We start from the raw sequence: 123662 nt of genomic DNA on the forward strand, positions 1-123662 counted from the left end.
AACCTCATCTCCTGTCTCCATCCTCTTCATGGTAATAATACTAGTAAATAACCTCATCTCCTGTCTCCATCCTCTTCATGGTAATAATACTAGTAAATAACCTCATCTCCTGTCTCCATCCTCTTCATGGTAATAATACTAGTAAATAACCTCATCTCCTGTCTCCATCCTCTTCATGGTAATTATAGTGGTAAATAACCTCATCTCCTGTCTCCATCCTCTTCATGGTAATAATACTAGTAAATAACCTCATCTCCTGTCTCCATCCTCTTCATGGTAATAATAGTGGTAAATAACCTCATCTCCTGTCTCCATCCTCTTCATGGTAATAATACTAGTAAATAACCTCATCTCCTGTCTCCATCCTCTTCATGGTAATAATACTAGTAAATCCTCATCTCCTGTCTCCATCCTCTTCATGGTAATAATACTAGTAAATAACCTCATCTCCTGTCTCCATCCTCTTCATGGTAATAATACTAGTAAATAACCTCATCTCCTGTCTCCATCCTCTTCATGGTAATAATAGTGGTAAATAACCTCATCTCCTGTCTCCATCCTCTTCATGGTAATAATACTAGTAAATAACCTCATCTCCTGTCTCCATCCTCTTCATGGTAATAATACTAGTAAATAACCTCATCTCCTGTCTCCATCCTCTTCATGGTAATAATACTAGTAAATAACCTCATCTCCTGTCTCCATCCTCTTCATGGTAATAATACTAGTAAATAACCTCATCTCCTGTCTCCATCCTCTTCATGGTAATAATAGTGGTAAATAACCTCATCTCCTGTCTCCATCCTCTTCATGGTAATAATACTAGTAAATAACCTCATCTCCTGTCTCCATCCTCTTCATGGTAATAATACTAGTAAATAACCTCATCTCATCCTCTTCTGGTCTAGTAAATAACCTCATCTCCTGTCTCCATCTCTTCATGGTAATAATACTAGTAAATAACCTCATCTCCTGTCTCCATCCTCTTCATGGTAATAATACTAGTAAATAACCTCATCTCCTGTCTCCATCCTCTTCATGGGTAAATAACCTCATCTCCTGTCTCCATCCTCTTCATGGTAATAATACTGGTAAATAACCTCATCTCCTGTCTCCATCCTCTTCATGGTAATAATACTAGTAAATAACCTCATCTCCTGTCTCCATCCTCTTCATGGGTAATCCTCTTCATGGTAATAATAGTGGTAAATAACCTCATCTCCTGTCTCCATCCTCTTCATGGTAATAATACTAGTAAATAACCTCATCTCCTGTCTCCATCCTCTTCATGGTAATAATACTAGTAAATAACCTCATCTCCTGTCTCCATCCTCTTCATGGTAATAATAGTGGTAAATAACCTCATCTCCTGTCTCCATCCTCTTCATGGTAATAATACTAGTAAATAACCTCATCTCCTGTCTCCATCCTCTTCATGGTAATAATACTAGTAAATAACCTCATCTCCTGTCTCCACTCCTCTTCATGGTAATAATAGTGGTAAATAACCTCATCTCCTGTCTCCATCCTCTTCATGGTAATAATACTAGTAAATAACCTCATCTCCTGTCTCCATCCTCTTCATGGTAATAATACTAGTAAATAACCTCATCTCCTGTCTCCATCCTCTTCATGGTAATAATACTAGTAAATAACCTCATCTCCTGTCTCCATCCTCTTCATGGTAATAATACTAGTAAATAACCTCATCTCCTGTCTCCATCCTCTTCATGGTAATAATACTAGTAAATAACCTCATCTCCTGTCTCCATCCTCTTCATGGTAATAATACTAGTAAATAACCTCATCTCCTGTCTCCATCCTCTTCATGGTAATAATACTAGTAAATAACCTCATCTCCTGTCTCCATCCTCTTCATGGTAATAATAGTGGTAAATAACCTCATCTCCTGTCTCCATCCTCTTCATGGTAATAATAGTGGTAAATAACCTCATCTCCTGTCTCCATCCTCTTCATGGTAATAATACTAGTAAATAACCTCATCTCCTGTCTCCATCCTCTTCATGGTAATAATACTAGTAAATAACCTCATCTCCTGTCTCCATCCTCTTCATGGTAATAATAGTGGTAAATAACCTCATCTCCTGTCTCCATCCTCTTCATGGTAATAATACTAGTAAATAACCTCATCTCCTGTCTCCATCCTCTTCATGGTAATAATACTAGTAAATAACCTCATCTCCTGTCTCCATCCTCTTCTGGTAATCATAGTAAATAACCTCATCTCCTGTCTCCACTCATGGTAATAAAAGTAAATAACCTCATCTCCTGTCTCCATCCTCTTCATGGTAATAATACTGGTAAATAACCTCATCTCCTGTCTCCATCCTCTTCATGGTAATAAACTGGTAAATAACCTCATCTCCTGTCTCCATCCTCTTCATGGTAATAATACTAGTAAATAACCTCATCTCCTGTCTCCATCCTCTTCATGGTAATAATACTAGTAAATAACCTCATCTCCTGTCTCCATCCTCTTCATGGTAATAATACTAGTAAATAACCTCATCTCCTGTCTCCATCCTCTTCATGGTAATAATACTAGTAAATAACCTCATCTCCTGTCTCCATCCTCTTCATGGTAATAATAGTAAATAACCTCATCTCCTGTCTCCATCCTCTTCATGGTAATAATACTAGTAAATAACCTCATCTCCTGTCTCCATCCTCTTCATGGTAATAAATAACCTCATCTCCTGTCTCCATCCTCTTCATGGTAATAATACTAGTAAATAACCTCATCTCCTGTCTCCATCCTCTTCATGGTAATAATACTAGTAAATAACCTCATCTCCTGTCTCCATCCTCTTCATGGTAATAATACTAGTAAATAACCTCATCTCCTGTCTCCATCCTCTTCATGGTAATAATACTAGTAAATAACCTCATCTCCTGTCTCCATCCTCTTCATGGTAATAATAGTGGTAAATAACCTCATCTCCTGTCTCCATCCTCTTCATGGTAATAATACTAGTAAATAACCTCATCTCCTGTCTCCATCCTCTTCATGGTAATAATACTAGTAAATAACCTCATCTCCTGTCTCCATCCTCTTCATGGTAATAATACTAGTAAATAACCTCATCTCCTGTCTCCATCCTCTTCATGGTAATAATACTAGTAAATAACCTCATCTCCTGTCTCCATCCTCTTCATGGTAATAATACTAGTAAATAACCTCATCTCCTGTCTCCATCCTCTTCATGGTAATAATAGTGGTAAATAACCTCATCTCCTGTCTCCATCCTCTTCATGGTAATAATACTAGTAAATAACCTCATCTCCTGTCTCCATCCTCTTCATGGTAATAATACTAGTAAATAACCTCATCTCCTGTCTCCATCCTCTTCATGGTAATAATAGTGGTAAATAACCTCATCTCCTGTCTCCATCCTCTTCATGGTAATAATACTAGTAAATAACCTCATCTCCTGTCTCCATCCTCTTCATGGTAATAATACTAGTAAATAACCTCATCTCCTGTCTCCATCCTCTTCATGGTAATAATAGTGGTAAATAACCTCATCTCCTGTCTCCATCCTCTTCATGGTAATAATACTAGTAAATAACCTCATCTCCTGTCTCCATCCTCTTCATGGTAATAATACTAGTAAATAACCTCATCTCCTGTCTCCATCCTCTTCATGGTAATAATAGTGGTAAATAACCTCATCTCCTGTCTCCATCCTCTTCATGGTAATAATACTAGTAAATAACCTCATCTCCTGTCTCCATCCTCTTCATGGTAATAATACTAGTAAATAACCTCATCTCCTGTCTCCATCCTCTTCATGGTAAATAACCTCATCTCCTGTCTCCATCCTCTTATGGTAATAATACTAGTAAATAACCTCATCTCCTGTCTCCATCCTCTTCATGGTAATAATACTAGTAAATAACCTCATCTCCTGTCTCCATCCTCTTCATGGTAATAATACTAGTAAATAACCTCATCTCCTGTCTCCATCCTCTTCATGGTAATAATCTCCTGTCTCCATCCTCTTCATGGTAATAAATAACCTCATCTCCTGTCTCCATCCTCTTCATGGTAATAATACTAGTAAATAACCTCATCTCCTGTCTCCATCCTCTTCATGGTAATAATAGTGGTAAATAACCTCATCTCCTGTCTCCATCCTCTTCATGGTAATAATACTAGTAAATAACCTCATCTCCTGTCTCCATCCTCTTCATGGTAATAATACTAGTAAATAACCTCATCTCCTGTCTCCATCCTCTTCATGGTAATAATAGTGGTAAATAAACCTCATCTCTTCTGGTAAATAACCTCATCTCCTGTCTCCATCCTCTTCATGGTAATAATACTAGTAAATAACCTCATCTCCTGTCTCCATCCTCTTCATGGTAATAATACTAGTAAATAACCTCATCTCCTGTCTCCATCCTCTTCATGGTAATAATACTAGTAAATAACCTCATCTCCTGTCTCCATCCTCTTCATGGTAATAATAGTGGTAAATAAAACCTAACCTCCATCTCCTGTCTCCATCCTCTTCATGGTAATAATACTAGTAAATAACCTCATCTCCTGTCTCCATCCTCTTCATGGTAATAATACTAGTAAATAACCTCATCTCCTGTCTCCATCCTCTTCATGGTAATAATACTAGTAAATAACCTCATCTCCTGTCTCCATCCTCTTCATGGTAATAATAGTAGTAAATAACCTCATCTCCTGTCTCCATCCTCTTCATGGTAATAATACTAGTAAATAACCTCATCTCCTGTCTCCATCCTCTTCATGGTAATAATACTAGTAAATAACCTCATCTCCTGTCTCCATCCTCTTCATGGTAATAATAGTGTAAATAACCTCATCTCCTGTCCAAATAACCTCATCTCCTGTCTCCATCCTCTTCATGGTAATAATACTAGTAAATAACCTCATCTCCTGTCTCCATCCTCTTCATGGTAATAATACTAGTAAATAACCTCATCTCCTGTCTCCATCCTCTTCATGGTAATAATAAGTAAATAACCTCATCTCCTGTCTCCATCCTCTTCATGGTAATAATACTAGTAAATAACCTCATCTCCTGTCTCCATCCTCTTCATGGTAATAATACTAGTAAATAACCTCATCTCCTGTCTCCATCCTCTTCATGGTAATAATACTAGTAAATAACCTCATCTCCTGTCTCCATCCTCTTCATGGTAATAATACTAGTAAATAACCTCATCTCCTGTCTCCATCCTCTTCATGGTAAACCATGGTAATAATTAAGCAATAAGGTCTGAGGTGTGGCATATGGCTGAAATACCACTGCTAATGGCTGTTTTTATGCACAATGCAGTGCAGAGTGACTGGACACAGCCGTTAGCCTTGGTATATTGGTCGCAGATAAACTAGTTACCAACATAAATCATAAACATATACATGTTTTATCATACCCGTTGTATACGGTATGATATACCACGGCTGTCAGCCAATAAGAATTCAGGACTCAAACCACCCAGTTTATAATGGTAAATAACCTGTGCATGTGGGTTTTAGAGAAGTGTTTCAAAGCAGTGTTGTTGTTTTTTTACACAAACCAATGGAGCTCGAAACCCTGTCAACAATCCATGAGAAAGACCCTAGGAGATATGTGGTAAAGCCTTTCAACACGTTCGAAACCAGAGCCTTCTAATTGGACTCCTGACCTAATTGGCCAATGATAATAGTCATATGTCATCCCAGAGCCCCAGGGAGATAATGTCTTTATCTAAACATAGTGGTCAGCCCATAGAGGTAGGAAGAGGCCTCATCTCCTACTTTAAAATGATGGAAACCATCAATGGCAATGTCCGTGCTAAGATGGGTTGTATTCGTCCAGAGCTCTCGTTCGACCTCTATGGGTCAGTCTCAGGAAGAGAGGGAGCTGAGATCCTTGTATCCTCTCCAATACAAGACTGTAGCCAAAACTACAATCCAGCCTTTAGCTGGGGTCAAACACTGACCGCCTCCCTCCCTTGAGGAGCCACTGCAATAATAGAACAGTATAGATGACCACATCAATGCTTTGGGAGTTTGGAGAGTTAACATTGTCTAATGCTGCATTCATTACACTAATGTTATTGGCAGGTTGTCCATATGTCCAGCTTCAACATTAAACGCCCCCACCTGTCATCAACATTCCTTGTCAAATGCCCCCCGGCCTTGAATTGGCCTGTTGTGTAGTCTATAGCTGGAATGTGAATTGTGGAGAGTGTACAACGTGTTGTGTGGCTTGAATCCTCTCCTTGTCCTGCTGAATAACCTCTGGTTGGCGCTAGCTAACTCGATAGCTGTTAGCATGATCTAAGCCCCCAGTCATCTAACAAACAAATTAGTTGCAACGCAGCTCAGACTGACTGTGTGTGGAGGAGGAATCCCTCTGGAATAAAAACACTGGGGTCAGCTGGAATGGATCGCTGCAGGACACACACACACACACACACACACACACACACACACACACACACACACACACACACACACACACACACACACACACACACACACACACACACACACACACACACACACACACACACACACACACACACACACACACACACACACACACACACACACACACACACACAAAGCTTATTTGTCTGGAATTACTGTAGACATGTTTCTCCGACAGACTAGTAATGATGCAGCTAATAGTCTAAATGGGGTGGAGAGGAAGACAGACAGGGAGAGAAAAGGAAGAGACATTCTCTCCATTTATTACATTAGACTAAATATCAGGAATTACATTGTTTTTCCTTTCCAAACACTTAATGAGAAACGAGGGAGCGATGCACAGACGAACAAAAATGTTCCTGACAGAAACAGTGGCGCAGCTCCCGGACCTCAGCATGACGCAAGGCTGTGTGTGAGCGTCTCTCATCTCATGTTCTGTGTCTCCTCAGGGCGTATCCTGGACCTGAAGACAGGAACAGTGAAGAAAGAGGGGCAACAGTCGTCTATGAGGATGTGCATGGGCTCCAGACGATCCTTCATCTGCAGAATGAGGTGTGTCTCTGTCTGTGTGTCATTCCTCCATGAGCACATGGATGGTCTTTGCCTGTTTTAGGTGTGTGTGAGCGCAAGTGTGCACAATATATCAACTGGATCCATCTCTCCATCTGCGGGGGATTTACACCTGTGTTGTAGACTCACTCCCAATAGGACTCATCCATCCTTTAACTCTTGGAACTACCCATCCAGGATCCGGGAGAATTGTCATCAACTATACTAATTAGCATAGCGCAACGGCCAAATAATCTTACTAGAAAATATTCATGAAATCACAGGTGAAATATAGCGAAACACAGCTTAGCCTTTTGTTAATCACCTGGCCACTTACGCAATGTGGTCCTTTACGCTCATTCTTCAACATAAAGGCGTGAAACTACGTCTAAATGCTGTAGACACCTTAGGGAATACATAGAAAAAGGAATCTGGTTGATATCCCTTTCAATGGCCAATAGGGATGCATAGGAACACAACGGTTTCAAAACATGAGTCACTTCCTGATTGGATTTTTCTTAGGCTTTCGCCTGCAATATCAGTTCTGTTATACTCACAGACAACATTTTTACAGTTCTGGAAACTTTCGAGTGTTTTCTATCCTAATCTGTCAATTATATGCATATTCTAGCATCTGGTCCTGAGAAATAGGCCGTTTACTTTGGGAACATTATTTTTCCAAAAATAAAAAGAGTGTCCCTTAGCTTCAAGAGGTTCAAACTTAGTCACCTCTGATATGTAGATACCTTCGTCTCCCTACATCAGCAATCATCCAGTCTTTGGTTCACACCTGCCTGGGAGATGTGTACTGTATCCCAAATGGCATCCTATTCCCTATATAGTGCAGTACTTCTGATTAGGACCCATAGAGTGCACTACATAGGGAATAGGGTGTCATTTGGGACGTAGACTGTGATGTGCGTGTAGCCATAATCGATTTCATGCTTTCCCCCCGTGGCCATCGAGCCATATGCTTTCCCCCCGCGGCCATCGAGCCGTATGCCTTCCCCCCGCGGCCATCGAGCCATATTCTTTCCCCCCGCGGCCATCGAGCCGTATGCTTTCCCCCCCGCGGCCATCGAGCCATATGCTTTCCCCTGCGGCCATCGAGCCATATGCTTTCCCCCGCGGCCATCGAGCCGTATGCTTTCCCCGCGGCCATCGAGCCATATGCTTTTCCCCGCGGCCATCGAGCCGTATGCCTACCCCCGCGGCCATCGAGCCATATTCTTTCCCCCGCGGCCATTTCTTTCCCCCGCGGCCATCGAGCCATATGCTTTCCCCGCGGCCATCGAGCCGTATGCCTTCCCCGCGGCCATCGAGCCGTATGCTTTCCCCCGCGGCCATCGAGCCGTATGCTTTCCCCGCGGCCATCGAGCCGTATTTCCCCGCGGCCATCGAGCCGTATGCTTTCCCCCGGTCATCGAGCCCGTATGCCTACCCCCCGCGGCCATCGAGCCATATTCTTTCCCCGCGGCCATCGAGCCGTATGCTTTTCCCCCCCCATATTCTTTCCCCCGCGGCCATCGAGCCATATGCTTTCCCCGCGGCCATCGAGCCGTATGCTTTCCCCCGGCCATCGGCCATCGAGCCATATGCTTTCCCCGCGCGCCATGCCCTTCCCCGCGGCCATCGAGCCGTATGCTTTCCCCGCGGCCATCGAGCCATATGCTTTCCCCCGCGGCCATCGAGCCGTATGCCTACCCCCGCGGCCATCGAGCCATATGCATTCCCCCCGCGGCCATCGAGCCTTATGCTTTCTCCCCCGCGGCCATCGAGCCATATTCTTTCCCCGCGGCCATCGAGCCGTATGCTTTCCCCCGCGGCCATCGAGCCGTATGCTTTCCCCGCGGCCATCGAGCCATATGCTTTCCCCGCGGCCATCGAGCCATTCTTTCCCCCGCGGCCATCGAGCCGTATGCTTTTCCCCCGCCATCGAGCCATCCCCGCGGCCATCGAGCCGTATGCTTTCCCCGCGGCCATCGAGCCGTATGCTTTCCCCGCGGCCATCGAGCCGTATGCTTTCCCCGCGGCCATCGAGCCGTATGCTTTCCCCGCGGCCATCGAGCCGCCATGCCGTATGCTTTCCCCCGCGGCCATCGAGCCGTATGCTTTTCCCCGCGGCCATCGAGCCGTATGCTTTCTCCCCGCGGCCATCGAGCCGTATGCTTTCCCCGCGGCCATCGAGCCGTATGCTTTCCCCGCGGCCATCGAGCCATATGCTTTCCCCCGCGGCCATCGAGCCGTATGCTTTCCCCGCGGCCATCGAGCCATATGCTTTTCCCCGCGGCCATCGAGCCGTATGCTTTCTCCCCGCGGCCATCGAGCCGTATTCTTTCCCCCGCGGCCATCGAGCCGTATGCTTTCCCCCCCATCGAGCCGTATGCTTTTCCCCGCGGCCATCGAGCCGTATGCTTTCTCCCCGCGGCCATCGAGCCGTATGCTTTCCCCCCGCGGCCATCGAGCCGTATGCTTTCTCCCCGCGGCCATCGAGCCGTATGCTTTCCCCCCGCGGCCATCGAGCCGTATGCTTTCTATCCCCAAGATGATGTGAAGACGCACCATTGGTTAAAGTGATGGATGCTTCCATAGCTCACACGTCATTATGTATGACCTATCCTGCTGCAGATATTTCAATAATCAGGAATCCATAATGTCGGGAATTGGGTGGGTGTGTTTGTGGCATGCACCACCGCCCCCTCCCACTGGCTTCAACCCTGAGCACTACTTTTGTTTATTTCATTCTCAGGATGTTTAGAAATCGAGAAACCGGTTCCCCTAATGCCCACAGATTGACCGCCAAAATGTTTTTGAACTTAAACGTTTGACTCGAGCGGGTTTTAAAAAACCCAGACCACTGACACGTGCCTCCCCGATATTTCCGATGCGGCCTGGCGTGCCTAAAGCCTCGTTAGCACAGGAATGGAGATGTTTGTGTTTGTTGTCTGCTTCACTCACATTACACAGATGCTAATCACGCTTTGTTAGGACGACTGGAATGTGTGTGTGTCTTTTGTTCCTTTTGCTATTTAGGCCGCTTGGCAAATTGAAAACAGCATGCAGGGATGACTGTCTGCACTCTGCGGTGACCACAGCTGAGAATACACAACACACACACACACACAGAGCCCCGAACAGCATGCCATGCAACCAAGAGGAAAGGAATTGTTCATTTTTCAACATCATTTCAGGGAAGCTAATATTAGCCAACTCCAGAAGAGCAGAAGATGCTGTCCTCTTGAACCTTTAGTTGATCAGTGGAAAAACCCAGGTTGTCCCTCCTCTCTGCACTCAATAATACCTGACTCACCCGCTGAAAGAAACTCATGTCAAATGGCTTCCATCTTGGTTTCCATACTGTGAGACTGTGTAGACTTGGTTACAGCAGTTAAAGCTGACATCACCATAAATCCCTTCTGCTTCTTTTAAACTTCCTTAATCCAGGTTCTCAAGTCTCTGTGAGATACAGTCTGTTCTATAAGAGAGACCTGGTCCCTCTACATTTCTATGCAGTCATCTAATCAGTACACGTGTCATTTAGCAGACACAAAAACACAAACACACACAAAAGCAGGTTCAGATTTCAAATGTATTGTTCTCATTGATGAGAATCCTATCCACAGCAACATGGCAACACACCAAACAAGATTTTTCCAATAACACTCACCATGCCTGTGTTCCAAATGGCACCTTATTCCCTATATAGTTCATAGGGCTCTGGTCTAAAGTAGTGCGCTATATAGGGAATAGGGTGCAATTTGTCCTGCATTCGTAGTCTCACGCAGCGAACATAACAGTACATTATATAATGTCAGGCACTGGTTATTTGCTGTGTGTGTGTGTGTGTGTGTGTGTGTGTGTGTGTGTGTGTGTGTGTGTGTGTGTGTGTGTGTGTGTGTGTGTGTGTGTGTGTGTGTGTGTGTGTGTGTGTGTGTGTGTGTGTGTGTGTGTGTGTGTGTGTGTGTGTGTGTGTGTGTGTGTGTTCTGGTTTATGGTCCATACACCTCATCAGTGCTGTGGGTTGACATGTCCCCAGTTCAGCAGCTCTTGTGTTCTATCTCTGGTCTGAACATCTCTCTGTTTTCAGTGGCGCTGATTAACATTTTATTTGCCCCTCCCAAGTATTTTATTTGCCCCTCCCAAGTATTTTAATTGCCCCTCCCAAGTATTTTAATTGCCCCTCCCAAGTATTCGTAGCAAAAAAAAATGACCTGACTGTTAAACAGCAGCAAATCAGCTCCAAGTGATGTACATTTTGGAAATCTGTTCCAAAGTATTCCCACACATACCAGAGAGATGTGATCCTATACACCAAAGTATTCCCACGCATACCAGAGAGATGTGATCCTATACACCAAAGTATTCCCACACATACCAGAGAGAGATGTGATCCTATACACCAAAGTATTCCCACGCATACCAGAGAGATGTGATCCTATACACCAAAGTATTCCCACGCATACCAGAGAGAGATGTGATCCTACACACCAAAGTATTCCCACGCATACCAGAGAGAGATGTGATCCTACACACCAAAGTATTCCCACGCATACCAGAGAGAGATGTGATCCTATACACCAAAGTATTCCCACGCATACCAGAGAGATGTGATCCTATACACCAAAGTATTCCCACGCATACCAGAGAGATGTGATCCTATACACCAAAGTATTCCCACGCATACCAGAGAGATGTGATCCTATACACCAAAGTATTCCCACACATACCAGAGAGAGATGTGATCCTATACACCAAAGTATTCCCACGCATACCAGAGAGATGTGATCCTATACACCAAAGTATTCCCACGCATACCAGAGAGAGATGTGATCCTACACACCAAAGTATTCCCACGCATACCAGAGAGAGATGTGATCCTATACACCAAAGTATTCCCACGCATACCAGAGAGAGATGTGATCCTACACCAAAGTACATACCAGAGAGATGTGATCCTATACACCAAAGTATTCCCACACATACCAGAGAGATGTGATCCTATACACCAAAGTATTCCCCATACCAGAGAGATGTGATCCTATACACCAAAGTATTCCCACGCATACCAGAGAGATGTGATCCTATACACCAAAGTATTCCCACGCATACCAGAGAGATGTGATCCTATACACCAAAGTATTCCCACACATACCAGAGAGAGATGTGATCCTATACACCAAAGTATTCCCCCACCAGAGAGAGATGTGATCCATACCAGAGAGAGATGTGATCCTATACACCAAAGTATTCCCACGCATACCAGAGAGATGTGATCCTATACACCAAAGTATTCCCACGCATACCAGAGAGATGTGATCCTATACACCAAAGTATTCCCACGCATACCAGAGAGAGATGTGATCCTACACCAAAGTACATACCAAGATGTGATCCTATACACCAAAGTATTCCCACGCATACCAGAGAGAGATGTGATCCTATACACCAAAGTATTCCCACGCATACCAGAGAGAGATGTGATCCTATACACCAAAGTATTCCCACGCATACCAGAGAGATGTGATCCTATACACCAAAGTATTCCCACGCATACCAGAGAGATGTGATCCTATACACCAAAGTATTCCCATGTGATCCATACCAGAGAGATGTGATCCTATACACCAAAGTATTCCCACGCATACCAGAGAGAGATGTGATCCTACACACCAAAGTATTCCCACGCATACCAGAGAGAGATGTGATCCTATACACCAAAGTATTCCCACGCATACCAGAGAGATGTGATCCTACACACCAAAGTATTCCCACGCATACCAGAGAGAGATGTGATCCTATACACCAAAGTATTCCCACGCATACCAGAGAGAGATGTGATCCTATACACCAAAGTATTCCCACGCATACCAGAGAGATGTGATCCTATACACCAAAGAATCTAGTTGATGATCTCTGATGTATATTACACTGTGTGTTTCTCACAGATGGTCCCGTGTCTGAATCTAGTTGATGATCTCTGATGTACATTACACTGTGTGTTTCTCACAGATGGTCCCGTGTCTGAATCTAGTTGATGATCTCTGATGTATATTACACTGTGTGTTTCTCACAGATGGTCCCGTGTCTGAATCTAGTTGATGATCTCTGATGTACATTACACTGTGTGTTTCTCACAGATGGTCCCGTGTCTGAATCTAGTTGATGATCTCTGATGTACATTACACTGTGTGTTTCTCACAGATGGTCCCGTGTCTGAATCTAGTTGATGATCTCTGATGTACATTACACTGTGTGTTTCTCACAGATGGTCCCGTGTCTGAATCTAGTTGATGATCTCTGATGTACATTACACTGTGTGTTTCTCACAGATGGTCCCGTGTCTGAATCTAGTTGATGATCTCTGATGTACATTACACTGTGTGTTTCTCACAGATGGTCCCGTGTCTGAATCTAGTTGATGATCTCTGATGTACATTACACTGTGTGTTTCTCACAGATGGTCCCGTGTCTGAATCTAGTTGATGATCTCTGATGTACATTACACTGTGTGTTTCTCACAGATGGTCCCGTGTCTGAATCTAGTTGATGATCTCTGATGTACATTACACTGTGTGTTTCTCACAGATGGTCCCGTGTCTGAATCTAGTTGATGATCTCTGATGTATATTACACTGTGTGTTTCTCACAGATGTGGCAGCACCCCACTGGACCACATCTCTCTCAACCGACTGTCCAACATGAGGAAGAGATACAGGTGAGACACTTTAATATTCCTACCTTTCTTCTTTACTAGATGTTCTTCTCCCCTGTCTCAATATGGCCTTAGAAATAAACAAGTTACCAGTGATTTAACTCTTCAGAGATGACATTATTAGAATGTTTTTATTTAGAAGGCCATAATGCAACAGCTCCCATTTTACTTTTGGAACTACATTGTCCAGCAGCCAATGAAAACTATGGCCTGCGCTCACATGACTGTGTTTTGTTGATTGTGCCTAAGGTCTGTACAGAGCTAGGGAAAAAGCTTTCCAGTTCTCTGCACCTTTCTCTTGGAACAAGCTTCAGGGCCTGAAATGACAGGAGCGTGTCCCTTTTTAAATGAGTTTAAAGCTAGGTTGAACACTATGATGGAAAATGAAGTTGCACCACACTTTCCCAAACCATCTTGCTTTAGTGTTTTATGTTGTAAATGTGTCTGCAACTTTGTGTGCTGCTATTTTGGCCAGGTCTTGAACCAATCTACATGAGACTAACCTCGTCAAATTAACATCAAACATTTTTCTAAAGCCCTTTTTATTTGAGCAGTTGTCACAGTGCTTTACAGATACCCAGCCTGAAACCCCACAGAGCAAGCAGTGTAGATGTAGATGTACAGTGGCTAGGAACATCTCCCTAGAAAGGCAGGAACCTAGGAAGAAACCTAGTGAGGAACCAGGCTAGGAGATAAATCTTCTCCCTCTTCTTCTCCTCCTCTCTCTCTACCTCTTCTCTCCTCCTCCCATCTCCCTTCATCTTGTTTGTTTGTGTGTACGTTTTTGTTTGTATGTACAACTTTATGTGTGTAGGGTTTTTTCTGCCATTGAAGTCCTTGGGTGGCCACATAAGAATTGTTATGGTCCAAACATTGTATTTAAAAAAAGTTTACAAAACATTAGAAACACCTTCCTAATATCGAGTTATACCCCCTTTTGCCCCCAGAACAGCCTCAATTCGTCGGGGCATGGTGTCAAGTGTTCCTCAGGGAAGCTGGCCCAGGTTTACTCCAATGCTTCCCACAGTTGTCAAGTTGGCTGGACGTTCTTTGGGTGGTGGACCATTCTTGATACACAGGAAACTGTTGAGTGTGAAAAACCCAGCAGCATTGCAGTTCTTGACACACTCAAACCGGTGCGCCTGGCACCTACTACAATATCCCATTCCAAGGCACTTAAATATTTTGTCTTGCCCATTCACCCTCTGAATGGCACACATACACTATCCATGTCTCAAGGTTTAAAAATCCTTATTTGTCCGGTCTCCTCCCCTTCATCTACACTGACTGAAGTGTAGTGACATCAATAAGAGATCATATCTAAAACCTGTCTCCTCCCCTTCATCTACACTGACTGAAGTGTAGTGACATCAATAAGGATCATATCTTTTACCTGTCTCCTCTCCTTCATCTACACTGACTGAAGTGTAGTGACATCAATAAGGGATCATATCTTTATCCGGTCTCCTCCCCTTCATCTACACTGACTGAAGTGTAGTGACATCAATAAGGGATCATATCTTTATCCTGTCTCCTCCCCTTCATCTACACTGACTGAAGTGTAGTGACATCAATAAGGGATCATATCTTTGTCCGGTCTGCTCCCCTTCATCTACACTGACTGAAGTGTAGTGACATCAATAAGGATCATATCTTTATCCTGTCTCCTCCCCTTCATCTACACTGACTGAAGTGTAGTGACATCAATAAGGGATCATATCTTTGTCCGGTCTGCTCCCCTTCATCTACACTGACTGAAGTGTAGTGACATCAATAAGGGATCATATCTTTATCCTGTCTCCTCTCCTTCATCTACACTGACTGAAGTGTAGTGACATCAATAAGGATCATATCTTTATCCTGTCTCCTCCCCTTCATCTACACTGACTGAAGTGTAGTGACATCAATAAGGGATCATATCTTTATCCGGTCTGCTCTCCTTCATCTACACTGACTGAAGTGTAGTGACATCAATAAGGATCATATCTTTATCCTGTCTCCTCCCCTTCATCTACACTGATTGAAGTGTAGTGACATCAATAAGGATCATATCTTTATCCGGTCTCCTCCCCTTCATCTACACTGATTGAAGTGTAGTGACATCAATAAGGATCATATCTTTATCCGGTCTCCTCCCCTTCATCTACACTGATTGAAGTGTAGTGACATCAATAAGGATCATATCTTTATCCTGTCTCCTCCCCTTCATCTACACTGATTGAAGTGTAGTGACATCAATAAGGATCATATCTTTATCCTGTCTCCTCCCCTTCATTTGTAAGTCGCTCTGGATAAGAGCGTCTGCTAAATGACTTAATTGTAAATGTAAATGTAATCTACACTGACTGAAGTGTAGTGATATCAATAAGGGATCATATCTTTGTCCGGTCTCCTCCCCTTCATCTACACTGATTGAAGTGTAGTGATATCAATAAGGGATCATATCTTTGTCCGGTCTCCTCCCCTTCATCTACACTGACTGAAGTGTAGTGACATCAATAAGGGATCATATCTTTGTCCGGTCTGCTCCCCTTCATCTACACTGACTGAAGTGTAGTGACATCAATAAGGGATCATATCTTTATCCGGTCTCCTCCCCTTCATCTACACTGACTGAAGTGTAGTGACATCAATAAGGGATCATATCTTTGTCTGGTCTCCTCCCCTTCATCTACACTGACTGAAGTGTAGTGACATCAATAAGGGATCATATCGTTGTCCGGTCTCCTCCCCTTCATCTACACTGACTGAAGTGTAGTGACATCAATAAGGGATCATATCTTTGTCTGGTCTCCTCCCCTTCATCTACACTGACTGAAGTGTAGTGACATCAATAAGGGATCATATCGTTGTCCGGTCTCCTCCCCTTCATCTACACTGACTGAAGTGTAGTGACATCAATAAGGGATCATATCTTTATCCGGTCTCCTCCCCTTCATCTACACTGACTGAAGTGTAGTGACATCAATAAGGGATCATATCTTTATCCTGTCTCCTCCCCTTCATCTACACTGACTGAAGTGTAGTGACATCAATAAGGGATCATATCTTTGTCCGGTCTCCTCCCCTTCATCTACACTGACTGAAGTGTAGTGACATCAATAAGGATCATATCTTTCACCTGGATTAACCTGGTCAGTCTGTCATGGAAAGAGCTGGTGTATATTTTTTAATAACATCATCTTTGACAACTAATAATCACCAAAATAAAAGCTAGACAGTCAGGGAGAGTTGAACATTCCTCAATTAATTTAGCAGTGTTGATTTTGTTATTATGTTTGAGCGAAAGAACACAGCATTATCCATGACAAAATGCATAGAAATTAGCTTTAAAACTGCAACATTTCTCTATCGGCTTCATGACAGAATAATATACGCCATTTAGCAGACGCTTTTATCCAAAGCGACTTACAGTCATGTGTGCATACATTCTACGTATGGGTGGTCCCGGGGATCGAACCCACTACTCTGGCGTTACAAGCGCCATGCTCTACCAACTGAGCTACAGAAGGATCACGAATATGTAGAATCAGAGGAAATTCGCTTTAAAACTGCAACATTTCTCTCTCAACTTCATGGAAAAATGTATAGAATTATAGAATTGCAGGAAATTGGCTTTTAAAAAACATTTTTCATGCACACCTGCCACGCCCACAACCAAAAACCCATTATTGATCCATGAAAAACCCTGGTGTGTGTTGTTAAATGTGTGTGGTTAAATGTGCGTGTAATCTGATTGTTTCTAGGAACGGTCTGGGACCCTCGAAGGAGGGAGAGGATCAGTACTCTGTGGTGCACTGTACCGGCTACATCAAAGCATGGCCCCCAGCAGGTATCTACTGACCATACACAACCTTTTATCCCCCTAACTAGATCAGCTAATAGATGTGTTGATGCTAGCAGTGTGTGGGTCTTCCCTTCAAAACATTGACAACAGTGGTGGTAGTAGAACACACAAATTCACACACACACAAACAACATACACATTCACACAAACAGCATACACACATACACATTCACACACACACAAACACCATACACACATACACTTTCACACACACACAAACACCATACACACATACACATTCACCATACATACATACACATTCACATTCACACACACACAAACACCATACACACATATACATTCACACACACACAAACAACATACACATTCACACAAACAGCATACACACATACACATTCACACAAACAGCATACACACATACACATTCACACAAACAGCATACACACATACACATTCACACACACACAAACACCATACACACATACACTTTCACACACACACAAACACCATACACACATACGCATTCACCATACATACATACACATTCACATTCACACACACACAAACACCATACACACATATACATTCACACACACACAAACAACATACACATTCACACAAACAGCATACACACATACACATTCACACAAACAGCATACACACATACACATTCACACAAACAGCATACACACATACACATTCACACACACACAAACACCATACACACATACACTTTCACACACACACAAACACCATACACACATACACATTCACATACATACATACACATTCACATTCACACACACACAAACACCATACACACATATACATTCACACACACACAAACAACATACACATTCACACAAACAGCATACACACATACACATTCACACACACAAACAACATACACATTCACACAAACAGCATACACACATACACATTCACACACACAAACAGCATACACACATACACATTCACACACACAAACAGCATACACACATACACATTCACACACACAAACAGCATACACACATACACATTCACACACACAAACAGCATACACACATACACATTCACACACACAAACAACATACACATTCACACAAACAGCATACACACATACACATTCACACACACAAACAGCATACACACATACACATTCACACACACAAACAGCATACACACATACACATTCACACACACACAAACACCATACACACATACACATTCACACACACACAAACAGCATACACACATACACATTCACCATACATACATACAATACATACACATTCACATTCACACACACACAAACACCATACACACATATACATTCACACACACACAAACAACATACACATTCACACAAACAGCATACACACATACACATTCACACACACAAACAACATACACATTCACACAAACAGCATACACACATACACATTCACACACACAAACAGCATACACACATACACATTCACACACACAAACAGCATACACACATACACATTCACACAAACAGCATACACACATACACATTCACACACACAAACAACATACACATTCACACAAACAGCATACACACATACACATTCACACACACAAACAGCATACACACATACACATTCACACACACAAACAGCATACACACATACACATTCACACACACACAAACACCATACACACATACACATTCACACACACACAAACAGCATACACACATACACATTCACCATACATACATACAATACATACACATTCACATTCACACACACACAAACACCATACACACATATACATTCACACACACACAAACAACATACACATTCACACAAACAGCATACACACATACACATCCACACACACAAACAACATACACATTCACACAAACAGCATACACACACACAAACAGCATACACACATACACATTCACACACACAAACAGCATACACACATACACATTCACACAAACAGCATACACACATACACATTCACACACACAAACAACATACACATTCACACAAACAGCATACACACATACACATTCACACACACAAACAGCATACACACACACAAACAGCATACACACATACACATTCACACACACAAACAGCATACACACATACACATTCACACAAACAGCATACACACATACACATTCACACACACAAACAACATACACATTCACACAAACAGCATACACACATACACATTCACACACACAAACAGCATACACACATACACATTCACACACACAAACAGCATACACACATACACATTCACACACACACAAACACCATACACACATACACATTCACACACACACAAACAGCATACACACATACACATTCACCATACATACATACAATACATACACATTCACATTCACACACACACAAACACCATACACACATATACATTCACACACACACAAACAACATACACATTCACACAAACAGCATACACTTTCACACACACACAAACACCATACACACATACACATTCACCATACATACATACACATTCACATTCACACACACACAAACACCATACACACATATACATTCACACACACGCACAAACACCATACACACATACACATTCACACACACACAAACACCATACACACATACACATTCACACACACACACACACAAACACCATACATGTTTTAAACATTATATTCCATAAATCCCTCAGGTTCAATGAAATGGTGTGATCGTGAGGTCTGGGATGTTTCTTTAGTCACACACACACACACACACACACACACACACACACACACACACACACACACACACACACACACACACACACACACACACACACACACACACACACACACACACACACACACACACACACACACACACACACACACACACACACACACACACACACACACACACACACACACACACACTTACAGAGGTGACGTGGCATCCAGGATAGATGGGGGACAGAGATCACACATGACCTCGGATGCACTCGTTGACACACACACTCCAAATCTTTCAAGTGTTTACAGAGTCACGCAACCCCCCGGCCTGGAATTCTGTCTGCAATTCCCATGAGTGTTTTGGGATTCAGAACCAGGTGTCTAGATGGGGGGGGGGTTGAGCAACTTTCAGCATCACAGTATGAAATGTATGCTTTGAGGCTGTACCGAATGATTCCCAGAATCCCCGATCACACGGACATGCCACATGTGTGGAAATCGTTGACACATGTTTAACTTCCTGGGACATAAATAGACCAGTGGAATGTTCTGGACTGTTAGTCTATCGCTCGTCCACTATCAGTCTTAAGGTACTAAATCGGGCGCATCACCCGCGTGTGGACACACACTTAGACCCTCCATCCTTCTGGGTTCTGAAAACAGCTCAGGAACTGGTAGAATGTAGCTCATGTCGGTACTTCTGGGTCCATGTTCAGAAAGCGTCTCAGATTAGGAGTGCTGATCTAGGATCAGGTCCCCCCTGTCCATGTAAAAGGCAATCCTAGATGAGCTCTCCTTCTCTGAGTGTCTTTCTGAACAAAGGCCCTGGGGAGACTAAAGTGGACGGAGGTCAGGGAGTAGGATGGATGGTATGGCTGGGATGGAACATCAAAATGATAGTTGTGTATATTATTGAATCTAGACGGATGTGTCCCAATTGGCACCTTATTCACATATGGCTCTGATCAAAAGTAGTGCACTATACAGGGAATATAGTGCCATTTGGGCCGCAGACTACTTCTTGCATTGACGGCATTGACGTGGCTGGCTAGTTGGTTGACTATGCAAGTAAAAGTCCTCAACACACATTTTTTTGTGTGTTTTTTTCCAGTTTTTATTTATTTATTTGTCATTTGAAAGATTATACAGACAATAAGACAAACAGATAGAAAAACACACCGATCCCCTACTGGAGGGGAGAGGAGAGGAGAGGAGAGAGGAGAGGAGAGGAGAGGAGAGGAGAGGAGAGGAGAGGAGAGGAGAGGAGAGGAGAGGAGAGGAGAGGAGAGGAGAGGAGAGGAGAGACCTGTGAACAGTCTTCATTATGACTAATGTGTTTTTGTGTTGTCAAGGAAACAACAAAGGAATTCATTACGGTGGGAAACTGATATCAACATTTTAAATCAAGGAAAACTTAAACTCTCTCTTGCTCATTCTCTTTCCCTCCTTCTCTCCCTACACAGACTACACAGTGTCATGCTGGAAATATACACCACACTGGTACGGTACTAGACTACACAGTGTCATGCTGGAATTATACACCACACTGGTACGGTTCTAGACTACACAGTATCATGCTGGAATTATACACCACACTGGTACGGTACTAGACTACACAGTTTCATGCTGGAAATATACACCACACTGGTACGGTACTGGACTACACAGTGTCACGCTGGAAATATACCTCACACTGGTACGGTACTGGACTACACAGTGTCACACTGGAAATATACACCACACTGGTACGGTACTGGACTACACAGTGTCACACTGGAAATATACACCACACTGGTACGGTACTAGACTACACAGTGTCACGCTGGAAATATACACCACACTTGTACGGTTCTAGACTACACCGTGTCATGCTGGAAATGTACACCACACCGGTACGGTACTAGACTACACAGTGTCACACTGGAAATATACACCACACTGGTACGGTACTAGCCTACACCGTGTCATGCTGGAAATATACACCACACTGGTACGGTACTAGACTACACAGTGTCACGCTGGAAATATACACCACACTGGTACGGTACTGGACTACACAGTGTCACACTGGAAATATACACCACACTGGTACGGTACTAGACTACACAGTGTCACGCTGGAAATATACACCACACTTGTACGGTTCTAGACTACACCGTGTCATGCTGAAAATGTACACCACACTGGTACGGTACTAGACTACACAGTGTCACACTGGAAATATACACCACACTTGTACGGTACTAGACTACACCGTGTCTTGCTGGAAATATACACCACACTGGTACGGTACTAGACTACACAGTGTCACGCTGGAAATATACACCACACTGGTACGGTACTAGACTACATAGTGTCACGCTGGTAATATACACCATACTGGTACGGTACTAGACTACACAGTGTCATGCTGGTAATATACACCACACTGGTACGGTACTAGACTACACAGTGTCATGCTGGAAATATACACCACACTAGTACGGTACTAGACTACACAGTGTCATGCTGGAAATATACACCACACTGGTACGGTACTAGACTACAGTGTCACGCTGGAAATATACACCACACTGGTACGGTACTGGACTACACAGTGTCATGCTGGAAATATACACCACACTGGTACGGTACTAGACTACACAGTGTCACGCTGGAAATATACACCACACTGGTACGGTACTGGACTACACAGTGTCATGCTGGAAATATACACCACACTGGTACGGTACTAGACTACACAGTGTCATGCTGGTAATATACACCACACTGGTACGGTACTAGACTACACAGTGTCACGCTGGAAATATACACCACACTTGTATGGTACTAGACTACACCGTGTCTTGCTGGAAATATACACCACACTGGTACGGTACTAGACTACACAGTGTCACGCTGGAAATATACACCACACTGGTACGGTACTAGACTACACAGTGTCATGCTGGTAATATACACCACACTGGTACGGTACTAGACTACACAGTGTCACGCTGGAAATATACACCACACTTGTACGGTACTAGACTACACCGTGTCACACTGGAAATATACACCACACTGGTACGGTACTAGACTACACAGTGTCATGCTGGAAATATACACCACACTGGTACGGTACTAGACTACACAGTGTCATGCTGGTAATCACCTCAACAACACAAAGTTTACATCTGAAATCGCACATTTGCACTTTATTAGATAGCTGCCATCTTGATATCTCTCTCTCTTGTATTTAATATCCTACTCTCTTGTCTCTCCTTTTTTCTCTCTATGTCAGGTATGACCATACCAGAAGAAGACACAGAGGCAGGACAGACCAGTAAATACTGCCTTGTAGCCATCGGAAGACTGCAGGTACCTTGTGTGTGTGTGTGTGTGTGTGTGTGTGTGTGTGTGTGTGTGTGTGTGTGTGTGTGTGTGTGTGTGTGTGTGTGTGTGTGTGTGTGTGTGTGTGTGTGTGTGTGTGTGTGTGTGTGTGTGTGTGTGTGTGTGTGTGTGTGTGTGTGTGTGTGTGCGTGCGTGTGCGTGCGTGCTCGCTCGCTCTGGTTGGGTCGGTGCATGAGAAGGTGTGACCTGAGAGCACGGGGTTGTCAGGGAGCATCAGTATAGGAGGATTACAGTAATGGAGCAGACAGGTGGAACGAGCACTGAAGACCTCTTCCCATCCTCCCATAACTCCCCCCCTCAATGCCTCAACCAGTTCAACCCTTATTCCTGTGTCCAACATCTCCTACCTTAACCTTCTTAGCTCCCAGACTTCTCTGACGTTTTAGAGGGGTTGAACTGCTACTGTCCCCTCGTAGTATCCCATATACCCCCCAAACTCAACTGGCGGACAGCGGTCTGTGTCCCGGTTTACTCCGTCGGGCTTCGATCCCTGGTATCATGACAACACACATAAGACATGAAAACAATTGTCAAATTGCAGGACATTAGCTTTGCAACTGCCTAGCAATTCTCTACCCCTTTTAAAATGTGTAGAATGAGCGTTTTAAAGGGTGCTTACATGTGCTTAAGACACACCAGACATGTACAGTATCTGGCTAATTGGTCGAAACAGTTCATATTTTCTGTTAAGTTTTGATAAAACCTTTTCTACTGTATCTCAAACGCTGCCGATTTAACCACTTAGGACAGTTTTCAGGACCAATTAAACACTTGGGACAGTTTTCAGGACATTGTAATCCAGATTTCATCTCTCCTTGCTTTTGGACAAAACTTTTGAGACACATCAAATGCTACAACAAATATCATGTTTATATAATCTGATGACATTAGGAAGAAACAGGCCTTTGGTGCCTTTGATGTCGTGAACGTTAGCTAGTGGGGGAACACAACACAGGATCATTTTAAGATGCATTAAACACGTTCCTGGAAAAGTGCCCCGCTTCTCAGAGTAGTAGGAGTGCTATCTAGAAGTGCTATCTAGGATCAGTTTAGTCTTTTAGATCTTGATGAATTAGATTAAATGGACGGGTTGGACCTGATCCTAGATCAGCACTCCCACTATGAGACGCTTGAATATGAGTCCTCAAATATAACCTTCCTGGTGCTCCCATCCTCCTGCTTTTTACCTTCTTCTTCACAGTGCCACCTTTAATCTCTCTCACATACAGTGGGGCAAAAAAGTATTTAGTCAGCCATCAATTGTGCAAGTTCTCCCAATTGAAAAGATGAGAGAAGCCTGTAATTTTCATCATAGGTACACTTCAACTATGACAGACAAAATGAGAAGAAAAATCCAGAAAATCACATTGTAGGATTTTTAATGAATTTATTTGCAAATTATGGTGGAAAATAAGTATTTGGTCAATAACAAAAGTTTATCTCAATACTTTGTTATATACCCTTTGTTGGCAATGACAGAGGTCAAACGTTTTCTGTAAATCTTCACAAGGTTTTCACACACTGTTGCTGGTATTTTGGCCCATTCCTCTATGCAGATCTCCTCTAGAGCAGTGATGTTTTGGGGCTGTTGCTGGGCAACACAGACTTTCAACTCCCTCCAAAGATTTTCTATGGAGTTGAGATCTGGAGACTGGCTAGGCCACTCCAGGACCTTGAAATGCTTCTTACGAAGCCACTCCTTCGTTGCCCAGGCGGTGTGTTTGGGATCATTGTCATGCTGAAAGACCCAGCCACGTTTCATCTTCAATGCCCTTGCTGATGGAAGGAGGTTTTCACTCAAAATCTCACGATACATGTCCCCATTCATTCTTTCCTTTACACGGATCAGTCGTCCTGGTCCCTTTGCAGAAAAACAGCCCCAAAGCATGATGTTTCCACCCCCATGCTTCACACTAGGTATGGTGTTCTTTGGATGCAACTCAGCATTCTTTGTCCTCCAAACATGACGAGTTGAGATTTTACCAAAAGGTTATATTTTGGTTTCATCTGACCATATGACATTCTCCCAATCTTCTTCTGGATCATCCAAATGCTCTCTAGCAAATTTCAGACAGGCCTGGACATGTACTGGCTTAAGCAGAGGGACACGTCTGGCACTGCAGGATTTGAGTCCCTGGCGGCGTAGTGTGTTACTGATGGTAGGCTTTGTTACTTTGGTCCCAGCTCTCTGCAGGTCATTCACTAGGTCCCCCGTTTGTTTCTGGGATTTTTGCTTGTGATCATTTTGACCCCACGGGGTGAGATCTTGCATGGAGCCCCAGATCTAGGGAGATTATCAGTGGTCTTGTATGTCTTCCATTTCCTAATAATTGCTCCCACAGTTGATTTCTTCAAACCAAGCTGCTTACCTATTGCAGATTCAGGTCTACAATTGTGTTTCTGGTGTCCTTTGACAGCTCTTTGGTCTTGGCCATAGTGGAGTTTGGAGTGTGACTGTTTGAGGTTGTGGACAGGTGTCTTTTATACTGATAGCAAGTTCAAACAGGTGCCATTAATACAGGTAACGAGTGGACGACAGAAGAGCCTCTTAAAGAAGAAGTTACAGGTCTGTGAGAGCAAGAAATCTTGCTTGTTTGTAGGTGACCAAATACTTATTTTCCACCATAATTTGCAAATAAATTCATTAAACATCCTACAATGTGATTTTCTGGATTTTTGTTTCTCATTTTGTCTGTCACAATTGAAGTGTACCTATGATGAAAATTACAGGCCTCTCTCCTATTTTTAAGTGGGAGAACTTGCACAATTGGTGGCTGACTAAATACTTTTTGCCCCACTGTATATCTAACTCTCTGGTCCCTTCATCCTTTAATCTCTCTCACATATATCTAACTCTCTGGTCCCTTCATCCTTTAATCTCTCACATATATCTAACTCTGGTCCCTTCATCCTTTAATCTCTCTCACATATATCTAACTCTGGTCCCTTCATCCTTTAATCTCTCTCACATATATCTAACTAACCCCTCTCATCTCCTAGGTGACCAGCTCTCCCGTTTCCATGGATATGAACGGCCTGACGGTTCCCACGGAGTTCCTGTCGCGCCACAACTCCGACGGCATCATCACTTTCGTGGACCCGCGGTGCATCAACGTGATTGGATACCAGCCTCAGGTTGGTTCCTCCCCCTACTTATCACAATCAGGGTCGCATTTTGTAGGGCACGATGATGCAAAACATTTTTTTAAATTGGAACAATTGGAACAGCCTGTGATGCCACTCGTCAGAGTTCACAATAGAACCCCTGTGGTGAACTGGAGCCACTGATTCCATGCCCACTCATCACAATAGAACCCCTGTGGTGAACTGGAGCCACTGATTCCATGCCCACTCATCACAATAGAACCCCTGTGGTGAACTGGAGCCACTAAGTCCATGCCCACTCATCACAATAGAACCCCTGTGGTGAACTGGAGCCACTGATTCCATGCCCACTCATCACAATAGAACCCCTGTGGTGAACTGGAGCCACTGATTCCATGCCCTCTCATCACAATAGAACCCCTGTGGTGAACTGGAGCCACTGATTCCATGCCCACTCATCACAATAGAACCCCTGTGGTGAACTGGAGCCACTGATTCCATGCCCTCTCATCACAATAGAACCCCTGTGGTGAACTGGAGCCACTGATTCCATGCCCACTCATCACAATAGAACCCCTGTGGTGAACTGGAGCCACTGATTCCATGCCCACTCATCACAATAGAACCCCTGTGGTGAACTGGAGCCACTGATTCCATGCCCTCTCATCACAATAGAACCCCTGTGGTGAACTGGAGCCACTGATTCCATGCCCACTCATCACAATAGAACCCCTGTGGTGAACTGGAGCCACTGATTCCATGCCCTCTCATCACAATAGAACCCCTGTGGTGAACTGGAGCCACTGATTCCATGCCCACTCATCACAATAGAACCCCTGTGGTGAACTGGAGCCACTGATTCCATGCCCACTCATCACAATAGAACCCCTGTGGTGAACTGGAGCCACTGATTCCATGCCCACTCATCACAATAGAACCCCTGTGGTGAACTGGAGCCACTGATTCCATGCCCACTCATCACAATAGAACCCCTGTGGTGAACTGGAGCCACTGATTCCATGCCCACTCATCACAATAGAACCCCTGTGGTGAACTGGAGCCACTGATTCCATGCCCACTCATCACAATAGAACCCCTGTGGTGAACTGGAGCCACTGATTCCATGCCCACTCATCACAATAGAACCCCTGTGGTGAACTGGAGCCACTGATTCCATGCCCACTCATCACAATAGAACCCCTGTGGTGAACTGGAGCCACTGATTCCATGCCCACTCATCACAATAGAACCCCTGTGGTGAACTGGAGCCACTGATTCCATGCCCACTCATCACAAATGTTGAGATAATGTTGCAAAACAACCTGTTTACCTGAAACGGTCTGCGAGGTCACATCAAAGCATTCTGTTATTTTATCAAGAGGAACACATCTGTGGTCAGTAGAGATGTAACCTGTTAATAGGTTTCCTACCCTCCTTGATGAAATGGAGCAGCTCGTTTGATGCCATGTCACAGACTGTTAAATGTAAAGATGACAAAAGGTGTTTTGGGGCAGTGTTTCCCCTGCCATTGTAGAATTATTTTCAGCAGATTTCATTTGAAATTGAAGAGGCCCGAAATGTTGATTTCATGGTCTTTATGCACTGCCTGGAATATAATCTCTGGGAAACACCAAGTGTGTCTGCATACTGAATGGTCCTATGTACTAAATATGTTTTTGGGGTATGCAACAATAGTATGTTTTATAGTATGTATAATTGAAAAAAATAAATGAGTAGACTTTAAATGCCAGGATGTCATACTCTTTTCCTAGTATGAATTCACTGCTTTCTATTGAGGAAGAGAATCTTCTGGCCCAGCTGATGATCAGATCAAGGAGACAGGCTGTACTAGTACTCCTTGTTTTCAGCTGTCCCACCATGTTAGATCAGCAGTGAAAGGAAGGGACGTATGCATTTTCACAGCAGCCATAGAAACCCTGGTTCCTAATATTTCCGTTTGAAGAGAGATGAGCCCTGTTTGATGGCTTGTAATGTAAGACCCCTGTCTGAAAGTGTGTTCGTACGTACATGTGAAGTGTGTTAGTACGTACATGTGAAGTGTGTTAGTAGGTACATGTGAAGTGTGTTAGTACGTACATGTGAAGTGTGTTAGTAGGTACATGTGAAGTGTGTCAGTACGTACATGTGAAGTGTGTTAGTACGTACATGTGAAGTGTGTTAGTATGTACATGTGAAGTGTGTCAGTACGTACATGTGAAGTGTGTCAGTACGTACATGTGATGTGTTTTAGTACGTACATGTGAAGTGTGTTAGTATGTACATGTGAAGTGTGTCAGTACGTACATGTGAAGTGTTTTAGTACATACATGTGAAGTGTGTCAGTACGTACATGTGAAGTGTGTTAGTACGTACATGTGAAGTGTGTTAGTGCGTACATGTGAAGTGTGTTAGTACGTACATGTGAAGTGTGTTAGTACGTACATGTGAAGTGTGTTAGTACGTACATGTGAAGTGTGTTAGTACGTACATGTGAAGTGTGTTAGTAGGTACATGTGAAGTGTGTTAGTACGTACATGTGAAGTGTGTTAGTAGGTACATGTGAAGTGTGTCAGTACGTACATGTGAAGTGTGTTAGTACGTACATGTGAAGTGTGTTAGTATGTACATGTGAAGTGTGTCAGTACGTACATGTGAAGTGTGTCAGTACGTACATGTGATGTGTTTTAGTACGTACATGTGAAGTGTGTTAGTATGTACATGTGAAGTGTGTCAGTACGTACATGTGAAGTGTTTTAGTACATACATGTGAAGTGTGTCAGTACGTACATGTGAAGTGTGTTAGTACGTACATGTGAAGTGTGTTAGTGCGTACATGTGAAGTGTGTTAGTACGTACATGTGAAGTGTGTTAGTACGTACATGTGAAGTGTGTTAGTACGTACATGTGAAGTGTGTTAGTAGGTACATGTGAAGTGTGTTAGTAGGTACATGTGAAGTGTGTCAGTACGTACATGTGAAGTGTGTTAGTATGTACATGTGAAGTGTGTTAGTATGTACATGTGAAGTGTGTCAGTATGTACATGTGAAGTGTTTTAGTACGTACATGTGAAGTGTGTTAGTATGTACATGTGAAGTGTGTCAGTACGTACATGTGAAGTGTGTTAGTACGTACACGTGAAGTGTGTTAGTAGGTACATGTGAAGTGTGTTAGTATGTACATGGGAAGTGTGTTAGTGCGTACATGTGGAGTGTGTTAGTACGTACATGTGAAGTGTTTTAGTGCGTACATGTGAAGTGTGTCAGTACGTACATGTGAAGTGGTTTAGTGCGTACATGTGAAGTGTGTCAGTACGTACATGTGAAGTGTGTCAGTAGGTACATGTGAAGTGTGTTAGTACGTACATGTGAAGTGTGTCAGTAGGTACATGTGAAGTGTGTTAGTATGTACATGTGAAGTGTGTTAGTACGTACATGTGAAGTGTGTCAGTACGTACTTGTGAAGTGTGTCAGTACGTACATGTGAAGTGTGTCAGTAGGTACATGTGAAGTGTGTTAGTACGTACATGTGAAGTGTGTCAGTACGTACTTGTGAAGTGTGTCAGTACGTACATGTGAAGTGTGTCAGTAGGTACATGTGAAGTGTGTTAGTACGTACATGTGAAGTGTGTCAGTAGGTACATGTGAAGTGTGTTAGTATGTACATGTGAAGTGTGTTAGTATGTACATGTGAAGTGTGTTAGTACGTACATGTGAAGTGTGTTAGTACGTACATGTGAAGTGTGTTAGTACGTACATGTGAAGTGTGTCAGTAGGTACATGTGAAATGTGTCAGTAGGTACATGTGAAGTGTGTTAGTAGGTACATGTGAAGTGTGTCAGTACGTACATGTGAAGTGTGTTAGTACGAAAACAGATTAGTGAAAGTGGGCCGATTCCCAACATAAAGTCGCATTATTAGGATGAGAAAGTGATCACTTGGCAGGATGGGAGTTTGTTTTGTGATTGATTTCCCTTGTTAATGTGTATGGTTGTCTACAGCGCAGCTGCTATGTGTATGTAGGATGTTTGCATTTGGCTACAAGCATTTCGTTACACTCGCATTAACATCTGCTAACCATGTGTATATGACCAATAAAATGTGATTTATTTGTTTATAGGAAACCGTCCCCCCCCCCCCCCCCCAAATGGCACCCTATTCCTTACATCATGCACTCCTTTTGACCAGAGCCCTATGAGTCCTTCTCAAAAGTAGTGCACTAACAGGCCAAGGAATAGGGTGCCACTTGGGCCGCACACCACTCCATGACAGGAAGAATGATTTAAAGATGTATCACTGGCTCGATCTCAATTCCTCAGCCCTCAATCTCCTCAGCACCTTCTCAACCTTATTGGAGGAGAAGGTCCAAGGTCCCTCCCCTTAGACCTTTTTCTGCAATGAGAAAGAGCCGCAAGGAATGGAAGAAAGATGAAATGAGAAAGGCCATTGACTCAAGTCCAAGGGTGTGAATGATGTATGATCTGTATGGCCTGTTGTCCTAACTCAGGCAGAGGAAGCCTAGTTCTGGACTAAAAGGCATTGTCAATAAAGAATCTCCATTGAAAAAATAAAAATTGTCCAGGAATTTGACAAAGTTTCAAAATTAATATATTGAACTTGTATTTCATGATTTAAAATTGACCTGAAGTGTGTAGTTGTATTAATTTGTGTGTATTTATTGTGTCATTGTCTTGTGTAGGATCTGCTGGGGAAAGACATCCTGGAGTTCTGTCACCCAGAGGACCAGAGTCACCTGAGAGAGAGCTTTCAACAGGTACGGAGAGGTGGAGGAGGGACGAAGGGAGAGTGGAGGTATGAGGAAGAGTTCTGTCACTTAGAGGACTACAGAGAGACCTCTTGAGATATCTTTCTACAGGTACTATACTACCAGAGGGAGAGGGGGGAAGAGGAGAGGAGGGAAGAGGAGAGGAGAGGGGTGAAGAGGAGGAGTAGAAGAAAAGGATGGGGTGATAACAGAAGGACTTGATGGGTGGAGGAGAGAATAGGAGTGACAGAGGATGGGCAGTATACCGTATACTGGGGTAGCCACGGGATGGTTTTTCAATACAGTCAATAGCATTGAAACAATTTCTTTGAAGTTTTTCAATACATTTTATTTTTTGTAGCTACTTTTTAAGTAAATACCTGCAGTCAACTATTGCAATATGTTAGGAGATAAAGCGGATTGCGTTCTTCATTTCACCTGTCACATTATTTTACATAATGAAGCAGACCGTAGTTCCCCAGAACAGTTGAGCCAGTCACATTATTTTACATCATGAAGCTGACCGTAGTTCCCCAGAACAGTTGAGCCAGTCACATTATTTTACATAATGAAGCTGACCGTAGTTCCCCAGAACAGTTGAGCCAGTCACATTATTTTACATAATGAAGCTGACCGTAGTTCCCCAGAACAGTTGAGCCAGTCACATTATTTTACATAATGAAGCAGACCGTAGTTCCCCAGAACAGTTGAGCCAGTCACATTATTTTACATCATGAAGCTGACCGTAGTTCCCCAGAACAGTTGAGCCAGTCACATTATTTTACATCATGAGCCAGTCACATTATTTTACATCATGACCGTAGCTGACCGTAGTTCCCCAGAACAGTTGAGCCAGTCACATTATTTTACATCATGAAGCTGACCGTAGTTCCCCAGAACAGTTGAGCCAGTCACATTATTTTACATCATGAAGCTGACCGTAGTTCCCCAGAACAGTTGAGCCAGTCACATTATTTTACATAATGAAGCAGACCGTAGTTCCCCAGAACAGTTGAGCCAGTCACATTATTTTACATCATGAAGCAGACCGTAGTTCCCCAGAACAGTTGAGCCAGTCACATTATTTTACATAATGAAGCAGACCGTAGTTCCCCAGAACAGTTAAGCCAGTCACATTATTTTACATAATGAAGCTGACCGTAGTTCCCCAGAACAGTTAAGCCAGTCACATTATTTTACATCATGAAGCAGACCGTAGTTCCCCAGAACAGTTGAGCCAGTCACATTATTTTACATAATGAAGCAGACCGTAGTTCCCCAGAACAGTTGAGCCAGTCACATTATTTTACATCATGAAGCTGACCGTAGTTCCCCAGAACAGTTGAGCCAGTCACATTATTTTACATAATGAAGCAGACCGTAGTTCCCCAGAACAGTTGAGCCAGTCACATTATTTTACATCATGAAGCTGACCGTAGTTCCCCAGAACAGTTGAGCCAGTCACATTATTTTACATAATGAAGCAGACCGTAGTTCCCCAGAACAGTTGAGCCAGTCACATTATTTTACATAATGAAGCAGACCGTAGTTCCCCAGAACAGTTGAGCCAGTCACATTATTTTACATAATGAAGCAGACCGTAGTTCCCCAGAACAGTTGAGCCAGTCACATTATTTCACATCATGAAGCTGACCGTAGTTCCCCAGAACAGTTGAGCCAGTCACATTATTTCACATCATGAAGCTGACCGTAGTTTCCCAGAACAGTTGAGCCAGTCACATGTTTGTAAATAGCACAACCGGAGAAAGCAGGAGCAAGTGATTCCAGCTGTGTATTGACTGGGGTTGCGTTGTCTTTCAATAAAAAAGTGATCAGTGTTAGCAGTTGATGTTACTCTTCAACCCCAAAGCAAATCAAGGGGAGAAACAGGTTTATTCAAAGAGAACAAATAAAGTTGTTATGCTAGGAAGTAAATGGTAGATGTTCATTCTTCCCTGTTTCTCCACAGAGCAAAGAGACAGGATGTCATTTATAACCCAACCCGTAGCCTGTGGTTGACCAATTAGAATTCATAGCAGTAAAATTGGGCCAATGGTCAAATAACAAGTATCCTGCTTCCGGCTCAATGAATAGTCCATTTGGACCAATGAGAACTTGCTACAGCTATAAGTCCAGGACTGAAACCCCTACAAAGATTCTGAACAGATGTTGAAATGAAAAACAACTATTACCATGATCGTTAATTCCCTATTGACTTTTAGTCCTCTGCGTTTGTGTATTTTCTGAAAATATCATTACATCAGGGACTTGCAACTATAGTTTTGGCAGAAAATAGCTTCATTTTCATCAGTTGACAACAGAAGTGCAACACTATTTGGCTGGCAGCCACACAAGTAAATGAGCTTAAAATGAAACAGCTAAAACTATGCATGGCCATCAAAATTTCTAATGTTTATTATAGAAAGAATGTAGCAGGCTACATTTCCTAATCGTGCATTTTACCGGAGAAAAGAAAAGTAGCTCCGCATCAGTCAGAGTGCTGTCTGCTGATAGAATGATGGAGAACAGTAGCTCCACATCAGTCAGTGCTGTCTGCTGATAGAATGATGGAGAACAGTAGCTCCACATCAGAGTGCTGTCTGCTGATAGAATGATGGAGAACAGTAGCTCCACATCAGTCAGAGTGCTGTCTGCTGATAGAATGATGGAGAACAGTAGCTCCACATCAGAGTGCTGTCTGCTGATTGAATGATGGAGAACAGTAGCTCCACATCAGTCAGAGTGCTGTCTGCTGATAGAATGATGGAGAACAGTAGCTCTCCATCAGTCAGAGTGCTGTCTGCTGATAGAATGATGGAGAACAGTAGCTCTCCATCAGAGTGCTGTCTCAGCTCCACATCAGAGTGCTGTCTGCTGATAGAATGATGGAGAACAATAGCTCCACATCAGAGTGCTGTCTGCTGATAGAATGATGGAGAACAGTAGCTCTCCATCAGTCAGAGTGCTGTCTGCTGATAGAATGATGGAGAACAGTAGCTCTCCATCAGTCAGAGTGCTGTCTGCTGATAGAATGATGGAGAACAATAGCTCCACATCAGAGTGCTGTCTGCTGATAGAATGATGGAGAACAGTAGCTACACATCAGTCAGAGTGATGTCTGCTGATAGAATGATGGAGAACAGTAGCTACACATCAGTCAGAGTGCTGTCTGCTGATTGAATGATGGAGAACAGTAGCTACACATCAGTCAGAGTGCTGTCTGCTGATAGAATGCCTGTTGGTGAATTCTCATCCCAGTGGAGAAGTACAGCTGAGCAGAAATGCCGAGCAGAAATGACAAATGTTCACTACTCCTGACCAGGGCCCATGTTCACTACTCCTGACCAGGGCCCATGTTCACTACTCCTGACCAGGGCCCATGTTCACTACTCCTGACCAGGGCCCATGTTCACTACTCCTGACCAGGGCCCATGTTCACTACTCCTGACCAGGGCCCATGTTCACTACTCCTGACCAGGGCCCATGTTCACTACTCCTGACCAGGGCCCATGTTCACTACTCCTGACCAGGGCCCAAGTTCACTACTCCTGACCAGGGCCCATGTTCGCTACTTCTGACCAGGGCCCATGTTCGCTACTCCTGACCAGGGCCCATGTTCGCTACTCCTGACCAGGGCCCATGTCCACTACTCCTGACTAAGGTCGATGTCCACTACTTCTGACCCGGGCCCATGGGGAGAACCTGGGAAATTGGGGAAAGTTACTGGAATTTTCCAACTCTAGACTAACCTGTAAATGAAGCTATCAAAAACATGCTCTTTCTCAGGGGCGAGTTTCCACCAAACCATCAAGATCATAGTTAGCATTGAGAACATTGTTCATCCATTACCTACCGACGGACTTAATAAGATTCTAAAAGACACTCAATAACCCACCTGGGGAATTAATGGTCATAAATCCAGTGCCTTCGTCTGCCTAGTCTAAAGCCTGGAGCCATGCCAAGGACTGGCAGACAGGCCAATACTATTGGCCAATCTGTAATGGTTTAAGATGTGCTCTGTCAGCAGCTGACAGGACCACACTGCAGGGTTCTGTTCAGAAGGATGAAACGTTCACAACGTCGTGGATAGAAATGTAAGGAGTAGAGCGAACCCTATTGCCTAATCCTAATAAACTGGACTGACGGATCTGTTCTACATGATATATTTCTATCTGAGCACCCAGGTGTGTGTCCTCTGCGTTGCGGTTCAGCGTGTCTGCCAGGGGAGTGCCGTGTACTGAACACCAGCAATGAGGTGAAAGTTGAAATATCAACGTGTATGTGTGTGAGAGAGACTATCCTTGAGGAATGTTTTGTTAGGGCAATATTATTTTACATTCCTTCCAGGGAACAGAAACCCCACACACACACCACACACACACACACACACACACACACACACACACACACACACACACACACACACACACACACACACACACACACACACACACACACACACATATACAGAGAGACAGACAGGTAGCGACAGGCAGACAGATAGGTAGCGCCAGACGGACAGACACAGGTAGTGTCAGACAGACATACAGACAGACATGTAGCGACAGACAGACAGATAGGTAGCGCCAGACGGACAGACACAGGTAGTGTCAGACAGACTTACAGACAGACATGTAGCGACAGACAGACAGATAGGTAGTGCCAGACAGACAAACACATGTAGTGCCAGACAGGTAGCGCCAGACAGACAGAGACAGACGGATAGCGACAGACAGACAGACAGGTGGTGCCAGACAGACAGACAGGCAGACACAGGTAGTGCCAGACAGGTAGCGCCAGACAGACAGGCACACAGGTAGCGCCAGACAGACACAGGTAGCGCGAGAGATGCAGGTAGCGAGACAGACGGACGGGTAAAGGGACAGGTAGGGAGAGCGAGACGGACGGGTAAAGGGACAGGTAGGGAGAGCGAGACGGACGGGTAAAGGGACAGGTAGGGAGAGCGAGACGGACAGGTAAAGGGACAGGTAGGGAGAGCGAGACGGACAGGTAAAGGGACAGGTAGGGAGAGCGAGACGGACGGGTAAAGGGACAGGTAGGGAGAGCGAGACGGACAGGTAAAGGGACGGACAGGTAAAGGGACAGGTAGGGAGAGCGAGACGGACGGGTAAAGGGACAGGTAGGGAGAGCGAGACGGACGGGTAAAGGGACAGGTAGGGAGAGCGAGACGGACAGGTAAAGGGACAGGTAGGGAGAGCGAGACGGACAGGTAAAGGGACAGGTAGAGCGAGCGAGCGAGACGGACAGGTAGAGAGACAGGTAGAGCGAGCGAGACGGACAGGTAAAGGGACAGGTAGGGAGAGCGAGACGGACAGGTAAAGGGACAGGTAGGGAGAGCGAGACGGACGGGTAAAGGGACAGGTAGGGAGAGCGAGACGGACGGGTAAAGGGACAGGTAGGGAGAGCAGGTAGACGGACGGGTAAAGGGACAGGTAGGGGGTAGCGAGACGGACAGGTAAAGGGACAGGTAGGGAGAGCGAGACGGACAGGTAAAGGGACAGGTAGAGCGAGACGGAGCGAGACGGACAGGTAGAGAGACAGACGGACAAGTAAAGGAACAGGTAGAGAGAGCGAGACAGACAGGTAAAGAGACAGTTGGACAGGTAGAGAGACAGGCGGACAGGTAAAGGGACAGGTAGAGAGAGACGGAAAAGTCAAGGGACAGGTAGAGAGAGCGAGACGGACAGGCAGAGAGACAGACGGACAGATAGAGAGACAGAGGGACAGGTAAAGGGACAGGTAAGGAGAGGGAGAGATGGACAGGTAAAAGGGACAGGTAGAGGGGGCGAGACGGACAGGTAGAGAGACAGACGGCCAGGTAAAGGGACAGGTAGAGAGAGGGAGAGAGATGGACAGGTAAAGGGACAGGTAGAGAGAGACGCTGGTACCTTTGTGTTCAGGTATTGACAGTCCAATAGCTTTGGCGTGTCAGCTTTGATTGGTTTGTATGCGATTGACTTTTGTGCAACACAGTTTTTCTTGGCAGAAAACCATTTTTGTTTTCCCAGCCTACTGACTGTTAATTCATTTAAAATCCTCAGAGGCAGGTAATGACATACACACACACACACGTAGCGTGTAGGAACCACTCCAGCTCAGGTAATGAAAGATTGAGAGATAGAGATAAGGGTTGTAAGTATTTTTCACTCAAATGCACTTTGTTCTCTTGCACACCATCTCTACCTTGCTCCCTCTCTCTCTCCCCTCCTGCTCTCTTTCTCTCCCTTCCCCTCACCTCCTCTCTCTCCTGCTCTCTTTCTCTCCCTTCCCCTCACCTCCTCTCTCTCTCCTGCTCTCTTTCTCTCCCTTCCCCTCACCTCTTCTCTCTCTCCCCTCTCTCCTGCTCTCTTTCTCTCCCTTCCCCTCACCTCCTCTCTCTCTCCCCTCTCTCCTGCTCTCTTTCTTTCCCTTCCCCTCACCTCCTCTCTCTCTCCCCTCTCTCCTGCTCTCTTTCTCTCCCTTCCCCTCACCTCCTCTCTCTCTCCCCTCTCTCTTGCACTCTTTCTCTCCCTTCCCCTCACCTCCTCTCTCTCTCCACTCTCTCCTGCTCTCTTTCTCTCCCTTCCCCTCACCTCCTCTCTCTCTCCCCTCTCTCCTGCTCTCTTTCTCTCCCTTCCCCTCACCTCCTCTCTCTCTCCCCTCTCTCCTGCTCTCTTTCTCTCCCTTCCCCTCACCTCCTCTCTCCCCTCTCTCCTGCTCTCTTTCTCTCCCTTCCCCTCACCTCCTCTCTCTCTCCCCTCTCTCTTGCACTCTTTCTCTCCCTTCCCCTCACCTCCTCTCTCTCTCCACTCTCTCCTGCTCTCTTTCTCTCCCTTCCCCTCACCTCCTCTCTCTCTCCCTCTCTCTTGCTCTCTTTCTCTCCCTTCCCCTCACCTCCTCTCTCTCTCCACTCTCTCCTGCTCTCTTTCTCTCCCTTCCCCTCACTCTCCTCTCTCTCTCCTCTCTCCTGCTCTCTTTCTCTCCCTTCCCCTCACCTCCTCTCTCTCTCCTGCTCTCTTTCTCTCTCTCCCTTCCCCTCACCTCCTCTCTCTCTCCCCTCTCTCTTGCACTCTTTCTCTCCCTTCCCCTCACCTCCTCTCTCTCTCCACTCTCTCCTGCTCTCTTTCTCTCCCTTCCCCTCACCTCCTCTCTCTCTCCCCTCTCTCTTGCACTCTTTCTCTCCCTTCCCCTCACCTCCTCTCTCTCTCCACTCTCTCCTGCTCTCTTTCTCTCCCTTCCCCTCACCTCCTCTCTCTCTCCCCTCTCTCTTGCTCTCTTTCTCTCCCTTCCCCTCACCTCCTCTCTCTCTCCACTCTCTCCTGCTCTCTTTCTCTCCCTTCCCCTCACCTCCTCTCTCTCTCCCCTCTCTCCTGCTCTCTTTCTCTCCCTTCCCCTCACCTCCTCTCTCTCTCCTGCTCTCTTTCTCTCCCTTCCCCTCACCTCCTCTCTCTCTCCCCTCTCTTTTGCACTCTTTCTCTCCCTTCCCCTCACCTCCTCTCTCTCTCCCCTCTCTCCTGCTCTCTTTCTCTCCCTTCCCCTCACCTCTCTCTCTCCCCTCTCTCCTGCTCTCTTTCTCTCCCTTCCCCTCACCTCCTCTCTCTCTCCACTCTCTCCTGCTCTCTTTCTCTCCCTTCCCCTCACCTCCTCTCTCTCTCCCCTCTCTCCTGCTCTCTTTCTCTCCCTTCCCCCTCACCTCTCTCTCCCTCTCTCCTGCTCTCTTTCTCTCCCTTCCCCTCACCTCCTCTCTCTCTCCCCTCTCTCCTGCTCTCTTTCTCTCCCTTCCCCTCACCTCCTCTCTCTCTCCCCTCTCTCCTGCTCTCTTTCTCTCCCTTCCCCTCACCTCCTCTCTCTCTCTCCCCTCTCTCCTGCACTCTTTCTCTCCCTTCCCCTCACCTCCTCTCTCTCCTGCTCTCTTTCTCTCCCTTCCCCTCACCTCCTCTCTCTCTCCCCTCTCTCCTGCTCTTTCGCTCCCTTCCCCTCACCTCTCGCTCTCCCCTCTCTCCTGCTCTCTTTCTCTCCCTTCCCCTCACCTCCTCGCTCTCTGTCTCCCCTCTCTCCTGCTCTCTTTCTCTCCCTTCCCCTCACCTCCTCTCTCTCTCCTGCTCTCTTTCTCTCCATTCCCCTCACCTCCTCTCTCTCTCCCCTCTCTCCTGCTCTCTTTCTCTCCCTTCCCCTCACCTCCTCTCTCTCTCCCCTCTCTCTTGCTCTCTTTCTCTCCCTTCCCCTCACCTCCTCTCTCTCTCTCCCCTCTCTCCTGCACTCTTTCTCTCCCTTCCCCTCACCTCCTCTCTCTCTCTCTCTCTCTCTCTCTCTCTCTCTCTCTCTCTCGCGCTCTCTCTCCCCTCTCCTGCTCTCTTTCTCTCCCTTCCCCTCACCTCCTCTCTCTCTCTCTCCCCTCTCCCCTGCTCTCTTTCTCTCCCTTCCCCTCACCTCCTCTCTCTCTCTCTCCCCTCTCTCCTGCTCTCTTTCTCTCCCTTCCCCTCACCTCCTCTCTCTCTCCTGCTCTCTTTCTCTCCCTTCCCCTCACCTCTTCTCTCTCTCCCCTCTCTCCTGCTCTCTTTCTCTCCCTTCCCCTCACCTCCTCTCTCTCTCCCCTCTCTCCTGCTCTCTTTCTCTCCCTTCCCCTCACCTCCTCTCTCTCTCCCCTCTCTCTTGCTCTCTTTCTCTCCCTTCCCCTCACCTCCTCTCTCTCTCCCCTCTCCTGCTCTCTTTCTCTCCCTTCCCCTCACCACCTCTCTCTCCTGCTCTCTTTCTCTCCCTTCCCCTCACCTCCTCTCTCTCTCTCCCCTCTCTCCTGCTCTCTTTCTCTCCCTTCCCCTCACCTCTCTCTCTCCCCTCTCTCCTGCTCTCTTTCTCTCCCTTCCCCTCACCTCCTCTATCTCTCCCCTCTCTCCTGCTCTCTTTCTCTCCCTTCCCCTCACCTCCTCTCTCTCTCTCTCCCCTCTCTCCTGCTCTCTTTCTCTCCCTTCCCCTCACCACCTCTCTCTCTCTCTCCTGCTCTCTTTCTCTCCCTTCCCCTCACCTCCTCTCTCTCTCCCCTCTCTCCTGCTCTCTTTCTCTCCCTTCCACTCACCTCCTCTCTCTCTCCCCTCTCTCCTGCTCTCTTTCTCTCCCTTCCCCTCACCTCCTCTCTCTCTCCCCTCTCTCCTGCTCTCTTTCTCTCCCTTCCCCTCACCTCCTCTCTACCTCCTGTCTCTCTCTATGTAGTTATCAGCCCAGCCTCAGTCGCTGACAGTAGAGTAGAAGTATTGGGATAATTGGTGGTCCGCCTTACCACCTGCGTCCCAGATGGCGCCCTATTCCCTTTATAGTGCACTACGTGCTCTGGTCTGAAGTAGTGCATTAAGTAGGGAATATAGTACCATTTGGGGCGCACCCTCTGGGCTGTAGCCCCGTCCTGCCCTGGCCTTTCACTTCCTGGGATAATCTCTCATACAGGTAATCATGACCTAGAAGACACAAATACACACACGCACAAAAACAGAGAGACAAACCAGCACGGACACACACTTTCCAGTGTCTCTGTAGGTGAATCTCACATCACTTTCAGTTCCATACACACAGTGTACTGCTTAGCCCCAGGCTCAGGACAGCAGTGGTGCAGTACATAGGGAATTTGCAGCCAGGAACGACAGACTACTCCACTGTCTCTTTCTGTTACCGAGGTCACAGGTCATACATTCTGACCAATAGGATGCTCACTCCCTCCCTAGCCCATGTTTAAACAATGAGATATGTTCTGAATAAAAGGTGCGGTCAAAACGCGGCTAATCCACATTTGCACAAGTCAATAAGGAAATTGTGCCTTTTCCTCAAAATTAGATGACATTTCTTCTCCCGCTGTTGTTTAGCTGGCGGTGCCCTCTGTGTGAAAGGAACACCACTCTTCCATGTCTCTGAGATTGTCCACAGAGCTTTCATTATGAATGGCCATTTCAGATCCCTAACTGAAAGACATTTTGCATTTAGATGCAAAGCAGCACATCCATTAGACAGATTGACAGGTGAGGTTCACTGGTATGCTGATGGAGGGAATATCAGAGAGAGACAGGTAGGGGTGTGTGTTTGTTCAGAATGGTATAGTAGGAGAGGTATGGGTGGGGAGATTAGACTGGTATGGTAGGAGAGGTATGGGTGGGGAGATTAGACTGGTATAGTAGGAGAGGTATGGGTGGGGAGATGTATGGGTGGGGAGATTAGACTGGTATGGTAGGAGAGGTATGGGTGGGGAGATTAGACTGGTATAGTAGGAGAGGTATGGGTGGGGAGATTAGACTGGTATGGTAGGAGAGGTATGGGTGGGGAGATTAGACTGGTATGGGTGGGGAGATTAGACTGATATAGTAGGAGAGGTATGGGTGGGGAGATTAGACTGGTATGGTAGGAGAGGTATGGGTGGGGAGATTAGACTGGTATGGTAGGAGAGGTATGGGTGTGAAGATTAGACTGGTATGGCAGGAGAGGTATGGGTGGGGAGATTAGACTGGTATGGCAGGAGAGGTATGGGTGGGGAGATTAGACTGGTATAGTAGGAGAGGTATGGGTGGGGAGATTAGACTGGTATGGCAGGAGAGGTATGGATGGGGAGATTAGACTGGTATGGCAGGAGAGGTATGGGTGGGGAGATTAGACTGGTATGGTAGGAGAGGTATGGGTGGGGAGATTAGACTGGTATGGCAGGAGAGGTATGGGTGGGGAGATTAGATTGGTATGGCAGGAGAGGTATGGGTGGGGAGATTAGACTGGTATGGTAGGAGAGGTATGGGTGGGGAGATTAGACTGGTATGGTAGGAGAGGTATGGATGGGGAGATTAGACTGGTATAGTAGGAGAGGTATGGGTGGGGAGATTAGATTGGTATGGCAGGAGAGGAATGGGTGGGGAGATTAGACTGGTATGGTAGGAGAGGTATGGGTGGGGAGATTAGACTGGTATGGTAGGAGAGGTATGGGTGGGGAGATTAGACTGGTATAGTAGGAGAGGTATGGTTGGGGAGATTAGATTGGTATGGCAGGAGAGGTATGGGTGGGGAGATTAGACTGGTATGGTAGGAGAGGTATGGATGGGGAGATTAGACTGGTATGGTAGGAGAGGTATGGATGGGGAGATTAGACTGGTATGGCAGGAGAGGTATAGATGGGGAGATTAGATTGGTATGGCAGGAGAGGTATGGGTGGGGAGATTAGACTGGTATGGTAGGAGAGGTATGGGTGGGGAGATTAGACTGGTATATGGCAGGAGAGGTATGGGTGGGGAGATTAGACTGGTATGGTAGGAGAGGTATGGGGGGGGAGATTAGACTGGTATAGTAGAAGAGGTATGGGTGGGGAGATTAGACTGGTATGGTAGGAGAGGTATGGGTGGGGAGATGGGTGGGGAGATTAGACTGGTATGGTAGGAGAGGTATGGGTGGGGAGATTAGACTGGTATGGTAGGAGAGGTATGGGTGGGGAGATTAGACTGGTATGGTAGGAGGAAGTATGGGTGGGGAGATTAGACTGGGTGGAACTGAAAACCTAAAATCTTCTGAAGTCCACCTGATTTCTACGCTCCACACCCAGGATGGAGAAACTCTCCAGGAAGACGTCAGTTTGACGCTGATGGATCAAAGCTGACCAATAAGAAATTTATCAGCCTTTTTTGTTGAGTTCTCCCAACTCTGTCCAGCCTCAAATGACTCCTTTTTCTTCTTTGTAAGAACATTTGTCTCTCTTCTCTGTTTCTCTCCGTCTCTACAGTATGTGTTGACCCCTCCACAAACACACACGCAAGGTTCCCCTTCCCTCCATTCTAGGTGGTCAGGTTGTCTGTGATGTGTCTTATGTAACCTTTGTCCTCCCTCTCTCCTTCCCTCTCTCCTTCCCTCTCTCCTTCCCTCCCTCTCCAGGTGGTAAAGTTGAAAGGCCAGGTGCTGTCTGTAATGTACAGGTTTCGTATGAAGAACAGAGAGTGGATGTTAATCCGCACCAGCTCCTTCACCTTCCAGAACCCCTACTCCGATGAGATCGAGTACATCATCTGTACCAACACCAACGTCAAGTAGGTGGACGCACACACACGGACCGACGCGCACACACGGACCGACGCGCACACACGGACCGACACACATAATAAATATACACGTGTGTGTAAATTGTTGACACATGTTTCACGTCCTGGGACAGAAATGGACCAGCGGAATGTTCTAGACCAGGGTTTCCCAAACTCGGTCCTGGGTGCACTTTTATTTTTTTTTGCCCTTGCACTACACAGCAGATTTCAAATGATCAAAGCGTGATGATGAGTTGGAAAGATGTCTTTAGAATGTGTTTCTATGTCCAACGGAAATCCTCAATAGAAATACTGTGAAACTCCTGGCTGCTTTTTAACATCTTTGAGTGTTGTTCTCTCTTTATTTCTAGACTGAAATGACCCTACACACACCACGGACACTTCACTCATTGCTCTGGTTGTGAACACACAGTCACACACACACATGCACACACAGTGCTCGTGCCACCGGGACACACTGACTGACTATTAACACCAGTGTGCCAGCATACAGGTCTGCTGCCCTAGTCAGCCAGCCAGTCAGCCAGCCAGTCAGCCAGTCAGTCAGCCAGCCACTCAGCCAGTCAGTCAGCCAGTCAGTCAGCCAGCCAGTCAGTCAGCCAGCCAGTCAGCCAGCCAGTCAGCCAGCCAGTCAGCCAGCCAGTCAGCCAGCCAGTCAGTCAGCCAGTCAGTCAGCCAGCCAGTCAGTCTAGTCAGTCTGCCAGTCAGCCAGTCAGTCAGCCAGTCAGCCAGTCAGTCAGCCAGCCAGCCAGTCAGCCAGCCAGCCAGTCAGTCAGTCAGCCAGTCAGCCAGTCAGCCAGTCAGCCAGCCAGTCAGCCAGCCAGTCAGCCAGTCAGCCAGCCAGTCAGCCAGCCAGCCAGTCAGTCAGCCAGTCAGTCAGCCAGTCAGCCAGCCAGTCAGTCAGCCAGTCAGTCAGCCAGTCAGCCAGCCAGTCAGTCAGCCAGCCAGCCAGTCAGCCAGTCAGTCAGCCAGTCAGCCAGCCAGTCAGTCAGGCAGTCAGTCAGTCAGCCAGTCAGTCAGTCAGCCAGCCAGTCAGTCAGCCAGTCAGTCAGCCAGCCAGTCAGCCAGCCAGTCAGCCAGCCAGTCAGTCAGCCAGCCAGTCAGTCAGCCAGTCAGCCAGCCAGTCAGCCAGTCAGCCAGCCAGTCAGCCAGCCAGTCAGCCAGCCAGTCAGTCAGTCAGGCAGTCAGTCATAATATTGACAGTACATGGCGTTGGAATGGTAGCAGTGTGTTTTACTACCAGCTGTTAAAGGTTCAGTATGGAGGATAATATTAACAGTGTTTTATTGATTCACGCCATGTTAATAAGGTGTTAAATGAAACATTTAAGGAAAGTATGTGTGTGTGTGGAACTTGGCCCATTTTCCGTTCTCTAAACAGTGTGTTTTGTAGGAAGACAGGTTCCAGGTTGTGTTTGTTTTGGTCCCTCAGGTTCCACAAACCTGTTGGTTGGACTCTGGGCTACAATGGAGGATATAGCCAGAACTGGGAGTACTGATCTAGGATCAGATTCCTCTATCCATGTGATCTAAAAGGTTAAACTGATCCTAAGTCAGCACTCCTACTCTGAGACGCTCAATACATAATGTCCCCATTGAATTTGTGCTGTGACCAGAACTCCAGTCTTAAAAGCCTTCAGAGTTTTCTTCTGGTCCACAATGATGTGCATACCAATGCCTTTAACCACAGCCTTTAGCCGTCAGCCTTTAGCCGTCAGCCTTTAACCACAGCCTTTAACCACAGCCTTTAGCCATCAGCCTTTAGCCACAGCCTTTAGCCACAGCCTTTAGCCATCAGCCTTTAGCCATCAGCCTTTAGCCACAGCCTTTAGCCACAGCCTTTAGCCATCAGCCTAGAAGGACTAGAGTGACAAGTTATAATATCCCCTCTGGCTGTAGCAGGCCCAGTTATCCCCTCTAGCTGTAGCAGGCCCAGTTATCCCCTCTAGCTGAAGCAGGCCCAGTTATCCCCTCTGGCTGTAGCAGGCCCAGTTATCCCCTCTAGCTGTAGCAGGCCCAGTTATCCCCTCTGGCTGTAGCAGGCCCAATTATCCCCTCTAGCTGGTGCAGGCCCCAGTTATCCCCTCTAGCTGGTGCAGGCCCAGTTATCCCCTCTGGCTGGTGCAGGCCCAGTTATCCCCTCTGACTGTAGCAGGCCCAGTTATCCCCTCTAGCTGGTGCAGGCCCAGTTATCCCCTCTAGCTGTAGCAGGCCCAGTTATCCCCTCTGGCTGTAGCAGGCCCAGTTATCCCCTCTAGCTGGTGCAGGCCCCAGTTATCCCCTCTAGCTGGTGCAGGCCCAGTTATCCCCTCTGGCTGGTGCTGGCCCAGTTATCCCCTCTGGCTGGTGCAGGCCCAGTTATCTCCTCTGGCTGGTGCAGGCCCAGTTATCCCCTCTAGCTGGTGCAGGCCCAGTTATCCCCTCTAGCTGGTGCAGGCCCAGTTATCCCCTCTAGCTGGTTCAGGCCCAGTTATCCCCCCTGGCTGGTGCAGGCCCAGTTATTCCCCCCTGGCTGGTTCAGGCCCAGTTATCCCCTCTAGCTGGTGCAGGCCCAGTTATCCGCTCTCGCTGATGCAGGGCCAGTTATCCCCTCTAGCTGGTACAGGGCCAGTTATCCCCTCGAGCTGGTTCAGGCACAGTTATCCCCTCTGGCTGGTGCAGGCCCAGTTATCCCCTCTAGCTGGTGCAGGCCCAGTTATCCCCTCTAGCTTGTTCAGGCCCAGTTATCCCCCCTGGCTGGTGCAGGCCCAGTTATCCCCCCTGGCTGGTGCAGGCCCAGTTATCCCCTCTAGCTGGTACAGGGCCAGTTATCCCCTCTAGCTGGTTCAGGCCCAGTTATCCCCTCTGGCTGGTGCAGGCCCAGTTATCCCCTCTAGCTGGTGCAGGCCCAGTTATCCCCTCTGGCTGGTGCAGGCCCAGTTATCCCCTCTGGCTGGTGCAGGCCCAGTTATCCCCTCTGGCTGGTGCTGGCCCAGTTATCCCCTCTGACTGTAGGAGGCCCAGTTATCCCCTCTAGCTGGTGCAGGCCCAGTTATCCCCTCTGGCTGGTGCAGGGCCAGTTATCCCCTCTAGCTGGTACAGGGCCAGTTATCCCCTCGAGCTGGTTCAGGCACAGTTATCCCCTCTGGCTGGTGCAGGCCCAGTTATCCCCTCTAGCTGGTGCAGGCCCAGTTATCCCCTCTAGCTTGTTCAGGCCCAGTTATCCCCCCTGGCTGGTGCAGGCCCAGTTATCCCCCCTGGCTGGTGCAGGCCCAGTTATCCCCTCTAGCTGGTACAGGGCCAGTTATCCCCTCTAGCTGGTTCAGGCCCAGTTATCCCCTCTGGCTGGTGCAGGCCCAGTTATCCCCTCTAGCTGGTGCAGGCCCAGTTATCCCCTCTGGCTGGTGCAGGCCCAGTTATCCCCTCTGGCTGGTGCTGGCCCAGTTATCCCCTCTGACTGTAGGAGGCCCAGTTATCCCCTCTAGCTGGTGCAGGCCCAGTTATCCCCTCTGGCTGGTGCAGGCCCAGTTATCCCCTCTGACTGTAGCAGGCCCAGTTATCCCCTCTGACTGTAGCAGGCCCAGTTATCCCCTCTAGCTGGTGCAGGCCCAGTTATCCCCTCTGGCTGGTGCAGGCCCAGTTATCCCCTCTGGCTGTAGCATGCCCAGTTATCCCCTCTGGCTGGTGCAGGCCCAGTTATCCCCTCTAGCTGGTGCAGGCCCAGTTATTCCCTCTGGCTGTATAGCAGGCCCAGTTATCCCCTCTGGCTGGTGCAGGCCCAGTTATCCCCTCTGGCTGGTGCAGGCCCAGTTATCCCCTCTAGCTGGTGCAGGCCCAGTTATCCCCTCTGGCTGGTGCTGGCCCAGTTATCCCCTCTGGCTGGTGCAGGCCCAGTTATCCCCTCTGGCTGGTGCAGGCCCAGTTATCCCCTCTAGCTGGTTCAGGCCCAGTTATCCCCTCTGGCTGGTGCAGGCCCAGTTATCCCCTCTAGCTTGTTCAGGCCCAGTTATCCCCCCTGGCTGGTGCAGGCCCAGTTATCCCCCCTGGCTGGTGCAGGCCCAGTTATCCCCTCTAGCTGGTACAGGGCCAGTTATCCCCTCTAGCTGGTTCAGGCCCAGTTATCCCCTCTGGCTGGTGCAGGCCCAGTTATCCCCTCTAGCTGGTGCAGGCCCAGTTATCCCCTCTGGCTGGTGCAGGCCCAGTTATCCCCTCTGGCTGGTGCTGGCCCAGTTATCCCCTCTGACTGTAGGAGGCCCAGTTATCCCCTCTAGCTGGTGCAGGCCCAGTTATCCCCTCTGGCTGGTGCAGGCCCAGTTATCCCCTCTGACTGTAGCAGGCCCAGTTATCCCCTCTGACTGTAGCAGGCCCAGTTATCCCCTCTAGCTGGTGCAGGCCCAGTTATCCCCTCTGGCTGGTGCAGGCCCAGTTATCCCCTCTGGCTGTAGCATGCCCAGTTATCCCCTCTGGCTGGTGCAGGCCCAGTTATCCCCTCTAGCTGGTGCAGGCCCAGTTATTCCCTCTGGCTGTATAGCAGGCCCAGTTATCCCCTCTGGCTGGTGCAGGCCCAGTTATCCCCTCTGGCTGGTGCAGGCCCAGTTATCCCCTCTAGCTGGTGCAGGCCCAGTTATCCCCTCTGGCTGGTGCTGGCCCAGTTATCCCCTCTGGCTGGTGCAGGCCCAGTTATCCCCTCTGGCTGGTGCAGGCCCAGTTATCCCCTCTAGCTGGTTCAGGCCCAGTTATCCCCTCTGGCTGGTGCAGGCCCAGTTATCCCCTCTAGCTGATGCAGGCCCAGTTATCCCCTCTAGCTGGTTCAGGCCCAGTTATCCCCCCTGGCTGGTGCAGGCCCAGTTATCCCCCTGGCTGGTGCAGGCCCAGTTATCCCCTCTAGCTGGTTCAGGCCCAGTTATCCCCTCTGGCTGGTGCAGGCCCAGTTATCCCCTCTAGCTGGTGCAGGCCCAGTTATCCCCTCTAGCTGGTGCAGGCCCAGTTATCCCCTCTGGCTGGTGCAGGCCCAGTTATCCCCTCTGGCTGGTGCAGGCCCAGTTATCCCCTCTAGCTGGTGCAGGCCCAGTTATCCCCTCTGGCTGTAGCAGGCCCAGTTATCCCTTCTGTCTGTAGCAGGCCCAGTTATCCCCTCTGACTGTAGCAGGCCCAGTTATCCCTTCTATCTGTAGCAGGCCCAGTTATCCCCTCTAACAAATCAAATCAAATCAAATTTTATTTGTCACATACACATGGTTAGCAGATGTTAATGCGAGTGTAGCGAAATGCTTGTGCTTCTAGTTCCGACAATGCAGTGATAACCAACAAGTAATCTAACTAACAATTCCAAAACTACTGTCTTATACACAGTGTAAGGGGATAAGGAACATGTACATAAGGATATATGAATGAGTGATGGTACAGAGCAGCATACAGTAGATGGTATCGAGTACAGTATATACATATGAGATGAGTATGTAGACAAAGTAAACAAAGTGGCATAGTTAAAGTGGCTAGTGATACATGTGTTACATAAGGATGCAGTCGATGTTGTAGAGTACAGTATATACATATGTATATGAGATGAATAATGTAGGGTAAGTAACATTATATAAGGTAGCATTGTTTAAAGTGGCTAGTGATATATTTACATCATTTCCCATCAATTCCCATTATTAAATGGCTGGAGTTGGGTCAGTGTCAATGACAGTGTGTTGGCAGCAGCCACTCAATGTTAGTGGTGGCTATTTAACAGTCTGATGGCCTTGAGATAGAAGCTGTTTTTCAGTCTCTCGGTCCCAGCTTTGATGCACCTGTACTGACCTCGCCTTCTGGATGATAGCGGGGTGAACAGGCAGTGGTTCGGGTGGTTGATGTCCTTGATGATCTTTATGGCCTTCCTGTAACAACGGGTGGTGTAGGTGTCCTGGAGGGCAGGTAGTTTGCCCCCGGTGATGCGTTGTGCAGTCCTCACTACCCTCTGGAGAGCCTTACGGTTGAGGGCGGAGCAGTTGCCGTACCAGGCGGTGATACAGCCCGCCAGGATGCTCTCGATTGTGCATCTGTAGAAGTTTGTGAGTGCTTTTGGTGACAAGCCGAATTTCTTCAGCCTCCTGAGGTTGAATAGGCGCTGCTGCGCCTTCTTCACGACGCTGTCAGTGTGAGTGGACCAATTCAGTTTGTCTGTGATGTGTATGCCGAGGAACTTAAAACTAGCTACCCTCTCCACTACTGTTCCATCGATGTGGATAGGGGGTGTTCCCTCTGCTGTTTCCTGAAGTCCACAATCATCTCCTTAGTTTTGTTGACGTTGAGTGTGAGGTTATTTTCCTGACACCACACTCCAAGGGCCCTCACCTCCTCCCTGTAGGCCGTCTCGTCGTTGTTGGTAATCAAGCCTACCACTGTTGTGTCGTCCGCAAACTTGATGATTGAGTTGGAGGCGTGCGTGGCCACGCAGTCGTGGGTGAACAGGGAGTACAGGAGAGGGCTCAGAACGCACCCTTGTGGGGCCCCCGTGTTGAGGATCAGCGGGGAGGAGATGTTGTTGCCTACCCTCACCACCTGGGGGCGGCCCGTCAGGAAGTCCAGTACCCAGTTGCACAGGGCGGGGTCGAGACCCAGGGTCTCGAGCTTGATGACGAGCTTGGAGGGTACTATGGTGTTGAATGCCGAGCTGTAGTCGATGAACAGCATTCTCACATAGGTATTCCTCTTGTCCAGGTGGGTTAGGGCAGTGTGCAGTGTGGTTGAGATTGCATCGTCTGTGGACCTATTTGGGCGGTAAGCAAATTGGAGTGGGTCTAGGGTGTCAGGTAGGGTGGAGGTGATATGGTCCTTGACTAGTCTCTCAAAGCACTTCATGATGACGGAAGTGAGTGCTACGGGGCGGTAGTCGTTTAGCTCAGTTACCTTAGCTTTCTTGGGAACAGGAACAATGGTGGCCCTCTTGAAGCATGTGGGAACAGCAGACTGGTATAGGGATTGATTGAATATGTCCATAAACACACCGGCCAGCTGGTCTGCGCATGCTCGGAGGGCGCGGCTGGGGATGCCGTCTGGGCCTGCAGCCTTGCGAGGGTTAACACGTTTAAATGTCTTAATCACCTCGGCTGCAGTGAAGGAGAGACTGCATGTTTCCGTTGCAGGCCGTGTCAGTGGCACTGTATTGTCCTCAAAGCGGGCAAAAAAGTTATTTAGTCTGCCTGGGAGCAAGACATCCTGGTCCGTGACTGGGCTGGATTTCATCTTGTAGTCCGTGATTGACTGTAGACCCTGCAGACACACACACACACACACACACACACACACACACACACACACACACACACACACACACACACACACACACACACACACATTGAAGAGCGTATGTATGTTTGTGCATGTGTGAGTTGGTGGATGCGTGTGCATGTTTTTGTGTGTATGTGCACGTCTGAGCGTGTTTGTGTTTACATACACGTGTTCAGTGCGCGTGACTGCTTACCTGCACGGTTTTTCTCCTGCACTACCGGGTCCTGGTCAGTAGGGGGCGGTAGCGTCACTGTTGATTTTGTCGCCGTGCCTAGATAGAGGCCAGAGAGGAAAAGGAAAGGCCTTTTAGTGGTTGAAGAATCGGAGAATGGGTGCAACCCTCATACCCCAGGACCATCAACATTGACTTTAAACTTGATCCTGATGCTTCCAACACTAACATCCCACTCACACTCCAGAGAACTGGGGAAACACTGGAAGAGTTCTGTTATTCTGTTTGTTTTAGATTGCTAGATTGTGATTGTTCTGATCTCTCCACCATCTCTCCACCGTGTGTGTGTGTGTGTGTGTGTGTGTGTGTGTGTGTGTGTGTGTGTGTGTGTGTGTGTGTGTGTGTGTGTGTGTGTGTGTGTGTGTGTGTGTGTGTGTGTGTGTGTGTGTGTGTGTCTGTGTGGAAACATGCTCTGAAACATCATTTTCTCAATTTCCTCAGACATTATAATGACTTAAGGAAGGAAGTAACATAATCTTTCTGGAGATCAGATTTGCGGAGTAAACATTCCTGTGTGTGTGTGTGTGTGTGTGTGTGTGTGTGTGTGTGTGTGTGTGTGTGTGTGTGTGTGTGTGTGTGTGTGTGTGTGTGTGTGTGTGTGTGTGTGTGTGTGTGTGTGTGTGTGTGTGTGTGTGTGTGTGTGTGTGTGTGTGTGTGTGTGTGGAAACATGCTCTGAAACATCATTTTCTCAATTTCCTCAGACATTATAATGACTTAAGGAAGGAAGTAACATAATGTTTCTGGAGATCAGATTTGCGGAGTAAACATTCCTGTGTGTGTGTGTGTGTGTGTGTGTGTGTGTGTGTGTGTGTGTGTGTGTGTGTGTGTGTGTGTGTGTGTGTGTGTGTGTGTGTGTGTGTGTGTGTGTGTGTGTGTGTGTGTGTGTGTGTGTGTGTGTATCCCAGTGTGTGCTCCGTTGTGTGGGAGTGTTCTCTCTAGCAGAGGTGAGAGCCGGGGCAGTGGAAACCTGGCTGACTACAGACTGGGTTGGTAGATTTATAGGCTGCATAAAATATCTCATCTCATTCATCAACCCTCTACAACAGTTGTCTGACCACTGGGGTACCTGAGCCAGTCTCACCCAGCGACACACATACACACACACAGGGTTATGAGACAGACCGTCTGGTTGTTGGTGTAACTGAGTGTTACTCTGTAGTAAATGTATTGTCCGTGAGAGACACCACTCTGTTTCTTCTCTGTCATCTCTGGTGTGCCCTCGTTCACTTCCCCTCCAAGATTTCAGAGTGTCTGATTGATGTTGAGCGACTGCCAGATTTCTTTCCTATGGGCCCTGGTCAAAACCACTGCACTATGTAGGAAGTAGGATGCCATTTGGGACGTAGCCCAATGCTTTAACATTCTTGAGGGGGGAGTGAATGCGTGCACACTTCATATATTAGGGAAAGAATATAGGGATCTGGACAATGTCGTTACTCTCCTGGGTTATACCCCCTCTCATATAGGATATCTCTTCACCAACGATAGGTTACACAATCAATCATTTCTGGAGAACTAGCTGGGCATATATCTATGTATACAGCCCATATATAACCACACACACACACATACACACACACAGAGTGCAGGCCATATGCCACTACTGTGGTAGCGACTACTACTGGACCAAATAAATCAAATAAGATGTAGTTGTGGGGGAAGCCAGTGGAGAAAGCCCTGTTATTTCAGAGCTGGCTGCAGTACACACTGTGGGCCTTGGACAATGACAATACCATACCATGCATGGTGAATCTGCACCTACAATATGCATACAATAGTATATGCATACCCCTTCAAATTAGTAGATTAGGCTATTTCAGCCACACCCGTTGCTGACAGGTGTATAATTGAACACACAGCCATGCAATCTCCACAGACAAACATTGGCAGTATAATGGCCTGTACTGAAGAGCTCTGACTTTCAATGTGGCACCGTCATAGGATGCCACCTTTCCAAGCAGTCAGTTTGTACATTTTCTGCCCATGCTAAATGGTCTGTCCTCGGTGGCAACACTCACTACTGAGTTCCAAACTGCCTCTGGAAGAGACGTCAGCACAAGAACTGTTCGTGAGGAGCTTCATGAGATGGGTTTTTGGCGAGCAGCCCCACACAAGCCTAAGATCACCATGCACAATGCCAAGCGTCGGCTGGAGTGGTGTAAAGCTCACCGCCATTGGACTCTGGAGCAGTGGAAACACGTTTTCTGGAGTGATGAATCACCCTTCACCATCTGGCAGTCCAACTGGCAATTCTGGGTTTGGCAGATGCCAGGAGATGCATAGTGCCTGTTTTTCATGGTTCGGGCCCCTTAGTTGCAGTGAAGGAAGATATTAACACTACAGCATACAATGACATTCTAGACAATTCTGTGCTTCCAACTTTGTGGCAACAGTTTGGGGAAGGCCCTTTGCTGTTTCAGCATGACAATATGCATAAAGTGAGGTCCATATAGAAATGGTTTGTCGAGATTGGTGTGGAAGAACTTGACTGGCCTGCACAGAGCCCTAACCTCAACCCCATTGAAAAGGCTGAATTGGAATGCTGACTGCAAGCCAGGCCTAATCTCCCAACATCAGTGCCCGACCTCACTAACGCTCTTATGGCTGAATGGAAGAAAGTCCCCGCAGTAATGTTCCAACATCTAGTGGAAAGCCTTCCCAGAAGAGTGGGGGCTGTTATAGCAGCAATGTTCCAACATCTAGTGGAAACCTTCCCAGAAGAGTGGAGGCTGTTATAGCAGCAATGTTCAAACATCTAGTGGAAACCTTCCCAGAAGAGTGGAGGCTGTTATAGCAGCAATGTTCAAACATCTAGTGGAAAGCCTTCCCAGAAGAGTGGAGGCTGTTATAGCAGCAATGTTCCAACATCTAGTGGAAAGCCTTCCCAGAAGAGTGGGGGCTGTTATAGCAGCAATGTTCCAACATCTAGTGGAAAGCCTTCCCAGAAGAGTGGAGGCTGTTATAGCAGCAATGTTCCAACATCTAGTGGAAACCTTCCCAGAAGAGTGGAGGCTGTTATAGCAGCAATGTTCTAACATCTAGTGGAAAGCCTTCCCAGAAGAGTGGAGGCTGTTATAGCAGCAATGTTCAAACATCTAGTGGAAACCTTCCCAGAAGAGTGGGGGCTGTTATAGCAGCAATGTTCCAACATCTAGTGGAAAGCCTTCCCAGAAGAGTGGGGGCTGTTATAGCAGCAATGTTCAAACATCTAGTGGAAAGCCTTCCCAGAAGAGTGGGGGCTGTTATAGCAGCAATGTTCAAACATCTAGTGGAAAGCCTTCCCAGAAGAGTGGAGGCTGTTATAGCAGCAATGTTCAAACATCTAGTGGAAAGCCTTCCCAGAAGAGTGGGGGCTGTTATAGCAGCAATGTTCCAACATCTAGTGGAAAGCCTTCCCAGAAGAGTGGAGGCTGTTATAGCAGCAATGTTCCAACATCTAGTGGAAAGCCTTCCCAGAAGAGTGGAGGCTGTTATAGCAGCAATGTTCCAACATCTAGTGGAAAGCCTTCCCAGAAGAGTGGAGGCTGTTATAGCAGCAATGTTCAAACATCTAGTGGAAACCTTCCCAGAAGAGTGGAGGCTGTTATAGCAGCAATGTTCCAACATCTAGTGGAAAGCCTTCCCAGAAGAGTGGAGGCTGTTATAGCAGCAATGTTCCAACATCTAGTGGAAAGCCTTCCCAGAAGAGTGGAGGCTGTTATAGCAGCAATGTTCAAACATCTAGTGGAAACCTTCCCAGAAGAGTGGAGGCTGTTATAGCAGCAATGTTCCAACATCTAGTGGAAAGCCTTCCCAGAAGAGTGGGGGCTGTTATAGCAGCAATGTTCCAACATCTAGTGGAAAACCTTCCCAGAAGAGTGGAGGCTGTTATAGCAGCAATGTTCCAACATCTAGTGGAAACCTTCCCAGAAGAGTGGAGGCTGTTATAGCAGCAAAGGGGGGGAACAACTCCACACTAAAGCCCATGATTCTGGAATGAGATGTTCAACGAGCAGGTGTCCACATACTGGTGGTCATACAGTGTATCTGGATTAAAGGGAATGAGATGTTCAACGAGCAGGTGTCCACATACTGGTGGTCATACAGTGTATCTGGATTAAAGGGAATGAGATGTTCAACGAGCAGGTGTCCACATACTGGTGGTCATACAGTGTATCTGGATTAAAGGGAATGGCAGCATTGTAATGGAGAGTGTGTATTCTAACATCTCCAACAGTGTTGTAGCAGCTGCATGGTAGTGTGGTCTATGTTCCAACGGGCTTCCTGACTGTCCTTTAGCCTGTAGGAGTGCAGAAGGAGATGACTTTGGAGCCATGACAGACCCACACCTCACACACTGCCCCGTCTCAGTGTGCCTCAGTTGTTGATCAAGCCAAACAGAGCCATCTGTAATAATTAGTCATGTTGGCTGGCTCTAGGTAGGAACCATAAACTGAGATGTTAGAGGCTAGCCTCCACTTCTGTTCCTGGGACTGTTTCTCTTTAGGAAGTCATCCGTGGAGGGCTTTTGTGTGTGTGTGTGTGCATTGGTATTGTTACCATGGCTACAAGCCTCAGGCTGCCCGCTTGCACACTTGCTACATCCCATCAGCCACTGCTGCGTGACCTGGCTGCTTCCCTCAGAACTCCACTATTAGGCCAGCTCTGAATGTGTGGGCAGAGAACACACACACACACACACACACACACACACCATAGCAGCCAAGTCACCAATGAAGCCATTCCCTATCCACTGTTTTAACACTGCTGGAGTTTACCCAGGGGCATCAGAGCAGAACCACAACACATTATAAACCTTAGCCACTCATCTGCATCACACACACACACACACTTACACACACGCACGTACAAGTGCGCATGTACAAGTGCACACACACACTTACACACATGCACGTACAGGTGCGCATGTACAAGTGCACACACACACTTACACACACGCACCTACAAGTGCGCATGTACAAGTGCACACACACACTTACACACACGCACGTACAGGTGCGCATGTACAAGTGCACACACACACTTACACACTTTCAAGCATACATATACGCACGTACAAGTGCACACACACACTTACACACACGCACGTACAGGTGCGCATGTACAAGTGCACACACACACTTACACACTTTCAAGCATACATATACGCACGTACAAGTGCACACACACACTTACAAGCACACACATCAGACACACACACTCTGAACCTCTGACCCTGATGTGAAATAAATCAATAACCGGTTCCATTTTCATCACTCGACCGTGTGATGCAGAGTGCTGTGGAGGTGGTTCAACAGGAGAGTGTGTAACTGCTGTAGAGGTGGTTCAACAGGAGAGTGTGTAACTGTGCTGTAGAGGTGGTTCAACAGGAGAGTGTGTAACTGCTGTGGAGGTGGTTCAACAGGAGAGTGTGTAACTGCTGTAGAGGTGGTTCAACAGGAGAGTGTGTAACTGCTGTAGAGGTGGTTCAACAGGAGAGTGTGTAACTGTGCTGTAGAGGTGGTTCAACAGGAGAGTGTGTAACTGCTGTAGCGGTGGTTCAACAGGAGAGTGTGTAACTGCTGTAGAGGTGGTTCAACAGGAGTGTGTAACTGTGCTGTAGAGGTGGTTCAACAGGAGAGTGTGTAACTGTGCTGTAGAGGTGGTTCAACAGGAGAGTGTGTAACTGTGCTGTAGAGGTGGTTCAACAGGAGAGTGTGTAACTGTGCTGTAGAGGTGGTTCAACAGGAGAGTGTGTAACTGTGCTGTAGAGGTGGTTCAACAGGAGAGTGTGTAACTGTGCTGTAGAGGTGGTTCAACAGGAGAGTGTGTAACTGTGCTGTAGAGGTGGTTCAACAGGAGAGTGTGTAACTGTGCTGTAGAGGTGGTTCAACAGGAGAGTGTGTAACTGTGCTGTAGAGGTGGTTCAACAGGAGAGTGTGTAACTGTGCTGTAGAGGTGGTTCAACAGGAGAGTGTGTAACTGTGCTGTAGAGGTGGTTCAACAGGAGAGTGTGTAACTGTGCTGTAGAGGTGGTTCAACAGGAGAGTGTGTAACTGTGCTGTAGAGGTGGTTCAACAGGAGAGTGTGTAACTGCTGTAGAGGTGGTTCAACAGGAGAGTGTGTAACTGTGCTGTAGAGGTGGTTCAACAGGAGAGTGTGTAACTGTGCTGTAGAGGTGGTTCAACAGGAGAGTGTGTAACTGTGCTGTAGAGGTGGTTCAACAGGAGAGTGTGTAACTGTGCTGTAGAGGTGGTTCAACAGGAGAGTGTGTAACTGTGCTGTAGAGGTGGTTCAACAGGAGAGTGTGTAACTGTGCTGTAGAGGTGGTTCAACAGGAGAGTGTGTAACTGTGCTGTAGAGGTGGTTCAACAGGAGAGTGTGTAACTGTGCTGTAGAGGTGGTTCAACAGGAGAGTGTGTAACTGTGCTGTAGAGGTGGTTCAACAGGAGAGTGTGTAACTGTGCTGTAGAGGTGGTTCAACAGGAGAGTGTGTAACTGTGCTGTAGAGGTGGTTCAACAGGAGAGTGTGTAACTGTGCTGTAGAGGTGGTTCAACAGGAGAGTGTGTAACTGTGCTGTAGAGGTGGTTCAACAGGAGAGTGTGTAACTGTGCTGTAGAGGTGGTTCAACAGGAGAGTGTGTAACTGTGCTGTAGAGGTGGTTCAACAGGAGAGTGTGTAACTGTGCTGTAGAGGTGGTTCAACAGGAGAGTGTGTAACTGTGCTGTAGAGGTGGTTCAACAGGAGAGTGTGTAACTGTGCTGTAGAGGTGGTTCAACAGGAGAGTGTGTAACTGTGCTGTAGAGGTGGTTCAACAGGAGAGTGTGTAACTGTGCTGTAGAGGTGGTTCAACAGGAGAGTGTGTAACTGTGCTGTAGAGGTGGTTCAACAGGAGAGTGTGTAACTGTGCTGTAGAGGTGGTTCAACAGGAGAGTGTGTAACTGTGCTGTAGAGGTGGTTCAACAGGAGAGTGTGTAACTGTGCTGTAGAGGTGGTTCAACAGGAGAGTGTGTAACTGTGCTGTAGAGGTGGTTCAACAGGAGAGTGTGTAACTGTGCTGTAGAGGTGGTTCAACAGGAGAGTGTGTAACTGTGCTGTAGAGGTGGTTCAACAGGAGAGTGTGTAACTGTGCTGTAGAGGTGGTTCAACAGGAGAGTGTGTAACTGTGCTGTAGAGGTGGTTCAACAGGAGAGTGTGTAACTGTGCTGTAGAGGTGGTTCAACAGGAGAGTGTGTAACTGTGCTGTAGAGGTGGTTCAACAGGAGAGTGTGTAACTGTGCTGTAGAGGTGGTTCAACAGGAGAGTGTGTAACTGTGCTGTAGAGGTGGTTCAACAGGAGAGTGTGTAACTGTGCTGTAGAGGTGGTTCAACAGGAGAGTGTGTAACTGTGCTGTAGAGGTGGTTCAACAGGAGAGTGTGTAACTGTGCTGTAGAGGTGGTTCAACAGGAGAGTGTGTAACTGTGCTGTAGAGGTGGTTCAACAGGAGAGTGTGTAACTGTGCTGTAGAGGTGGTTCAACAGGAGAGTGTGTAACTGTGCTGTAGAGGTGGTTCAACAGGAGAGTGTGTAACTGTGCTGTAGAGGTGGTTCAACAGGAGAGTGTGTAACTGTGCTGTAGAGGTGGTTCAACAGGAGAGTGTGTAACTGTGCTGTAGAGGTGGTTCAACAGGAGAGTGTGTAACTGTGCTGTAGAGGTGGTTCAACAGGAGAGTGTGTAACTGTGCTGTAGAGGTGGTTCAACAGGAGAGTGTGTAACTGTGCTGTAGAGGTGGTTCAACAGGAGAGTGTGTAACTGTGCTGTAGAGGTGGTTCAACAGGAGAGTGTGTAACTGTGCTGTAGAGGTGGTTCAACAGGAGAGTGTGTAACTGTGCTGTAGAGGTGGTTCAACAGGAGAGTGTGTAACTGGCTGGACCTATTTTTGCACATTCTTCAGAAGTTCAAATATCCTCTGCAGTTTTCCTGGCCAAGTGTTATCCATCTTAGTCCAGGTGACCCTCTGTGTGCTCACCCCTCCTCTCTCCCTACACCTCTACCTCCTATTCTCCTCTACTCCCCTCTCTTCTGGGAGAGAGAGAGAGCATTTTCACTGAGTGTCTCTTTGAGAGGACACTAAGCAACACTTGACATAATGGGCTTTTGAAGTAGTTTGTTTTCCTCAGTGGAAGTTCTTTATTCCTAGAAACAGGTGTTTTTGATCTGGACACAAACACACAGGCATACACACACTGGCGCTCTGGCCGTCATGTATTCTAGTTACTCACATTAGGTCTGTTGTCAGACGCTAGGCTCTTATAGGCTGTGACGGCCAGGGCCACTAAAGTTCAGAACAGCACCAGTCTATGTACACTGCTAGGGGACGCGTTCATGTTGTTAACACAAGTGTTTCCACCTCTCTCTCTCTTTGACATTCAGGAATTGATTTGAGGCAGGAAAGGAGGAAGTAGTTTCTCTTTCTCATTCTTTCTCTTAGATATTCAGTCATTTATTTGAGACAAGAAAGGAGGACTGTTGTGATGTACTTAGAGAGAGAAAGCAAAAAGAGACAAACAGAGATGAGCTGTCAATTTCCTAAGGTCTTTCTGTCTGTGGACTCAAACCCAACTGGTCCTCTGTAGTGTAAAGTGGCCTCCTCCTCCTCATCACGTCTCCTCAGAGAGAGAGAGCTGTATACTTCTCATGGCAGGAGAAGAAAAACAGTTTGTTTCTCTCTGGGTAAATAGGAAATGTCAGGGTTGGATGCTCCAGAAAATAACTTAGCAGGAAATCACTCCGAGGCTTCTGAAATTAAGGGCCTGAATTAGATGCTGTGGTGCAATTTGCCAGCGACAAATGGATTCGAGGCACAAGTGTGTGTGTGTGTGTGTAAAGTTTATCTGCCTGTTTGTGTGTGTGTGTGGTGAGAGAGAGAGAGAGAGAGAGAGAAATACAGACATTCTGTTGCCAGCTTACTAATGATGCTTAAGAGCTGACAGGAGACATTCTGTCTGGACATGGTTTTGAGTTTAAAAACAGCTCTTGAAACATCTTATTGCCGCCACATTGACTATTGGGAATATTTGTTTGCATGCAGGTGTTGCTCTTCTCGTTTAGGCATTCAGAATACACTGACTCTGCAACAATGGATGTATCCCAGCTGGTACCCTAAGAATGCACTACTATTGACCAGGGCCCATAGGAAGCTATGAAGGGAAAAGGGTGCCATTTGGGACCCAGATCATGTTATTCATTACATCCCAAAAGGCTTGTTTTTGAGAGTACTGAATTAGAATCTGTTGTTTCCCAGTGTATAGAAGAAACAGTTAGAATCTGTTGTTTCACAGTGTATAGAAGACACAGTTAGAATCTGTTGTTTCACAGTGTATAGAAGACACAGTTAGAATCTGTTGTTTCACAGTGTATAGAAGACACAGTTAGAATCTGTTGTTTCACAGTGTATAGAAGACACAGTTAGAATCTGTTGTTTCACAGTGTATAGAAGACACAGTTAGAATCTGTTGTTTCACAGTGTATAGAAGACACAGTTAGAATCTGTTGTTTCACAGTGTATAGAAGACACAGTTAGAATCTGTTGTTTCACAGTGTATAGAAGACACAGTTAGAATCTGTTGTTTCACAGTGTATAGAAGACACAGTTGGAATCTGTTGTTTCACAGTGTATAGAAGACACAGTTAGAATCTGTTGTTTCCCAGTGTATAGAAGACACAGTTAGAATCTGTTGTTTCACAGTGTATAGAAGACACAGTTAGAATCTGTTGTTTCACAGTGTATAGAAGACACAGTTAGAATCTGTTGTTTCACAGTGTATAGAAGACAGTTAGAATCTGTTGTTTCACAGTATATAGAAGACACAGTTAGAATCTGTTGTTTCACAGTGTATAGAAGACACAGTTAGAATCTGTTGTTTCACAGTGTATAGAAGACACAGTTAGAATCTGTTGTTTCACAGTGTATAGAAGACAGTTAGAATCTGTTGTTTCACAGTGTATAGAAGACAGTTAGAATCTGTTGTTTCACAGTGTATAGAAGACAGTTAGAATCTGTTGTTTCACAGTGTATAGAAGACAGTTAGAATCTGTTGTTTCACAGTGTATAGAAGACACAGTTAGAATCTGTTGTTTCCCAGTGTATAGAAGACAGTTAGAATCTGTTGTTTCCCAGTGTATAGAAGACAGTTAGAATCTGTTGTTTCACAGTGTATAGAAGACACAGTTAGAATCTGTTGTTTCCCAGTGTATAGAAGACAGTTAGAATCTGTTGTTTCACAGTATATAGAAGACACAGTTAGAATCTGCTCCTTGTTAAGAGGCAGAGCCTGGACAGCTGTGAGTAGGGAGAGAAAACAAGGGAAATAGAGAAAACAAGGGATGATAAAGACAGAAAGGGATGGAGAGGAGAGCAGTCTGTTACCCCCTATAGTCATTCAGCACAGATGGACAGACCAGCTTGTAGTCTGTATTTAATAGTACATTCACAAAGGACCCTTAGGTTTTTCCAGTCGGTCAATGTTCTGATTTGTTCTACAGCCGTTAGGGTGCCAGGTGTAGTATCTTGCTGATTTGTTCTACAGCCGTTAGGGTGCCAGGTGTGGTATCTTGCTGATTTGTTCTACAGCCGTTAGGGTGCCAGGTGTAGTATCTTGCTGATTTGTTCTACAGCCGTTAGGGTGCCAGGTGTGGTATCTTGCTGATTTGTTCTACAGCCGTTAGGGTGCCAGGTGTGGTATCTTGCTGATTTGTTCTACAGCCGTTAGGGTGCCAGGTGTAGTATCTTGCTGATTTGTTCTACAGCCGTTAGGGTGCCAGGTGTGGTATCTTGCTGATTTGTTCTACAGCCGTTAGGGTGCCAGGTGTGGTATATTGCTGATTTGTTCTACAGCCGTTAGGGTGCCAGGTGTGGTATCTTGCTGATATGTTCTACAGCCGTTAGGGTGCCAGGTGTGGTATCTTGCTGATATGTTCTACAGCCGTTAGGGTGCCAGGTGTGGTATCTTGCTGATATGTTCTACAGTCGTTAGGGTGCCAGGTGTGGTATCTGGCTGGTATGTTCGGATGCTGGTGTTTTGTTATTGTGTATCACTAACTTGACCATCTGTTACTAATAATACAGTCTAAAGAGGAAACGTATCAAAGTGATGGTATTGTGTTAATGTGTATTAATGTGTTGTCATTGTGTGTGTTCTCCAGGCAGCTCCAACAGCAGCAGCAGGCAGAGCTGGAGGTCCATCAGAGAGACGGCCTGACAGCCTACGACCTATCACAGGTACCCCACAGGACCCCTATAGCTGCCTGTTGATAATACAACATATCACATTGTGTCTTCCCTATACCCACTGTACCCAGTGTAGCTTACTTACCTGTCCATACCCCTGGCTTTTCATGCTAGACAGCTTCTGAAGCTGTTCATTGTATATCATTAAAGGCCCAGTGCAGTCAAAAATGTGATTTTCCTCTGTTTTATATATATTTACATACTATGATGTTGGAATAATACTGTGAAATTGTGAATATTATGATAATGCCCTTTTTTAGGTTAAGAGCTATTTGAAAAGACCGCCTGAAATTTCAGCCTGTTTTTTGGTGGGATGGAGTTTTGGTCTGCCTGGTGACATCACCAGGTGGGCAATTAGTTAATAGACCAATAAGAAAGAGTTCCAAACCTCTCTGCCAATAACAGCTAGTTTTCAGTTTTCCCTTCACAGAAATTGCTCTTTTGTTTCTTTATGACAATTTTTTATAGAAAAATGGCTGCATTGGACATTTAAGAGGCTCAACTGTATAACAGGCTTGGGGTCAATTCCATTTTAATTCAGTCAAATCAGGAAGTAAACAGAAACGGAATTATTCCTCAATGATTGTCTGAGGGAAAAAAATCATTGAAATTAGAATTTCAGTTTAGCTCCTCAACTGACTAAATTCAAATGGAATTGATCCAAATCCTGCTGTGTAAATACTTTCTAGGGTTTCATTAAGTGAAGAGGTCCTTCCCTCCTCTCTTTCTAGATGTTGACTGTACATCAGTTTCTAGGGTTTCATTAAGTGAAGAGGTCCTTCCCTCCTCTCTTTCTAGCTGTTGACTGTACATCAGTTTCTAGGGTTTCATTAAGTGAAGAGGTCCTTCCCTCCTCTCTTTCTAGCTGTTGACTGTACATCAGTTTCTGAAGGGTTTCATTAAGTGAAGAGGTCCTTCCCTCCTCTCTTTCTAGCTGTTGACTGTACATCAGTTTCTAGGGTTTCATTAAGTGAAGAGGTCCTTCCCTCCTCTCTTTCTAGCTGTTGACTGTACATCAGTTTCTAGGGTTTCATTAAGTGAAGAGGTCCTTCCCTCCTCTCTTTCTAGCTGTTGACTGTACATCAGTTTCTAGGGTTTCATTAAGTGAAGAGGTCCTTCCCTCCTCTCTTTCTAGATGTTGACTGTACATCAGTTTCTCAGGGTTTCATTAAGTGAAGAGGTCCTTCCCCTCTCTTTCTAGCTGTTGACTGTACATCAGTTTCTAGGGTTTCATTAAGTGAAGAGGTCCTTCCCTCTGTACTCAGTTTCTAGGGTTTCTAGTCCTTCCTCCTCTCTTTCTGTTGACTGTACATCAGTTTCTAGGGTTTCATTAAGTGAAGAGGTCCTTCCCTCCTCTCTTTCTAGCTGTTGACTGTACATCAGTTTCTAGGGTTTCATTAAGTGAAGAGGTCCTTCCCTCCTCTCTTTCTAGCTGTTGACTGTACATCAGTTTCTAGGGTTTCATTAAGTGAAGAGGTCCTTCCCTCCTCTCTTTCTAGCTGTTGACTGTACATCAGTTTCTAGGGTTTCATTAAGTGAAGAGGTCCTTCCCTCCTCTCTTTCTAGCTGTTGACTGTACATCAGTTTCTAGGGTTTCATTAAGTGAAGAGGTCCTTCCCTCCTCTCTTTCTAGCTGTTGACTGTACATCAGTTTCTAGGGTTTCATTAAGTGAAGAGGTCCTTCCCTCCTCTCTTTCTAGCTGTTGACTGTACATCAGTTTCTAGGGTTTCATTAAGTGAAGAGGTCCTTCCCTCCTCTCTTTCTAGCTGTTGACTGTACATCAGTTTCTAGGGTTTCATTGTTGTCCTTCCCTCCTCTCTTTCTACTGTTGACTGTACATCAGTTTCTAGGGTTTCATTAAGTGAAGAGGTCCTTCCCTCCTCTCTTTCTAGCTGTTGACTGTACATCAGTTTCTAGGGTTTCATTAAGTGAAGAGGTCCTTCCCTCCTCTCTTTCTAGCTGTTGACTGTACATCAGTTTCTAGGGTTTCATTAAGTGAAGAGGTCCTTCCCTCCTCTCTTTCTAGATGTTGACTGTACATCAGTTTCTAGGGTTTCATTAAGTGAAGAGGTCCTTCCCTCCTCTCTTTCTAGCTGTTGACTGTACATCAGTTTCTAGGGTTTCATTAAGTGAAGAGGTCCTTCCCTCCTCTCTTTCTAGCTGTTGACTGTACATCAGTTTCTAGGGTTTCATTAAGTGAAGAGGTCCTTCCCTCCTCTCTTTCTAGCTGTTGACTGTACATCAGTTTCTAGGGTTTCATTAAGTGAAGAGGTCCTTCCCTCCTCTCTTTCTAGCTGTTGACTGTACATCAGTTTCTAGGGGTTTCTGTTGACTGTACATCAGTTTCTAGGGTTTCATTGAAGAGGTCCTTCCCTCCTCTCTTTCTAGCTGTTGACTGTACATCAGTTTCTAGGGTTTCATTAAGTGAAGAGCTGTTGGTCCTTCCCTCCTCTCTTTCTAGATGTTGACTGTACATCAGTTTCTAGGGTTTCATTAAGTGAAGAGGTCCTTCCCTCCTCTCTTTCTAGCTGTTGACTGTACATCAGTTTCTAGGGTTTCATTAAGTGAAGAGGTCCTTCCCTCCTCTCTTTCTAGCTGTTGACTGTACATCAGTTTCTAGGGTTTCATTAAGTGAAGAGGTCCTTCCCTCCTCTCTTTCTAGATGTTGACTGTACATCAGTTTCTAGGGTTTCATTAAGTGAAGAGGTCCTGACTGTACCTCCTCTCTTTCTAGCTGTTGACTGTACATCAGTTTCTAGGGTTTCATTAAGTGAAGAGGTCCTTCCCTCCTCTCTTTCTAGCTGTTGACTGTACATTTGCAAGGCGGATATACTCACACCCTTGTATAAATCAAGTTAGTTTTAGTAAATTAAGTTATCCTTCCCTCCTGTCTCCCTCCAGGTGCCCGTTCCCAGTGTGGGAGGAGGGGTTCACGAGGCGGGAAAGAACACTGACAAGACGGACACCATGTTCTCACAGGAGAGAGACCCACGCTTTGCTGACATGTACTCCGGCATCTCTGGCTGTACGACATCTAGTTATTTTCTCACCTCTCTCTGTGGTGTGTGTGTGTGTGTGTGTGTGTGTGTGTGTGTGTGTGTGTGTGTGTGTGTGTGTGTGTGTGTGTGTGTGTGTGTGTGCGTGTGCGTGTGTGTGTGTGTGCGTGTGTTGATAAGTGTTAATCAGCCAGTGTGTGTTGAAAGGCCCATGGTAGACGGTTGGTTGTGATGGTGGTCTTTCATCCAGGGGATAAATGTAAAACAACCTCCACACAACTCAATCAGAACTGAACTTTCTCTCTCTCTCCCTCTCCATTCCCTCCCTTTCTCTGACTGTGGTATATTTTTAGCTCTTTCTCCCTCTCTCTGAATGGTTCTGTTTGTCTCTCTCCCTCCCTATCTCTCTCTCTTTGTCTCTCCCTCTCTGTCTCTCTCTCTCTCCGTCTCCATCTCTCTTTTTTCCTCTCTGTCTGTCTCCTTCTCTCTCCCTCTCTCTGTCTCTCCCTCTCTGTCTCCCTCCATCTCTCTTTTTTCCTCTCTGTCTGTCCCTCCTCTCTCTCTGTCTCCCTCCATCTCTATTTTTTTCCTCTCTGTCTCTCTCTCTGTCTCTCCCTCTCTGTCTCCCTCCATCTCTCTTTTTTCCTCTCTGTCTGTCTCCCCCTCTCTGTTTCTCTCTCTCTCTCTCTGTCTCTCCCTCTCTGTCTCCCTCCATCTCTCTTTTTCCTCTCTGTCTGTCTCCCTCTCTCTCCCTATCTCTCTCCCTCTCTCTCTGTCTCCCCCTCTCTGTCTCCCTCCCTATCTCTCTGTCTCTCCCTCTCTGTCTCCCTCCATCTCTCTTTTTTCCTCTCTGTCTGTCTCCTCTCTGTCTGTGTCCTCTCTCTGTCTCTCCCTCTCTGTCTCCCTCCATCTCTCTTTTTTCCTCTCTGTCTGTCTCCCTCTCTCTCCCTATCTCTCTCCCTCTCTCTCTCTGTCTCCCTCCATCTCTCTTTTTTCCTCTCTGTCTCTCCCTCTCTGTCTCCCTCCATCTCTCTTTTTTCCTCTCTGTCTGTCTCTCTTTCCCTCTCTCTCTCTGTCTCCCCCTCTCTGTTTCTCTCTCTCTCTCTCTGTCTCTCCCTCTCTGTCTCCCTCCATCTCTCTTTTTCCTCTCTGTCTGTCTCCCTCTCCCTCCCTATCTCTCTGTCTCTCCCTCTCTGTCTGTCTGTCTCCCCTCTCTGTCTCTCTCTCTCTCTCTCCTCTGTCTCCCCCTCTTTGTCTGTCTCCCTCTCTCTCTCTCCCGCTCTCTGTCTGTCTCCACTCTCTGTCTCCCCCTCTCTCTCTCTGTCTCTCTCCCTCTGTCTCTCCCTCTCTCTGTTTTTCTTTCTCTCTGTATGCCTCTCTGAATGTCTCTTTGTCTGTCTCTACCTCTTTCTAAATGTCTCTCTTTCTAAATATATTTCTCTGAATGTCTCTCCCTCTATATATCTCTATAAACGGTGTGTGTATTGTGTCTCTCCCTCTATATATCTCTATAAACGGTGTGTGTATTGTGTCTCTCCCTCTATATATCTCTATAAACGGTGTGTGTATTGTGTCTCTCCCTCTATATATCTCTATAAACGGTGTGTGTATTGTGTGTCTCCCTCTATATATCTCTATAAACGGTGTGTGTATTGTGTCTCTCCCTCTATATATCTCTATAAACGGTGTGTGTATTGTGTCTCTCCCTCTATATATCTCTATAAACGGCGTGTGTATTGTGTCTCTCCCTCTATATATCTCTATAAATGGTGTGTGTATTGTGTCTCTCCCTCTATATATCTCTATAAACGGTGTGTGTATTGTGTCTCTCCCTCTATATATCTCTATAAACGGTGTGTGTATTGTGTCTCTCCCTCTATATATCTCTATAAACGGTGTGTGTATTGTGTCTCTCCCTCTATATATCTCTATAAACGGTGTGTGTATTGTGTCTCTCCCTCTATATATCTCTATAAACGGTGTGTGTATTGTGTCTCTCCCTCTATATATCTCTATAAACGGTGTGTGTATTGTGTCTCTCCCTCTATATATCTCTATAAACGGTGTGTGTATTGTGTCTCTCCCTCTATATATCTCTATAAACGCTGTGTGTATTGTGTCTCTCCCTCTATATATCTCTATAAACGGTGTGTGTATTGTGTCTCCCTCTATATATCTCTATAAACGGTGTGTGTATTGTGTCTCTCCCTCTATATATCTCTATAAACGGTGTGTGTATTGTGTCTCTCCCTCTATATATCTCTATAAACGGTGTGTGTATTGTGTCTCTCCCTCTATATATCTCTATAAACGGTGTGTGTATTGTGTCTCTCCCTCTATATATCTCTATAAACGGTGTGTGTATTGTGTCTCTCCCTCTATATATCTCTATAAACGGTGTGTGTATTGTGTCTCTCCCTCTATATATCTCTATAAACGCTGTGTGTATTGTGTCTCTCCCTCTATATATCTCTATAAACGGTGTGTGTATTGTGTCTCTCCCTCTATATATCTCTATAAACGGTGTGTGTATTGTGTCTCTCCCTCTATATATCTCTATAAACGCTGTGTGTATTGTGTCTCTCCCTCTATATATCTCTATAAACGGTGTGTGTATTGTGTCTCTCCCTCTATATATCTCTATAAACGGTGTGTGTATTGTGTCTCTCCCTCTATATATCTCTATAAACGGTGTGTGTATTGTGTCTCTCCCTCTATATATCTCTATAAACGGTGTGTGTATTGTGTCTCTCCCTCTATATATCTCTATAAACGGTGTGTGTATTGTGTCTCTCCCTCTATATATCTCTATAAACGCTGTGTGTATTGTGTCTCTCCCTCTATATATCTCTATAAACGGTGTGTGTATTGTGTCTCTCCCTCTATATATCTCTATAAACGGTGTGTGTATTGTGTCTCTCCTCTATATATCTCTATAAACGGTGTGTGTATTGTGTCTCTCCCTCTATATATCTCTATAAACGGTGTGTGTATTGTGTCTCTCCCTCTATATATCTCTATAAACGGTGTGTGTATTGTGTCTCTCCCTCTATATATCTCTATAAACGGTGTGTGTATTGTGTCTCTCCCTCTATATATCTCTATAAACGGTGTGTGTATTGTGTCTCTCCCTCTATATATCTCTATAAACGGTGTGTGTATTGTGTCTCTCCCTCTATATATCTCTATAAACGGTGTGTGTATTGTGTCTCTCCCTCTATATATCTCTATAAACGGTGTGTGTATTGTGTCTCTCCTCTATATATCTCTATAAACGGTGTGTGTATTGTGTCTCTCCCTCTATATATCTCTATAAACGGTGTGTGTATTGTGTCTCTCCCTCTATATATCTCTATAAACGGTGTGTGTATTGTGTCTCTCCCTCTATATATCTCTATAAACGGTGTGTGTATTGTGTCTCTCCCTCTATATATCTCTATAAACGGTGTGTGTATTGTGTCTCTCCCTCTATATATCTCTATAAACGGTGTGTGTATTGTGTCTCTCCCTCTATATATCTCTATAAACGGTGTGTGTATTGTGTCTCTCCCTCTATATATCTCTATAAACGGTATGTGTATTGTGTCTCTCCCTCTATATATCTCTATAAACGGTGTGTGTATTGTGTCTCTCCCTCTATATATCTCTATAAACGGTGTGTGTATTGTCTCTCTCCCTCTATATATCTCTATAAACGGTGTGTGTATTGTGTCTCTCCCTCTATATATCTCTATAAACGGTGTGTGTATTGTGTCTCTCCCTCTATATATCTCTATAAACGGTGTGTGTATTGTGTGGTTCCAGCTGGTGAGAAGAAGATGATGGTTCCTTCGTCTACAGCGGGAGGTCAGCAGCTCTACTCCCAGAACTCTCCCTTCCAGCCCGGACACTCTGCCAAGAGCTTCAGGTACACCTCTCTGTCTGTCTGTGTGGGTCTCTGTGGGTTGTGTGTGGGTCTGTGTGGGTCTGTGTGTACGTGCATGCAAGCACATTCGCGTGTGTGTTTAAAGTTGAAAGCCGTGGGGAAAGACAGGGCCTCAGGTGATGGTTGAACAACTGAGCAGACTAGAGTTGACAGATGTGAACAGTTAAATGTGTTGTTAAAGTATAAACTAAATATGACCGTCTGCATGGGGTCTATTTAAAGGCTCTCATGTCACACATTTACTTGGAATGCTGTCTGTCTGTCTGTGTGTTTTACACAGCTCCTCAGTGATCCATGTCCCAGGGGTGAACGATATCCAGCCGTCGGGATCGTCCAATCAGAACCTAGCTCAGATCTCCAGACAGCTCAACCCAGGACAGGTGGCCTGGACTGGCAACAGACCCCCGTTCTCTGGCCAGGTACACACACACACAAACACACACACACACACACACACACACACACACACACACACACAGGACAAACAACAGACTCTACCTTCTCAGGCCAGGTCTCTCACACACAGGACTAACAACAGACCCTACCTTCTAAGGCCAGGTCTCTCACACACAGGACTAACAACAGACCCTACCTTCTCAGGCCAGGTCTCTCACACACAGGACTAACAACAGACCCTACCTTCTCAGGCCAGGTCTCTCACACACAGGACTAACAACAGACCCTACCTTCTCAGGCCAGGTCTCTCACACACAGGACTAACAACAGACCCTACCTTCTCAGGCCAGGTAAAACACACACAGGACTAACAACAGACCCTACCTTCTCAGGCCAGGTAAAACACACACAGGACTAACAACAGACCCTACCTTCTCAGGCCAGGTAAAACACACACAGGACTAACAACAGACCCTACCTTCTCAGGCCAGGTCTCTCACACACAGGACTAACAACAGACCCTACCTTCTCAGGCCAGGTCTCTCACACACAGGACTAACAACAGACCCTACCTTCTCAGGCCAGGTAAAACACACACAGGACTAACAACAGACCCTACCTTCTCAGGCCAGGTAAAAACACACAGGACTAACAACAGACCCTACCTTCTCAGGCCAGGTAAAACACACACAGGACTAACAACAGACCCTACCTTCTCAGGCCAGGTAAAACACACACAGGACTAACAACAGACCCTACCTTCTCAGGCCAGGTCTCTCACACACAGGACTAACAACAGACCCTACCTTCTCAGGCCAGGTCTCTCACACACAGGACTAACAACAGACCCTACCTTCTCAGGCCAGGTCTCTCACACACAGGACTAACAACAGAACCTACCTTCTCAGGCCAGGTAAAACACACACAGGACTAACAACAGACCCTACCTTCTCAGGCCAGGTAAAACACACACAGGACTAACAACAGACCCTACCTTCTCAGGCCAGGTCTCTCACACACAGGACTAACAACAGACCCTACCTTCTCAGGCCAGGTCTCTCACACACAGGACTAACAACAGACCCTACCTTCTCAGGCCAGGTCTCTCACACACAGGACTAACAACAGACCCTACCTTCTCAGGCCAGGTAAAACACACACAGGACTAACAACAGACCCTACCTTCTCAGGCCAGGTAAAACACACACAGGACTAACAACAGACCCTACCTTCTCAGGCCAGGTAAAACACACACAGGACTAACAACAGACCCTACCTTCTCAGGCCAGGTCTCTCACACACAGGACTAACAACAGACCCTACCTTCTCAGGCCAGGTCTCTCACACACAGGACTAACAACAGACCCTACCTTCTCAGGCCAGGTCTCTCACACACAGGACTAACAACAGACCATACCTTCTCAGGCCAGGTAAAACACACACAGGACTAACAACAGACCCTACCTTCTCAGGCCAGGTCTCTCACACACAGGACTAACAACAGACCCTACCTTCTCAGGCCAGGTCTCTCACACACAGGACTAACAACGGACCCTACCTTCTCAGGCCAGGTCTCTCACACACAGGACTAACAACAGACCCTACCTTCTCAGGCCAGGTCTCTCACACACAGGACTAACAACAGACCCTACCTTCTCAGGCCAGGTAAAACACACACAGGACTAACAACAGACCCTACCTTCTCAGGCCAGGTAAAACACACACAGGACTAACAACAGACCCTACCTTCTCATGCCAGGTAAAACACACACAGGACTAACAACAGACCCTACCTTCTCAGGCCAGGTCTCTCACACACAGGACTAACAACAGACCCTACCTTCTCAGGCCAGGTCTCTCACACACAGGACTAACAACAGACCCTACCTTCTCAGGCCAGGTCTCTCACACACAGGACTAACAACAGACCCTACCTTCTCAGGCCAGGTCTCTCACACACAGGACTAACAACAGACCCTACCTTCTCAGGCCAGGTCTCTCACACACAGGACTAACAACAGACCCTACCTTCTCAGGCCAGGTAAAACACACACAGGACTAACAACAGACCCTACCTTCTCAGGCCAGGTAAAACACACACAGGACTAACAACAGACCCTACCTTCTCAGGCCAGGTCTCTCACACACAGGACTAACAACAGACCCTACCTTCTCAGGCCAGGTCTCTCACACACAGGACTAACAACAGACCCTACCTTCTCAGGCCAGGTCTCTCACACACAGGACTAACAACAGACCCTACCTTCTCAGGTCAGGTCTCTCACACACAGGACTAACAACAGACCCTACCTTCTCAGGCCAGGTCTCTCACACACAGGACTAACAACAGACCATACCTTCTCGGGCCAGGTAAAACACACAGACCTGGACATGTAGCAGAGATTATTTGTGTTGTGAGTAGAGTCAGACAGAATACAGAAATCCAAAACTGTATAAATATCTGTAGAATCACTCCAGACTTGGTTCCATTCCAGATCTAATGCCTAGGTGTTGTAGGTGTTTTCTAGTCAGACAGACGACACGCTGATCACACACTGACTCCCATAGCTACTACAGAATGTAGGCACCTCTGCTTTGGTTGACAACAGGAATCCTCTACTGCTAGCCAATAGCATCATTAGCATTTCTAATGAAATGCGTTTCAGTGGTCGCTATGCAGATTCTCTCTCTCTTTCTCCTCGCTTCAGTGAATCTCATCAGCAGAGCCTGGTAATGGTGTGTGTGTGTGTGTGTGTGTGTGTGTGTGTGTGTGTGTGTGTGTGTGTGTGTGTGTGTGTGTGTGTGTGTGTGTGTGTGTGTGTGTGTGTGTGTGTGTGTGTGTGTGTGTGTGTGTGTGTGTGTGTTCTGATCTGCATATCGGACCACACGACATGCATGTGTGTTGAGCATATGGTGTTTAGCAGGCTCATTTGTCTTCTCAACCTACACCAGTAACACACACACACGTCTCTCTGCTAGTCTAGTAAAACACACACGTCTCTCTGCTAGTCTAGTAAAACACACACGTCTCTCTGCTAGTCTAGTAAAACACACACGTCTCTCTGCTAGTCTAGTAAAACACACACGTCTCTCTGCTAGTCTAGTAAAACACACACGTCTCTCTGCTAGTCTAGTAAAACACACACGTCTCTCTGCTAGTCTAGTAAAACACACACGTCTCTCTGCTAGTCTAGTACAACACACACGTCTCTCTGCTAGTCTAGTAAAACACACACGTCTCTCTGCTAGTCTAGTAAAACACACACGTCTCTCTGCTAGTCTAGTAAAACACACACGTCTCTCTGCTAGTCTAGTAAAACACACGTCTCTCTGCTAGTCTAGTAAAACACACACGTCTCTCTGCTAGTCTAGTAAAACACACACGTCTCTCTGCTAGTCTAGTAAAACACACACGTCTCTCTGCTAGTCTAGTAAAACACACACGTCTCTCTGCTAGTCTAGTAAAACACACACGTCTCTCTGCTAGTCTAGTAAAACACACACGTCTCTCTGCTAGTCTAGTAAAACACACACGTCTCTCTGCTAGTCTAGTACAACACACACGTCTCTCTGCTAGTCTAGTAAAACACACACGTCTCTCTGCTAGTCTAGTAAAACACACACGTCTCTCTGCTAGTCTAGTAAAACACACACGTCTCTCTGCTAGTCTAGTACAACACACACGTCTCTCTGCTAGTCTAGTAAAACACACACGTCTCTCTGCTAGTCTAGTACAACACACACGTCTCTCTGCTAGTCTAGTACAACACACACGTCTCTCTGCTAGTCTAGTAAAACACACACGTCTCTCTGCTAGTCTAGTAAAAAACAGTCTAGTAAAACACGTCTCTCTGCTAGTCTAGTACAACACCCACGTCTTTCTGCTAGTCTAGTAAAACACACACGTCTCTCTGCTAGTCTAGTACAACACACACGTCTCTCTGCTAGTCTAGTAAAACACACACACTCAACTCTATTTCCTTCTCTCTCTCTCTATCCAGTCCACTAAGGCCCAGTCCAGTCCGTTTGGGATAGGCTCCGGCCACAGTTACCAAGGAGACCCATCTTCCTATAGCCCCCTGTCCTCCCCTGCCACCTCATCGCCCAGCGGCAATGCCTACTCTGGACTGGCCAACCGGAGCACGGCATTCGGTAAGCACCAGCCAATCACAGCAAAGCATTCCATCAAAAAGATATTTGTCTCATTCTCTTCCAGGATTTATCCAATCATGTTTGATCAGTGATAACATCAAAGGGTGTGTGTGTGTGTGTGTATACATACTCTGGAATGTTGGCTTTCTAGGCAGAGTTGCAAAGAAAAAGCCATATCTCAGACTGGCCAATAAAAATAAAAGATTAAGATGGTCAAAAGAACACAGACACAGAGGAACTCTGCCTAGAAGGCCAGCGTCACGGAGTTGCCTCTTCACTGTTGACGTTGAGACTGGACAGAGGAACTCTGCCTAGAAGGCCAACGTCACGGAGTTGCCTCTTCACTGTTGACGTTGAGACTGGACAGAGGAACTCTGCCTAGAAGGCCAGCGTCACTGAGTTGTCTCTTCACTGTTGACGTTGAGACTGGACAGAGGAACTCTGCCTAGAAGGCCAGCGTCACGGAGTTGCCTCTTCACTGTTGACGTTGAGACTGGACAGAGGAACTCTGCCTAGAAGGCCAGCGTCACGGAGTTGCCTCTTCACTGTTGACGTTGAGACTGGACAGAGGAACTCTGCCTAGAAGGCCAGCGTCACTGAGTTGCCTCTTCACTGTTGACGTTGAGACTGGACAGAGGAACTCTGCCTAGAAGGCCAGCGTCACGGAGTTGCCTCTTCACTGTTGACGTTGAGACTGGACAGAGGAACTCTGCCTAGAAGGCCAGCGTCACGGAGTTGCCTCTTCACTGTTGACGTTGAGACTGGACAGAGGAACTCTGCCTGGAAGGCTAGCGTCACGGAGTTGCCTCTTCACTGTTGACGTTGAGACTGGACAGAGGAACTCTGCCTGGAAGGCTAGCGTCACGGAGTTGCCTCTTCACTGTTGACGTTGAGACTGGACAGAGGAACTCTGCCTAGAAGGCCAGCGTCACTGAGTTGCCTCTTCACTGTTGACGTTGAGACTGGACAGAGGAACTCTGCCTAGAAGGCCAGCGTCACGGAGTTGCCTCTTCACTGTTGACGTTGAGACTGGACAGAGGAACTCTGCCTAGAAGGCCAGCGTCACGGAGTTGCCTCTTCACTGTTGACGTTGAGACTGGACAGAGGAACTCTGCCTAGAAGGCCAGCGTCACTGAGTTGCCTCTTCCCTGTTGACGTTGAGACTGGACAGAGGAACTCTGCCTATAAGGCCAGCGTCACTGAGTTGCCTCTTCACTGTTGACGTTGAGACTGGACAGAGGAACTCTGCCTATAAGGCCAGCGTCACTGAGTTGCCTCTTCACTGTTGACGTTGAGACTGGACAGAGGAACTCTGCCTGGAAGGCCAGCGTCACGGAGTTGCCTCTTCACTGTTGACGTTGAGACTGGACAGAGGAACTCTGCCTAGAAGGCCAGCATCACGGAGTTGCCTCTTCACTGTTGACGTTGAGACTGGACAGAGGAACTCTGCCTAGAAGGCCAGCGTCACGGAGTTGCCTCTTCACTGTTGACGTTGAGACTGGACAGAGGAACTCTGCCTAGAAGGCCAGCGTCACGGAGTTGCCTCTTCACTGTTGACGTTGAGACTGGACAGAGGAACTCTGCCTAGAAGGCCAGCGTCACTGAGTTGCCTCTTCACTGTTGACGTTGAGACTGGACAGAGGAACTCTGCCTAGAAGGCCAGCGTCACTGAGTTGCCTCTTCACTGTTGACGTTGAGACTGGACAGAGGAACTCTGCCTAGAAGGCCAGCGTCACGGAGTTGCCTCTTCACTGTTGACGTTGAGACTGGACAGAGGAACTCTGCCTAGAAGGCCAGCATCACTGAGTTGCCTCTTCACTGTTGACGTTGAGACTGGACAGAGGAACTCTGCCTAGAAGGCCAGCGTCACTGAGTTGCCTCTTCACTGTTGACATTGAGACTGGACAGAGGAACTCTGCCTAGAAGGCCAGCGTCACGGAGTTGCCTCTTCACTGTTGACGTTGAGACTGGACAGAGGAACTCTGCCTAGAAGGCCAGCGTCACTGAGTTGCCTCTTCACTGTTGACGTTGAGACTGGACAGAGGAACTCTGCCTATAAGGCCAGCGTCACTGAGTTGCCTCTTCACTGTTGACGTTGAGACTGGACAGAGGAACTCTGCCTATAAGGCCAGCGTCACTGAGTTGCCTCTTCACTGTTGACGTTGAGACTGGACAGAGGAACTCTGCCTGGAAGGCCAGCGTCACGGAGTTGCCTCTTCACTGTTGACGTTGAGACTGGACAGAGGAACTCTGCCTAGAAGGCCAGCGTCACGGAGTTGCCTCTTCACTGTTGACGTTGAGACTGGACAGAGGAACTCTTGCCTAGAAGGCCAGCGTCACGGAGTTGCCTCTTCACTGTTGACGTTGAGACTGGACAGAGGAACTCTGCCTAGAAGGCCAGCGTCACGGAGTTGCCTCTTCACTGTTGACGTTGAGACTGGACAGAGGAACTCTGCCTAGAAGGCCAGCGTCACTGAGTTGCCTCTTCACTGTTGACGTTGAGACTGGACAGAGGAACTCTGCCTAGAAGGCCAGCGTCACTGAGTTGCCTTCACTGTTGACGTTGAGACTGGACAGAGGAACTCTGCCTAGAAGGCCAGCGTCACGGAGTTGCCTCTTCACTGTTGACGTTGAGACTGGACAGAGGAACTCTGCCTAGAAGGCCAGCGTCACTGAGTTGCCTCTTCACTGTTGACGTTGAGACTGGACAGAGGAACTCTGCCTAGAAGGCCAGCGTCACTGAGTTGCCTCTTCACTGTTGACGTTGAGACCGGACAGAGGAACTCTGCCTGGAAGGCCAGCGTCACGGAGTTGCCTCTTCACTGTTGACGTTGAGACCGGACAGAGGAACTCTGCCTGAAAGGCCAGCGTCACGGAGTTGCCTCTTCACTGTTGACGTTGAGACTGGACAGAGGAACTCTGCCTAGAAGGCCAGCGTCACGGAGTTGCCTCTTCACTGTTGACGTTGAGACTGGACAGAGGATCTCTGCCTAGAAGGCCAGCGTCACGGAGTTGCCTCTTCACTGTTGACGTTGAGACTGGACAGAGGAACTCTGCCTAGAAGGCCAGCGTCACTGAGTTGCCTCTTCACTGTTGACGTTGAGACTGGACAGGGGAACTCTGCCTAGAAGGCCAGCATTCACGGAGTTGCCTCTTCACTGTTGACGTTGAGACTGGGGTTTTGTGGGTACTATTTAATGAAGCTGCCAGTTGAGGACTTGTGAGGCGTTTGTTTCTCAAACTAGACACACTAATGTACTTGTCCTCTTGCTATGTTGTGTACCGGGGCCTCCCACTCCTATTTCTATTCTGGTTAGAGACAGTTTTCGCTGTTATGTGAAGGGATTAGTACACAGCGTTGTACGAGATCTTCAGTTCCTTGGCAATTTCTCACATGGAATAGCCGTCATTTCACAGAACAGGAATAGACTGACACGTTTCAGAAGAAAGTTCTTTGTTTCTGGCCATTTTGAGCCTGTAATTGAACCCACTAATGTTGATGCTCCAGATATTCAACTAGTCTAAAGAAGGCTAGTTTTATTGCTTCTTTAATCAGAACAACAGTTTTCAGCTGTGCTAACATAATTGCAAAAGGGTTTTCTAATGATCAATTAGCATTTTAAAATTATAAACTTGGATTAGCTAACACAACGTGCCATTGGAACACAGGAGTTGCTGATAATGGGCCTCTGTACGCCTATGTAGATATTCCATTAAGAATCAGCCGTTTCCAGCTACAATAGTCATTTATAACATTAACAATGTTGACACTGTATTTCGGATCAATTTGATGTTATTTTAATGGACAAAAAAACAAAAACAAATATATTTCTAGGTGACCCCAAACTTTTTAAATACTGTTTATATATATATATATATATATATATATATATATATATATATATATATATATATATATATATACTGTTTATATACATACGTACTGTTTATAGCCTGCTAGGTTTGCAAAATGTTCCGTACATTCCCAAGTTTTCCAGAAATCCTGGTTGGACGATTCCTGGATTTCTGCTAATTTTCCTCTTGATTCTGGGAACATTCCAATCGGGATTTCTGGAAACCTTGGGAATTTAGAGAAAGTTACTTAACCAAACCTGGGTCCTAACCTACAAACCTGGGCCCTAACCTACAAACCTGGGTCCTAACCTACAAACCTGGGTCCTAACCTACAAACCTGGGCCCTAACCTACAAACCTGGGTCCTAACCTACAAACCTGGGCCCTAACCTACAAACCTGGGTCCTAACCTACAAACCTGGGTCCTAACCTACAGACCTGGGTCCTAACCTACAAACCTGGGTCATAACCTACAAACCTAGGTCCTAACCTACAAACCTGGGTCCTAACCTACAAACCTGGGCCCTAACCTACAAACCTGGGTCCTAACCTACAAACCTGGGCCCTAACCTACAAACCTGGGTCATAACCTACAAACCTAGGTCCTAACCTACAAACCTGGGTCCTAACCTACAAACCTGGGTCCTAACCTACAAACCTGGGTCCTAACCTACAAACCTGGGTCCTAACCTACAGGTTTTGGTGCAGTCTTTGTTCCTGCCAAGCTCTTGCACACCTGACTCTTCTCTGAGGAGTTGAATTCAAAGCCTGGGACAGCCTGTATCTTTCATGATTGGCCGCTTGGGTTCATGTTGAGGCTTTCACAGTGTTCTCTTGAAAAAGCCAGAAAATAGTAGGAATTGGAAATGTCTGTTCTTGTCCTCATAGCCTGTGTGTGTGTGTGTGTGTGTGTGTGTGTGTGTGTGTGTGTGTGTGTGTGTGTGTGTGTGTGTGTGTGTGTGTGTGTGTGTGTGTGTGTGTGTGTGTGTGTGTGTGTGTGTGTGTGTGTGTGTGTGTGTGTGTGTGTGTGTGTGTGTGTGTGTGTGTGTGTGTGTGGGACAGCAGTGGGTCTTCATTAATGTGGCATGTTTCTCTCCTCTTAACACTTCACTGGCTGAATCTGCTTTACGTATATTAAACACACACACACACCACGTTTAACACACACACACACCACGTTTAACACACACAGCACGTTTAACACACACACACATAGCACGTTTAACACACACACACCACGTTTAACACACACACACAGCACGTTTAACACACACACACACCGCGTTTAACACACACACCGCGTTTAACACACACACACACACAGCACGTTTAACACACACACCACGTTTAACACACACAACACAGCACGTTTAACACACACATACAGCACGTTTAACACACACACACCACGTTTAACACACACACACACCGTGTTTAACACACACAGCATGTTTAACACACCCACACCACGTTTAACACACACACACCACGTTTAACACACACACACCACGTTTAACACACACACACAGCATGTTTAACACACCCACCACGTTTAACACACACACACACACACCACGTTTAACACACACACACACCACGTTTAACACACACACACACAGCACGTTTAACACACACACACACCACGTTTAACACACACACACAGCACGTTTAACACACACACACAGCACGTTTAACACACACACACACACACAGCACGTTTAACACACACACAGCATGTTTAACACACACACAACACGTTTAACACACACACACAGCACGTTTATCACACACACACACCCAGCACGTTTAACACACACACACACCCACCACGTTTAACACACACACACACAGCATGTTTAACACACACACACCACGTTTAACACACACACACACACAGCACGTTTAACACACACACACCACGTTTAACACACACACACAGCACGTTTAACACATCCACCACGTTTAACACACACACACAGCATGTTTAACACACACACAGCATGTTTAACACACACACAGCACGTTTAACACACACACCACGTTTAACACACACACACAGCATGTTTAACACACACACACAGCATGTTTAACACACACACACAGCATGTTTAACACACACACACAGCACGTTTAACACACACACACACACCACGTTTAACACACACACACAGCACGTTTAACACACACACACAGCACGTTTAACACACACACACACACAGCACGTTTAACACACACACAGCATGTTTAACACACACACACCACGTTTAACACACACACACAGCACGTTTATCACACACACACACCCAGCACGTTTAACACACACACACACCCACCACGTTTAACACACACACACACAGCATGTTTAACACACACACACCACGTTTAACACACACACACACACAGCACGTTTAACACACACACACCACGTTTAACACACACACACAGCACGTTTAACACACACACACAGCATGTTTAACACACACACAGCACGTTTAACACACACACCACGTTTAACACACACACACAGCATGTTTAACACACACACACAGCATGTTTAACACACACACAGCATGTTTAACACACACACAGCACGTTTAACACACACACCACGTTTAACACACACACACAGCATGTTTAACACACACACACAGCATGTTTAACACACACACACAGCACGTTTAACACACCCACCACGTTTAACACACCCACCACGTTTAACACACACACACAGCATGTTTAACACACACACCATGTTTAACACACACACAGCATGTTTAACACACACACACTGCACGTTTAACACACACACACAGCACGTTTAACACACACACAGCACGTTTAACACACACACACAGCATGTTTAACACACACACAGCATGTTTAACACACACACAGCATGTTTAACACACACACACAGCACGTTTAACACACCCACCACGTTTAACACACACACACACACACAGCATGTTTAACACACACACACACACACCACGTTTAACACACACACACAGCGTTTAACACACACACACACACCACGTTTAACACACACACACACACCACGTTTAACACACACACACACCACGTTTAACACACACACACACACACCGCGTTTAACACACACACACAGCCATTACCCCTTTCATCCCATGACTTCAGATCGGGTGAGAGGATCCCAGGCCAAATCAGGTTACCCAAACATATTTGTGCACACACACACACACACACACACACACACACACACACACACACACACACACACACACACACACACACACACACACACACACACACACACACACACACACACACACACACACACACACACACACACACACACACACACACACACAGGAATGTGAAAACATTGTGAACATATCCTTTAGGGTGATTTTAGAAGTGAAGTGTTGACAGAACAGTGTACGTCCTTGTCTTTTGGGATATGTTATGTAAAGTGAGGTCATGTTTTAGCAATGTACCATCTCCACATACCTAAACCTCTCCATGTGGGCTGTGCACTGACTATCTCCGTTGGACTAGTCATTCATAGGGTAGAGGTTAAAGGTCAAAGTTAAACGTACTATGTGCTGGGGTTGCCTTGCAGTCCAACCAAGAGGAATGGAGTCCACAGCAGATATTCAGCAGCTACAGGGGGAAAGCAGAGTGTTTTTGATGACAGATGTTGCTGTCGTTACATATGAGACATTAAAAATGGAGTAGAACAGACGGCAGCACTTTCATAAATCTCTCCCCCTCAGTCGTCCAGAATCTGTCCAGGCTATACTTTACTGTTGGGGCAGAACATCTAGCTTGTGCATTTAAATAGTGGATTAGAATGTATTAGTAGTAGTGGCACATCTCAGGGCATCATAGATCTGTGTCTCTCTCTCCTCTGTCCTCTCTGTCTCGCTATCCTCTCTGTCTCTCTATCCTCTCTGTCTCTCTATCCTCTCTGTCTCTCTATCCTCTCTGTCTCTCCCTCCCTATTTCTTTCTCCTCTCTCTTTCTCTCTCCTCTCTCTTTCTCTCTCCTCTCTCTTTCTCTCTCCTCTCTCTTTCTCTCTCCTCTCTCTTTCTCTCGCCTCCCTCTTTCTCTCTCCTCCCTCTTTCTCTCTCCTCCCTCTTTCTCTCTCCTCCCTCTTTCTCTCGCCTCCCTCTTTCTCTCTCTCCTGTCTTTTTCTTAATCTCTCTCAGCTGGGGGAAATGGGTGTCTGGTCTATCCATGACCATCTGATGAGCTTTTAATGGACAATCATTACACTAATGGACTAGTCCTCTATCCTTCTAACACACATACTCTCCCTTTGTCCTTCTGTCTCTTTCTGTCTCTCTCCTCCGGGCTAGTCTTGGTGCAGAGACAGAGGTGAGGAGAGATATTAAGAAATAGAAGTGAATTACAGCCGATCTATTTCTCAGCACTTCTCATTTCCTCTGTCGTTGTGTGTTTTGTCATTTCCCTTTATTGTTGCGTTTGTTTACTTTGTCAGTCATTTACCGATTTGTTTCCCTTCTATAAACAAACAATCATCCCTCCGCTCATCTGACTAATCGTTCCTCTCCTCCTTTATTTCTGCCCGCGTTCCTCCCTCCCTCATTATTTACGGCAATAAGCTGTCACGGTTCCGTGTGCTATGGAGTGTGTTTATGGTCATCTCTCTCAGCAGCAGGATATGAGTTATACTAGGGGATATATTGTAGAGCTTATCAATCCACTGTTTAATGTGGAGAGACCCCCCCACTCATATACACACACACACACACAGAGAGAACTCATAGCTCGGAAATCATCCCCCTACAGGGTGTCATGCAGTGTGTTAGTGCACCAGACAGTATTTGTCTCCCTGTGTATCTGTCTGGCTCAGTATGTGTCTGTCTGTAGAGAGGAGAGAGGAAATGAAGTGGAACGACTGCTGCTGTGTTTCTCACTTGTGAGAGTGTGTGAGGTCATCACAGTGGGACACAGCCGCTCCTCAATGCTCTGTGTGTAAGGTCATCACAGTGGGACACAGTGGCTCCTCAATGGTCTGTGTGTGAGGTCATCACAGTGGGACACAGCCGCTCCTCAATGCTCTGTGTGTGAGGTCATCACAGTGGGACACAGCCGCTCCTCAATGCTCTGTGTGTGAGGTCATCACATTGGGACACAGCCAGGCCACTCCTCAATGCTCTGTGTGTGAGTTCATCACAGTGGGACACAGCCAGGCCACTCCTCAATGGTCTGTGTGTGAGGTCATCACAGTGGGACACAGCCAGGCCACTCCTCAATGCTCTGTGTGTGAGGTCATCACAGTGGGACACAGTCACTCCTCGATGCTCTGTGTAAGGTCATCACAGTGGGACACAGTCGCTCCTCAATGATCTGTGTGTGAGGTCATCACAGTGGGACACAGCCGCTCCTCAATGCTCTGTGTGTGAGGTCATCACAGTGGGACACAGCCAGGCCACTCCTCAATGCTCTGTGTGTGAGGTCATCACAGTGGGACACAGTCGCTCCTCGATGCTCTGTGTGTAAGGTCATCACAGTGGGACACAGTCGCTCCTCAATGATCTGTGTGTGAGGTCATCACAGTGGGACACAGCCGCTCCTCAATGCTCTGTGTGTGAGGTCATCACAGTGGGACACAGCCAGGCCACTCCTCAAAGCTCTGTGTGTGTGCATGCATCCATAGATGTGTGTGTGGGTGAGCACGTGCGAGTTGCAGTCCGTGTGCGTGTGTGTTCGCATACACGCGCACGGACTGGAGGAACATGTAACTTAGATATCTCCCTGTCTTTAATATTCCATCTTAGAGGAACATGTAACTTAGATATCTCCCTGTCTTTAATATTCCATCTTGGAGGAACATGTAACTTTTCTCCCTGTTTTTAATATTCCATCTTGGAGGAACATGTAACTTAGATATCTCCCTGTCTTTAATATTCCATCTTAGAGGAACATGTAACTTAGATATCTCCCTGTCTTTAATATTCCATCTTGGAGGAACATGTAACTTAGATATCTCCCTGTCTTTAATATTCCATCTTGGAGGAACATGTAACTGAGATATCTCCCTGTCTTTAATATTCCATCTTGGAGGAACATGTAACTTAGATATCTCCCTGTCTTTAATATTCCATCTTGGAGGAACATGTAACTCAGATATCTCCCCGTCTTTAATATTCCATCTTGGAGGAACATGTAACTTAGATATCTCCCTGTCTTTAATATTCCATATTGGAGGAACATGTAACTGAGATATCTCCCTGTCTTTAATATTCCATATTGGAGGAACATGTAACTTAGATATCTCCCTGTCTTTAATATTCCATCTTAGAGGAACATGTAACTTAGATATCTCCCTGTCTTTAATATTCCATATTGGAGGAACATGTAACTTAGATATCTCCCTGTCTTTAATATTCCATATTGGAGGAACATGTAACTTAGATATCTCCCTGTCTTTAATATTCCATCTTGGAGGAACATGTAACTTACATGCCCCCAATACATCATACCACATAACTCAGTTTATTACCCAGGCCTACAAGCAAAGAGGCACTTTGTTTGAAGGTAGGCCTTGAAATGCATCCACAGGTACACCTCCAATTGACTGAAATTATGTCAATTAACCTATCAGAAGCTTCTAAAGCCATGACATCCTTTTCTGGAATTTTCCAAGCTTTGTAAAGGCACAGTCAACTTAGGGTATGTAAACTTCTGACCCACTGGAATTGTGATACAGTGAATTATAAGTGAAATAATCTGTCTGTAAACATTGTTGGAAAAATGACTTGTGTCATACACAAAGTAGATCAACTGTACGTACTAGGGTCCCAATAGGGAGGCCCAGCTAGGTCTGTGTCTCTGTGCAGTGGTTAGACTGGTGTTATATCACTTCATGGTCTGTGTCTCTGTGCAGTGGTTAGACTGGTGTTATATCACTTCATGGTCTGTGTCTCTGTGCAGTGGTTAGACTGGTGTTATATCACTTCATGGTCTGTGTCTCTGTGCAGTGGTTAGGCTGGTGTTATATCACTTCATGGTCTGTGTCTCTGTGCAGTGGTTAGACTGGTGTTATATCACTTCATGGTCTGTGTCTCTGTGCAGTGGTTAGACTGGTGGTTATATCACTTCATGGTCTGTGTCTCTGTGCAGTGGTTAGACTGGTGTTATATCACTTCATGGTCTGTGTCTCTGTGCAGTGGTTAGACTGGTGTTATATCACTTCATGGTCTGTGTCTCTGTGCAGTGGTTAGACTGGTGTTATATCACTTCATGGTCTGTGTCTCTGTGCAGTGGTTAGACTGGTGTTATATCACTTCATGGTCTGTGTCTCTGTGCAGTGGTTAGACTGGTGTTATATCACTTCATGGTCTGTGTCTCTGTGCAGTGGTTAGACTGGTGTTATATCACTTCATGGTCTGTGTCTCTGTGCAGTGGTTAGACTGGTGTTATATCACTTCATGGTCTGTGTCTCTGTGCAGTGGTTAGACTGGTGTTATATCACTTCATGGTCTGTGTCTCTGTGCAGTGGTTAGACTGGTGTTATATCACTTCATGGTCTGTGTCTCTGTGCAGTGGTTAGACTGGTGTTATATCACTTCATGGTCTGTGTCTCTGTGCAGTGGTTAGACTTCATGGTGTTTCTACAGTCACAGTATTGTTGGTTAGGAACACCTCGGTGAAATATCAGACACCTTGGGTACACTCAGCAGATCAATACATTTATGAGTAGGATGTCTTCCTCGTTAGTGGTACAGGAACACAAACACACCCCAAACACTGATTTGTATTTGATAAATGACATGTCTCTCTAGGAAGCCAACAGCGCGTGGCTCTTCCCTCTGATCCTCTCAGATAAGGATTTATTAACTAGTCAGGTCAAGACTTCAAAGCTGTTTATGATGTCAGCAAGATAAAACATTGGTTTTACAGCCTTACTAGCTACTGCATCACTTTCCCCTGTTGTGGTATGTAGGCGTTTTATTTATGGGGTAGGGAGGTGTGTGTGTGTGTGTGTGTGTGTGTGTGTGTGTGTGTGTGTGTGTGTGTGTGTGTGTGTGTGTGTGTGTGTGTGTGTGTGTGTGTGTGTGTGTGTGTGTGTGTGTGTGTGTGTGTGTGTGTGTGTGTGTGTGTGTGTGTGTGTGTGTGTGTGTGTGTGTGTGTGTAAAGTACATGTCTATATACATGAATGCAGACCTGCATGTTGGTGCTGGCATCCAGCTCTCCAGAAACATTCCTAACAGCATCTCTAACCTCCCCTGGGGGAGAGGACTACTTTTGATCAGGGCTGTCTATATATAGCACTATATAGGGGACAGGGGGCCATTTGGCATGTAGACATGTATTAGTGTTGGGCCTGTAGAGAACAGAGAACATTGATGACTGTATTCTATCTGAACACCAAAGGTGGTGAAGGGTCACCTCACACTTACACAATGTGTTGCTGACTGCTCACTGTGTTTCTCTCCTCCTCCTCCTCCTCCTCCTCCCCCTCTCCTCCCCTCCTCCCCTTCTCTCCTCACCCCTCCTCCCTCTCCCCTCTCCTCCTGCCTCTCTACTTTCTCCTCCTCCCCCTCTCCTCCCCTTCTCTCTCTCCTCCCTCTCCCCCTCCTCCCTACCTCCTCTTCTTTTTCTCCTCCCCTCTCCCTCCTCCCCCCTCTTCCCTCCTCCCTCTCCTCCCCCTTCCACCTCCTCCTCCTTCTCTTATTTCTCCTCCTCCCCTCCTCCCTCTCCTTCTACCTTTCTTATTTCTCCTCCTCCCTACCTCCCCCTCCTCCTACCTCTCTTCTTTCTCCTCCTCCCCTCCTCCCTCTCCCTACCTTTCTTCTTTCTCCTCCTCCTACCTCTCTTCTTTCTCCTCCTCCCCTCCTCCCTCTCCCTCTACCTTTCTTCTTTCTCCTCCTCCTACCTCTCTTCTTTCTCCTCCTCCCTCCCTCCCCCCTCCTCCTACCTCTCTTCTTTCTCCCTCCTCCTCCCTCTCTCTCCTCCCTCTCTCTCTCTCTCTAGATGTGTCAGGAGAGGGCAGTCAGAGTGGGGGTCAGTTTCAGGGTCGGCCCAGTGAGGTCTGGTCCCAATGGCAGAACCAGCACCATGGCCAACAGGGAGAGAGAGCCAGACAGAGGTGTTCCAGGTCACCCCAACCCCTCCCAGACAGAGGTGTTCCAGGTAACACACACCCTAACCCCTCCCAGACAGAGGTGTTCCAGGTTATACAGAGACACGCCCTAACCCCTCCCAGACAGAGGTGATCCAGGTAACAGAGACACACCTGAACCCCTCCCAGACAGAGGTGTTCCAGGTTATACAGAGACACGCCCTAACCCCTCCCAGACAGAGGTGTTCCAGGTAACACACACCCTAACCCCTCCCAGACAGAGGTGTTCCAGGTAACACACACCCTAACCTCTCCCAGACAGAGGTGTTCCAGGTAACACACACCCTAATCCCTCCCAGACAGAGGTGTTCCAGGTAACACACGCCCTAACCCCTCCCAGACAGAGGTGTTCCAGGTAACACACACCCTAACCTCTCCCAGACAGAGGTGTTCCAGGTAACACACACACCCTAATCCCTCCCAGACAGAGGTGTTCCAGGTAACACACGCCCTAACCCCTCCCAGACAGAGGTGTTCCAGGTAACACACACCCTAACCCCTCCCAGACAGAGGTGTTCCAGGTAACACACACCCTAACCCCTCCCAGACAGAGGTGTTCCAGGTAAAAGAGACACACCCTAACCCCTCCCAGACAGAGGTGTTCCAGGTTATACAGAGACACGCCCTAACCCCTCCCAGACAGAGGTGTTCCAGGTAACACACACCCTAATCCCTCCCAGACAGAGGTGTTCCAGGTAACACACGCCCTAACCCCTCCCAGACAGAGGTGTTCCAGGTAACACACACCCTAACCCCTCCCAGACAGAGGTGTTCCAGGTAACACACACCCTAACCCCTCCCAGACAGAGGTGTTCCAGGTCCCAGAAAGAGGACACACCCTAACCCCTCCCAGACAGAGGTGTTCCAGGTTACCCCTCCCAGACAGAGGTGTTCAGAGACACGCCCTAACCCCTCCCAGACAGAGGTGTTCCAGGTAACACACACCCTAACCCCTCCCAGACAGAGGTGTTCCAGGTAACACACACCCTAACCTCTCCCAGACAGAGGTGTTCCAGGTAACACACACCCTAATCCCTCCCAGACAGAGGTGTTCCAGGTAACACACACCCTAACCCCTCCCAGACAGAGGTGTTCCAGGTAACACACACCCTAACCCCTCCCAGACAGAGGTGTTCCAGGTAACACACACCCTAACCCCTCCCAGACAGAGGTGTTCCAGGTAAAAGAGACACACCCTAACCCCTCCCAGACAGAGGTGTTCCAGGTAACACACACCCTAACCTCTCCCAGACAGAGGTGTTCCAGGTAACACACACCCTAATCCCTCCCAGACAGAGGTGTTCCAGGTAACAGAGACACACCCTAATCACTCCCAGACAGGTGTTCCAGGTAACACACACCCTAATCCCTCCCAGACAGAGGTGTTCCAGGTAACAGAGACACACCCTAATCCCTCCCAGACAGGTGTTCCAGGTAACAGACACACCCTAACCCTTCCCAGACAGAGGTGTTCCAGGTAACACACACCCTAACCCCTCCCAGACAGCGGTGTTCCAGGTAACACACACCCTAATCCCTCCCAGACAGAGGTGTTCCAGGTAACACACACCCTAACCCCTCCCAGACAGAGGTGTTCCAGGTAACACACACCCTAATCCCTCCCAGGCAGCGGTGTTCCAGGTAACAGAGACACACCCTAATCCCTCCCAGACAGCAGTGTTCCAGGTAACACAGAGAGACACTAACTCTTCCAGGTATCATGCACACCAATCCCAAGCTCCAATATCCTACAGTAATGTGTATGAGAGGCAGGAAGAGAGGTCACCTTGGACACACTGGGCTTCAATGGCTTATTTCCTCTCCTTCCCTGGCCTGAGCCCAGTGTACACAGTGCTGTCTGATATGGCTCCACATGAAAGTCTGTGTCCCTGATCCTGACCTTTCCTCTCTCCCTCCCCGTCTGTCTCTCTGTAGGACATGTTGCCGATGGCAGGAGACCCAACACAAGGAACAGCCAACTACAACATTGAAGACTTTGCTGATCTGGGCATGTTCCCTCCCTTCTCTGAGTAGAACCCTTTAACGTTCTATCAATGGAACACTGCTCTGTTCTTCCACTAGAACCCTCTGATAGAGGAAAAGGAATCGAACACAATGTGCTGGTTCCTTCATGGCTCCCCAACCTCACACACACACTTTATCACACAGTGAATGTCCAGATGCACCCTCTCATAAACACACACACACTTTATCACACAGTGAATGTCCAGATGCACCCTCTCATAAACACACACACACTCTGACACATACCTGTTTCCTTTACGAGAAGAGAGTTGGTTCTATAGAAGACTGGTACATTGCTAGTGGTGTACTGACCTTTTCCTTTGTAATAATGTCTTCTTCATTCACTTAAATGATGCCTGTTCTTTTAACAAAGGCTTGTGAATTTAAAGGTGCAATCTGTAACTTTCATTTCCCCTAGTGGCATCTTGAGGTACTACAAAATATGCCAAGAAGCAGTAAAAAAAATACAAAGCCTAGAAAATTCACCAGTGCAGACCATTGCAGAGGCAGGCAGCACTTTGGGGGGGGAACAAAAATGACAGATTGCACCTTTTAAGCTGCCAATATCCACTTTACACTCCACTCTGCCAAAATGCTCCAGGCTAAGAGACACTCACCACGCTGATCAGTTGGTACCATCGATACATATTATCATACAGTATGTCACTGCTGCTCCTCCCTCAGTATTACATTAAGCTTTATGCTGTAAATTATACCTATATGTAGTGATGTTCATAACACCTAGATAAAACCTACGGAAGTCTAGAAGGATTCTGTGTAGAAAAAAATACAAATAAAGATTCCACTCACCGGCAAAAGTCGCTAAGCTACAATGCTTAAGTGCACTTCATCGAAGCTAACCGCTAAAACTTACCAGCTTGCTAAAAAGGGAAAAGCGCCATACCGCCAAAGCAACGCAGTACAGTATATATACTAGTTTAGTGTATCCTTGTGGCTCTCGCTGCTCTACTTTATAACTTTATTATATTATTCTCTTTCCTGATTATTAACAGAGACTGAATTCTACTTTATAGCGAGGGAACTTTTACATGATAGATTGTGTACCGTGTCTCTGGTTAATGACTGATGGGACAGATTCTACAACTGGAATCCTTTTGCTAAAAAAAAATCTAAAAATGTATGTTTTTGTAAATAATGTGATTTTTATGTTGACTCGTTACTTTTACACAGTATACGTTGTTTTTTGTGTAGGTTTATGTAGGTGTCATCAATGTGTGCAATGTGAGTACATATTTAACTATCGGTATTTAGTTTAGTCCTAATTGTACATTGAGTTTAAGGAACCTGTATAAAAGTGTGTAAATGTTACCCATTATTTTTGTTTAACACATTTTTGTGCTTGTGAAAATAAATGTTTATTGGTTACGTGGCTTCTAATCAAAGAAGTGTTTCCGGGCAGATTTTTTGTGTTGTGGAATATAGTGTAGAAATAATAAACACAAAACCATAAAGTGCAAGAAGAACATTGGAGAACACGGAGGAAACAAGGTTTTATTTCTAATTGTTCCAGACAAGTAATAGTGTGCCATTGTTTGAGACACATCCTTGTCCGGTGTTTTTGTAATGGAGACGATCTCCAATCTAGTCTAAAGATTAGATTTACCAAGGGATATGTTAGGTCTGTCTCTACTGTAGGTTTCTGTTTCTTCTCAAAATATATAGTCATGAGAAGATGTGTGTGTTTATCACTCATTCATTGGAGTCCTCCCGAGCCCTGTCCTAGTGCCAGTAGCATCATAGTGCCCTTCCTTTCTGGGAGGAATCAGGGTGGACGTGAGGGAGGTGCTGAGTTGGGCTCTCTCCCATAGTTCACAGTCTAAAGGTGTGTGTGCTTGAGTACTTACTTGTGTGTGGTGATTTCGCAGGCATGTCCCACTCTTTCCACACTATCACTTCACACAAGACAAGATGGGTGTGTGTCTGTTTTCCTTTAGGTGGATCTGGTGGACTAACCAGGACATGAGTCTGCAGAAAGAACATCAAAATGTCTGTTTCAATGGTAAAATGGCTACCTCTTCCTTTCTCTTTCCTTCACGAACACACTGAGATGACTAGATATGGTAAAATGGCTACCTCTTCCTTTCTCTTTTTCTGAGATGACTAAAATGGCTACCTCTTCCTTTCTCTTTCCTTCACGAACACACTGAGATGACTAGATATGGTAAAATGGCTACCTCTTCCTTTCTCTTTCCTTCACGAACACACTGAGATGACTAGATATGGTAAAATGGCTACCTCTTCCTTTCTCTTTCCTTCACGAACACACTGAGATGACTAGATATGGTAAAATGGCTACCTCTTCCTTTCTCTTTCCTTCACTGAGAACACACTGAGATGACTAGATATGGTAAAATGGCTACCTCTTCCTTTCTCTTTCCTTCACGAACACACTGAGATGACTAGATATGGTAAAATGGCTACCTCTTCCTTTCCTTCACGAACACACTGAGATCTTTCCTTCACGAACACACTGAGATGACTAGATATGGTAAAATGGTACAAATTTAAAAAACACTGCTGAACTTGAAAAAGGAAGTGACATGGTAAGAAAAGCTTTGTAAAAGTGTTAGATACAGCCACTCTCTTGACCTTGTCACACTTCTGTTAGGCCTACTAGGTGACCTGAGCCGAGCTGTACTACTAGTCTGGTTATGCACCCAGACTTATACAGTCGTGATAAAGTACACCCTTTGGAAAGTGGTCTTTTTAGTTTTGGGCACATGAACATTTGAGCTAAATTCCAACCACATTCATTGATAAATGGAACCCAATGGAACAAAAAACACAAAAAAAAGTACTTTGAAAATGTTATGCAATTAACAGCAGGTAGCCTAGTGGTTAGAGCGTTGGGCTAGTAACCATAAGGTAGATCAAATCCCCAAGCTGACATGGTAAAGATATGTCGTTCTGTCCCTGAACAAGGCAGTTAACCCACTGTAACTAGGCCATCATTGTAAATAATAATTTGTTAAATATAAAAATTAAAAACAATTCAAATGTATGTTGTATGACCAAAAATGCAGTTTCCTTATGCAGAAAAAAATGTGTACACCCCTACCTTTATCATGGCTCAAATGTGGATCTGGTGCACCAATACAGGTGCAAATGATTAGGAAATCATTAGAGAGTACCTTGGAAGTGTACAGCCTTCCATAAAGATTAGAAACTTGGTTTGGTCTAAACCATATGGGTGTATGGTAACACATCAGCCAAGATCAAAAGGCCTCAGAGACCCTCAGAAGAAAGATTACTGATGACCATGGGTCTGGGAGGAATAACAAATCCATTTCCAAGCAAAGTACATCGTTCCACTGTCCGACAGATCATCTACAAATGGAGACAATTCCAGACCACAATCTACCTAGGACGTCCCACCAAATTCAGCCCAAGAGCTGATCGAAAGTTGCTCAGAAGTCTCTAAGAACCCCAGGGTAACATCAGGGGATCTACAGGCCTCTAGACACAATCAATGTGAAAGTGCATGAGTCAACTGTCAGAAAGAGACTGCACAAACTTGCCCTACATGGGAGGTCAGGAAGGAATAAGTCCGCTCTCAAAAACGAATATCAAGACCAGAGTGACGTTTGCCAGACAACACCTGGGTAAAGACCAAAACTACTGGAACAATGTGCTCTGGACAGAGGGCATCTTTGGCAAAAACAAAACACTGCCTTTGAACAGAAGAACCTCATACCAACCGTAAAGCATGGAGGCGGTAGAATTATGGTTTATGGCTGCTTTGCTGACTGAGGGCCTGGCCAACTTGCCATCATTTAGTCAACTATAAATTCCAAATCTTACCTGAGAATTCTTGAGGAGAATGTGAGGCCATCTGTCAAGAAGCTGAAGCTGAACCGAACAAGGATCTTGCAACAGGACAATGATCCAAAACACAAAAGCAAAGCTACAACAGAATGGCTCAACAAGAAGAAATGGAGGGTTATGGAATGGCAGGGTCAAAGCCCAGATCTGAATCCTGTCGAAATGCTGTGGGGGGACTTGAAGCGGGACGTGCATGTATGAAATCCCTTGAACATAACACTGTTGAAGCAGCACTGTAAAGAAGAGTGGGGGGGGGATCCTCCCAGTCGATATAAGAGACTGATAGACAGTTACAAGAAACAGCTACATTAGGTTATTTCAGCCAACACCAGCTATTGAAGCTTACTTTTTTTAACGTATTTTAGATTTTGTTTTATGAATAAATGATTGCAAAGTATAATCTTTCAGTTTCATTTGTTAAATTAGGTTATCTTTATCTGTCAATAGTGTTGAAGTGAAGATTACATATCCATCTGTCCAAATAAAAAAACTTTCCAGGGGGTGTACTTATTTTCCCCTACTGTATTTAGAGTTTGTCTGCTTTAAGAACGCATGCAATGCTATGGTTCTGCGTCCACCATAGTTGCCGAATCTTTGCTTGAAAGAATGGTCTGAGAGGAAAATATTGGAGATGGCACACTGAAAAGGGTTTCACTGTGAGCGGGGTTTATGGGAGGATTCAATAACACTTCACAGGAGATGGATGTGTGTGTTTTCAGGTGGCTCTCGTGTATTTAACCTGGTTCTCCTGACACCAGTGTAACTATACTGAATCTGGTTGCTTTCAAAACACACATCCTGACATGTTACTGTACAGCTTGAATGATAGAGCCTAGTGTGAAGACAGTGGAACCTTTTGCTCGTTGTGAACAAGCCAGCTTGCTAACGTCATGTACAATGTATGTCTTGCAAATCACATCCTAAAGGTGATATTTTTGGTCTTTTGAAAGCAAAATATATCTTGGAAAACTGTCACAAACACACCAGGGAACCGGATTCATATGTGAAAATGACCTTGAGGGTCTGGAGAGCCAAATCTATGACATACGGTGATTTCAAGGTATCCATATCCCTTAACTTATTCAAGCAATCAATCACATGTATTTATAAAGCCCTTTTTAAATCAGCATAAGTGCTATACAGTCACAAAGTGCTATACAGAAACCCAGCCTAAAACCCCAAACAGCAAGCAATGCAGATGTAGAAGCACAGTGACGAGGAAAAACTCCCTAGGAAGAAACCTAGAGAGGAACCCGACTCGGAGGGTTGGCCAGTCCTCTTCTAGCTGTGTCAGGTGGAGATTATAAGAGTACATGGCCATTTAAGGCAGATTGTTCTTCAAGATGTTCAAATGTTCATAGATGACCAGCAGGGTTGAATAATAATCACAGTGGTTGTTGAGGGTGCAACAGATCAGCACCTCAGGAGTAAATGTCAGCTGGCTTTTCATAGCCACACATTCAGAGGTCGAGACAGCAGGTGCGGGAGAGAAAGTAAAACAGCAGGTCTGGGACAGGTAGCACATCTGGTGAACAGGTCAGGGTTCCCTAGCCGCAGGCAGAACAGTTGGAACTGGAGCAGCAACACGACCAGGTGAACTGGGGACAGCCCGGAGTCATCAGACCAGGTAGTCCTGAGGCATGATCCAAGGGCTCAGGTCCTCCGGGAGGGAAGGGAGAATTAGAGGGAGCATACTTAAATTCACACAGGACACCAGATAAGCCAGGAGAATGACACCAGATATAATAGACTGACCCTAGCCCCCCAGGACATATACTATTTCAGCATAGATTCTGAGATGGGTGGGTCAGGGGACACTGTCACCCCGTCCGACGATACCCCCGGACAGGGCCAACCAGGCAGGATATAACCCCACCCACTTTGCCAAAGCACAGCCCTCACACCACTAGAGGGATATCAATAGACCGCCAACTTACTACCCTGAGACGAGGCTGAGTATAGCCTGTGAAGAGCTCCTCCACGGCGCGAGCCCGAGGGAGCACAAAACCGGACAGGAAGATCACGTCTCTGACTCAACCCACTCAAGTGCCGCACCCCTTCTAGGGATGACATGGAAGAGCACTTGTAAGCCTGTGTATCAGCCCCTGTAATAGGGTCAGAGGCAGAGAATCCCAGTGGAGAGACAGCAAGGGCAGTTCATCGCTCCAGTGTGTTGCCGTTCACCTTCGCACCCCTGGACCAGACTACACAACCATAGAATCTACTGAAGAGATGAGTTTTCGGTAAAGACTTAAACATTGAGACTGAGTCTACATCTCTCACATGGATAGGCAGATCATTCCATAAAAATTGATCTCTATAGGAGAAAGCCCTGCCTCTAGCTGTTTGCTTAGAAATTCTGTTTGCTAATTCCACATTTTACAGCCTGAATTCAAAATGGATTATATTTATTTTCCTCACCCATCTACACACAATATCCCATAATGACAAAGTGAAAACATGTTTTTAGAAATCTTTACACATTTATTGAAAATTAAATACAGAAATATGTTATTTACATAAGTATTCCGAACCCAGAGTCAATACATGTTAGAATCACCTTTGGCAGCGATTATAGCTGTGAGTCTTTCTGGGTAAATCATTTTAAACACTATTTTGTACACAGTAAGTACATGCAACGTACGTTAACCAAATTACTCTTGAACCTATTTAGGCTTGGCCATTACTAAGGGGTTGAATACTTAGACTCAATACATTTCAGCTTGATTTTGTATTAAATAGGGAAAATGTCTAAAAACAAAATTCGACTGATATTAGGGTGTATTGTGTGTAGACCAGTGACAAATCTAAATTGAATCTATTTTAAAGTCAGGCTGAAACACCACAAAATGTGTCAAAAGTCCAGGGGTAGCCTAGTGGTTAGAGCATTGGGCCAGTAAAAGAAAGGTTGCTAGATTGAATCACCGAGCTGACAAGATAAAAATCTGTTGTTGTAGTCAGCCTGGAACGTGGTCTATAGAGTAGGCCTATCAAAATACAAAGACAATTGATGCAGATAAGGGATATACACAAAAAACACAAACAACAATGTGCAGTGGGCTAATTAATCATGTTCAGGTGCTGAGTAATGTTTCCTGAGACCTGAAGACTTGCATTAGCCCGTTGAGCTAACACAGTCATCGGGGCGCTAACACAGTCATCGGGGAGCTAACACAGTTATTGGGGCGCTAACACAGTCATTGGGGAGCTAACGCAGTCATCGGGGCGCTAATGCAGTTATCGGAGCGCTAACACAGTCATTGGGGAGCTAACATAGTCATTGGGGAGCTAACACAGTTATTGGGGCGCTAACACAGTCATTGGGGAGCTAACACAGTCATTTGGGAGCTAACACAGTCATTGGGGAGCTAACACAATCATCGGGGCGCGAACACAGTCATCGGGGCGCTAACACAGTCATCGGGGAGCTAACAGAGTTATCGGGGTGCTAACACAGCCATCGGGAAGCTAACACAGCCATCGGGAAGCTAACACAGTTATCGGGGAGCTAACACAGTCTTGTGTCTCTCAGGAGACCAAGTCTTTCACACTTCAATGAGAATTTTCCATTGAAAGGGCTTTTTTGTCCAGGACTAAGCTTAGTCTGTGTCCAGGAAACCAGACCAAAGAGTGTGTGGAATGTGTGATCTCCAAAGCACAGCCGAAGCAACACGATTCCCCAAGTCAACAGGTTGTTGGTGTTTTGGAGTTTATTGCCGTTGTCCGTGCAGAAGAGCGTGATTCAAGCCTGTCAGCACACAAGACTGACAGACAAACAGAAAGACAGACGCAAAACCCAGCCCTGGAAAACACGGCGGATTCCACACACACACACCACGGCGGATTCCACACACACACCACGGCGGATTCCACACACACACCACGGCGGATTCCACACACACACCACGGCGGATTCCACACACACACCACGGCGGATTCCACACACACACCACGGCGGATTCCACACACACACCACGGCGGTTTCCACACACACACACCACGGCGGATTCCACACACACACACCACGGCAGTTTCCACACACACACCACGGCGGTTTCCACACACACACCACGGCGGTTTCCACACACACACCACGGCGGTTTCCACACACACACCACGGCGGTTTCCAAATCTCATCTCAGTGGTGATTACAGGGTCTGGAGCAAAGAGATGTGTGAACAACATGCCTTTCTAAAGCACAGCATTAATAATACTTCAGCTTGACACTTTCAAATAAACACCAGGCTACCAACTATGAGGTTTTGACAATCAGGCATGATAGACTGTGGTAGACGCCAGACAAACACCAGTGCATGTAGCTACAGAAAGACCACGTCCCTAGTTAGTTATCTCTCTCAGAAATGTTTCAGAGCTTAGCAGATGTCAGATAGGTATTTACAGGCTAATCTTAGTGCGTGTCATGTCAGGTAGGAATGCAGGCCAGGCAGCCATTTATAATTGACTACCTGTACATTCAAGACCTCATAAATAGATTCTGGAGAGGTGTTACCAAGTGAGCTTTCCAGCGTGCGTGCGGTGTGTGTGAAACTGAGCTAACATGGAGAGAAATCAGAGAAATCAAGCATATGGGTGACATCATCTCACACATGCACTTTGAACAAACATTTCCTCTTAAAAGATAACTGTTGATTTACTATACATGATGAGGGAGATATCATACTGTATGTAGTCATTTCTTCCTCGTAAGCAGTTTTTTTCTGGTCAGGACACATGGTCATAACTAGGTATTGAACTGTTTCCTGGTCAGGGCACATGGTCATAACTAGGTCCTGAACTGTTTCCTGGTCAGGGCACATGGTCATAACTAGGTCCTGAACTGTTTCCCGGTCAGAGCACATGGTCATAACTAGGTCCTGGACTGTTTCCTGGTCAGGGCACATGGTCATAACTAGGTCCTGAACTGTTTCCTGGTCAGGGCACATGGTCATAACTAGGTCCTGAACTGTTTCCTGGTCAGGGCACATGGTCATAACTAGGTCCTGGACTGTTTCCTGGTCAGGGCACATGGTCATAACTAGGTCCTGAACTGTTTCCTGGTCAGGGCACATGGTCATAACTAGGTCCTGAACTGTTTCCTGGTCAGGGCACATGGTCATAACTAGGTCCTGAACTGTTTCCTGGTCAGGGCACATGGTCATAACTAGGTCCTGAACTGTTTCCTGGTCAGGGCACATGGTCATAACTAGGTCCTGAACTGTTTCCTGGTCAAGGCACATGGTCATAACTAGGTCCTGGACTGTTTCCTGGTCACTAGGGTTTCCTGGTCAAGGCACATGGTCATAACTAGGTCCTGAACTGTTTCCTGGTCAGGGCACATGGTCATAACTAGGTCTTGAACTGTTTCCTGGTCAGGGCACATGGTCATAACTAGGTATTGAACTGTTTCCTGGTCAGGGCACATGGTCATAACTAGGTCCTGAACTGTTTCCTGGTCAGGGCACATGGTCATAACTAGGTCCTGAACTGTTTCCTGGTCAGGGCACATGGTCATAACTAGGTCCTGAACTGTTTCCTGGTCAAGGCACATGGTCATAACTAGGTCCTGGACTGTTTCCTGGTCAGGGCACATGGTCATAACTAGGTCCTGGACTGTTTCCTGGTCAGGGCACATGGTCATAACTAGGTCCTGGACTGTTTCCTGGTCAGGGCACATGGTCATAACTAGGTCCTGGACTGTTTCCTGGTCAGGGCACATGGTCATAACTAGGTCCTGGACTGTTTCCTGGTCAGGGCACATGGTCATAACTAGGTCCTGGACTGTTTCCTGGTCAGGGCACATGGTCATAACTAGGTCCTGGACTGTTTCCTGGTCAGGGCACATGGTCATAACTAGGTCCTGGACTGTTTCCTGGTCAGGGCACATGGTCATCATAACTGTTTCCTGGTCAGGGCACATGGTCATAACTAGGTCTTGACTGTTTCCTGGTCAGGACACATGGTCATAACTAGGTCCTGAACTGTTTCCTGGTCAGGGCACATGGTCATAACTAGGTCCTGGACTGTTTCCTGGTCAGGGCACATGGTCATAACTAGGTCCTGAACTGTTTCCTGGTCAGGGCACATGGTCATAACTAGGTCCTGGACTGTTTCCTGGTCAGGGAACATGGTCAGGAAAACCTGGCGCTAAAAATAATCATCAGATCTCCTACCAGTGAGAGAAATCATCTCTGTTTGGTTCAGCACAGCCCAAACCTTGACCAATAACACTGAGTTTTGTGCTGAAAGGATACTACTTCATATTCAGAAGGAATGTGTGGGAATTGTATATTCTGCAGGGTACTTTTCTACATTCCACTCACTGTCAGATTACAACCTTGCTAAAACAACATGTTCTTTTACAGAGGGGAGTGTTTTCCCAATGCTAGTCCTGTGGTGTCGTAGTCGGGAAGAAACACCTTAGAGCAGTGTTTCCCAAACTCCATCCTAAGGACCCCAAGAGCTGCATATTTAGGTTTTTGCCCTGGCACTAGACAGAGGATTCAAATAAGCAACGCTTAATGATTAGTTGATTATTTGAATCAGCTGTCTAGTGCCAGGGGCAAAAACCAAAACACACACCCAGGAGGTGTGTGGGAAACCTTGTCGTAGGACATCAATTATAACTGGTGTTACCCACTTCTATAAATCAGCCGCATTGTAGTGTTTCGTGGTTGAGTGCTTTTTCAGCACAGGTACATGAATATGATGGTTTCCTACCACACACACACACACACACACACACACACACACACACACACACACACACACACACACACACACACACACACACACACACACACACACACACACACACACACACACACACACACACACACACACACACACACACACACACACACACACACACACTGAGGGGCAGGAAGGAAAGTGTGCTCATTGGCTAGGAGATTTACCCTCAGGCAGAATGTGTGACTTTGTTTCCTTGTCATATCTCTCACAGGAAGAGAGGCTTTAAAGAACAATTCTTTGGGGATGAACAGAATGAATTAGATTCTGCTTGTTTCATACTTTTCTCTCGATCTCATGTCGAGAGCCAGAGGCAGATTATTTTTTATTTCATCTCTTTGGTGCCTTTTTCTGTGCATTCAACTGTTAAAGGTTCTACAGTGGATTTAATATGAAGCTAAAGCATTTCACTGCTGTCTTATCCAGGTGTTTGTAGCTTCAGGACAAACTAGCACCATTAGTAACATGCTTGTGTACTTTATCCAATCAGTGTAACACCTTACCAGCAGCTAGGCTACTAGCTGAAAGCTGAATACAACAATCTGCTGAAGTCACCAATGTCCATTTGCCTAAGTAAATAAATATAATTTGTCATTTTAACGTCAATTTGATGATTTACACTAAAGGTTATTGAGTTAAACTCATTCAATTAAAGTCAAAGCTCTGTCTTTTAACCCCAGGGGAGTGAGGTTGCTAAAAGCAGGAATCATCACCCGGCCTTCTATCCTGATCGGTCCAGGCCCCGGCTGGACTAAACCCAAGGAGGAGGTATGCAGGGCTGGTGTCTGCCAGGGGCCTTCTGGGGGTCAAATCTCCTCCAGCTGGGAGCCTATCAGTGTGGGAAACCGTGGGGGTCAAATATCTGCGTGATTGCATGTCAAATCAAAGTTTATGGGTCACGTACAGAGATTCCCAGATGTTTTCACAGGTGCACTGAAATGCTTGTGTTTCTAGTTCCAACAGTGCAGTTATAATATCTAGCAATACAAAACAATACACACTTAATCCATAAAGTAAAAAGAAGGAAATGAAGAAATATCAGAGCGAACAATGTCATATATATATATATATATATATATATATATATATATATATGTATGTATATGTATATATATATGTATGTATATGTATGTATATGTATATATATATGTATGTATATGTATGTATATATATATATATATATGTATGTATATGTATATATATATATATATATATGTATGTATATATATATATGTGTATATATGTATGTATATATATATATATATATGTGTGTATGTATGTATATATATATATATATATATATATATATATATATATATATATATGTGTATATATGTATGTATGTATATATATATATATATATATATATATATATATATATATATATATATATATATATATATGTATATAAAAGAGTGTGCAAAGCTGTCATCAAGGCAAAGCGTGGCTACTTTGAAGAATCTCAAATATAAAATATATTTTGATTTGTTTAACACTTTTTTGGTTACTACATGATTCCATATGTGTTATTTCATAGTTTTGATGTCCACTATTATTCTACCATGTAGAAAATAGTCAAAGTAAAGACAAACCGTTGAATGAGTAGGTGTGTCCAAACTTTTGACTGGTACTGTATATAATGTGTGTACATGAATAGAAAAGGTGTGTACAGCACTAGTTATATAGGATGAGCCATGACTAGATTACAGTATATACATATAAAGTGTGTTAAACAGTATGTAAACATAATTCATGTGACGAGTGTTCAATGACTATGTACAGTGCCTTGCAAAAGTATTCGGCCCCCTTGAACTTTGCGACCTTTTGCCACATTTCAGGCTTCAAACATAAAGATATAAAACTGTATTTTTTTGTGAAGAATCAACAACAAGTGGGACACAATCATGAAGTGGAACGACATTTATTGGATATTTCAAACTTTTTTAACAAATCAAAAACTGAAAAATTGGGCGTGCAAAATTATTCATCCCCTTTACTTTCAGTGCAGCAAACTCTCTCCAGAAGTTCAGTGAGGATCTCTGAATGATCCAATGTTGACCTAAATGACTAATGATGATAAATACAATCCACCTGTGTGTAATCAAGTCTCCGTATAAATGCACCTGCACTGTGATAGTCTCAGAGGTCCGTTAAAAGCGCAGAGAGCATCATGAAGAACAAGGAACACACCAGGCAGGTCCAAGATACTGTTGTGAAGAAGTTTAAAGCCCGGATTTGGATACAAAAAGATTTCCCAAGCTTTAAACATCCCAAGGAGCACTGTGCAAGCGATAATATTGAAATGGAAGGAGTATCAGACCACTGCAAATCTACCAAGACCTGGCCGTCCCTCTAAACTTTCAGCTCATACAAGGAGAAGACTGATCAGAGATGCAGCCAAGAGGCCCATGATCACTCTGGATGAACTGCAGAGATCTACAGCTGAGGTGGGAGACTCTGTCCATAGGATAACAATCAGTCGTATATTGCACAAATCTGGCCTTTATGGAAGAGTGGCAAGAAGAAAGCCATTTCTTAAAGATATCCATAAAAAGTGTTGTTTAAAGTTTGCCACAAGCCACCTGGGAGACACACCAAACATGTGGAAGAAGGTGCTCTGGTCAGATGAAACCAAAATTGAACTTTTTGGCAACAATGCAAAACGTTATGTTTGGCGTAAAAGCAACACAGCCCATCACCCTGAACACAACATCCCCACTGTCAAACATAGTGGTGGCAGCATCATGGTTTGGGCCTGCTTTTCTTCAGCAGGGACAGGGAAGATGGTTAAAATTGATGGGAAGATGGATGGAGCCAAATACAGGACCATTCTGGAAGAAAACCTGATGGAGTCTGCAAAACATCTGAGACTGGGACGGAGATTTGTCTTCCAACAAGAAAATGATCCAAAACATAAAGCAAAATCTACAATGGAATGGTTCAAAAATAAACATATCCAGGTGTTAGAATTAGGTGTAATTATTATTATTATTATTATTATTATTATTATTATTATTATTATTATTATTATTATTATTAGAATGGCCAAGTCAAAGTCCAGACCTGAATCCAATCGAGAATCTGTGGAAAGAACTGAAAATTGCTGTTCACAAATGCTCTCCATCCAACCTCACTGAGCTTGAGATGTTTTGCAAGGAGGAATGGGGAAAAATGTCAGTCTCTCGATGTGCAAAACTGATAGAGACATACCCCAAGTGACTTAAAGCTGTAATCGCAGCAAAAGGTGGCGCTACAAAGTATTAACTTAAGGGGGCTGAATAATTTTGCACGCCCAATTTTTCCGTTTTTGATTTGTTAAAAAAGTTTGAAATATCCAATAAATGTCATTCCACTTCATGATTGTGTCCCACTTGTTGTTGATTCTTCACAAAAAAAATACAGTTTTATATCTTTATGTTTGAAGCCTGAAATGTGGCAAAAGCACTGCACTGTAAGGCACTGTATGTAGGGCAGTAGTCTCTAAGGTGCAGGGTAGAGTACCGGGTGGTAGCTGGTTAGTAACAGTCTCTAAGGTGCAGGGTAGAGTACCGGGTGGTAGCTGGTTAGTAACAGTCTCTAAGGTGCAGGGTAGAGTACCGGGTGGTAGCTGGTTAGTAACAGTCTCTAAGGTGCAGGGTAGAGTACCGGGTGGTAGCTGGTTAGCGGGGTGTGCAGGCCGTGGCTCAGGTGGTTGAGGTCCTTGATGATCTTCTAGATGGTAGCGGGGTGTACAGGCCGTGGCTCAGGTGGTTGAGGTCCTTGATGATCTTCTAGATGGTAGCGGGGTGTACAGCCCGTGGCTCAGGTGGTTGAGGTCCTTGATGATCTTCTAGATGGTAGCGGGGTGTACAGGCCGTGGCTCAGGTGGTTGAGGTCCTTGATGATCTTCTAGATGGTAGCGGGGTGTACAGGCCGTGGCTCAGGTGGTTGAGGTCCTTGATGATCTACTAGATGGTAGCGGGGTGTACAGGCCGTGGCTCAGGTGGTTGAGGTCCTTGATGATCTTCTAGATGGTAGCGGGGTGTACAGGCCGTGGCTCAGGTGGCTGAAGTCCTTGATGATCTTCTTGGCCTTCCTGTGACACTGGGTGCTGTAGATGTCCTGGAGAGCAGACAGTGTGCCCCTGGTGTTGTGTTGGGCTGACTACACCAGCATCTAGAGAGCCCTGCGGTTGCAAACGGTACAATTGCCATATCAGGCGGTGATACAGCCCGACAGGATGCTCTCAATGGTGCATCTGTAGAAGTCTGTGACGGTCTTAAGGGCCTAGATGAATTTCTTCAGCCTCCTGTTGCACCTTCTTCACCACACTGTGTGTGTGAAGGGACTAGTTAATCTCTTTAGTGATGTGCACGCTGAGGAACTTTAAGCTTTTGACCCTCTCTACTGCGACCCTGTCGATGTGGATGAGGGCATGCTCTCTCTGTTGTCTCCTGTAGTCCACAATCAGCACCTTCGTTTTGTTGATGCTGAGGGAGAGGTTATTTTCCTGCCACCACTCCACCAGGGTGTGTGTGTGTGTGTGTGTGTGTGTGTGTGTGTGTGTGTGTGTGTGTGTGTGTGTGTGTGTGTGTGTGTGTGTGTGTGTGTGTGTGTGTGTGTTTGCTTAATGAAGCATGTGTTGACTCTTCAGACGATAAGCATGCAGCTTGCCTGAGAATGGACTCCCATAGGCCCATTAAGGGATCATTCCTACAGAAAATGAATCCTTCTCAATCTAAGTGCAGATGCCGGCGCCCAAATCCACCCCCCTGCAAGACATCGCAGATAAAAAACAACGGACTTTGGCTGCTTGTCTAGGTGTCATTGAGTGTCTTTGCTTTTCTGTGGGAATGATGGCTTTGATAATGGAAGTCTATTATCAGGACCAGCTCAGAACATCCTATTCAGTACTGTTGTTGCGCTAACATAGCTGTAGACTGCAGTCTGATGACCTCAGATAGTTGTTGTTCCGGGGGGTAGATCATAGCCGTAAAACATCTCTCTTCTCCATCTCCCCAGTGGGTAAAGTATCATTTGTCTTGGTCCCTTTGATCGTTAAATGCCACAGAATGGATGTTTACTCTCTCTAGCTGAAATCAACACGGTTATTTAACTCTGAGGATTTTAGATGAAGTCCCTCAGTGGTTGGTAGTGATGTGATTGTGGAGCGTGTGTGTGTGCGTTTGAATGTTTGTATGCTCTGTATGTGTGTGTGCCTGAGAACGCTTCTCTTCCCAGAAGGAGTGAGTCAGGTACTGTTGAGTAATCAGCTGAATTGGCTCCCTCCATTGTTGATGTGAATACTGTGTGGCTATGATGAAGGAACCAGGTTATATTAGTGTCTTTGACGTTGCCTGAACAAAAGCCTTGGGAGAGTCCTGGTCAATTGTGAACGTAAGCTACCCGGTCACTTCTCCCTGTTTGCTCAAAGCCCTTTTTATTGCACCATCTGGGCGCGTCGGCTACTGTCTTGTTATGCTAATACAAGAGGGTTATGTCCCAAATGGCACCCTATTCCCTAAATAGTGCACTGTTATGAAACACAGCTGACCAGCCCTTGTCAAAAGTAGTGCACTATATAGGGAATAGGGTGCCATTTGGGATGTATTCTAGGATATGGCAATGAAAGGATTTACGGTGCCCAGCATTGAGTGAACCGGAAATTGGAGTTGAGTTTTTGGGCAGGGATTTCCCCCTGGCAGACGATAGGCATGACAGGGAGAGGGAGGGGATCAAACACATACAGGAAGTAGATGCTGATAGAGTTGGCAGAGAGAAGAGGTACGGGATGGGAGTGCTGATGCACAAAGCGGGAAGCTGGCTAGAGTGTGACTCTAAAGGCGTCATATCCTCATTGTGCCCTCTGAAAGAACAAGCTATGGTTGACACAGCTGGTAATGAATGACATGTTATGAAACAGCTGGTTATGACATGTTATGAAACACAGCTGGTTATGACAGGTTATGAAACACAGCTGGTTATGACATGTTATGAAACAGCTGGTTATGACATGTTATGAAACACAGCTGGTTATGACAGGTTATGAAACAGCTGGTTATGACATGTTATGAAACACAGCTGGTTATGACAGGTTATGAAACACAGCTGGTTATGACAGGTTATGAAACACAGCTGGTTATGACAGGTTATGAAACACAGCTGGTTATGACATGTTATGAAACAGCTGGTTATGACATGTTATGAAACACAGCTGGTTATGACAGGTTATGAAACAGCTGGTTATGACATGTTATGAAACACAGCTGGTTATGACAGGTTATGAAACACAGCTGGTTATGACAGGTTATGAAACACAGCTGGTTATGACATGTTATGAAACACAGCTGGTTATTGTTATGCAGGTGAGTGAGGACCCAAAAGCGATATAACAGAAACAGAGTCTTTTAATGTCCAAACAGGGAAAACATAAATCCTCAATCATTACAGGGGAAGTCCAAACAGGGAAAACACAAATCCTCTAGTTAAACAGGAGAGCTCCCCTTCTAGTTGTTGAGGAGAGTTGCAGGGCTAGCGGCAACAGACTGCAGGTCCCTTCGGGTAGGCGCGGGCCATAGCGGATAGAGACACCTGCTCACACGCAGTATCTGAAGACGAGGCAGAATACAACAGGACGGAACAAAGGCAACGCAAACAAGAATCCGACAAGGACAGAAGCAGAAACAGAGAGAGAAATAGAGACTTAATCAGAGGGCAAAATAGGGGACAGGTGTGAAAGAGTAAACGAGGTCGTTAGGAGAATGAGGAACAGCTGGAAGCAGGAACGGAACGATAGAGAGAGGGATAAAGAGAGAGAAAGAAACCTAATATGACCAGCAGGGGGAAACGAAGAGAAGAGAAAGCACAGGGACAAGACATGACAATACAATACATGACAGTACCCCCCCCCCCACTCACCGAGCGCCTCCTGGCGCACTCGAGGAGGAAACCTGGCGGCAACGGAGGAAATCATCGATCAGCGAACGGTCCAGCACGTCCCGAGATGGAACCCAACTCCTCTCCTCAGGACCGTAACGGGAAACGATGAAGAGGGAATCTTAGTGCAATTATTATTATACAAATGAGACACGGGTAGAGAACTGTAAGAGTTTGAGCAATCAGGACCAAACAGGCCAGGAGAGTAACAACTTGGGACAGACAGACACAGCAAGGCTAAGACCAGGAACAGGAGAGAGGCGGTGGCTGGGGACAGACTGAGACACAGCAAGGGCAGGAAAGATGCGGTGGCAGGGGACAGACTGAGACACAGCAAGGGCAGGAGAGATGCGGTGTCTGGGGACAGACTTAGACACAGCAAGGCCAGGAGCAGAAGCAGGAAGAGAGTTACCGGACTTAGTCTGCGCGCAGTCCGAACAAGCAGCCACGAAACGACGCGTGTCACGCTCCTGAGTGGGCCACCAAAAACGCTGGCGAATAGAAGCAAGCGTACCCCGAACGCCGAGGTGGCCGGCTAACTTGGCAGAGTGAGCCCACTGAAGAACGGCCAGACGAGTAGGAACGGGAACGAAAAGAAGGTTCCTAGGACAAGCGCGCGGAGACGGAGTGTGAGTGAGTGCTTGCTTTACCTGCCTCTCAATTCCCCAGACAGTCAACCCAACAACACGCCCCTCAGGGAATCTCCCCTCGGGGTCGGTGGAGGCTACTGAAGAACTGAAGAGACGGGATAAAGCATCAGGCTTGGTGTTCCTTGAGCCCGGACGATAAGAAATAACGAACTCGAAATGAGCGAAATACAGCGCTCAACGAGCCTGACGCGCATTAAGTCGTTTGGCAGAACGGATGTACTCAAGGTTCTTATGGTCAGTCCAAACGACAAAAGGAACGGTCGCCCCCTCCAACCACTGTCACCATTCGCCTAGGGCTAAGCGGATGGCGAGCAGTTCGCGGTTTGCCTCATCATAGTTACGTTCCGACGATGAGAAAAATACGCGCAAGGGTGGACCTTATCGTCAGAATGGGAGCGCTGGGACAGAATGGCTCCCACGCCCACCTCTGACGCGTCTACCTCGACAACGAACTGTTTAGTGACGTCAGGTGTAACAAGGATAGGAGCGGATGTAAAACGCTTCTTGAGGAGATCAAAAGCTCCCTGGGCGGAAACGGACCACTTAAAGCACGTCTTGACAGAAGTAAGGGCTGTGAGAGGAGCTGCCACTTGACCGAAATTACGAATTAAACGCCGATAGAAATTCGCGAAACCGAGAAAGCGCTGCAGTTCGACACGTGACTTAGGGACGGGCCAATCGCTGACAGCATGGACCCTAGCGGGATCCATCTGAATGCCTTCAGCGGAAATAACAGCACCGAGAAATGTGACGGAGGAGACATGAAAAGCGCACTTCTCAGCCTTCACATAAAGACAATTCTCTAAAAGGCGCTGGAGGACACGTCAAACGTGCTGAACATGAATCTGGAGTGACGGTGAAAAAAATCAGGATATCGTCAAGGTAAACGAAAACAAAGATGTTAAGCATGTCACTCAGTACATCATTCACTAATGCCTGAAAGACAGCTGGAGCATTAGCGAGACCGGACGGCAGAACCCGGTATTCAAAATGCAATAACGGAGTGTTAAACGCCGTTTTCCACTCGTCCCCCTCCCTGATGCGCACGAGATGGTAAGCGTTACGAAGGTCCAACTTAGTAAAGAACCTGGCTCCCTGCAGAATCTCGAAAACTGAAGACATAAGGGGAAGCGGATAACAATTCTTAACCGTTATGTCATTCAGCCCTCGATAATCCACGCAGGGGCGCAGGGTCCCGTCCTCTTCCTTAACAAAAAAGAACCCCGCTTCGGCGGGAGAGGAGGAAGGGACCACGGTACCGGCGTCGAGAGCTACAGACAAATAATCTTCGAGAGCCTTACGTTCGGTAGCCGACAGAGAGTCTAGTCTACCCCGTGGGGGAGTGGTACCCGGAAGGAGATCAATACAACAATCATACGACCGGTGAGGAGGAAGGGAGGTGGCCCTGGGCCGACTGAAGACCGTGCGCAGATCATGATATTCCTCCGGCACCCCTGTCAAATCACCAGGCTCCTCCTGTGAAGAGGGGGCAGAAGAAACAGGAGGGATAGCAGACACTAAACACTTAACATGACAAGAGACGTTCCAGGAGAGGATAGAATTACTAGACCAATTAATAGAAGGATTATGACACACTAGCCAGGGATGGCCCAAAACAACAGGTGTAAAAGGTGAACAAAAAATCAAAAAAGAAATGGTTTCACTATGATTACCAGAGACAGTGAGGGTTAATGGTAGCGTTTCACGCTGAATCCTGAGGAGAGGACTACCATCCAAGGCGAACATAGCCGTGGGCTCCCCTAACTGCCTGAGGGGAATGTCATGTTCCCGAGCCCAGGCTTCGTCCATAAAACAGCCCTCCGCCCCAGAGTCTATTAATGCACTGCAGGAAGCTGCCGAACCGGTCCAGCGTAGATGGACCGACAAGGTAGTACAGGAACTTGACAGAGAGACCAGAGTAGTAGCGCTTGCCAGTAGCCCTCCGCTTACTGATGAGCTCTGGCCTTTTACTGGACATGAAATGACAAAATGACCAGCGGAACCGCAATAGAGACAGAGGCGGTTGGTGATTCTCCGTTCCCTCTCCCTAGTCGAGATGCGAATACCCCCCAGCTGCATGGGCTCAACACCTGAGCCAGTGGGGGGAGATGGTAGAGATGCGGAGAGGGGGGACACTGTTAACGCGAGCTCTCTTCCATGAGCTCGGTGACGAAGATCTACCCGTCGTTCTATGCGAATAGCGAGTTCAATCAAAGAATCCACGCTGGAAGGAACCTCCCGGGAGAGAATCTCATCCTTTACCTCAGCGTGGAGACCCTCCAGAAAACGAGCGAGCAACGCCGGCTCGTTCCAGTCACTGGAGACAGCAAGAGTGCGAAACTCTATAGAGTAATCCGTTATGGATCGATTACCTTGACATAGGGAAGACAGGGCCCAGGAATCTTCTTTCCCAAAAACAGAACGATCAAAAACCCGTATCATCTCCTCCTTAAAGTTCTGATACTGGTTAGTACATTCAGCCCTTGCCTCCCAGATTGCCGTGCCCCACTCACAAGCCCGTCCAGTAAGGAGAGATATGACGTAGGCGATACGAGCAGTACCCCTGGAGTACGTGTTGGGCTGGAGAGAGAACACAATATCACACTGGGTAAGGAACGAGCGACATTCAGTGGGCTCCCCAGAGTAACACGGTGGGTTATTAATTCTGGGCTCTGGAGACCCGGAAGCCCAGGAGGTAACCGGTGGATCGAGGCGGAGATTGTGAATATCCTCCGAGAGGCCGGAGACTTGGGCGGCCAGGGTCTCAACGGCATGTCGAGCAGCAGACAATTCCTGTTCGTGTCTGCCTAGCATCGCTCCCTGGAACTCGACGGCTGAGTAGAGAGAATCCGAAATCGCTGGGTCCATTCTTGGTCGGATTCTTCTGTTATGCAGGTGAGTGAGGACCCAAAAGCGATATAACAGAAACAGAGTCTTTTAATGTCCAAACAGGGAAAACATAAATCCTCAATCATTACAGGGGAAGTCCAAACAGGGAAAACACAAATCCAAAACTCTTCCTTTGGTCTACACTACATCACTAGTTATGATAGTCTCCTTATCACACTCTCTTCACAGTATGTCTCTTCCTTTGGTCTACACTACATCACTAGTTATGATCGTCTCCTTATCACACTCTCTTCACAGTATGTCTCTTCCTTTGGTCTACACTACATCACTAGTTATGATAGTCTCCTTTTCACACTCTCTTCACAGTATGTCTCTTCCTTTGGTCTACACTACATCACTAGTTATGATCGTCTCCTTATCACACTCTCTTCACAGTAGGTCTCTTCCTTTGGTCTACACTACATCACTAGGTCTCTTCCTTTGGTCTACACTACATCACTAGTTATGATCTTATCACATGATCTCCTTATCACACTCTCTTCACAGTATGTCTCTTCCTTTGGTCTACACTACATCACTAGTTATGATCGTCTCCTTATCACACTCTCTTCACAGTATGTCTCTTCCTTTGGTCTACACTACATCACTAGTTATGATCGTCTCCTTATCACACTCTCTTCACAGTAGGTCTCTTCCTTTGGTCTACACTACATCATTAGTTATGATCGTCTCCTTATCACACTCTCTTCACAGTATGTCTCTTCCTTTGGTCTACACTACATCACTAGTTATGATCGTCTCCTTATCACACTCTCTTCACAGTATGTCTCTTCCTTTGGTCTACACTACATCACTAGTTATGATCGTCTCCTTATCACACTCTCTTCACAGTATGTCTCTTCCTTTGGTCTACACTACATCACTAGTTATGATCGTCTCCTTATCACTCTCTTCACAGTATGTCTCTTCCTTTGGTCTACACTACATCACTAGTTATGATCGTCTCCTTATCACACTCTCTTCACAGTAGGTCTCTTCCTTTGGTCTACACTACATCACTAGTTATGATCGTCTCCTTATCACATTCTCTCCTTCTCCCTATTTTTGTCATCTTTCTCATTCTCTCTCATGTCTCTAGCCTCTCTGTTCTCTCACTCCCCACCCATCTCTTTTTCTCTGGTCACTTGCTCCCTCACCTCCATTAAACCTGTAATGGATTTAACGAGGTGGCGGTACAAAATGATGAACTAGTCAACCTCACATAAAAAGCTACTTTAAAGTTGTTTGACGTAAGAACAAAGTCTTGTTGTTGCAGTCTAGTATTTGTCTAGTCGATTTAATAGATATGGCACTGTGCATATTTTTGTGGAAGCCATTGTAGGTCTAGCATGACAATGTTTGTTTAAAGTTGAGAACTCTTCCAGATATTGCGGTCGTAAGGATGACGCTCTTAAAAAGTCCTTTGTTTAAGACTGAAAGTCAGACAGCCGTTTTAGCACCGCGTGTTGATATGCATTTGCAGTGATTGTGTGTCCGGGTGATTGTTACCAAATCCTTTGGGCTGAGGTGTGAGTGGTGATTTGGTCTAAGTACAGGCCTTAGCACCACCCAGAGAAACCTCTAGACTTCCAAAATAAAGGGTCTTATGAAAGAATGTGTTCCTTTAAAAATATAGTCTGCTTCCTTTGTTTACACTTACTGTTTCAAATGTAGAGTTCTCTTCTTCTCATGTCTACCACAGGCACAGCTGAGTATATGGACATGAGATACCATCAGAATACAAATACTGCAGTGTGTCAAAACCTGGGATGGATTATGGTGCAGACAGCTTGACAGCAAGAGGTCTGTTATAGCAGAAATTCAAGACGGTGATTGTTGTCCCTGCTTGTGACCGGACTTTAACCCAACCCTCCGGTTGGGTTAAACTCATCGGCCTCAGAGAGACAGATCTAAACCTCTCTCATAGCTGGAATCAGATCTATTTAAACAAACATTCACTCCAGGTTAAAATGTTGCCCTTTGGCATTGATCTAGGATCAGCTTACCCCTCTCGACATCCAACCCTTAACCACTAAGGGGACACTCAAAATTGGCCTAAGATCAGTCTCATACTACTCCGCAAATAAATCATATGGAGGGGAAGCCATGCCATGACCTTCCTAGTTGGGTAGAGGCAATGATCAGCAGGCTGTCTTTGTATCTTATTTGTCTTGGGATAGACAAACCCTTGTTCTGTCCTAAGGGCAGAATTGCATAACTAGAGGGCAGCTTGTGAAACTGAACCAACTTGCTGCCCACCAGTACACATTTTCATTGCAGCCCCGGACAAACACTCATTCAACTCACTGACGGCTTAATGATTACTTAACAGGTTGAATCGAGTGTGCTTGTCCGGGACTACAGTACAAATGTATACTGTTGGGGGAACTCGAGGACTGGAGTTCAGACACACTGTTCTAATGCATTTGATCAGCTGATTTTCATAAAATGTCCTAAGAAAATGAAATCTACAGTTGCTTCATCCATTTTTGGACTTCTGAAGTGATGCAATGTACCCATTGATTCTTGAAGAATATAACTTACAGTGAGGGAAAAAAGTATTTGATCCCCTGCTGATTTTGCACGTTTGCCCACTGACAAAGAAATGATCAGTCTATAATTTTAATGGTAGGTTTATTTGAACAGTGAGATAGAATAACGACAATAAAATCCAGAAAAACGCATGTCAAAAATGTTATAAATTGATTTGCATTTTAATGATCCCTGTCGGTCTCCTTTCATTCATTTGAGAATGCGCATCAACGTATACAAACAAGAGGAACATAGGGCAGAGGATGAAAGAGAGATGTGTAGGGTTGTTCATACCTACCTAGGGATGATGAAGGACAGAGGATGAAAGAGAGATGTGTGGGTTGTGTATACCTACCTAGGGATGATGAAGGGCAGAGGATGAAAGAGAGATGTGTGGGTTGTTCATACCTACCTAGGGATGATGAAGGGCAGAGGATGAAAGAGAGATGTGTGGGTTGTGTATACCTACCTAGGGATGATGAAGGGCAGAGGATGAAAGAGAGATGTGTGGGTTGTTCATACCTACCTAGGGATGATGAAGGGCAGAGGATGAAAGAGAGATGTGTGGGTTGTTCATACCTACCTAGGGATGATGAAGGGCAGAGGATGAAAGAGAGATGTGTGGGTTGTTATACCTACCCTACCTAGGGATGATGAAGGGCAGAGGATGAAAGAGAGTGTGGGTTGACCTAGGGATGATGAAGGGCAGAGGATGAAAAAGAGAGATAGGGATGATGGGTTGTTCATACCTACCTAGGGATGATGAAGGGCAGAGGATGAAAGAGAGATGTGTGGGTTGTTCATACCTACCTAGGGATGATGAAGGGCAGAGGATGAAAGAGAGATGTGTGGGTTGTTCATACCTACCTAGGGATGATGAAGGGCAGAGGATGAAAGAGAGATGTGTGGGTTGTTCATACCTACCTAGGGATGATGAAGGGCAGAGGATGAAAGAGATGTGTGGGTTGTTCATACCTACCTAGGGATGATGAAGGGCAGGGATGATCATACCTAAGGGATGATGAAGGGCAGAGGATGAAAGAGAGATGTGTGGGTTGTTCATACCTACCTAGGGATGATGAAGGGCAGAGGATGAAAGAGATGTGTGGGTTGTGCATACCTACCTAGGGATGATGAAGGGCAGAGGATGAAAGAGAGATGTGTGGGTTGTTCATACCTACCTAGGGATGATGAAGGGCAGAGGATGAAAGAGAGATGTGTGGGTTGTGTCATACCTACCTAGGGATGATGAAGGGCAGAGGATGAAAGAGTTCATACCTACCTAGGGATGATGTGGGTTGTGTGTATACCTACCTAGGGATGATGAAGGGCAGAGGATGAAAGAGAGATGTGTGGGTTGTTCATACCTACCTAGGGATGATGAAGGGCAGAGGATGAAAGAGATGTGTGGGTTGTGCATACCTACCTAGGGATGATGAAGGGCAGAGGATGAAAGAGAGCATACCTACCTAGGGATGATGAAGGGCAGAGGATGAAAGAGATGTGTGGGTTGTTCATACCTACCTAGGGATGATGAAGGGCAGAGGATGAAAGAGATGATGTGGGTTGTGTGCATACCTACCTAGGGATGATGAAGGGCAGAGGATGAAAGAGATGTGTGGGTTGTGCATACCTACCTAGGGATGATGAAGGGCAGAGGATGATGAAGATGTGTGGGTTGGCAGACCTAGGGATGATGAAGGGCAGAGATGAAAGAGAGATGTGTGGGTTGTCATACCTACCTAGGGATGATGAAGGGCAGAGGATGAAAGAGAGATGTGTGGGTTGTCATACCTACCTAGGGATGATGAAGGGCAGAGGATGAAAGATGACCTAGGGATGATGAGGGCAGAGGATGAAAGAGATGTGTGGGTTGTGCATACCTACCTAGGGATGATGAAGGGCAGAGAATGAAAGAGAGATGTGTGGGTTGTGCATACCTACCTAGGGATGATGAAGGGCAGAGGATGAAAGAGAGATGTGTGGGTTGTTCATACCTACCTAGGGATGATGAAGGGCAGAGGATGAAAGAGATGTGTGGGTTGTGAAAGAGAGATCATACCTACCTAGGGATGATGAAGGGCAGAGGATGAAAGAGAGATGTGTGGGTTGTTCATACCTACCTAGGGATGATGAAGGGCAGAGGATGAAAGAGAGATGTGTGGGTTGTGTATACCTACCTAGGGATGATGAAGGGCAGAGGATGAAAGAGAGATGTGTGGGTTGTTCATACCTACCTAGGGATGATGAAGGGCAGAGGATGAAAGAGATGTGTGGGTTGTGCATACCTACCTAGGGATGATGAAGGGCAGAGGATGAAAGAGAGATGTGTGGGTTGTGCATACCTACCTAGGGATGATGAAGGGCAGAGGATGAAAGAGAGATGTGTGGGTTGTGTATACCTACCTAGGGATGATGAAGGGCAGAGGATGAAAGAGATGTGTGGGTTGTTCATACCTACCTAGGGATGATGAAGGGCAGAGGATGAAAGAGAGATGTGTGGGTTGTTCATACCTACCTAGGGATGATGAAGGGCCTACCTACCTAGGGATGATGAAGGGCAGAGGATGAAAAGAGATGTGTGGGTTGTTCATACCTACCTAGGGATGATGAAGGGCAGAGGATGAAAAGAGATGTGTGGGTTGTTCATACCTACCTAGGGATGATGAAGGGCAGAGGATGAAAAGAGATGTGTGGGTTGTTCATACCTACCTAGGGATGATGAAGGGCAGAGGATGAAAGAGAGATGTGTGGGTTGTTCATACCTACCTAGGGATGATGAAGGGCAGAGGATGAAAGAGATGTGTGGGTTGTGCATACCTACCTAGGGATGATGAAGGGCAGAGGATGAAAGAGAGATGTGTGGGTTGTTCATACCTACCTAGGGATGATGAAGGGCAGAGGATGAAAGAGATGTGTGGGTTGTTCATACCTACCTAGGGATGATGAAGGGCAGAGGATGAAAGAGAGATGTGTGGGTTGTTCATACCTACCTAGGGATGATGAAGGGCAGAGGATGAAAGAGAGATGTGTGGGTTGTTCATACCTACCTAGGGATGATGAAGGGCAGAGGATGAAAGAGAGATGTGTGGGTTGTTCATACCTACCTAGGGATGATGAAGGGCAGAGGATGAAAGAGAGATGTGTGGGTTGTTCATACCTACCTAGGGATGATGAAGGGCAGAGGATGAAAGAGAGATGTGTGGGTTGTTCATACCTACCTAGGGATGATGAAGGGCAGAGGATGAAAGAGAGATGTGTGGGTTGTTCATACCTACCTAGGGATGATGAAGGGCAGAGGATGAAAGAGAGATGTGTGGGTTGTTCATACCTACCTAGGGATGATGAAGGGCAGAGGATGAAAGAGAGATGTGTGGGTTGTTCATACCTACCTAGGGATGATGAAGGGCAGAGGATGAAAGAGAGATGTGTGGGTTGTTCATACCTACCTAGGGATGATGAAGGGCAGAGTTCATACCTACCTAGGGATGAAAGAGAGATGTGTGGGTTGTTCATACCTACCTAGGGATGATGAAGGGCAGAGGATGAAAAGAGATGTGTGGGTTGTTCATACCTACCTAGGGATGATGAAGGGCAGAGGATGAAAGAGAGATGTGTGGGTTGTTCATACCTACCTAGGGATGATGAACCTACCTAGGGATGATGAAGGGCAGAGGATGAAAGAGAGATGTGTGGGTTGTTCATACCTACCTAGGGATGATGAAGGGCAGAGGATGAAAGAGAGATGTGTGGGTTGTTCATACCTACCTAGGGATGATTTGGGCAGAGGATGAAAGAGAGATGTGTGGGTTGTTCATACCTACCTAGGGATGATTTGGGCAGAGGATGAAAGAGAGATGTGTGGGTTGTGTATACCTACCTAGGGATGATGAAGGGCAGAGGATGAAAGAGAGATGTGTGGGTTGTTCATACCTACCTAGGGATGATGAAGGGCAGAGGATGAAAGAGATGTGTGGGTTGTGCATACCTACCTAGGGATGATGAAGGGCAGAGGATGAAAGAGAGATGTGTGGGTTGTGCATACCTACCTAGGGATGATGAAGGGCAGAGGATGAAAGAGAGATGTGGGTTGTGTATACCTACCTAGGGATGATGAAGGGCAGAGAATGAAAGAGAGATGTGTGGGTTGTGCATACCTACCTAGGGATGATGAAGGGCAGAGGATGAAAGAGATGTGTGGGTTGTGCATACCTACCTAGGGATGATGAAGGGCAGAGGATGAAAGAGATGTGTGGGTTGTGCATACCTACCTAGGGATGATGAAGGGCAGAGAATGAAAGAGAGATGTGTGGGTTGTGCATACCTACCTAGGGATGATGAAGTGCAGAGGATGAAAGAGATGTGATGGAGTTGTGCATACCTACCTAGGGATGATGAAGGGCAGAGGATGAAAGAGATGTGTGGGTTGTGCATACCTACCTAGGGATGATGAAGGGCAGAGGATGAAAGAGAGATGTGTGGGTTGTGCATACCTACCTAGGGATAGGGATGATGAAGGGCAGAGGATGAAAGAGATGTGTGGGTTGTGCATACCTACCTAGGGATGATGAAGGGCAGAGAATGAAAGAGAGATGTGTGGGTTGTGCATACCTACCTAGGGATGATGAAGGGCAGAGGATGAAAGAGAGATGTGTGGGTTGTGCATACCTACCTAGGGATGATGAAGGGCAGAGGATGAAAGAGATGTGTGGGTTGTGCATACCTACCTAGGGATGATGAAGGGCAGAGGATGAAAGAGATGTGTGGGTTGTGCATACCTACCTAGGGATGATGAAGGGCAGAGGATGAAAGAGATGTGTGGGTTGTGCATACCTACCTAGGGATGATGAAGGGCAGAGGATGCATACCTACCTAGGGATGATGAAGGGCAGAGGATGAAAGAGATGTGTGGGTTGTGCATACCTACCTAGGGATGATGAAGGGCAGAGAATGAAAGAGAGATGTGTGGGTTGTGCATACCTACCTAGGGATGATGAAGGGCAGAGGATGAAAGAGATGTGTGGGTTGTGCATACCTACCTACCTAGGGATGATGACAAGGAGAGTAGGTACATGACATTCTAGGATGCTTCCCTTTTAACATGTGCGTGACTGAGTGACTGGTAGATGCCTAGACTACAGAACACACTAACATGTTATTTGTATGGTGCAAATAGGCATCAGTGGAGGCTGCTGAGGGGAGGACGGCTCATTATGGCATCAAACACATGGAAACACATGGAAACCAATTAAGATGCCACCTCTGATGGGCACATGCCTCCACTTTACAGCTACATGGGGCTCTACATGGGAATTGAAGTTATGCTAAGAAAAATTATGCTAAGAAAAATTATGCTCATCTCGTCCGAATATTAAACTGATGGGTTGGAGCAATCGACACTTTATACCCCACTTAATTTCCCAGGCAGCCGAGTGGTTTTCTGACAAGTCCCAGGCCACGTCTCTCTGCACCCTGTTAGCTTTAAGCACATTAGTCTATCTGGCCATGTGCTTCATCCTTCTAGCTATGATAAATCCAGCCCAGTCTCGGCACCATATGGCACCATATGGTTATTACTGCAGTGTGTCCGAGTGCGTGTTTGAGAGAGTACAACTGTGTGTTTGTGTAACGTTGGGGGAGGAATTCTATGATACTGCAGAAACACCACTCTCTACTACAACACACACACACACACACACACACACACACACACACACACACACACACACACACACACACACACACACACACACACACACACACACACACACGAAAAGGATGCAAGTTGCAACCTCTATGGCAGGGGTGTCAAACTCTTTCCATGCAGGGCATGGTGTCAGCAGGAGTTAAGTTTTTCCCTTTCAATGAAGCCTTAGACAACCAGGTGTGGGGAGTTCCTTACTAATTAATGACCTTAATTCATCAATCAAGTACAAGGGAGGAGCGAAAACCCGCAACCACTCGGCCCTCCGTGGAATGAGTTTGACACCTGTGCTCTATGGTATTCAAATACGCTTTCACGCTAATTCACATTTCCACTTACCAGGAATACTTGTGTTAAGAATTAACTCCAATTCAGGTGAGAGGACAAGACTTGAATGCAACACTTTAAAAGTGCTTGCCTCACCATCTCGTTTAATTAGTTACCTTATACACAAATTCCAAGCAACTCAACAAGCAGCAGCTGCTACTATACTGCCAATCAGCCTCCTCGCCTGTTTGCAACATTTTAAGTAGTTGTCTTGACTGCAGCTCCTCAATAAGCATCAGCTGCAGATAATTGCTAAATCAGCCTCCACACCTGTCTGCACTCACCTTAATCACCACTGCCTCCCTACCTAAACCTGACCAAACTAACATTCCTCCTCTCCTCACAATTCAAGCATTTCGCTACACTCGCATTAACATCTGCTAACCATGTGTATGTGACAAATACATTTTGATTTGATTTGATTTGCTCTGTAGTGCATGTCAAGTTAGAAGCCTTATCAAGTTGTGCATCCCATCTCCACCTTCTAGCTAATATCTCTTAGATTCTTCCACAGATCTCCGGATTGCCATCAACACAGCAACCTAAAACCATTTCTACCTTAGACTCCAAGCCACACTCTACAGAGTCCACCGATCAATCATGAGCTGCCCAAATCTGTACCACCATGAACATAAAATTCAAAACCAAATAAATCCTTAATTTCTACCACACCCTCCCCAACCCCATTAAACTTTATCTATGTCATGCTTAAACACTCTACCCTTGTTCAGCATATTAACAACCATTTGAACAGTAACATGTTACCCCCAATATCTATTTTCTCGTCTCCACAATAACATTCAACCTGGCTTTTTGCTTTCCACAACCCAAGTTGTATTGATAACCTTACCAATAAAAGCATCCTTTGACACTGCACATTCATGAGCACAAGATTTCTGAACAGGCCTTGAAACCATGCCAGGACCACCTGAAGCACCAGCCCCTACAGTATGTCCACTTACTACAGGTACATCCATGTAAACTCCATCAGTCTGACAGTAGGTACACCAACTACAGGTACATCCATGTAAACTCCATCAGCCTGACAGTAAGTCCACCTACTACAGATACATCCATGTAAACAGCCGCAAGAGCGACATCATTGATCTATACAGAGAAAATAGTCGGCCCAAGAACTGAACCCTGTGGCACCCCATAGAGACTGGCAGAGGTCCGGGCAACAGGCCCTCCAATTTGACACAATGAACTCTATCAGATAAGTAGTTGGTGAACCAGGCAAGGTAGTCATTTGAGAAACCAAGGCTGTTGAGTCTGCCGATAAGAATGTGGTGATTGACAAGAGTCGAAAGCCTTGGTCAGGTCGATGAAGACGGCTGCACAGTACTGTCTTTTATTGGAGGTTATGATATCGTTTAGGTCCTTGAGCGTGGCTGAGTTGCACCCATGACCAGCTCTGAAACCAGATTGCATAGCGGAGAAGGAACGGTAGGATTCAAAACGGTTGGTTATCTGTTTTTTAACTTGGCTTTCAAAGACTTTAGAAAGACAGGACAGGATGGATATAGGTATGTAACAGTTTGGGTCTAGAGTGTCTCCCCCGTTAAAGAGGGGATGACCGCGGCAGCTTTCCAATCTTTAGGGATCTCAGAGCGAGGTTGAACAGGCTCGTAATAGGGGTAGCAACAATTGTGGTGGATAATTTAGAAAGAGAGAGTCCAGATTGTCTAGCCCAGCTGATTTGTAAGGGTCCAGATTTTGCAGCTCTTTCAGAACATCAGCCATCTGGATTTGGGTGAAGGAGAAGCAGGGGGCAGCTTGTGCAAGTTGCTGCAGGGGGTGCAGAGCTGTTGGCCAGGGTAGGGGTGGCCAGGTGAAAAGCCTGGCCAGCCGTAGAAAAATGCATGTTGAAATTCTCAATTATCGTGGATTTATCGGTGGTGATCGTGTTTCCTTAGCCTCAGTGCAGTGGGCAGCTGGGAGGAGGTGCTCTTATTCTCCATGGACTTTACAGTGTCCCAGAACTTTGAGTTTGTGCTACAAGATGCACATTTCTGTTTGAAAAAGCTAGCCTTTGCTTTCCTGACTGTATATTGGTTCCTGTCTTCCCTGAAAAGCTGCATATCGCGGGGGCTATTTGATGCTAATGCAATACGCCACAGGATGATTTTGTGCTGGTCTAGGGCAGTTAAGTCAGGAGTGAACCAGGGGCTATATCTGTTCCTGGTTCTACATTTTTTGAACAAGGCATGCTTATTTAATTAATGGTGAGGCAAGCACTTTTAAAGAACAACCAGGCATCCTCTACTGACAGGATGAGTTCAATATATTCCAGGATATCCGGGACAGGTTGATTAGAATGTCCTGCTCGCTGAAGTGTTTTAGGGAGCATTTGACAGTGATGAGGGGTGGTCGTTTGACTGCGGACCCATTACGGACGCAGGCAATGAGGCAATGATCTTTGAGATCCTGGTTGAAGACAGAGGTGTATTTGGAGGGCAAGTTGGTCAAGATGATATCTATGAGGGTGCCCATGTTAACAGATTTATGTTTGTACATGATAGGTTCCTTGCTCATTTGTGTGAGATTGAGGGCATCTAGTTTAGATTGCATGACGGCCGGGGTGTTAAGCATATTCCAGTTTGGGTCACCTAACAGTGCGAACTCTGAAGAGATTCACATACGGTGTCCAGGGCACAGCTGTGGGGGGTCTATAACAAGCTGCAACAGTGAGAGACTTCTGGAAAGAACTGTTTGGGCATAGACGTGGATAATATGACAGAACTCTTCAGGCTCTCTCTGCAGTAGATTGCAACTCCGCCCCCTTTTTGCATTTCTATCTTAACTGGAAATGTAGTTGGGGATGGAAATTTCAGAATTTTTGGTGGCCTTCCTAAGCCAGGATTCAGACACGGCTAGGACATCAGGGTTGGCTAAAGCTGTAACTAAAACAAACTTAGGGAGGAGACTTCTTAACATGCATGAAACCAAGGCTTTTACAGTTACAGAAGTCAACAAAATGAGACTGACCTGGGGAGTAGGTGTATTACTGGAGGCTACAGGGACTGGGTTAACCTCTACATCACCAGAGGAGTAGGATAAGGGTATGGCTAAAGGCTATAAGAACTGGTTGTCTAGTGGTTTGGGAACAGAGAATAAAAGGAGATTTCTGGGCGTGGTGGAATAGATTCAGGGCATAGTGTACAGACAAGGGTATGGTAGGATGTGAGCACACTGGCGATAAACCTCAGCATTGAGTGACAAGAGATGACAGGTATTGGTAGGGAGAGCTAGGACAACAGCTAAATGGTGATGAATGGGCAAAGGGGGTCAGTTAGTACACACAGGGCCTGAGTTCGAGGCTGGGGTCGACAGATAAACAAAGAGGTAGTGTTAATGAACAGTCCAGCAGGTAACAGCTGTGTAGCCGAGTGATCATAAGGTCTAACGAGCAGCAATAGGATAGTCAGGGAGCCGTTCTGTAGTCGCTACTACGCTAGGCAAGCCAGAGACACTGCGTTGAGAAAGCTAGCGGGCCAGGAGATGGGTCTTCGGCGACATCGCAACGGAAAGGCCTGTTGAAACCATTTTATTTTACCTTTATTTAACTAGGCAAGTCAGTTAAGAACAAATTATTTTCAATGACGGCCTAGGAACAGTGGGTTAAACTGCCTGTTCAAGGGCAGAACGACAGATTTGTACCTTGTCAGCTCGCGGATTTGAACTTGCAGCCTTCTGGTTACTCGTCCAACACTCTAACCACTAGGCTACCCTGCCACCCCAATCGGACATTTACGTCAGCAGACCAGTCGCGATGGATCAGCGAGGCGCCGTGTTGACAATAAGGGGTCCAGGCCAATTGGTAAGATGAGACCCCAGTGATGACTCCCCTCAACCTAGCATAAGCACCAGGGACAGGTCTTTTAATCTTCTTTCCATTTTCTGAATCTTCTCTTGCTGAGCCTGGCTATCACAATACAAGCAATCTACCATGTCCAATGAACCAAGCTAATTTAACTTGACCTACCTCTTTCTCTATGGCGTTAGTTGGATAGGGTGTAAGGCCCTGTCTTAACACCATCACCACTCTTGCTTTCTACTTTGGTCCTCTTTATGCTTTCTTTACTAGATGCTCCAATGCTTTCTGTAGTACGATCGCTCTTCCTATGTTGTTACGTACACCTCTCGGAGGGGAGTGGAGGGGGGGGGGGGAACACAACACCCTGCTACAACTCAACTCCCCATGGAGTGAAAGATGTATGTGATTGTAGATGCAGGTAAGGATGGCAGAGAATATTACCATTTACAGGGAATTTATTTCCTTAACACAGTAATGTGGGGGAAAAGGGGCTGGACAGAACCAAAGCAAAGTTAGAGTCCCCTCTCCTACCTAACCTTTTAGCACCTCCTGGCATGCTAACCAAAATACAAGGGGTGGTCTGCCCAGGTCTTACCTGGTGAGCATAGACAGTAAATACTACAGGTTATGTATGCCTGCAGGCCTCTTCCCTAAACACTCCCAAGGTCCCTTCTTCCCCCCTGGGAACAAACACAGAATAATTACTAACATAAAGTGAAACATTCCAATAATCAAAAACACTGAGTCCTATAGGGATTTAAAAAACCACTAAGCCCTACCTCAGAAGTAGCAGCTACAAAATACCTTCAACAAAACTGTCACTGGGAAACAACCAACACAGCACATCAAAGAAGCTCCCTTCTTTTGATAAAGGAACACTGGCTTTTATCCAGCTGGAGAAGGAGTTGGTAATTAAAAACAGCTGTTTCCCCTGACGAGAGAGGGAGGGTTCAGAGCTCCAATCACCGATTGGGCCAACCAATCAGCTGCTTAAAATCCAGGAAGCCTTCCTGAAATACACACAAACACATCCAAAACAAAACATCCAAAACAAAACATCCAAAACACAGAAACTGGGGAAGGTAACATATGTCTTTCCACTACTGACCATTCTGGTCATTGACCATTATCTTCCTGCTCCATAATATCAGAACTGACACCCATATTGTTGCTTCACCAACTTTTTCTCCATTTCTTCCACACTACTCGCTGCCCTTTCCGACCTCGAATCTGTATGTCAGACATTTACTAGCCTTTAATGCTGAGCATTAAGCAACATTTGGGGGTGGGTGATCACAACCAAACTGACAGGATGCATATACCGCCACCTATCATTCTCACATGCATTCCATTTTCTCAATGAATATTCTAAACCCATTTACATTTCTGGTCCTTAAAATGTCCGTTTTCACAGCAATTTGCATGTTTGTTTCCAACCCAATGGATCG

General features: G+C 46.1%; 1 protein-coding gene across 1 annotated transcript; it reads left to right on the forward strand.

Moving 5' to 3' along the window:
• The first annotated feature begins 6875 nt into the window (after positions 1-6875).
• On the forward strand, positions 6876-90193 carry LOC124020795 (aryl hydrocarbon receptor nuclear translocator 2-like). Its single transcript, XM_046336068.1, has 15 exons — positions 6876-7027; positions 13674-13739; positions 17483-17568; positions 23547-23623; positions 26657-26791; positions 31457-31531; positions 43409-43560; positions 62224-62299; positions 65211-65334; positions 69110-69212; positions 69511-69649; positions 73628-73778; positions 86618-86721; positions 87595-87633; positions 88701-90193. The coding sequence occupies exons 1-15, from the start codon at positions 6906-6908 to the stop codon at positions 88797-88799; spliced, it is 1548 nt and encodes a 515-aa protein (XP_046192024.1). The 5' UTR covers positions 6876-6905; the 3' UTR covers positions 88800-90193.
• Positions 90194-123662: the final 33469 nt, after the last annotated feature.

This window comes from Oncorhynchus gorbuscha, unplaced genomic scaffold, assembly GCF_021184085.1.
Source record: "Oncorhynchus gorbuscha isolate QuinsamMale2020 ecotype Even-year unplaced genomic scaffold, OgorEven_v1.0 Un_scaffold_912, whole genome shotgun sequence".
In the NCBI taxonomy this organism is placed as follows: Eukaryota; Metazoa; Chordata; class Actinopteri; order Salmoniformes; family Salmonidae; genus Oncorhynchus; species Oncorhynchus gorbuscha.

What these genes read in the sequence shown, in the direction of transcription:
- LOC124020795 (XM_046336068.1), top strand. Translation starts at nt 6,906, where the DNA reads ATGTTCTGTGTCTCCTCAGGGCGTATCCTGGACCTGAAGACAGGAACA. An exon ending in AACATGAGGAAGAGATACAG is followed by an intron (nt 13,740 to 17,482) that starts GTGAGACACTTT and finishes GATTGTTTCTAG; the next exon opens with GAACGGTCTGGGACCCTCGA. An exon ending in TGATTGGATACCAGCCTCAG is followed by an intron (nt 26,792 to 31,456) that starts GTTGGTTCCTCC and finishes TGTCTTGTGTAG; the next exon opens with GATCTGCTGGGGAAAGACAT.